This window comes from Canis aureus, chromosome 19, assembly GCF_053574225.1.
Source record: "Canis aureus isolate CA01 chromosome 19, VMU_Caureus_v.1.0, whole genome shotgun sequence".
Classification (NCBI taxonomy): Eukaryota; Metazoa; Chordata; class Mammalia; order Carnivora; family Canidae; genus Canis; species Canis aureus.
Genome location: NC_135629.1, coordinates 47992276 through 48095700, shown reverse-complemented (window position 1 = coordinate 48095700; position 103425 = coordinate 47992276). Strand labels below are relative to the sequence as shown.

Genomic DNA, 103425 nt, shown 5'->3' with positions numbered 1-103425 from the left:
TGGCTGGATGCCTGAACTATACCTTGCCCGGAGATTTCGCAGATCCCAAACACAAGATGATACAAGGGCTTTTGTGGTTGAAAAACAGGAGGATATGGGTTAATAAACAGTGCTAGGAAGGTTTCAGTTTGCGGCTCTGCACACATAAATGATATACTTTCATCTTACATCCTAGGGGCCACCGGAGTACTGCCCTTGCCCCATGGCACACTGGTGGGCACCCAGACAAGGGCAGCAGGGCAGCCACATGGCAGGCTCTCTTGGGCAGGAATGTGTGTGTGCGTGTCTACATGCATGGGAGGGGAGGATCCTACTGGGGGTGGGTACACTTATCTAAGAACATCTGGTTAACCCTGAGCTTAAATGAAAGGAGTAGTTAAGGTAGAGGCAGGCAGGGTGGGAGAAGCGGCCCAAGTCCTCTGGTGAGTGGAGGACCAGGATGGAGGAGGGCAAGGGGAAGAATACTGTCTGGAGTTTGACCAGGTTCTGCTGGAGCACGTTACCCACCTAAGAAGGCCAGGGTCCACAGGAAGAATGGGTACCTAGGCTCCCTGTCACAGCTTCAGCTTGGTCACAGGAGACGGGCCTAGGTGGCCCCTGATGGTAACTCTTGTACAAAGGTGGTCAGGGATCCGGGGGGAGGGGGGGCTGGGCCTAGCCTAGGCAACAGGTGGTTCACAAAGAAATGTCAGGAAGACGCCAGCATTAAAAAAGAGAGATGTGTTTATTCCATGATCAGTACAGACCAAATGCATATTCACCGTATGAAAGTCAAACCAGTCAGTGACTCCAGAGTTTGGCCAACACTGAGGCACCAGCGTCGTGGTGTAGAGTGGGTTCTCATGGCACACGTAACCTCACCAAGGGCTCCAATTATAAAATTAAAAAAAAAAAAAAAAAAAAAGCGGGGGAAGGGGCAGCCGGCTGGTCGGGCTGGGTGGGGAGCCTCTACCTTGGTAGTCTGTGGCTCCCCAGCCCCCGGAGCCCGCCTCATCCCCTGGCCCTTCCTTTCCTGGTAAAAAACAACTCAAACAGATTTGACATTAAAAACAAACAAGGGGGGGGGGGGAAGGGAAAAGAAAACATGGCTTTATAATTAAAAATAGACTAATAAAGTTTGAAACTGAGTAAAATATAGGCAGGGTTTTTTTGTGTGTTTTGTGTGTTTTGTTTTGTTTTTTGTGGGTTTTTTTTTTTTTTTGAATTTTTTTACACCAGTTTGGTGGAGTCACCAACAAACTTCAAACAAAGATATGCCAACTATGTTCACTACACAGTACAGCCACGGTCACACACTACCCACAGCGCGGTGGCAGCCGCCGCTCAATGAGGAGACGATCACACCATTTCGGAGATAAGCAGTGCCATTGTGTCTGGAGGAGAAGAGAGAATTAAAAATAAAATAGAATCCAACAAAAAAATATATATATAGAAAAAAAAAAAACAAAACAAAACCCAGAAACACAGGTGGGAAGGAACTGACTTTGGTTGGTGGCCTCACTCACTGGGCGAGGCCGGCCCACACACGCGCGTGTGACAGTCACCTCGCTCCAAATTGCCATGGACACACACACACCTCCACGGCACTATTCCCTTTTGCACAAGCGAACACTTACGGAGAGCGGCTCTCGATTAAAGGCTTGTGGGGGGAGGGAAGGGGTGGGGTCTGTTCAAGGCAAAGTCAGTGCCAGCAAGGGGGTGGGCCAACGCCCTCGCCCGCCTCCAGCTCGCTCGGGCCTGCCCTGGCCTCCTGGGAGCGGGCGGTGGTGGCTGGGGTGTGGGGGAAGGACTCCTGGTGGGCAGGATGTCACGAACGTCACGTTCTCGGGGACAGAAAACCAGTCACGGTGGCGGCAGCAACAATGTCCTGTGTATACTGTGTAGACATTTGGCGGAGAGCAGGGCCTCTGCCCCGCACGCGGGGACACACGGCTTGGGTCTGGCCGGCACTTGCTTGTGGAGAGGCGTGCTGTGAGCTGACGTCCTGTGAGGGGGTGGTGGGTGGCGGGACGTCCGGCTGGCTGTAAGGCAGACAGGCTCTGCGATCCTCAGCTGCCCGTCAGGCCTGCCCCGGGCATAGCATGCAGGAGGGCCAGGCCCGGAGACACCCCCTTGCCGCTGCTACCACCTCCACTGCCGCCCCTAACACTATGGAGAGTCCATGTTTTGCCAGAAAATCAAAGTCAGAAGTCACCTAGGTGCTCTCAGAAAAGATTTTCTTCAAATATTGACAATAGATCACTCTGGAAATTCATGTCAATGGTAGCTGCCATCTGGAGTGGAGAGAAGGGAAGGAGGAGTGAGTAAGACTAGGTGCCTGACCCCCGCTACGGCTTCCAAGCTCTCCCCACAACTTCCAGCATAGGCCATGCCCTCAGGGCTCACCCCCAGAAATCTCCAGGCACTGGGACTGAGCCTGAACCACCTGGGAGGCCCTGAGGCCCACACAGCACAGTTGAGCAGGAGTCCTGTCCCAAGCACCCAGCCTCTGGGCTCCCTGCTCTCCCTACCTCTCAGGGAGTGGCTGCCTTCACCCTAGGTTCCCAGTCCCCTTTCTAGCTCCTCCAAGAGTGGACCCCCACCCAGAAGTCCCTCCTTCCCCACTCACCGCTTCCCGGCGTCTTCGCTCCTGCTCCCGCTTTCGGGCCAACTCCCTCTGCTGGTCCAGCATGGACTGGGGCTGGGAGCTCTGGGCCTGGGGGGCTGCGGCGGCGGCCACAGCGGCGGCCTGCTGCTGCTGCTGCTGCTGCTGCTCCTGCCGCTGCTGCTGCTGCTGTTCCTGGCGCCGGCGTGCCTCCTCATGGGCTCGCCGGGCCTGCTCCAGCGCATCCTCATCCTCTCGGCTCCTGAGCAGAGCAGAGCAGAGCAGAGCTGCTGGTCAGCACAGGGGCAGCACCGGCGCCAGAGGCCCCACGCTGCCTGCGACCCCAGCCCACCTCATGCGCTCCTGCCGAAGCCGCTCCTTCTCCTTCTCTGCGTGCTCGGCCTGTGCCTTCAGGGCCTTCTCGCGCTCCTCCTTCTCCCTGGCAGCGCGGCGAAACTGCTCGAAGCTGTCACTTGAGGACTTGGCTGTGGAGGACGGGGTGGTGGGATGCTTCTGCACCAAGCTAGCCCAGGAGCCCATGTTCTTGATTTTCAAGTCCTGCCAGGCAGAGAAACCACACGGTGGGTGAGGGGCCCTGCCGAGTCTGGAGTGCTTCCAAGAGGCCCAAAGCCTGGGGATACCCCCCACCCCCCGACACACAAGGTGCCACCCTGGCATGGGGACTCACTGTTCCTACCTTTTTGGGTGCAACTGGCGTCTTCGGCTCCTGTTTCTGTTTGTCCTTGTCAGGGGCCCCTGGTGGGGGTGCGTTCTGCTCAGGGGGCCTGATCACAGGCCTCCCGACGTCCACAGGCTTCATCTCGGGCCCTGGAACACAAATAGCTTGTGGGCCTGGGCCAGGGCCAGGGCTCATTCCCCTCTGCCCTCAAGCCTAGTGGGGCAGAATCAACCAGTCCACAGAAAGCTCCCGTCCACAGCAGACCGGGGGGCAGAGAGGGCACTCACGTTGGGGCAGGTGAACAGGCGCCTTGATGCTCTCTGGGTGTTTAGGGGGCTCTGGCCGCAGTGAGGGGCTGAAAGGCTCGCTGCGAATGATGGGTGAGTGGATCTTCTCCTCCTTCACCACCACCAGGGGCTGGGGCTGGACCACAGAGGCCGCACGCAGCTCCTGGGATGGCACAGAGATGGTGGCCGGTGATGCAGGCAGGTGCCTCTGGCACCCACCCGCACCTGGCCCTGGGGGCTATGGCCCAGCCCTGCCTTTTACCTGCTTCTTAGGCTGAACATTTTGCTGGGGTGGCGACTGGTGAGTCAGGCTCTGGAACGGTGGCATCTGGGGGGAATGTATCATAAGCGGGGAGGGGGCTTCTCGGAGGTGACCTAGGAAAGGGGACAAGGAGTACGTCAGCAAGAATTCATGTGGAGGCCACTGGCCTGAGTCTGGCCAGGCACCACCCTAAGCTGGGGGGAGACCCAGAGTGGCTGAGCCCTGGGCACCTGAGGCCCCTAGCTCAGTGTACAGCAGGGCTTTGTGGAGTCATGAGCTGAGTCCTGGTGTCTGATGCCCCTGTGTGTCAGAATCATCAGGAATCTCTGAGAGGTGTAGATCCCGATGTATTTGGTCACAGGTAAGGTCTGGGCCTGAGTACTTTTTAAAATTTCTCCAATGTTTCTGTGGCACAGCGTGGGTTAAATACAAGGAACACCTGTCACCTCACAAAACAGATAGCCCGGGCTCCCAGCTGTCCCTCTATGTCCCTCCCAGCCTGCATGGATGAACACTTTGGGACTCGGGCCAGGGCCCCAGGAGACCCTCCCCACACAGCTCAGCCTGCAAGCCCCACACAGAAGGGAGAGGCAGAACTGGCCTGCCCCACAGCAAGCTGGCAGAGCAGGTCCTCAGGCTTGTGGCTCTTACAGGAACTGGGCCAGCCCATCCACCCTCCTCAAACCAAAGGCGGGCGGAGGTGGGGTGGGGGGTGGAGACATAGGCAGCCACAAGGCAGGAGCCTGAGAAGCTCCAGCAAAGCACTGAAGTCTGACACCTCAGCCTCACTGGTGAGAAAACAGCCCTAGCTCACAGTCCCCAAGTCCTGCCTTCCATTCTTCTGCCTACTGTGGCATGGAGACATCCTCCTGCTTGAATCCCTGACAGGTTCTAGCCAGCTCCAGCACGGGACAGGTCACAGCTGTCCACAAAATAAGGCCACCTCTCTGCAGTGCCCTTGCTCCTGGTCCTGCCCTGTGCCTCGCACTGAACCACCTAACCCAAGCTCTGCAGGCAGGCCCTTCCACTGACCTCTTCCAGGCCGGATTCCAACTGCTGTCTGCCAGCAGAGACACCAACACCCTTGGCCCTTCACCAGTCCCCTGGGCCTGGCATAAACCACAATGCCCTAGGTACAGTGGACCCTCCCTGCCCTTCTCTCTAGAGCCAGAACTCGCCCCTAACCCCAGAGAAGCAAAACAGCTGCTCAGAGACAACATGGTGGCGAGGACCAGCCCATGTCCTGCACCTTGGCTGCCAGCCCTGGTGTTAGGAGCCCCAGTCCAGGCCTACGGATCTGCAGGCACATGGCTGTGATAGTCTCCTGTCTCAGGTGGCTCCCTCAAGCAGCACCCGCTGAGGCTTGACCTGGGTGAAGGCAGATCCTTGGGTCTATGATTCGTAGGTTATCACCCACCTGCCAACAGCTTCACCCACCAGTAGCTTGAGGGGAGGCAAAGTGGCTTAGGGGTCGTGCCTGCAATAGGGTAGTGCCTGCAATGGCCCAGGTGCCCAGGGATACACCTCCTTTTGGCTCAAAGTTCCTAGCTGCACTCCAGCCTAAGCCGTTTCCTGTGACCCATCCCAGGCCACAGTGGCTCAGTGAAGGCAGGCCTGGGGACTCACAGTATAGGTGGCTAGAGGAACACGTGCCACCCGGAGTACTAGCTCTACTGAAGATATCTCCTGTCCTGACCATCACTGTCCCCCCCACCTCACCCCCGAGAAGCCTGGCCTTCCTCAAGGGTGAAAACAGGCACAGCTGCACAGCTGCTGGGACCAGGACCAGCACCAGCTTTTCCCAGGGAGGGCAGCCAGCTGTTCTTGGCTCAGAGCATCCGATGATCCATTTGGCACCCAGCAGCTTTTGCTAGGTTTCAGAGCAGTCACAGTCAAAGATCAACAGCCTTGTTGTTCAATTTGCAGGCAGCACCTGCGCTCCCTAGCCAGGATACGTGGTCTGTGCTGCCAAGTCCAGGAGCCTCAACCCCAACCCTCACATGTCACCACACCACGAGGCACTGACTGGAACAATTCCCTCACTGAGGCCAGCCAGCCAGACTCACTTGGTCACAGATACTCAGAAAACAAGTGCCAAGAAAGGCAAGAGGGTATGGCCCAATCAATGCTGTCAATAGAAAAAGGGCAGCCTGGATCAGTTTGGAGACAGAGAACAGGGGGAACAGGAAACGGCTCCCAGATGTACCCCAACCTACCTTTCAGCTTTAGCCCAATTCTTTCCCATGAGACCCTGACTCCAGCAGGTGAGCCTGGCTGAGCAGAGCACCTATCCCTACAGGTTCCCAAATACCCATCCCCCAACCCCCCCACCTGATGGCTATGCGCTGCCCAGGCCTGCCCCTAGCTCTGCCTGGACGTCACTCCCCACCCTGTTTATTAAATTAGCTCTGGCTCACCCTCTGATCACCGCCTCCAGGAAGTCTGCTCTGACTTCCAGAAAAGGATTAGATTCCTCCCTGGGCTCCTGGCTTCCTCACCTAGCAGGATCACAATGTACTGTAATACTTGTGAGTTCTAAGAAAAGGATCAGTGGGAACCTTGTTCCCTGACATTTCAGATTGCAAGCCAAGACAGACCCCAGATGCTACATGAAGCACCAACACCCCCTTTCAGCCACCTCTGCAACCAGGTGAGCTCTGGGCCCACCTCAGCCTGGAGCATGAGCTGACCAGCCTGGCTTCTTACATACAAAACTCTAGGCCCAGCACCAACCTCCCCAGAACCCAGGAGCAAGAGTCAACTTACCGGTAGAATAGGGGTCCGACTTGTGGTGCCGGGGTGAAGGGTGATGCTGGATGACCTGCTGAGGCTTGGCGGGCTGTGGAGGCGGCGGCTGCTGGCCCGGGGGCGGGTGCGGGGGCTGCTGGCCCGGGGGCGGCGGGGGCTGCTGGATGTGGGTAGGGAACTGCATGGGCTGCATGTGCACAGGCCGTGGCGGGGGCTGGTGCTGCTGCTGGGGTGGCGGCTGTGGCTGGGGGGGTGGCGGCGGTGGCTGTTGCTGTAGCTGCTGCTGCACAGAGGGGTGAGGTGGGGGGGGCAGAGGGGGCGGGGGCTGGGACTGCACCTTCACGGAAGGGAGTAGTGGTGTGGGGGGCTGCACCTTCTGCAGCTGCTGCAGGTAGAGCTGCATCTGCATAGAGGTGAGGGGCGGGGCAGGTGGCTCTTCGTCCTCCTGCAATAGCACTTGGGGGGGCTGAGCCATGGGGGGCTGTGGAAGAAGGGGTGGCTGGGCCAGGGCAGGTGACACGGCCGGGGGCCGGGCGGGCTTGGGGGGCAGGGCGGCGGCTCGGTTGCTGGGCCGCGATGGCTGCTGGGGCAGCGCGTTGTGCAAAGCTGGAAGGACAGGACAGCGTGGCAGTGAGGCTCACAGCTTCTGCACCCCATGGCCCCCAGCCCGGCCTTTCTGCTCCATCGTGACCTCCTCCTGCCAGTTTCCCTCCAGCTAGCCATCTCGCCCCACCCTCCTTGGCTTCCCACAAACTCAGAAGTTTCCAGAGAGGTCCACAAGATTGTGTTCCTTCACCACTGCCATTCTGCACCCTGCACCCCGACCTTCTTCCCCTTCCCTTCAGCTGCTCCCTATTTTCACACTTGCCCTTCAGTCTCAGAGGAGGCCTTCCTTGAATCCCCCAGGGGTGTCTGTGGGTGGGGTGTGTGTGTGTGTGCATGCATGTGTCCCAGCATCTCCATTCCCAACTGGGAGCTGTGGCGGTGCAGGGGGAGGGGAAGGGGCGCACATCTTTTTTCTATCTCACACAACGCCTAGTCCAGCAAAAGAAATGAGTCGGTATCTTCCATATCGAAGCACTAACTCTATGCAGAGCTTGTGCCTCAGTGGCTCATGATTTCCTTAACAGCTCAGAGAAGCTACCAAGCTCCTCTGGGAGGCAAGACAACTATGGGGGTAGGGTGTGGGGGGAGATCCACAGGTTGCCCAGAGTGCCTAGTCACAGTAAAAAAGCAGGATGGGAAGGGGGCCTCCCTGCACCTCGGCAGGTGTGGCTGCAGCTCACCTGGAGGAGAGACCACCGAGTGCTGGTTGAGATGAGGTGGAGTGCTGTGCTCGGGCGGCTGGGGCAGGTGGGGGGGCAGCTCAGGCTGCGGCAGGTGCAGGATGGGCTGGGTGAAGTGGCCGATGGGGTCGAAGACGCTGCCTGGGAGCTGGGGCTCCAGGACGGGCACCTGGGCGGCGATGAAGGGCGGAGGCGAGGACTTCATCGTGGGGGCTGCCTGTGGCGGTATGGAAGGCGGGGGCGGCGGGGGCGGGGCCTGCTGCTGCTGCTGCTGTGGAGGTGGAGGCGGCGGGGGCTGCTGGGGAGGCGGCGGGGGCTGCTGGGGCACAGGGGCCGGGGCCTGCTGCATCTGCTGATGATGGTGGTGATGGTGCTGCAGACAGACAGGCTGACATTAGGCCGGCGGCACACACCTGGGTACCCTCGGGGCCCACAAGGGCAGGTGGCCAAGGCTCACCTGCTGGAAGACACCCCTGAGACCACGTACCTTCTTCTGCTCCCTCCCGGGGTGCCCCTTCTTTTTTGACTTCGGAGCCATCTCTGCAGAGGGAAAGAGAAGGTGGTGAGGCTCTGGGGGGACAGGACTGTGAGCTGTCCTCGGAGGCAGAGCAAGGAGAAAACAGGGTAAGTTCAGGAGAAGGGCCAGTGACGGTGAGACGGAGGGTAGCTGGGTTCTGCCTGGGACGGGAGTCAGTCATGGGGAAGGGAAAGGCGTGTGGGGGGGACACCTACCCATTGGCCTGTTGCTTTTCCTAGTGGGGACCATGTCTGAAAAGCCTCCCCAATTCCCAGACCACCAGCTGGCTTGCTTAAAGGATGACACCTGGGTACACAGGGAGCTGAGCTACGTAGACCCTCCTGCCCAGTGTCTCCCCCTACTTGCTGTTCAGACACCATCATGGTGACCCAAGTGTCACCTGCTTTGCCTTGGAAAAATCGTGACATTCAAAATGATCAAATTCGTTTGATGGATCAAGCAAATGAGGCTCAGAGAAATTAAGGGACTTGCCTCTTGTCATAGAGCTAGAGTAACAACATGGCAATCTCCAACTGCATCGCCCTCTATGCTGGCTCCTTCCCATTCTCCCAGAGGAAGCAGAGATGCAGAGTGGTGGTGTTGGCCCATGCCGACAGGCTGTCCGCAGAGTGAGCACTTGAGAGGTGGGCGGGAGCAAACAGGCTGGCCTCCCAGGAATGACTAGGAGGAGACTTGCGGAAGGTGCTCACTACCACAGCCAGCAAAGGGAGGGCACCAAGCAACATCCCCTTCCGTGTGGGAAAGTGGCCTCAGGGAAGTCCCCGTGCTGGGACACAGCATGCTGCTGGGGCTCTCCCTGCAGTGTGCGTCCAGGTCCCTTGAGGCTAGCAGCTGGCTGCCGCTGCCGCCACCGCCGTGTACACTTATCCAGGGTGGGCCTGCCCCTGCAAGGGAGGTGCAGGAGCCAGGGCATACACCCACCTTTGCACCCACTCCACAGATTTATGCTAAGGATCCTTTGGCAGCTGTTTGGCCCTCCCCAAGAATTGCTGGTGTGCAAACCCCAGAGAGGGAGAGGAGGCCCAGTCAGGATTTATGGGCTAGGAAATGATGAAGACACCAAGTAAGAGATGGGACCCACGGTGCCTTTCCAATTCCTGTCAACAAGAGACACTTCATGGCTTTGCCTGGCACCCCCTGAGTTCCTTGCCAGGGTGCTGGCTCTTGCTGGTGTTGGGAGGACACATGCTTTACTACCTCCACTTGCAGCTGCTTCATGGAGGGCCGTGCTAAGCTTCTGTGAGGCACCAGGCCTAGGGTACACTACCAGAAGGGATGAGGGAGGACCTCGTGCCCTGTAAGAGCTCACCACTCCATGCAAGAGACAAGACAGTGTGACATAGACCTCAGCAGCTACAGACACAGGTCCTCATACAAATGGCAGCAACTAGGGACATCTGGGACACGGCGGGAACCACACGCCCAGCCTCAAACCTGGACACTGGAGATGCCAGGATACAGGGATCAGGGCTCTTTGGGTCACAGCAGGAAACCAGGTGAGAGGAACACTCTTGTGGGAGGAACATAAATAAGGGGACAGTTTGAGTGACCTGCATGATTAGGGCCATGGGGCTGGCAGCTGCGGGGTAAAGGAGGCACACTGAACCAGAGAATGAGAGGCCCAGGATCAAAGGGACCCTGTGTGCACTGGGGAAGAGCATGGTATGTAGAGGCCACTGAGCCGAAGGGAGCAGGAGGAAGGTGCCAGGGGTCCTCTCCAGGATGGGCACCGACGGAAGCTGGAACAGGTGATCACACACTGGGCAGGCCTTTGGGAGGCCGGGGGGTTGGAAGCTGGGGTGAGAAAGGGGCCAAATGGGTAAAGTCTGACCAGAAGACTGTGTTGTGGGGAGAGGGCTGGAGTGGCCTGTCATCTGATGGCCCCAGGGGAAGCACTGGTTTTTTTCCATCATAAAGGAGGGATGGTGGCTCTGAGCTCTGCTATCATCCCGCAGGCCGTGAGCAGAGAGGCCCACAGGAGCACTTGGGGGAACAAAATGCAGTGGGGTCCCAGGAATTCCAGAGAGCGGGTCTTGGCTGCCTTGGAAAGTGTCCCAGGACACTTTATAGTGTCCCAGGTCCAGGTCTTCGTGAGGAAGTGCTGGTGGGGAAGGGGTCAGGCCTAGAGTAGGAGAGCCAGTGGGAGGTATAGGGCAGACCTCCAGGACCAGAGGACACTAAGGGGGCCGGCGCTGAGGACCGAGGGGTGCCAGAACCTGTTTGGGACAGCTGCATCCGGCTCATGTGGCCCAAGCCTCCTGTCGGAGTTACTGGTAGGAAGACAAGACAGAAGTGCACAGCTTCACAACACACCAGCCCCAAGACACCCCACACAAAACTCTCTAGAAAGGGTTACATGAAGATGGCCTCAAGTACTGTGTGATCTTTATTCCATGAAAATCTTGAACTCAACACAAATTTCATCTTTACATAGGATGGTAATTGTACAAAGAATTAAAACGTTTTTGTAAAATCTGGTTAAAACACTGATTTCTCCCGTCCCCCACCCCCCACTCAAGGGAAGGAGACAGGATTGAGGGTAAGGGCAGGGCAGAGGCACAGAGTCCCTCAACTCAACTGACTGGGGGGGCCTTGGCACCAGAGGAGGCCCAGGCTACCCCTCCTATAGCAACTCCTCAGGCCCTGCAGGCCGGCTGGTTGTGTCAAGGCCCAGTTGGTGTTTCTCTATCTGCACACAGGAGGCTACCACGAAGGAGTAAGTGGGTTCTGCTCCCTCTGCTCTATTCCTGGGGCACTGGGGACAGGTGACAGCTCAAATCTAAAGATCAAGTTCTCTGACAGATGGAAGCCCCATGGGCAAGGAGGCCTGGATCCCCAGAGAACAAGGGTGCAAAGAGCCTGCAGGAGAGCTGGCCTGTGGCTATAGCTGGTGTGCACGAGTATGGGAAGGGGTGGAGCAGCACACAGGCCAACACTGTGGGAATCCAGGCTGCCATTTGTTCCAAGACAGCAGAATCTTCCCAGAAAGACAATGCCAACAGCTTCCCAACTGTCCTGTGGGAATCTCCGGGCATGAAGCCCCCTGGCTCCAGCCAGGCCGAGCTACACTGGGAACACATCAGGCACAGGCCAAAGGGCAGCTCAAAATAGTCTGTCTGGCAAATGGGGCCTGACTGGAAGTTGACTGGCCAGAGAATCAGAGAGCAGCCCAGGAACTTGCAAGCATCAATGCAGGGCCCTGGAGGCTCTGGATGGGCTGGATCTAGAACCCAAAGTCCCAGAGAAGGGTCCCAGGGTTTCTGCACAGGAGGCGGCCAGTGCCTGAGGGCCTGTTGACGGTGAACTACACCTCCTCAAACTTGCTTCCAGCTCCAGAAGGCAGGCTCCAGGATGCCAAGAAACTGCTACAGGCCTTGAAGAAGTACACACAAACTATACTTTAAAAAGCAAGGGGCAAAAAAAAGCGCTCCCTAAAACACAGATGCTGTTCCTTAGGGGACGTTTCATCAGGCAGTTTTCTGCTGAAATGCTGGATTCATGACCAAAAAAGGGTTGATATTTATTTTTAGAGCAAAAAATCCTTTTCAGTGACTCTCAGAGGGCTTGGATGATGCGGCCACCCTGGCGTGCCCCACCCCTGGGAGGCTGTCATTATTTTAGGGCACTGAAGAATGGGAGGGTGCTTGCACTGGCAACAACCCTCAGAGATGTGCATGGAGCAGGCCCCAAGGGCTCTGATAGCCTCACTATGGACTGGTCCAGTGCTCTGGCTCTGAGAACCCTCTCTCATCCACTAGCCCATTGCCCTACCCCACTGCGGACAGGAATCATGGACTCAAGGGGCTAGGTCATCTGGCTGCATGGTTCTTCCTCCTCGAGTGACCCTCACCAGTGACCTTCCTGAAAGCGGCTCTTGCCCACTGCAACCTGCTTCTAATTACTTGGGACAGGGAGGCAGCCCAAGAGGTACTTTCCCCTCTATGACTTTAGGCAAAGAGGCCAAAAAAGTTGGGAAAATGCCCAACAGGCAACAATGGAACAATGAAAACAGAAGGAAGACTCCAGGGGTCTGGGAGTCAGCCGTAGCTGGTGTCAGCCTCTAGCTGATAGCTGATGGAGCCTCACTAGCCACCACAGACAGGACATGCTGAGGGACAGCCCCATGAGCTTTCAGGCCCCACTATGCTTGCCCCTGAGGCCCCTGCTCCTCACTGGGGGAAAGCTCTAGATATTAGAGTGTTCTTCCTTAGGCTGAGAGACTTTCTCTGGGCTAACGTCATTTTAAGGTCCAGGAGCAAAGTAGTTAGGATCCAGAAAAAGAGGGAGGGATGAAGAGAGAAAACATACTTGTGATGGGACCTTGCACACAGAGCAGCACCACATGTATGTGTGTGCAGGGCAGATTGTCATCACCCACTGGGAGATGCCACCCACCCAGAAGACCCCAGGCGACCAGGGAGGCTGGGCAGGACAGCCAGGCAGTCTTTACACAGGAGGCCCGGGTGGCCAGCCAAGCAGGCAGCCTTCCCGGAGGCGGGACTAGGCGTGTACTGCTGGACATGACTAATCCACCCCGGGGGACAGGCCCAGGGCTCTGAGGAATTCCATAACTTGATGGAGTCCTGTCCCTTTCACAGAAGAAAATGGACTTAAGCTATAGCTTGCTGGGAAGGAATCTGGAACTGAAGACCGTTTTATTAAGAGTCCGTGTCCAATGATTAGGCAGGACCTACATAGAGGGAGAGAGAAACCAGTGTGAGAGAAATGGTGTGGAATGTACCGTTCAAGTCACAAGAACAGAAGAACCACAGACCGAGCCAGCCTCCTGTGCCCTGCCCGCTGACAGGGCACGAGAGAACGGCGCCGGAGCCTAGGAGCCCTGCCCCCTGCCTGGCCAGCTACTGTCGGCGATGGACCCACCTTCCCTTTTACAAAGGCCACAGTTCCGGCACATGTGGACATCTCCAAAATCACCCAGAGCCTTGTTTATGCTTCTACACAGAACAACTGCTTCCAGTAACAAGTTCTATGGGTACCCTGAGCACAGGCTGGCATTTCCTTTACTGGTCTTTGAATCTGAGAGGCACCCTTGCCTGCCCTACTTGCCATCACTCCTGAAGACTAGCCAGGTGTGCCATGACCATCAGGCACCCCCCCTAACTCTGAGCCCATCCCCTCTGGACCTGCTTTTCTGTATACTGTCTACATCAAGAAGGTGATGCCAGCTCTTTCTCAGGCCCTGGGTAGAGATAGGAAAACCCCCAAGAAAGGGGCTCTGGAGTACAGGACCCTCTAACAAACAGCCTCATTTCTGATTCCTAAAAACCCCAAGGAACAACAAACAACAAACAAGTCATAAAAAGAGGAAGCAATTATACACACGGTCAAGGAGAGGAGAAAAAAAAAAATGAAGACAGGCCGAGGAGCAAAGCTGTCCTTCTTTTCTCAGGGCATCAAGTGTGTTTCCCCTTGACCAGAGAGGGGTGTGGGGCATGTTTCCACCCACACAGCAGAGCAGATGCCTCTGCTAGTCATGGATGCAACCAACACACTCCCGTGTTCAAGTGTGCGCGTGGGAAAAACCCACCCACCGGCCAGCCCATCATTTAAGGCACATTCCACAAGGCTCATCCTCGCCCACGAAGCCCCAGAGTCCTTCCAGCTGCAACCCCTGCTTGTGGGTGTATGAGGGGTCACCTGACAGTACAGGCAGACCAGCTACAGTTCCATCTTCCAGGTCTCTTCCTTTCCCCCTCCCCCTTTCCCTTTTCCCAAGAGCGAGCATCACACCCTTGGAGAGGGCAGCACTGGGCCCCAAGATGGGACTGGGATCCAGTCCCTCAAAGACCCCAGGGGTCGGAAGCCGAGGCTGGTTGTCTGGGAAGAACGCCTCATGGCCTCTGTCTGCACTTTCCGGCTCAAATCTTTCCAAAACATCAAGCATTCCTTTTTCCCCTGGAGCTATTAAGAAACACCCACATGCTCCAATCCTGGGAAAAGGAAACAAGGAGACGAAAATAGCTGGTGTGTGCTCCCACTGCAACTAGAAGACCAGCCCAAATCCAAGAGCACTGCCCGAACCGAACCCGTCCCATTCCAAGTAGCTGGGGTAGGAGTATGTGCTCCTAAGAGGGACGTGAATTATATGTCCACTCTGCCCAGAAAGACCCGTAGATAGCATGTAGGAAGAGTCCATCATCAACAATGTGATCGAACAGAAAGCTGGACAAAGAGTCCTAGGACATCCTTCCTGGCTCCATAAGCCAGACAGAGAGGAGATCGGGAGGCCACAATTCTGTCCACAGCCCACCCGGGATGGCCATGGGAAAGGGAGAACTAGGGCACTCACCTCTGGCTTGCCCAGCCAAGGTCTACAAATGCCTTAGGGGCAAGTGAGAAAGTGGCATTTGTATTGCCTGTCCTGTCCCAGTACTGAACCCTGAAGCAGATTCAGACTTGAGCCAGAATTGAAGCTCAACAAAAGACCACAACCCAAGTAATAGCTGGGTTCAGAGGATGTGGTGGGACTGGCCAACAGCATGCTTCTGGGCTGGCAGGGGAGGAGATAGGACATATAACACATGGTGGCCTGGGAACCGAACTAGGGAAGTCCAACCCACCTCCTCATCTCTCCATCCCCCAATCCCTATTTGTGGGCACACCACCTCCCTAACTACAGCGTGGCCCCACAGACCAGCCCCGTGCCCTGAGGAGCCCACAGCATCCTTATCTATGAAGACTGGTCATGAGGGACCTATGCAACCTTCCCACCCCCACCAACCCCCAATTTTGTGCCTCTGTTTGGTTTCTTTTGGTGATTCATATCTCTGGGCCCTGTCAGCAGAAATAACCCTTAGCACAAGTGACAAAAATAGGCTCTTTCAGGAATTTCGGCTCCAGTCCAAATGGAAACACAAGAACAAGGAGGGCAAAACAAGCCCCCAAAGACCAAATGAAATACCTTCAGTGCCCCCCCTCCCTGCCCTCTCCCCACTGGTCACAGACATCAGGGCTGCCTAGCTCCAGGGACCCAGCTTGAGCAGCTGCTGGAGGAACTGCCCTGGAAGCGTGTGGGATGGGGTGGGGGATAGCTGCATTCAATGGCTCAGCTCCCACTTTGGGGGAGACAGGGTCGGAGCCCCAGGGCACAAACCCACAGGGTGGTTCTCTCCTGAGAATAGGAGCACCCAGTCAACCCACAACAGAGCTCCCCAGTGCATACATATGGCAAAGGAAAAGCCAAGACTTTGAAGACAAATGGGAGCCTCACAAGACTCAAGGTGGGGAGGGTGCCTGGAAAGAGGGATGAGCCGGAAGCAGCCGAGCAAGCCACCGGGGCGGGATTGCTGGAGCCTGGGAGCCTGCAGGCCGGCGGCTCAGAGACTGTAAATCTCACCCTCCTTCCCGCCCAGACAGCTGTTCCCAGGAATCTCAGATTACTTGTTGCACAATCTTTCCATTTCTTTCAAAGGGGGGACAAAAAGGGAAAAATAATCTCAGCAGTTAAGAGCTGCTGGAGATGCCGTCACAGCTACCCCACGGCACACAGGAGGAAGTGGGTGCAGGGCACTCAAGAGCCCAAGAGAAACCCCTCCTCAAGCAAACATACGCCAAAGAAGAGCTTGGGGATCAGGTATGAAGGCCACAGTTAAAGACTCACAATCAGGACCTGACGATCAGGTGCCACGTCTGGGTCAAAGCAATCTACCCTCAGTCAAACTGCACTGTAACAATCAGGTCCCCTGCCAATTCCAATCTTTGGGGTTTTCTTTTGGCCTTATAGGAGAAAAGGCTGTGAAACGCCTAGTAGGAGCAGCCTGCTAGGAACTGCAGGAGGTGCAAAAGCCCAGAGCAAAGGCAAACCCAAGGCGTGGCTGGCACCGAAAGTGAGAAGTCAGTGGCCACCAGGAATGCTAATTGAGCCCAAGAATATCGCCATTCATCCTGCTGAGGGCAGTGGGCCCTGGCTCAGCACCAAGCCCTTCCAAACAAGCATGGGGTGTGGCGCCCCCTGCTGGTTGATAGATTAAAAAACTATTGGGGAGGGGGTTGGTAAGGAAGAAAAAAGGCAAGGGATGGAGACAGGACAGTAAACTGTCCATAACAGTCTCTGCATACAGTGGAGATCAATAAATACAGAATATAGCTTAATGAATCTCATTTGAGCCCACTGGAAATGAGGTGGTCCACAGAATTTGGAGTCCTGGAGAAGCTCTTAACCCACCCCAAGGTAAGCCTCCTACCCACTAGGGAAGCCTGGTGCCCTTTACTGTAAAAGCAGAGAGGAAGAGTGACAAGGCCCAGTGACAAGCCCTCTTGTCGTCCTCTGCTTCCCTGAACAGATGCAGGCTGAGCCCACCCGAGGACCTGTGTGCGCAAACACCTTGGAGTGGGATCACCCAGCTGCTGTGAGTGATCCTCACTCACACTTCCTTGGCACAATCAGATCACATTACTTTCATGAACTGATTAAGTGGGGTTTGTTATTTATTTCCAATCAGAATAAAATGCCAGAGATGAGAAAGGTCTATGAAAGAAAATACCAGGGGTCTTTGTTGCCCAAACACATTTCCCACTGTGGATACACATACCACAGCCTGCCTGGAGGTGCAAACTTAAGGCCCCAGGACCTGGTTCCCCAGTGGTCTGTAGATGCTCAGCTGATGGAGCTAGACCTGCCCAGGGGCAACCCAGACATACATGGCCAGCTCCATCTCACAGCGCCAGGCTGGTTGCCAGGCTACTTCTCTAGCCTCTCCTCCAGCCCAGTGTGAGCATCTGCCTGCTCCCCAAGAATAATCAGGAGAGCATGCATCTGGAGGGATGCACAATCCCTACCACCACGCAGCTCTGAACATCTCCACCTGCCCTTACTTGCTCCCATCCTCCACACTGAAGCTGCTGTCTGGTGGGCAGTGGGCTCTGCTGGGGCACCAAGGGAAACACATGCAGGTCCATGGAGCTGGAGAGGGGAACCGTTAGAGGTTGTAGGACACGCTGGTCCAAGTGCATGCACAGTTAGGAGCAGCCAATGTAGCTATGAGCACCCTCCAGTAAGAATGGCAATGCCCTGAGCCTGGGGGGGCTGATAGCAGAGCCGGAAGCAGACTGCTCCACACCTGGTAAAAAAAGCGTATCACCTCAAACAGCCATGCTGCATGCCACTGTGACATCGGGAAGACCATAAGACTGAGCAGGATCACACTAAGGTCAATGATACCAGCTGGGCCCCAAAACCCAAAGTCCTCTCCAGCCCCTCCCCCTGTATTATGCACTGTCAATACCCCGAGCAACTCCTCCTCAGGATACAGGGCCACCCACTGCCCCATGTGGAGGGTTACCACAGCAGCCCTCTAAGATGAGAGGGCCCAGAAGGTTCTGGTCTCTAGCAGCCCGGACATATGACTAAGCCTAACACAGACAGGAATGCAATGAAACACGAAGGAGGACACCTAACCTGTTTCAGAGTCTTCGCTGTCAGAGGAGCTGGACTCGCTGGTGCTCTCCGACTCTGAAGACGAGAAGCCCTTCATCTTTGAGGAGCCAGCAATCACGTCAACTTTCTCAGCTGTAATAAAAAGCAACAGGGACTGAGTCAGGTAGGGCACCGACCTAGGAGGCTGCTGTTAGCCATGCACACATCCCAAATGCCTGTAAGAAAGGCCAGCAGAGAGTTGGTGCCTTGTGAGCCAGAGGGCGGCGGCTGCTGCTGCTAAGAGTCCCTTCCAGTCTCACACTTCCCGGTGGTAAGCTGCTAGCCTACTATACACCAGCCCAAACTTGGCTAAATAACAGAATTTCAAAGCCCCTCCGATTCTGCAAAATACCCTGTGTTGGGTTCCTCAAAGTACAAGACAAAGCAGGAGGGAATTCCCCAACACGAGAGACTGCTAGGCTGGGCCTCCCTTAGCTACGTCTCAGGCAGTGGGTGAAGGGGACCCAAAGGGGACATGACAGCAGACAAAAAGACATGAAAGAGCCCTGGGAGTCTCCAAGGACCTTGGTGTATAGACCGAGGGCACAGCATCACTGTGCAGCACCCCAGGGAGGTGCCCAAGAACCCCAGGAGGCAGTCCGGGCTGGGAAAGAGATTATGCACCACATCTGATGTGGATCCTAAGTCCTACTGGTCTCAAGGCAAAAGCTGTGACAAGGCATTTCTAATAGGAAAGAGGTGCTTGGCAGACTGTCATGGAGGGGGCCGTGTGGAACTACAGAACAGCAGGCAGGGATAGTGCTGACCTACCACCCTTCCTCCTAGCCCCCAACCCCATCCCCTATCCTCCTTGCAAAGAGGTGGAGGCAGGGTGGGAGTGGCTGGCTTTGAGGGAGGCTCAGAGGCAAGGGTGAGAACAGGGCTGCTCAGAGCACCGCAAGGCTGGGGCCCCAGGTGGGTACCAGCCAGGAGGCCAAGAATGGAACCCATAGCCCAGGGTCTGGTGGGATGTCACACACACCCCCACGCAGAGATTTCTTTGCCAAAGACAGCTTTTGTAATTGGAAAAACAGTCTGCCCAGGGAGAGGACCACGTCTGGAAGGCAAAAGTAAACTGTGGCTAGCCTCCTCTCTCAAGGCCAGGGCGGCCAGGACTGAGAATACACCCTGCCCCTGGGGGACCCAAGGGCACCTTGAGGTTTCCTTTTCTTCCGCAAACAAGAGGTTACATAGCGCTCCAGTTCTCGCAGGGTGGACGGCTTTAGAGTCTCAAAGTCGATCTCGATCTCATCAGGATTGGAATTCTTGAGGGAGGGCTCCCGAGACTGGATAATGTGCACCACACGGCCCAGCTTCTCGCCAGGGAGCTTGTTGATGTCTAGGCTGAGCTGCCGCTTCTCCTCGTATGACATGGGCTTGCACTTGTCCTCCTCCTCTGACTCGTATGCAGGAGGGGGCTTGCTCTTCATGGGCGCTGGCTCCTTCTTGCTATGAAGGGACAATGCAGACACTGTGAGGAACAGTGTCCTGGGAAAGCTAGGCACCCATTCCTCCATTTGGGACTAGGTGGATGGCTTCCACACTCCCACCAAGAGGACCTTCACTGCAACACAGGGGAGGCTGGCACCTTCTCGGGAGCACTCACTGGAGACAGGCTGCAAACCATGCCCTATCCTCACCTCCTGCTCTGTGCTACCTACTATTCTCCCTCCCTTTCCAAAAACAGGAGAGCAAAGATCCATCCCAGAGGAAAAGGTAGAGATGCAAGCCTCCCCACCCACCGTGGCAGGCAAGGGTCCCCACCCAGGGCAGACTAGGGCATGCACAGACCTCGCATTGCTGTTGCTGCTGTTATTTTTCTTGGTCTTTTTGGGAGGAAGTTCCTTGGCTTTGCTCTTCTTATTCTCCTCCACCTCCTCCTTCTTTTTGTGCTTTTCTTTTTTCTTTTCTTTTTTGTCTTTCTCCTTTTTCTTTGGTTTGTTCTGCTGGGGCTGGGAGAGGGCTGCAAGCTGCTCGTGCACGGCTTTGAGCTGTGGAGCAGACAAGCAAGACACCCACACCCATCATCCTGGTCTCTGTGTGGACCTCTAAGCGTCAGGGGGCAAGGGAAAGGGGAAGCCCAGGGAGGGGGCTGGCCCTCAGCCTTGTGGTCTGCTGCCTCACCAGATTTTCAAAGTGCTCATGCTGACCCAGGCCACAGACTGCAAGGGTGGCCAGTGTCCCTCCTTGCTAGAGGGGCTGCCCAAGCTGACCAATACCGAGCTCCACAGCCATCCAGGAGAGGGTCCCTAAGAAGCTAGGTACTAAGGTCCTGATGTTTGGCTTGTAGGGCCACAGGAGAGATGGACATCCTGGTTCAGGCACCTCCTTCCAGATACTGAAAGGATCTAGAAGCCTCACCTCTGCCCACAGAACAGCCATGTCTCCCCACCCCCATATATGTACAACTGACTCTTGAACAACACAGGCTTGACCTGTGCAGGCTACTTACATGTGGCTTTTTTTCCCCAATCAATACAGTACTATAAGTGTATCTTCTATTTCTTACCATTTTTTAACTTTGTTAATGGCTTACTTTACTGTTAAGAATACAGTACATAGGGACGCCTGGGTAGCTCAGTGGTTAAGCATCTGCCTTTGGCTCAGGGAATGATCCTGGGGTGCCAGGATCGAGGTCCACACTGGGCTCCCAGCATGGAGTCTGCTTCTCCCTCTGCCTCTCTGTGTATCTCTCATAAATAAATAAAATCTTAAAAAAAAATACAGTACATAATAGTGTGACCTATAAAATACGTATTAGTTTACTATGTTATAAAGCTTCTGGTCTAGAATAGACTATTGCTAAGTTTTTTTGGGAAGTTAGACACAAATTTTTCGACTACACACTTATTTTTTTTAAAGAGTTTATGTATTTATTCATGAGAGAGAGAGAGAGAGACAGAGAGGCGGGGAGACAGGCAGAGGGAGAAGCAGGCTCCATGCTGGGAGCCCGATGTGGGACTCGATCCAGGGACTCCAGGATCATGCCCTGGGCCAAAGGCAGGTGCTAAACCGCTAAGCCACCTAGGCATCCCGAGGCCAGCACTCCTAAACCCCACATTCCTCAAGGGAACCAGTGGGAATTCTGCTTCTGCTGGAACTCAGAACTCCCATCTTGTGGAGACTGCCCAGTCTATGGATTCTGGGGGACTGGGAATGGGGCCGCCCACATCCTTACCTGCTCCTGGAGCTCTGCCAGCCGCTGGGCTCGTTCCTCTTCAGAGTCATCAGTGGAGCTGTCACTGTCTGAGGAGCTATCACTGCTGCTGTCGCTGGATGAGGGTGGGGCCACCACTTTGGTGGGGGGTGGCACCGCCGGGGAGGACACGGCCACCACAGGCTCCTCTGGCTCATCTGGCATCTTGGCAAAGCGCATCTCAAACACATCCTGGTAGGGGAGAGAAGCCATGTCCGTGAGGGCTCCCAGGTGCCCAGGCATGTGTGATGGCACTGCCGAGGATGTGGCTTAGCATCACCACAGCCTCTTTGGCGGTTGGGGTGGACTCAACAGGAGGTAAGTGGAAGGGTCAAAGAGGGTTGGGCTGATGCTGACCACCCCCAACCAAACCTGTCCACTAAGGCAAGGAGTGGGCCAAGGCCCCTTGCCAGCTCTTTCAACACTCCTCACAAATTTCACTTTGAAAAGAAATGTGTTTCTGACATACTCACTACTCCCTGGAGACACAGTCCAGGTATGTACGTATGGCCCAGGTTATAGGAAGCAGCTGGGCTCAATAAGGACATCTACCTAGAGAATGCAGATCAGATGGCAGATCAAAGGAAGGACCCACAAAAAGTGCCCTGAGGCTCTTGTTAGGTTGGTACTTACTCAGCACATCCCAAAGAAGCCTTCTGGATGCCAGGGCCAGACACCAAGAAACGGCAGTGAACAGAACAGGAGACTCTGCTCACCTGGGGTTCACACTCCTCCAAGGAGGTAGGGTCTCCAGTTTGAGAAAGCATTCCAGGCAAAGGGAACAGCACATGCAAAAGCCTGCCCTGTGGTAAGTGTGCCTGGCACAGAACCCATGGCCAGTGAGGCAACAGAGCCTCTGCTACAGTGGGCAAGGGTCTGAATCTACCTCCCCACTCCTCATATCATCTCTGGGGCATGTAACCGAGTAGAGCCATGCCACTGGCTGAGGTGTCTCCAGGGCATGCCCAGCAAAGTGTAAAAGTTATAGGAGAGTGACTGTGGGGGATGTTGAGGCCAGGCTACAGGAGGGTGAGGTACCAGTGACACAAGTAAAGGCCTCAAAGCTATTAAGCACGGGATCTCATCCCAGGAGACTGACGTCTTCCAACTCTTTAAGACCCAGGAATCTGATGGAACTCCATGTGGGGTCATAGAGCTTGGGGGCAGCAGCTCTGCCTGGGCAGCCCGGTCCAACTGTGTTCCCTCACCAGCAAGCTGGCAAGTCCCTTCCTATCCTGAGGGCAATGTGATCATAAATCCAGTGATGACAGAGGACAGCAGTGAAAGGAAGAGAGCTAGCTTCCCAGCATGATTTTAAGACCTGCTTTAAGCCTGGAAAAAGTTAGTCAACATGGTGTTTTATACAAGAGAAGGGCCTTCCCCAAGTGTGAGTCAATACTCCAGCATAGCCCACAAGGCATGGGAGGGTTGTGGAATCCAGTTCTAGGGCCAGCTGTGTCAAACAGACTACACTCAACACAGCTGGCCCTAGAAGCCTCTCCTATCTCTGGAAACATAGCTTCAGGTCACCCCTCCCCAAGGCAGCTTGGAAAGGTGACCCAGGCAATAGAGTAGGTTCATCCACAACTGTCGTGCTGTCCCCTCGCCTCTAGACAACCTCAGTTCAGCCTCCTCCAAGGCAGCTCCTCCTTTCCACAAAGTGACGACCTAGATTTTGCTGTCTAAATAGTTTTGCTCCTAGACTAAGTACTGAAAGAGTAAGTAATACCTTTTTAATACATACAGAAATAAATTCTGGAGCAGTTCTGAGAGCAACGGAGAACACACACACAAGGAATGAGCAGAGACAATCACTACCCAGGCTGCAGAGGAGACAGGGGCTCACACCAGAGCAGGGGCCCCACGGTGCCCTGGATATGGGCAGCCCTAGGTCACCAACAGACCCACAAGAGCATCCATGAAAAGTCAGGCCTGCTGCACAGAGGAGTGTACCTGATGTGTCAGGACCCCACCAAGAGGGTGGCAGGTACAGCCAAGTACTCAAGTGTTGCGGGGAGGTGAGCCTTTACCAGGTGGAAGCTGCCTTGTGCCACTTATCTATGTACCCCAGTCTCTCTTGCCAACTGCCAGATAGCATGATCCTTCCCACAAGGACATTCCTGCTCCTCCGCAACAGACTGTGGCTGTTGTGAAAAAGGCATATGCGGGGTGGGGGGTGGGGGGGGCAGAGCAGGACTCATCACTCTGGGGCCTCTTTCCTCTCTCAGGGTATTCTCGGGCCCTGCCCTGCCAAGGTCCTAAGACCACAAACAGAAAAGAGCACAAGAGAGGAATCCAGGCAGGCTAGCTGGAAAAGCATTGCAGGGCCTACAAGCTGGGGCTCCTGGCTTCCTGGCCATGCCCAGCTGCAAGACCTGTCCTCTTTCCACTTGCTCTGGCCCCAGTGGAGGACATCCTGGGAAATGTACTTGGGCCTGAGTGCCAGTGAGTCAAAGGCTATTGCAGAAAAACCTTCCCGAGTGGCTGAGATAGGTTCTGCCTACTGGGGTCTGTTGAACGGTAAACATAAAAGATGTGCTCCCTGCCTTTAAGGAGCGAACACAAATAGTCGAAAAGTGTAAGTGTTAAGGTAGAAACAGCAAAGGGATGGTGGAGAGCTTGTGAGAAACTTGAACACTAAGGATGAGTGGGGGACATGATGCCAACAGCTGCAGAGATCCAGCAAAGATGGCTCAAAAGGAGACAAAAGTGTGACACATGAATCCAGCCGCGCATCCTGTTGGCCAAGTGGAGAGTGGGTGGAAAGGGTGTAGAGCCAGGCAAGAGGGGGGATGCCAAAACCAAATGTGATGCACCTAGGTCAAAGGTCTTGTGGGGAGGACAGAGACGGTGAGGGGTGGTGAATACCAACAGCGAGTATTCTCTAAAGGAACAAGGTCTCAGGCCTCCCACACTAGGGCCTGTAGTGCCTCCAGGTGGACCGAGTTTCTCTGCCTGGCATGCCATCACCTCCACCCACATTGCAATTCTCAGCATCAATTAGCAAAGCACACTGGTTTCAGAGCATGTGTCTCCTCTTACTAGAAATATTCACTGGGTCATCTACTCTAGGCTGCATCATTTTCAGCCTAGTGGGAAGCACACCCTTCTCCCCCCTCTAGTTAAACCAGCTGCCGGAGTGCCAAAAGGTCAAGCGTGGCCAAGTCCAGATGTGGCTGTGGGGCTTGGCCATACCTGGGCATATCAAGGCCCAGAGGATGGGGGTGGTGGTGAGAAGATGCAGGCAGTGGCAGGCCACTAGGTGTGCCAAGTGCTGGAGATGCAGCCATGAGTGGACACAGAGAAACACACATTTACACACACCTCAAATGCTTCCTGCCTCTGGGATCTAATGCAGGATATCCCAATGCAATTTTCATTTTTCCTTGCTGTAAAAATAATTGCATACCACCTTGAATTTGCACCTTTTTTTTTTGAAATAGGACTCTGGTAATCTACATCGGTACCAAATTTCCTAAATGACTCCTCACTTCCTGACAGAGCAGAGAGTAAAAGACAGTACCACCAGCAGCTCTGGGCCCACCAGGTGGGTTGATGGGCCTTAGCCCAAGCCACTGGTCAGCTGAGAAAACCCATTACCCAGATACTCCTGGCTGTCTCTGTGACTGTGGCTACCAGGTGGTGGGATGTGAGTTTTCTAAAGGCCTGGAATTTAGAGACTGGAAGAGGAAAGCAAAGTGGATCCTTTCCCATATAACTTTCCATGTAAACGCCAGTCCTTGGGCACAGTCTACTTAAGAAGAGGCAGGTCTAACATCTCTTACAGAGGCAAACAAGGACTGGGACTTTGTTCCTCCTCCTCTCTGGACAATCTAGCCATCTAAAACATGCTGATTCAGGAAAGCTTAGAGAGGGAGAAGGAAAAGCTTGAAATGCCATAAGCACAACTACCTCCCAGACAAGAAGCCTTTCACATTGGCTCTGCACTTGAAGCCGATACTTCCACCTGCCTCACAATAATGGAGAAAGTGACATTACTTTCAGTAACACAGCAATACACCCTGAGGCGGGCAAAGCAGGCTAGGGGCAGAGCGCTGTGCCAAATGGCTCATCCAGGCACTGCCCTTGCCTGAAACAGACCCTCTTTCAGGGCAAGGACCTCATCCAGTCCAGCCTGGTATGTGGAATAAAAATGTTTAGAAAGAGGCTACAATGTGGGAAAATAGCTCAATGCTCTTGGTACGGGTAAACCTTATGTTTGGGCCATGTTCATGTAACTCTCAGAAGGAGAAAAATGAAGAAAAACCGAAACACCTAAGCACAGAAATTAGAGATGGAGAGCTAGAATATATTAAAGGATTCTTTCTCTTCTCTTTTTAAAGTAAAGTAGTTCAGAATAGCAATCTTGGAGGTAACCTGGATGGCTCAGCAGTTTAGCGCCGCCTTCAGCCCAGGGCGTGATCCTGGAGACCTGGGATCGAGTCCCGCGTCGGGCTCCCTGCATGGAGCCTGCTTCTCCCTCTGCCTGTGTCTCTGTCTCTGCCTCTCCCCCCAGTCTCTCTCTGTATCTCTCATGAATAAATAAAATCTTAAAAAAAAAAAAAAAAAAAGAATTGCAATCTTGGTGCTGGCAGATAACTTGTTTTGTTTTAGCTGTTTGCATGAGGGAAAATAAAGGGTATGAGTTATCTGGCCAAAAGCTATTCCACAAGAGGAGGTTGAAGACACAGATCTGAGGGCACCACTGGCAGCTGGTGGCCATGTATGAGAATTGCCATAAAATGATAAAGCCTGAGCTCCTTTGAGGATAGGAAATGGAGAAGTAAACAGTGAAAGAGCAGCTTTGGGAAGAAAGCAGAACACCAAATTAAGAGCTCTATCCCCCCTCCGGAAAAATAAAAAAAAAAGGAAAACCTCAGCGAAAATAAGATCAAAAAACAAACAGGAGAAACTATAAGAATTTTTGAGACAGAGTGTGCCATTTAAATAACAGTGGCCAGGTTTATTCTAGTATTAAGTTTTTATCCTAAGAGATTCAGGACACATCCTTGGACTCAAAAGCAGCCTCAGACCCAGACAGGGGCCAAGTAAAGGAACAGAGACCATGCCTCAGCTCTAGTGTGAGGGGGCAGGAAACATTATGATGACAGTCTGGGACAATGTTGTGGAGCTAACAGAACCTGGAGGCAGGAGGCCCCTGAGAAGTACAGACTCACAGGTTGCCAAAGGCAAGCAAACACTTCTGACCTGGAAGCACTCCACAGATAACTAGGAAAGCCAAGTATGAGGATCACCCCACCCCTGCGCCCCCCAGCCACCAGGTGGGAGTGGGACAGGAGATGTGCAAACCAGCACTGGGCTCCAGCCAGAGTGCCCACCCCTTGTGATGACAGGTGATCCAGCCCAGGGCCTGCTCTGACTCAGAGCAGAAGCAATCCAGGGTCTTGGGAAGAAAAGGCTGAAAATTATTATATGTGTAATTTTAAATAATAATAATAATAATAATAATAATAACAGCAAAAGTACTAAATATAGACTTTATTCTCCATATTTTTAAGTTTTTTTTTTTCTTTTGTAATCTTTACGCCCAACATGGGGCTTGGACTCATGACCCCGAGGCAAGAGGTACAGGCTCCACTGAGTGAGCCAGCCAGGTGCCCAATTCTCTGTAATTTTTAACCCCTGATCTTTCTACCCAAAGATAAACCACTGTTGAATTCTGGGTATATTTTTCCCTTTTTAAATAAAGCAAAGCGAAGTTAGTTCACATGTTGTGTGGTCACCCGCTTCCTCCCTCCCAACCACAGGTGCACCTGACAGCATGCATTGTGCGCCGCCTGAAACAACCTGCAGGGGCCACCATCCCCAAGGGCACCCAAGATGGAGATGTGGCCTCATGGAACGCCTACAAGCAGCCACTCCACAGCTAGAAGGCAATAGATTTCAAGGCCCTGGTGAAGAAATGTCTACAGGTGAGCAGTTACTTTAGCTCACAGCTGTGTCAAAGCGTCTGCCTTACAAGAGTATCATTCACCAACGTGAGATAGGTCTGTTTTGTAGAAAGGCATGCACAGCACATGAATTCTTGGCCAAGGGCAACCAAATGCAGGTACAGGGCAGGGGGCTTTCAGTGGGACACCCCAGAACAAAACCCAAGATGCCCAAGGCCCAAACTAACTATCCTGCTTTAATTATAATGAAATAATTTCAATGTAAAAAGACACATTATCCTGGCTTGAGTCTATCTTCAAAACAACACGGCCTCATACCAAAGCAAATGAAAAAAATAAAATCTACAAAAGCCCATAGAGGCCTGGCACACCCAGGACCCCAGCCTGTCTATCACAGGATGTGCTCAGAGCTTCCTCAGAGCCTCACCTGGAGCTTGCGGGCCATGGCTACCACCTCATGGTCGGGAGGGTTGTACTTGTAGCAGTTGGAGAACATCAATCGGACATCAGCACCAAATTCCTGAGCATCACGGTATTCACGGGCCTCCAGTTTAGACTGAAAATATAAGACAGGTTCTTGTTGGTTATGCCTGCCCCTGTTCCAATGGGTATGTGACAGCCAGGAGGGCTATCTGTAGGAGGAAGATGGCTTCTCAGTAGAGCAGAGGAGAGGTCATCACCTTAGTTCTCTATGTCAAGTAGATAAGGAGACACTCAGAAGCAAGTCTCAGGGCTGGGAAGTACCCTGCTACCATCCCAAATCCACCCACCCTGATCACTATGATGGGCTAAGGGGTAAGTGGACAGAGAACAAATGGAGGCAGAGCCTGTAAGGAGAGGGTTGGGACCAGTTCTGACCTGACATACACCAGTCTTGGTGACACAGGGCAAGACACTGGTCAAAAGGAACACAAGCGGGGGCCCCTGGTTGGCCCAGTTGACTCTTAGTTTCACCTTAAGTCATAATCTCAGGGTCATGAGATCAAGCCCCCATGTTGGGCTTTGGGCTCAGCACGGAGGCTACGAAAGTTTCTCTCTTCCCCTTTGCTCTTCCCCATGCTTGCTCATCAAGCTCTCTAAAATGAATAAATCTTTTTAGTGGTTGAGCATCTGCCTTTGGCTTAAGTCATGATCCTGGGGTCAAGTCCCGTATATCAGGCTCCCTACATGGAACCTGCTTCTCCCTCTGCCTATGTCTCTGCCTCTGTATATAAAATCTTAAAAAAAAATAAAATAAAATAAAAAAAGAAGCAACCCAGGATGCTTCCCAGGTTGATGCCCGGTGGCTCAGCAGTTGAGCGTCAGCCTTTGGCTCAGGGCGTGATCCTGGGGTCCCAGGATCAAGTCCTGCATCGGGCTCCCTACAGGGAGCCTGCTTTTCTGTCTGCCTGTGTGTCTCTGCCCCTCTCATGAGTAAATAAATAAAAAACTTTAAAAAATCTTTGAAAAATAAAAGTAAGGGCAGCCCGGGTGGCTCAGCAGCTTGGTGCCACCTTTCGTCCAGGGCGTGATCCTGGAGACTTGGGATCGAGTCCCATGTCGGGCTCCCTGTATGGAGCCTGCTTCTCCTCTGCCTGTGTCTCTGCCTATCTCTCATGAATAAATAAAATAAAAATTTTTTAAAAAGTAAAAAAAAAAAAAAAAAAAAAAAGGCACACCAGCACTGTACCCTCCCCTCCCTGTCCCATGTTTGGGCAGGCTTATGCCACTCCCAAACAGAAATGCAAAATAGCTTAAAATAAACAAACATAATCAAAAGGCCTCAAAATATTACAATGAAAATGGCAGGATTGTGTGACTCCTACTGAGAGATAACATCAAGACCCTCTCCATGACACAGAGCCTAGCAAAATCACCAACCTTCAACCTCACCTGGAGCATGTACTGTGCAAGGTGCCGGTGGGCACTGGGGCCCAAGGCCACATCGTCCTTAGAGACGATGGCAAGGCTGCTGTTTGAGAAGAAAATCCCCAAGCACATGGTCTTGGAGGTTGTCCTCACAATTCCCAGCAGGGGGCGCTGGGCTTCTTTGAGCTGGTAAGAAGAGATAGTTACTAGGGCACATTCACCAGAGCCCAAGGCCTGGGCCTTCCTCTTGGACCAGCTTAGGAGCTTCTGACCTTCTTTGTCCTAGGAAGACTGGCCCCCAGCTCTGAGGGGGCATCTGCTCACCTTGATTGTGCTCATGTCCATGGGGTGCTTGATGATGTCACAGTAGTCATGCAGACCCAGCGCCTCTACATCCACGGGCTTGTAGAACGGCCAGGCATAGGCTGCGTGTTTCTTGGCAAACATCTCCTTGAGGATGCCACTGCAGCACTTAAGCTGCTCTGAGACCTTGCTGCTCTTATCTGGCACTGGGTGCTGCTGCGAGTCGGGCACATCCTTTTTGGGAGGCTTCACAGGCCGGCTACTCTCCCGCCGGGGGCCCAGCTTGGTGGTCTTAGGCTCCGGGGGTAGTGATGGTGGTTCATGAATGGGGTCGATGGTGGTGGGGGTGGTGGTATCCGCTTTCCTCTTAACTCCCTTCTTTGTCTGCCGAGAGCACACGTGCAACAAGCACGGTCAGAGGTGGCAGCTGGCACAACCGTCCCTCAGATCATTCCTGAAGCTAGGTCCTTTCTAAGGTTCCAACATTCATGGGGAATGGGGCTCAAAGGTAACTCCATGGGTGAAGGACCACGGCAAAGAAAGACCCTCTCCCATCACTCTGCTCTGCAGCTGGGATAGGATCCCTGCCAGTGGCAGGAGGAAGCACACACCTGAGTGCAGAACCTGCTCACTGGAGGCCAAAGAAACCGCCCAAAGCAGCTTCCTACTTAATGCCAGGGAAGTCGCTCAGAGTCAAGCCTTGTCACACTGGCCTCCCACAGGAGGCATATGCACAGTCTACATTAGAGGGGAGAAGGGGTCAGCAAGCCCCTGGGAAGTGGGTCTCAACTACGGGATCTCCAGGCCAGCAGGGCAGTAGCTTCGAGGCCATGACTTAAACAATGCATAATACTCCCCAACCCCTGCCCGCAAAATACCCACAAGTGCCCCAGGAGCCAGGAGAGGTGACTGTCTCCTGCTTACCTCTCTGCTATGGAGAAGACAAGGGCAGGCACCAGCTGAGGTGGTAAAAGCCCACCAGTGGCTGGGCTGGGCCACACACACACACACTCTCTCTCTCTCTCTCTCTCTCTCTCTCTCACACACACACACACACACACACACACACACACACAGAGGATGCTCACCTTCACAGGCTGTGGGGTGGCCGCGATGATGGGCGGATGGCTCTGCACAGGCTGGGGGTTTGGTGCGGGTGGGGGTGGTGGCTGAGGGGGCACCGGTGGGGGCGTCTGCAGTGGCTGGGGAGGCACCACTGTCATGACGGGGGTCTGGACGATGAGGTCGGGGGTGACTGGAGGGAAGGGGTGAGGTGTGGCCTGCACAGGTGGAGGGTTCTGCTGAGGGGTCTGGGTCTGCGGAGGAGTCGATGCTTGCGTTGTGTTTGGTACCGTAGAGACACCAGGTTTTGCCGTCCCTATCAATCGTAAAAGGGACACGTGGTTAGATGCCAAGCCCAACACACGGTGGCTGACCTTATGGGGACAGTGTCACAATATGGGGAGCACACATCTGTGGGAACATGGCACATAGTGTCATGGTAACTATTTGCCTAAGAGACAGAATAACCCAAACACCCTAGACCTCGGCCAAATTGGTCCACCTGCCCTTAGGTTCTCTGAGAGCTGCAGCACACTGCATTCCACATTTTCTGAGGCGTCCTGGCTTCAAGTCCCATATCAGGCACAAAGACGCCTTCAGGAGCATGGAGGCCTGGGCCAGAGGAGCAGGAAACACATGCTGAGAGTTAGCACCAGGACTGTAGATGGAGAGTGGAAAAATGTTCCTTGGCGCTTTTGGACAGAGCTGTCCTCATTCCCAGAAGCGCTGCCTTCTGAGTAAGCAATTCTGGCAGGAGGCCCGCATCGGCAGCCCTGGCCAAGGTTTCTGGAAACTGGCAAACTTCCACCTCCCTGAGCCACAGGAGGAGGCTGGACGGCTGCTGCCCTTTGTGATCGGCTCAGACTGCCTCCCTGCAGCTGTGCGGGGGAGCCCAAACATACAATACCCTGTGTCTGTCCCATGTGCAGATCAAACTCCTGGTCCTAGGGCACAAGGGCAGGGCTCTTGGATTTAAGGATACTGGACACCTCCTTGCAGGATCCACAGCTAAGAGGTGCCCCTCAGGACCACACCTCCCTGGCTACCCCTCAGCGCTGTCTGGGATCCAGCCAACCCCCTTTGCTCCCGTGAAGCCACCACCTCTAGGCAGGGTGTAGGATGTCAGGTGAAAGCCTTCTGTAGAGAAGCAAACAACTCACAGCGTGGGCCACCCTCAGACAGAGCTGAGGACGGCAAGATGCACAAGGCAGCTGTTCAAGCCTTTCCTAGACAGAAACATTTCATTGTTTCCCCTCCTCCCTCCCCAGCAGCTGCCTCTGGAATCCTGTGTCAGGCTGAGAGACGGGCAGGGAACAGAGTGGGTGCTGAGATGGACAAGGAGGGGAGGGCTTCACTTCTACTTCAGCAGCATCAAAAAGAAGGCCTGGCTCTAACATAAGCATCTTATGGTAACTCAGTTAACCAACCTCAAGGTTCCAGGATAGGGATTATTAGTTAAAACTGCCCTTAGCTGAGTTAATTTCTTTTCTCTAAGATGGGATGAAGAATTCAAATAACTTAAAAATGCTTTGAGGGTCACCTGGGTGGCTCAGTGGTTGAGCATCTGCCTGCGGCTCAGGTCGTGATCCCAGGGTTCTGGGATCAAGTCCCACATCAGGCTCTCTGTGGGAAGCCTACTTCTCCCTCTGCCTATGTCTCTGCCTCTCTCTCTCTCATGAATAAATAAAATCTTAAAAAAAAAAATCCCTTGAAAAAAATTACACTTATTTATTTATTTATTTATTTATTTATTTATTTATTTATGATAGTCACACACACACAGAGAGAGAGAGAAAGAGAGAGAGAGAGAGAGGCAGAGGGAGAAGCAGGCTCCATGCACCGGGAGCCCGAAGAGGGATTCGATCCCGGGTCTCCAGGATCGCGCCCTGGGCCAAAGGCAGGCGCTAAACCGCTGCGCCACCCAGGGATCCCACACTTTCTTTTTAACTGAAGTCCATCAAAAAGGGCACAGCCCAACTATTTCTACTTTGTGAGAGGTCACGCAGTCCTGTGACCCTCTGGGGCGCATCCACCACTAAGCCTGCCTCCCGGCCCCTGGTCCTACACTCAATCTGGAGAAGGGGTAAAGACTTGGGGGGGAGGGATCCCTGAGTGGCACAGCAGTTTGGCGCCTGCCTTTGGCCCAGGGCGCGATCCTGGAGACCCAGGATCGAGTCCCACGTCGGGCTCCCGGTGCATGGAGCCTGCTTCTCCCTCTGTCTGTGTCTCTGCCTCTCTGACTATCATAAATAAAAATTAAAAAAATAATAAAAATAAAAATAAAAAAAAAAGACTTGGGGGGAGGGAAGGAAAGCCAATCCTTGCTGTTTCAGTGTGAGGCCAACAGGGCAGGGGGCACTGGAGGTACCCTACCTGCTTCTTTCCTCCCACGTCCTCTTCCTTTTGCCTGGACTATCATGATCTCAGTTTCTTCAGTGGGCAGTTCATTGATTTTCTGCAAGAAGAGCTTCTCCAGAGCTTCTGCCATTAAGACTATGTCATCTCCAGGCTGGAAAAGGAGACACGGGGGTGAGAGTCAGAAAGCCCTCACCACCTGTCCAGACGGAGCAAGAGCTCCCCACCCTGTGCCACCCATTCCCTGCTCCAAAGCATCAAGTTATCATAGTTGGGGTCCTTCCCCGACCTGAACCCTAAAGGGCCACAACAGTTATACCACCAGATATCACAGAGGCTCATGTGCCTGAACCAGCACCTGTCTGCCTGCACCTCCCTCTCCATTCTTTTAAGCTCTGGCCTGAGAAGCCATCCTAATGTCTTAAGTATCTAACAAGCCCTGCCAATCACTGACAGAAGCCCTCCTTTGACACAATTCAACCTCATTTACAAATATTTGAATTACACAGGATTTCTTGCCACAGATAAGCTAGCAGGGCTCTGACAAAGCTCCCCAGTGTACCCTCAAGGCAACTCACTAGGGCTGGGGCATTGCCTATCTTGAACTGAATTACGGGTCCCCACTCTGTTGCCTCATCTCCGACATGCTGTTCCCACTCAGCTCTAACCCAAGAACCTCATCTGTGCACATGTCACTTAAACCTAGCAGTGGGAGCTGAGACTTTTAAAAAAACACAGTAAACTTCAAGAAACTCACCTACCCATCTCTTCTGGGCAATTTTACCCACTACACCAGCAGAGGCCAAAAGCTGAGTTCTGTATAGGGTCTCCCTCCAGAGCCGTTCTATATGAAAGGGTTGGTTTTAATCACATCTGTGGTCTGAACTGTAAACAAATGATCTGGCTTCATGGCACAGCCGAGCCGAAAGGGTTGGCTAATGGGGTTAAGAAGTGACCTTCAGGTCTACATGTGAGATCAGGGGACAATTCTACGGCTGTAAGTTGTCAATGGTCATGTCCACAGTTCCAGATGCGGTGGGGCCCATCACACCCTCTCTCACACTGAGTTTTCTATTTGAGCACACCTTTTCATAACTACATTTTAGTAGGCTCCTTCCTGACCACTTTTATCACCCAAATGGGATTTTTTTTTTAAGGGGTCTTCACTATCCTCACAGCTTCTCTACTAGACATGCTCAAGAACCAAAATCCCAAGGGCACCACAAGCACATGCTTCAAGCTAACAAGGATGCTTGGAAGTCAAACAAAGCCAGCACCCTCCTCCCGGAAAAAGAAACACTCGGTCACAGGCAAAACCATGGGTCCCATTATTTGTGCCTCCAAATGGTCTCCTCCCATCAGACTAGAATCCCATCCGCTCCCAAGTACCCCTGTCCACAGGCTCCAGATATGCCTGTCTCCATCTCCTCCCTTCCTTTCCCTTCCCCCCCACTTGCCCTCCCCCTCTGGGCAGCAGGACATTTGCCACCACATCTCACCTTGTTGTAGATGTAACAATTTGTAAACATAGTGTTGAAGTCCTGGATACATTCCTGAGCATTCCAGTAATAGTTGTTTTCCAAGCGCTTCTTTATTGTTCCCATATCCATAGGTGTTTTAATGATTTTATAGTAATCCTGGAGAGCAAAGAGAGCAAAAGGCCAGTGTCACCTCCCCGGCCATGAAGCACTTATGGTGGGCCTGTGGATCTCACTCCAAGAACAAAGATGAGAGCCGTAGCACAGACTGAAGCTCTTCCACAGCCTCACCAAGCGATCTCAAGGGGGAACCCCCACATAAAGTAAATTAGGGAAGAATTCTTAAATGCTACGTGGAAATCTGGCGGGAAAATGTAAAAGTATGTCAACTGCCCTGGTCTGAGAACAGGTTGTCATTATGGAGATCTATGTTTTTTTCCTATCTTTTTGTGTGTGATGTTAAAATCCTTTATAATTTTCAATAAATAATGAGGAAAACATATAGCCTTTTTAAAAGTGGTTCTTATCTAGGTTCTACTTTTCCCCTACCATTTGAAATGTTAATGTCCATAAAATGTGAAATCGAATGGAAGCAGCATGGAAGCCCACCTGGCATTGGACCCCTGGCTTCTGGGCATACTGAGGAGGACAGAGTAGAAGCCTCCACCTTCACTCAAGTTCATCATACTTCCATCTCTCTTACTAGCACAGAGTCTTTCTAAGGACCCATTAGTAGTACCTGGATATAGTTGAACTAACCAGGTTAATAAGGAATCTGGACAACCTACACAATCCTCAAGTTAAAAAAAAAAAAAAATCAGCAGACCCCACTCCTCAAACCTTTGTATCTTATTCTACAAGTGCCAAACAGAAGGAGCCAGATGGCAGGTATAGATGTTCTAAAGCCCTTCAAATCAGACTCTACTATTATCAGCTTTTCTCTAAATCAAAACCTATCTTAAAACTAAATATTTAAAAACAAACAAACAAACAAACAAACAAAAAACACCACCAGGTATTTGGGGCAGAACAGGAAACACATCAGGTTTCCAGGTAGAAGAATCACTGAGCCAAGATAGGGGGACCTGCGTGCATCTGGCCCACTCCACTAAGGACTGCAAACTCAAAGGCTCCCGTAATTGAAGAGCCCCAAGTCCGGGCCCAAGTCCAAGTGGGAACCCGATGGCAGAAAGATAGGTTTATCCTTTAGCAAGTGCCAAGGTTTTGCCTGGAAATGGTGGACAGTACTGAAAAGGTGAGCAGAGGGTGTGAGATTTTAAGTTGCTCTGATACCCATAAGAAAGGGACAAAAGCAACAAGCTTACATGTAATGAGTTGCAGAAATCATGGCCCTGATCAGACAAGGGCTGCACGTGCATGCCTGGGTACCCGGCCAGGAGGCCATGAAAACAGACGGCACCAGATTTTCTGTGTTATATTATGGCTCTGACCACCTTGCCCAAGAGAACCAAGGCCAAATATATGTACCTCAGTGGAAACGTATTTTATTCTATGGCCAGTGATGGTGTCAAGTGCTTGAATTGCCCATGGCCCATCAAGTGGCTCAAGGGCAAACAGGACGGGGGGAGGGGGGGCCCGCGGGGCAGGCAAGGAGTTAGGGGCATAACAATCCAACTGTACAGGTTTACTGTACAAAAGAGGCAGGCGTTCTAGTTAAAGTCCAGCAGGGATCGAAGCAAAAATGCAGGTCAAGGTTCCTGGAAGGTGTCAGAAAAAGAAAAAGAAGGAACCCTTCTTTTGGTGGCTGTATTAATATTTCCTCAAGGATGGGGAGAGGTCCCCAGAAAACCAGGCTTTAAACATGATATGGCTCCCAGCTGACCAGCTGTGCCCTGCTTCTCTGGGCCAGCTCCTCGCTCTCCCACCTCCCTGAAGATACCAGATCAGCAGCACCTTTCCAATGGCCTCTTCCAACGTCTAACAGTGGTGGAGACAGAGATTCACCCTTGAGCCCTGGGGAGCCTGGCCTCTACCTCATGGTGAGTGACCTCAAACTCCCCTGACACTGGACCTTACAAACCACCCATACCCGTGTCTGTCCTGCTGGCTGGGACGGTGCCTCCTCAGGGTCTCCGTCCCCCAGCACCCACTTCTCCTCTGTCTTCACCGTCTCAGCCCCCTCTCTGTGTCTTCCTTTAACAAACCAACCCCTCCTCCACTCAGGCCCTGCCGCGCTTTCCCTTCAAAGCCAAATTTCTTGAAATGATGGCTTCGCATCCTCACCTTCTCATTCACACCGTCGAGAATCTGGTTTCTACTTCTGCGTCACATCTTCCTAAGGTCACCAATGCCCTCCTAAAGGCCAACAGGAGGGTCAGGTTGGAATCCTCATCTCTTTGACCTCCCTGCAGCCTCTGAGGTGGGAACTTCGGGGGCTGCTCTCTGCTCGAGCTTCTCCTGGCTCCTCTGCAGGCCTCTCACCCCCTCTCTGGTGTTGTCGAAGCCTCAGCCCCCTTGAATTAGGCCCCTCAGCTTGCTTCTCTCCCCATTCTTTGCATTTGCTCTGGGAAGGTCACCCTTACCTATGGACCCTATATAGCTCGGCCCCACCCAGCCCAAGGTTATGCTGTAACAAGCTCTCCCAAAAACCCACCCACCCCTCTCCGGTGACTGGCTGTCTGCTTCTACTCCTTCTCGTGGTCAACAGCATGAACCGCCTCTGAAGCCCAGATCTGCAAGGACCCTCTTTTACCTCTAACCCCTCTCTTGAGCCAATTCATGATCTAGACCTGCAGTGCCTCCTCCTGACTTGCTCTTCCCAAATGCATATGACACCTATTCAGCAGACATAAATAAGTGGACAGTTGTCACAGACTCAGCAGCTTTCCAGACAGGAAGGGTCACATTACTGTACTCATCCTTCTTGAAACTGGATGCCTGGCAGAGGCTAAGGTTCCTATGCCGGTGCAGTTCTAACACTCACAGACCCTAGCCTGGGTCTACAGCAATAATCACCTAATTCCTCATCAGGGGCTGTATGGGACTTAGCAAATAGCAAAGGTTAACTTAAAGACAATCAGTCCTTGATGCTTTGAAGAGAAGGGAAAAAAGCATCTAACCTGTTTCTTTCCCTGAGGCTCAGTTAGAGATGCAAATTCATCTCCAGAACCATTTGCTAGGGATGTGGGCAAAAGGAAAACTCTCTAGGGAAAGAGAAGAGCAGAGGTACAAAAGAACAAGAGCAAGTGCACTGTGGCTACAACACAGTAGGTGGATAGTGTGCATAGAGGCAGTTGAGGGCACAGCTGCACCCACCCCTCTGCTCTCCAACCAGGATCCCTCCACGTGCTTGCTCCCTGAGAGATATTCCCCTACCTTTTCCTGCCCTGTGCTCTGGGTGATGACGATGATGATGATGCCAATACCAGAAAAGGCATTGCAGCAAACCAGTTCCCCTTCCACAGTGTGACCAACCACTCCACTAATCCTGAGCCAGCCAACCATGTCTGAGAAGTAGGGGGCCTGGGCCACTGATTGTTCCCACTTCAGCTCCCCTATGGAATCATCAGAAGGAAAGCTGCAAGCACTCTTTCACCCCCATTTCAACCTCTCTACACAGTTATCTCCTGGATCCTAATATCTAAGAACCAGTTACTGTGTGCCTCGGAACAATCTCCTCCCCCTTCCTACTTCTACCCATCAGGACTATAGAAATCACTCACTCAAGGGCCTTGTGAGTATTGGGAGTTAGTTCAAAGCTGGGCCCCAAAGCTCTCTCTGCCTCACCCCGACCTTGAGCCCACCCTCACCACTGCAACACAGGAAGACACCTAGAGGACAGCAGCCCCAGGTCCTGCCCAAGTTACTCACAGGGAGGTTTAGCTTGACGGCGTCCACAGGCTGCTGGAAAGGCCAGGCAAACTGGTGTTTCCATAGTGTCTTGAGCACCACTTTGAGCAGATATTGCAGTTGGTTCGTCTGCCTCTTGGGCTTGTTGGGGTTGGAGGTCTCCGGGGGCGGGGGGTTGGTGCTGGCTGCGTTGGCTTGCTGGGGTTGGGCCTGGGCCTGCGTTGTAGACATTTGGGTAGTTTCTAGTCCATCCCCCATTACTGGCAGATTTCTTAATCTCGTCCCAGGGCCGCTCTCCGCAGACATGCTACTGATCCCATCACATTCTTCACTGGGCACTCTACAAGGAAAGAGAAAAGCCATCATCAGAAACCAGGAAGCAGATGGGCACCATGCATAGTAACAGGTGGCTGTGACCCCCAAGGGCTGAGCTCCTCTGGTGGAAAGTGGTCAAGCTGACCAGAGAGCCACTCCTTTAGCCACTGACTAAAAGGGGCCCCTGTGTCAGCTCTCCTCAAAGATGCATCCTATACCAGGGAAGAGATCAAACACCAACAGTGAGGGGCGTGAGGGACATAGTTCAGAGAGTAGAGCTGAGCATGAGCAGGCAAGGGCTGTGGGAATCCATCGGAAAGGGGTAGAATAAGCAACAAATTAGGTTTTCACAACATCTGAGAGGTTTTTTGTTTTTTTAAGATTTTATTTATTTATTCATGAGACACACACAGAGAGAGGCAGAGACACAGGCAGAGGGAGAAGCAGGCTCCATGCAGGGAGCCCGACGCGGAACTCGATCCCGGGTCTCCAGGATCACGCCCTGGGCTGAAAGTGGCACTAAACCGCTGAGCCACCCAGGCTGCCCCCATCTGAGTTTTTATGGGACACTGCCTGTGTGGGAGAGAGGATGATTTGTGAGCCCCCATATATGTTCTTTACATCAAAATTTTTTGCTCTTGTGGCTCAAGAAATATCGAGCCAAGTCAGTAATTCTGTTTGGTGATTGGGGACAGGAAGGGAGATTGGCTCACACAGCCCCTGTGTGAGTGCTCAAGGTAAAGCCTCACACTAAGAACATTTCCTTGGTAACTGAAAATAATATGTTTGCTGATTCAAGAAATCCTACAAGATAACTGCTGATAACCTAAAAATGAATCCACATTCAACCTAACACTTTATTAACCAGATTTTCAAAGTTTATTTAGAGAGAAATAAAGAGGGCACCTCTTGTGACCTGCACAAGGGGGTGTGAGAAACATAGCTCAATGCCTGTGAGCACCCCATCCTGTATACTCCCCTCACCTGAATGACCCCTGCTTCAGGCCATGCCAACAACACAAATCCTGCCACAAGCATCCTCACAATGGCAACTCTGTGCATCTGGTCCAATTATTCTAACAAAACCACAGATCAGGGGGTACATGCTGTTAAGGCAAACTGCCCTCGAGAAACACACTAACCCACCCTCTATTAACGAGAAGAAACATCTGTTCAAATGTGTACTTATTTGACATTCTTTCTGTGTACCGTGTTTCTGACACTTCTACTGGCAAGAAAAAGGGAAAATCACCTTTAAACTCAGTCCCTGGAATAAGAAAGACTTTGTAATCTAGAAGTCACCTGCATCTAATGAGCATCTCCAGTAATAAACTAGAAGTTGAGTGGGGGTAAGAAAATGTCTCTGGCTGGGAAAGTCAGGCAATGGCTAAGGAAAAAGGGGCAGGTTTTACAATCACACTCTGGTATGGCAGACAGGGGACGAAAAAAGACAAGTTCACTGGCTCTGTCACAGTTTTCTTTCTGGAACACACTTACCACATGCTAGGCACTCTGGTTGCTAAGGAGTTCCTTTATAATTCAATCCAAGCGTAATTTAAACCAAGGTCCCCACAAAGGTTTTTGTAAATGCAGTCCTGGCAAGTTACCAAATTTGAAAAGCACCAAGGGAAAGCTTGCTGTGTAAATGCAACTCGGTGCTGAGTCTCTTCTAGGGGGCTGTGGAAAGCTGGAGCTCCTGGCCTGAGACTGACCACTCCCACACAGGTGTCCTAGATGCAGGGTAAGCCCCCCAAACTGACAAAACTGATTTGGTCAATGAGACAGCATTCCTTCCAGGGTGCTCTGGCTGCTGACTGCAGGTCTAGCTGTCAACTGGCTAGTGAACAGTTAGAGGACCTTGCTACAAGGAGGAGGCTGGTGCAAGGAAGGGATCCAGGTGGGAATAGCCCAAGGCCATCACATGCAAGACCCTGCATCTTACATAGTCTGAGAACTGAAGCCATGTTTGCTTTAAGAGGAAAGACTGTTCTTTAATCCTTTTTCACCAAACAGTAAGAGACCTACGAGTGGCTTTTGTCTTTCCACTGATGGGATGCCAATCACTCAAAACCCCAAACTGAATAATTCGTTAATCATTTAGCTGACAGGAGGCACAACACTGTGGAAAGAAACACTAGTGCTACTATCCAAGGCACTGGAGGGTGGGTTTGTTACAGCAGTGCACCTTAGAGGAGTCTAGATGTGGCCTTTAGCATCCAGTACTAAGCTCAGATATTTAATGAGGCCCAACTGTGTCCAAGACACCAGGTGAGTATTTATAGTCTGGGCCCTCTCAGGGTCCTCCTGAGATTGGAGAAGGGGAGAGAAGCTCGTATGGCAACCTCTAAATATGGGTGTGCCCTACCACGAGAACACCAGCCCAGGAAGAATACTTACAGGGACAGTAGGTGTGAAGCCATTTCCTGGTACCTATTGCACGGTGCTAAAGATGGGGAACTGGACAGCACTCTGGAAAGCCCCCAAGTCAAGAGTGGCGCTCCAGAAGTTCAGGACAACAAAGGGGCATTTCTCCCTAAAGCAACCTCACTTGAAGGTGGGATCAATGAGAATCATCGTGGACTACAATAGTTTCCAGAGGCAGATGTGACTGGATAGGCCTGCTCCAGACTCTGAAGACATAAGATACTTCCTCTCTCCCATCAGGGGTACTTCTGGTACAAGTCTGGCCAGAATCAATGGCCATGGGGTCCTGGAAAGAAGTGCTTGCGTCATGAATCAAGGCAGGACAGCAGGGATGGAGGCACTATTGGTGGGAGGGAGGCACATGAGGGCTGTATGAGGTAAGCCCAGTTGGAAGCTAAGAAAGGACAAGATTGGCCCTGGGGCCCAGTGACTTTGAGTAAATGCACCCAAATGAGAACAGAAAGGAGGTCACGTATCGATCCAGGGAGGGGAAGCATCCAAAGGGTGGGATAAGGTGTGGAACCATTAGAAAGAGCTTGCTCAGAAGAGAGAACAAGGAAAGGGGAGGGGTAGTGTGTGTGACACCATGGAGCCAGGCTGAATTACATATCACTGAGTAGGACATGGGGAGAAGGAAGGAAGTACTCTGGAAGCTGCATTCCAGCCATGCATGGAAGCCTTCACAAAGTATGCCTTCATGGCTGAGGTGAGCAGCAAAGAAGACAGAGAAGGGTTTCTCCAAGCTCAGAGATTTAATCAATAAAGAGTGGGACCTTAATCTCAGAGAAGCAAGGTCTACAGCCACCTGAGTGTGACATGCCAGGGCTCAAGTGGAGCTGTGGGAGGGTTCACAGGGCAGCTTTAGGTGGATGGCATTTAATCACCCCTTGTGTGTTCCTGTTTTCATTTCACTCATTCCAGTGTTGACAAGGAAGAGTCCCTTTCTGGTGCCAGTGTGAAAAGTTGTGCACAGAGGTGTCAGCAGACGGTATGATCATCTACACAGAATTTAACAATGCTGTTTTGTTCTCACGAATATTTTTACTCATACTCATGTGTGGCTCTTGATTCAGTTACCTTTTAACATAAAGGTACTATAGGGGCGCCTGTGTGGCTCAGTTGGTTAGAAGCCTGCCTGCCTTCGGCTCAGGTCATGATCCTGGGTCCTGGGATCCAGCCCCACGTCAGGCTCTCTGCTTGGCAGGAAGCCTGCTTCTTCCTCTCCCTCTGCCCATTCCTCCCTTGCTTATGCCTAACTCTGTCAAATAAAGAAAATCTTTTTAAAAATAAAAATATGGGCAGCCCTGGAGGCCCAGCAGTTTGGCGCTTGCCTTCGGCCCAGGGTGTGATCCTGGAGACCCGGGATCTAGACTCACATCGGGCTCCCTGCATGGAGCCCTCCCTCTGCCTGTCTCTGCCCCTCTCTCTCTGTCTCTCATGAATAAATAAAATCTTTAAAAAATAAAAAAATAAAGGGCATAAACAAAACAGTAAACTGATTTAAAAAAAAAAAAAAAACAAAAAAAACCCCAGGGGATCCCTGGATGGCTCAGTGGTTTAGCACCTGCCTTCGGCCCAGGGCTTGATCCTGGAGTCCTGGGATGGAGTACCACTGCAGGCTCCCTACCTGGAGCCTACTTCTTCCTCTACCTGCCTCTCTCTCTGTGTGTCTCATGAATAAATGAATAAAATCTTAAAAAACAAAACAAAACAAAAAACTCCAAACCTCTTGTCTCTGGAGGGGAGCCAGGCAAGACCCAACTGCAGGCTCCAGGTGGAGAAGCTACTGGGTCAGGAGAGTTTGCAGGAAACTGTGGGGAAGAAGGGGGAGAATGGGAAGCTGTGCATAGGACTGCAGAGACTTCGGAGCACTCCCTCAAAAATCCTCCACAGGGGCAGCCCGGGTGGCTCAGCAGTTTAGCTCCACCTTCAGCCCAGGGCCTGATCCTGGGGACCCGGGATCGAGTCCCGCATCAGGCTCCCTGCGTGGAGCCTGCTCCTCCCTCTGCCTGTGTCTCTGCCTCTCTCTGTGTATGACTCTACTGAATACATAAATAAAACCTTAAAAAAAAAAATCCTCCACAGGTAAGTCGATGAGGGTAATAATTTGTTAGACAACTACAGAAACTGTAGTGGGGCCAGTGAGGCAGGAGGGGAAGACAGAGGAAAGAATGACGGACAATGTGCCAGCTGGCCAGGATCCCTTCATATGGTGGCCATGGACCAGGCACAGAGAGATGCAGGACATGCTGAGTGCTTAGATACAAGTATCAACACGGGGGGCAGCATCACAGAGGAGGAAAATAGGTCAGTGGGGTTTTTAAGGACTCCTGGAGTCAGCTAAGAGAGGGTCTCTATGCAGTGGGACCAAAATGTCCACAGGAATAAAAGAGAACAAGTATAAATGTGGCCCCATCATGGATGGAGGTCTGGATGCACTGAAGTGAGCCTGGGAGGGTGGCAGTAAGTGAGGATAAAGAATAACCTATACTTTGATTTCCAGCATTCAATTTCTCCCAGAAAGCAACTTGAGAATTACACAGCCAACCACATGCCAGACAAGGTACAGTAAACAAGGGGCAGGGGCGGCCCCATCTCATCCTTTGGAGAGGACATTCTGGTCCCAGGGCAATGGAGGAGCCCTGTCAGCCATAAGGGCACAGAATGCCAGGGGGCCAAGGGCATCCTACCAGGAGGAACCAGTCCCACACATTTTCCATTAAGCAATGACATTCTGGAAATCTCCAAGCAATGTCCCGGAGACAAGATGAAGTCAAGGTAACTGACTTCTGGAACTTGTGGGCTGGACTGTGCCTTTTCTTCTTTCCAAATGGACTCTCGGGGAAGCCAAGGATGGAAGACTCTGGACAGAACCACTTTTCTTCACTTTCAAGCTAGGCCCACATGGTCCGTTGAGCCAAGGAAGTTGCATTTTTTTTGTTCACCAAATGAACACAGCTTTTCCTACAGAAAGCCTGACCCTCCAACTTTGCCTCATCTCTGTGGTTTAACCTCTAGTTTCACCACAAAAGCTAAAATACCCTTCTCTAACCAGCCCTCTCATGACACACAGTGACATTAAATACTCAAAACAACTCTGAGATTGCTTCTGGTCTTATCTCCACTTTAAAAATGAAAAAACAGAGGCACAGAAAAATAACCTATCCAGGAAGTAGAAAGATCAGGCCTAACCAGCTACAGTGCGCTCCGGAGTCTAACACGACTCCTGTGAAGTTCCAGTTGAACTCAGAACCAAGGAAGTCCCCATTTAGGGGATTAACATGGAACCTCATCTTAAGGAAACTGAAAAACAAAATGCAGATCCACATACTTGTAACAACTGAGGTCAATTTCCTAAGGGAAGAAACTGCTGGAGGTTGTCAGTTCAAAAGGAAGGCATGGTACGGCTTAACAGACCAGATGCACCTGGGAGACATAAGCACCTGGAAGTTTCTTTCAGGAGGCTGTGAGAAAAACCAATGACAGGGGACATCCATGGCCCTGGTGTGAGCGATCCCCAATGAGAGGCCTGGGACATCCTGTTCTGCACTCAACTTAGGAGCCTCAAGAGCACCCACACCTTGAGAGGCCATGCCCAGACAACTTGCATCTTGCAGTGCAGTCCTCCAAAAACTGAGGGCCAGTAGAACCCGTATGAAACTCCCAGAAGCCACTCTGCATTGTGGCAAAAAATACAAGGGAAACCACCAGGACTCTCTAGTCTGTTGTGGGCCAAGAAAGAGAGGCAGTGGCAAGCAGCTCTATGTTAGAGCCAGGGTGACCTCTGACACACAGATTTAACCAGGTTGCCACCTTAGATAAATTCTTCCCATAGCGGTCACCCTACCCCACATTGCTCCAACTGTAGCATCAACACTCTAAATAGCGGCCACAGTGGGCCCCTTGCCCTGTGACCTTCAGGCCTTTCATTTGCTGCACCTGGTGTTTCCCTGATCTGTCTAGTGGCTTCGCCTGTTGGCCCCACGCACACATGCCTGGAAGCCCATGCCAGGACCACCTTTATATTACTCTTGTCCTCCTAGTACACAGCAAGCGCTCAGTGACTGACTCAGGTACAGAAAACACCCAACACTGACCACACACTAATGTCACCCTGGGGAGTCTATTCTAGATTAATCTTGAAGCTCTGGAAAAGGAAAGCAGCTCTCTTCCTCACACAGAAAGATGTGACTGCCAGACTCACTTGCTCAGCCAATGCATCCCATGTGAACTACATGCCAGGCCCAGAATTCTGCAGTCAACATGACATTATTCCAATGATTAAGCAATACTTGGGCAAGCACTGTAAGGAAAAGGGCTGGGCTGTTCTGGCCAAGGACAGGCAGGGTGTGTGCTCCTGCAGTACATGAGGCAGAGAGGGCCCAAGAGGGACTAGGCTTCTAAGAGAAGGCAGGACTGATGCAGTAGCACAGCTCAGGTCTGGAAGCAGGGGAGATACCAGTGCATTTGAGGAGCTGGGGATTGGGGGGGGGGGGGGGCGGTGATGGCACAGTGCAGGGGCCATGTGACCACAATGGGCTTTTGTTCTTCACAGGTCCTTGACCCAGGGTAGAGAATATAGTGGGAGGAGCAAGGGGGGAGGGTATTGTGCTTGGATGGGGTCTGGGGAACAGATTCCAGGGTCATTCAGAACATGTAGATACATACAAGTGGAGAATCCCATTCCTGCCTGTTGTTTCATTTTCAACTACACCTGTACCTGTGCAGTTTACAGACACAAAAGATAACCCAAGACAGGATGCACAGGGACAGGGGTAAAGCAATGGTGCAGCACCAGAGCTAGATGGAGGAGAGACAAATTGAAAATGGGAGAAACTCATAAACCTACCTGCGCAGGTAAGAATGGAGGATTCCTATGATATGGAGGACATCATCTTCAAGCAAAGTTCTAAGTCTAAAAGTTCCTAAAATGCTGTTGTTGCCTGTTTTCATACTGACCTGTTGCTAAGAGGGCAAGAGCCACATTCACTGGTTGAGTTAGTCTAAAGACAAGGGACAGGAAGAGAATTTCACCTGTTTCCAACCCAAAGAAGGCTGCACGATTCAAGTGGGTGTCCTATTCCTGGATCTATGCAAAAGATACCCTACCATTTCCCAATTTAAAGGAATAAGAAAGGGATCCCTGGGTGGCGCAGTGGTTTGGTGCCTGCCTTTGGCCCAGGGCGCGATCCTGGAGACCCGGGATCGAATCCCACATCAGGCTCCCGGTGCATGGAGCCTGCTTCTCCCTCTGCCTGTGTCTCTGCCTCTCTCTCTCTGTGACTATCATAAATAAAAATTAAAAAAATAAAAAATAAAGGAATAAGAAAAAAATAAAAGGATTAGATGGTTAGTGCCCTGGTACCCAAACTGACTGCCAAGGATATCATGGTACCTCAGGGGGGTACTATAGGAACTACAGGTACAAGGCAATCGACAATTTCAACATTAGATGTACTATGTGCCTTCTGACATTGTCATGGCTCTAAGATGTGGGGAGTTAAGCAGTGCCCAACAGGCACACATATCCCACTAGAGTGTGATTATGCAAGGGTATAATATTTTCCCTTTCAAATTATGTGTTTTATTTCTTCAAACAGCCATACAGTTGTTGGGGACATTAATATTTATTCAGTTGTTTGTATCTAAACTATCTAATAAACCATACTGTTAAGTATTTCCTTTGGCCTAGGAGCACCCCCCCCCCCACAAAAAGGAGATGCTAAGGATGCTGTCAACCAGAAAGTCTGGGAACTTCTGAGGGAATGAAAACAAAAATGCAAATTCTTTTCCTAAGTAGACCCCTGATTAAGCATTTCTGCTTTCAGGGATATTGTCTGCTAACATCCCAACTCCTCTAAATGATAATTTTAAGAACAGACAGTATTTAGCAGACAACACAACAGTAATGTTTTTCAAATTTCAAAAGAAAGCAAGTTTTGTTTCCTGGAGATTAGGAGGCAAGACAGAGATAGACATGGGTAGACTTGGTTCTGGGACTTTGAGAGCAAGCACAAGAAAAGAAAGACCATATACTACTGCCTAGAAATACGCAGATTTCTGGATATTTGGCCTTTGTTCTGTCCATCACAAGAGGTAGAGTAAACCTAGTAGGTTATGGCCAGATACACTTTGTACTTGTAGTTCCAACTCAAATCCTGGACACCTAAAGGTCCCACAAAGCTGAGGGACCCCACCTCCACTTTGTCATGTTCACTCTAAAGTGACACAGCACTAGGCAGCAAGACACCTGGGAAAACAGGAGCAGTGCAGGATAAGTGAAAGGCTTTATGAGTTCTCCAATGAAATACGGTGGCCACACTTAGCAGAGCTTTGTACCAGCCATCACCATACTCACTTGCACTAGGGTCTAGGCAAGCTTGTCAGTAAGTACCTGCCACATCCTGAGTCGATGCTCTCTACTAAGCACTGAGCCATATCTGCTTAGCTAATCCTCAGAGCAACCCTACAAGGCAAGCGGCAAGGTCATCGTCAGGTCACCCGGAGCTACTAGTATCTCAAGTACTCTACTCACCAAGCACAGGGGTAGCGGCCCAGTTGATCAACACTGCTGGGCCTAGCAGGACTGGTTTGCCTGAAGGGCACCCCACTTCCACATTCTGGCATGTATTAATCAGCAGACCTGCCCTGCTTTCTCTGCAGAAGCAGCTGAATGCCATGTGACCCTTGAGCTGGGTCTCAAGTCAGATTTCCAGAAGTGGTGTTTCCAAAGAATTTCACCCCCATAAACAAATCAGAGCCAAGGTAACTCTCACAGCACCTGGCCATCTGTTGGTCTGTTTATAATGTAACTCGGCCCATATCCTAGGTGAAATCTGAAGCATACTTCCCTGCTGGTGCCGCAGGGACAGAGTTGAGGGGAACAGAATCCAAGTTGTTATATTTATGCTTCCCACACAGTAAAGGCCACAAGGAGGTGTGCCTTGAACTTATTTCATGCCAAGCAAAATGCAGGCCAATACCAGCTGACCCTGGCCCCTCATGAAATTACAAGTTCACAGTTGCACACACATCCTTCAGAGGAAGTCACCTCCCCACCACTGCAAGGCTCTCCTATATAGTATCACTTAGGGCAGCCCCGGTGGCTCAGCGGTTTAGCGCCGCCTTCAGTCCAGGACATGATCCTGGAGACCCGGGATCGAGTCCCACATCAGGCTCCTTGCATGGAGCCTGCTTCTCCCTCTGCCTGCGTCTCTGCCTCTCTCTCTCTCTCTGTGTCTCTCTCATGAATAAATAAATAAAATCTTAAAAAAAAAAAAGTATCACTTAGAGGAAGTGCAAAATGCTATCCAGCGATAGAAAAGAGTTGAAGAATCCTGACTTTGGTAAAAAATCTGGCAACTTCTCAGTACTAGTACTACAGCTATTTGCAGCAAATCTTACCCTGTCCTAGGAACATCTTTCTTGAAGTTATGGAACACTAATACCAGAAGGTCCATTCCCTTCTGGTCCCAGACCAGAAGCTATTTCCATTCATGGCCACAGCCCATTTCATTGTGCATCTGTGTCAGTGGGGAAGCACAAACAGGATTACTTTTCCATCTGACTGGCTCAGGCAGCTGGTGAGAACAGCACTCATGTCATCAGCTAGACCGCACTGCCTGGAGCCTGGCCAGTGGCTGTGCGCTGAGGCAGCTCTCGGAAGCCTTAATCCTCCTTCATGCAGCTTGTATGAGCCCTGACTCCCACCCCTCAGACTTGCCAAGTAGGGGCCCATTATCGCAGACTGGGCCCCGCAACCTGCCTCAAGCCAGGTGACCCATGGGGGAGATGAGCCATCTTCCTGCTAGGAGGGTGGAGATACACTCAAGCTCTCTGTTCCCCAAGGGGGATGGGGACCAGATACCAGGCCCACATGGACCTTGTAGCCAGGAGGATAGGGAGCCAGGCTCAGCAGATCACAACACTGCCGATCAGAATTCCTGTCCTTTTGCTTTGGAAACCAATCAGCAGGCCCAATAAATTAGGGCACTGAGAATTTTGTGCTATCTTTTCCCTGCAAAAGCTCTGGAAGCTGGAGGGATGACCATCTCAGGCACAGTTTAAAAAAAAACCCACTTTTTTTTTTTAAGATTTTATTTATTTATTCATGGGGGGGGGGGGTGGGCAGAGACACAGGCAGAGGGAGAAGCAGGCTCCATGCAGGGAGCCCGATGTGGGATTCGATCCCAGGACTCCAGGATCACACCGGGAGCCAAAGGCAGACGCTTAACCACTGAGCCACCCAGGCGTCCCAGTTCCACATTACATACAGTTTACATCATGGTGCTGATGGTTTAGATGTGGGTGGATGGACTTGTGAATTTAAAATATTCCTGTGGAAGAGCCTGAGAGGCTCAGTTAGGCATCTGACTTTTGATTTTGGCTTGGATCATGATCTCGGGGTCATGAGACTGAGCCCCTTGCTGGGCTCCGTGCTGAGCATGGAGCCTGCTTAAGGTTCTCCCTCTCCTTCTGTTCCTCTTCCCCACCCCTCTCTTAAATAAATAAATAAATAAATAAATAAATAAATAAATAAATAAATAAATAACTTTTTTAAAAAATGAAAAACGGGATCCCTGGGTGGCTGAGCGGTTTGGCGCCCACCTTTGGCCCTTTGGCTCTGTGTCTCTCATGAATAAATAAAATCTTTTTTTAAAAATGAAAAATAAAATGTTCGTGTGATGGGCATGAAATAAAAACAAAACTTTGGGAGCGCCTGGGTGGCTCAGTCAGTTAAGCATCTGCCTTCAGCTCTGGTCATGATCCTGGGGTCCCAGGATCAAGCTCTGCACTCAATGGGGAGAGTGTGCTTCTCCCTCTCTCTTTGCCTCTCCCCCATTCATGCTCTTTCTCTCTCTCACTAATAAATAAAATCTTAAAGAAAGATAAAAACCCCAAAAACTTTGATGTGGACAAGATCAAAACTGCTAGGCTAAAAACATATTCCAGCAGGGGCAAGCTAATGTTTCCTATAAAGGGCCAGAGAGTAAATACAGTTAGCTGTACAAGACATACAGTCTATGCAATACTCCATTCTGCTATTGCTGTATTGTGAAAGCAGCTGACAATCCTTAGACAAATGAGTGTGGCTGTGTGCCAATAAAACTCTGACCCACAGGCTGTAGTTTTGTTCGAAAGATTTCTAGACCTTAAGACAAGGCAAGGGAAGCGTATGTGATAAAATGTTATGTTAGAAAAGCAGAATACAAAATTACAGATCAAATTAGGTAAAGATGTGCAAATGAGTGGGTACCTAGAACTATAAAATAAAGTAGGACATGGGTGGTGGATCTGTAGATGACTATACCTGTTAACTTTTTTTTTTTTTTTTTTACTTTATTTATGATAGTCACACAGAAAGAGAGAGAGGCAGAGACATAGGCAGAGGGAGAAGCAGGCTCCATGCACCGGGAGCCCGACGTGGGATTCGATCCCGGGTCTCCAGGATCGCGCCCCCTGGGCCAAAGGCAGGAGCCAAACCGCTGCACCACCCAGGGATCCCCAACCTGTTAACTTTTAAAATCCAACCAACCAACCAATACATTTGTAAAAACAGCCTGGCCTCCTGGTAATCTGTCCCCTTTCAAAAGCTCCCACTGACCTCTGTTGGGGTAGTGCATCTCTCTGCCTATTTGGCTCTCCACCTGGTGAGCTGGCCTCCAGGCACTGCTTCGCAAAGCAGCCTTGACCTGAGTCCAAGACTCTAAATTAGAGGCTGGAAAATGACGACAGAAATATGATGCCATGAATACAAATGCTGCATTCCCACTGCCCTGGGTCTAGGGCCGTGCCATGCCCTTCATGGAGAAAGCTAATAAGCAATGTTTTCTTCAGGTTGCCCCCTTTAAAGCTATTACTCCAACTTCTCTACCTGTCTCCACTTTTACACCCCCCACCCCATTATTTGCTTTTCCAAAAGAGCTGGTATGGTGTATGTAGCACTGAGCTTAACCTACACTGAAAAATGGAATCCAAAAGGACTGTTAATTCATGTAGAAAAATCCTGTTTTGCGAGGTGAACTCTGAGACTGCCACAAAGCCATCCAGACTGCAAAGATGAAGCAGAGTGAGGCTGGGTACTTCCTTCACTTAGATACAGGTTTTCCAGTAGAAGGACACACAGATGCTGGGAAACAGAAGGATCTGTGAAGCACCAAGAGTGGGAGACAATGTTCATCTCATAGGACAGTGAAACTACTGAAATAAGGGAAAAGTCTGAGAGTGAGAAAAACTAGGATTAGTCCCAACTAGGCTGATAAAACAGTCTTGGGCTGCCCTGATGTAGACCAAAAAGCTTCTGAGAATGACATCACACTGGTCACTTCCAACAAAAAGATAAAATTAAGTTCATGATCCTCATGAATAAAACTTGAAACTATTAAAAAAAAGACAATAAGCTATGGTGTTTCTATCTAGCACATTAAACACCAGGGCAACAGGTTAGTGTTGACCTCCAACCAAGTGATCAAAGTCAAATTCTTTGGGAATTTGGGAGGCCAAGAAAAGGGAGGCAAGTGAAGTGCAGGTGCTGAACAACCTGCACAGCCAAGAGCTAGCACCATACAGGGGATGGGTGGTCCATTGCCTATGGCTGAAATATTCAGAACATGCCGGCTTAGCACACAGTCAGGTCTGTTGTATTTAAGTGGAAACAACATTCAACATATGAAGGGATCCATGAGCAGCAAAGTCAACATTCCAATCAACCTTCCTACAAGTTCATATCCTGGAAAGCAGGGGTAAACAGGATGGGGCAGGAAAGATTTCCCCACAAGAGTACATCCTGCCTCTAAGGTTCTCTTCAAATCATTAGAATGTGGGCTCAGAGCAAGACTCAAGATGGCCTCGGGACCCACCTATGTTCACTGGGGACAAAAAGGGATCAGGAATAGGGCCAACAAAAGAGTTTCCAGAGATGCCATGACCACTGAGAGCCCTCATGGAGAGGAAAGGACAAAGCAGGCCTTCAATGGCCAAGAGAACACAGACATGGAAGACATCCCAAGGAGGCAGGAACAGTGCATCCATGAAAGACAAGAGCACATGATGACTCTGGGTTTAGAGATGCAGGAACTTGGTTACCTTGATGAGCTGATGCTTATGGTGTGACCTTTTCCTCAATGGTATTATTGTCTGATCTTCACTGTGAAGCTAAATTTTAAAAGAAAAATCTGTGAAAAAGGTTACACCTCTTTCAGGTGCTTTCAGGAAAGGACTCTAGGAAGGATGGCTTTTCTTCCCACCATGCCTCAAGTTTTCATCAGGTACAGAGCCCAAATTAATATGAGTGGGAGTGGGAGAGACCATCACTTTTCCCAAGGGAAAGGGAACACAGAAAGTGACAAGTTAGCGTCAGAACTGAAAAGACCCCAAGTCTCCAGTTTCCAAAGCAGGAACTGAAAGACTGACCCAAAGCCTAAAATAAAGATAGTCAGGAGAGCTGACAGCATCAAAATTAGAGATATACTCGAAGAGTATATATACAGCAAAGGCTGGTCCTGTGAGTCAAGCAGCACCACGGAAACAGGCCAAGGGGCTCACCTTCCCACACGGGCCTTGATTTCCCATCAGATATATTCTTCTCTCAGGTAAGGGGTAAGTTTACCCCTCCCTTGTCTGCTGGGAGGCCTCAGCCCTCAGCCAACATTGCGTCTACTTCTACCCTGACAATCTAACTGTGTCAGTTTGAGATGGATGCACTCTCCCTTAGGCAGCACAGTCCTTGCTGGCAGGGCAGTCATGCCCGGGAGAGCCTAGGCCACAGCCAAGCCAGCATATCTCAGACTCAAATTCTGTCGCATGGCCCAAGCTGACTCCCTGGCAGACAGAGTCAGCTTGTCCTTAGCCTTCACTTAGAAGAGTCGCTCCTACTGAGGAGCTTTAGCTCATCAAAAACCAAAACACCTGTCCCTGTGCACAGACTATCACTCACTCAATAAACTTGTAGCAGTCCCTACAACTCCCCACTATCTTTGTATTAAAACTGTGAGAGGGGATCCCTGAGTGGCTCAGCAGTTTCACGCCTGCCTTTGGCCCAAGGTGCCATCCTGGAGTCTCGGGATCGGGTCCCGTGTCAGGCTCCCGGCATGGAGCCTGCTTCTCCCTCTGCCTGTGTCTCTGCCTCTATGTCTATCATAAATAAATAAAAATAAATCTTAAAAAAAAAAAAAAAACTGTGAGAAATATTTAAGACGAACTAATGTTCGTCAAGTATGAAGCTTCAAACCTGGGTCTAGTATATAATGACTACGTAAAAAGAACGTGCACATGTGCATGTTCCTCAGTGAAAATGAGGTATACCACACTGAGTATAGTAAGTGATTTCTGAGCTGTGCACAGGGAAAGCTGGGGACCCGCATCCTGGGCAGGTTCAGGCCAGGCCCTTCCCAGCTCTCCGTGCTGGGCCTGTGTCACCTGGGAGGGAGCAGAGCAGAGGTGAGCTGAGCTAGTGCCCCCTCTATCTTCTTGGGGTCCAATGCCTTCCCACCAAGGAGTCCTACACCTGTGCTGAGGACCTGGGGCAAAGAGCTAGACTGAGGAGGAACAGAGGGGTCCTGTCCCACGTACCCAGGAACACAGAACAAACCTCATGTTCTTCCTGCCCCCACCACAGCAAGGTGAGAGCAGGTAAGAGATGGGGCAGAGCCCCTTCCACGAAGCCCAACATTCTAGTAGAGTACAGCAGTGTGCCTAGGGCTCATACACTCACAGGCCTGAGGCCTTTACAGGACAGGAGGACAGAGCAAGCGGAGAGACTCCAGTGAGACGTCACCAAAACCCAACAATGCCGAAAGTCTTCAGTAGCCCAGAAAAGGAAGTAAGAGGACCTGAAGCAGGGCGGCAGTGGGAGGTGCTACACAGAGAAAGCAACAATGTGTACTTGCACCATATCTCCATGTGTCTGACACAAACAGAATGCCCAACTCAAACAATTCAAAACTTTCTAGTAGCCATATCAATATAAAATGATGAAGTTGGGATCCCTGGGTGGCGCAGCGGTTTGGCGCCTGCCTTTGGCCCAGGGCGCGATCCTGGAGACCCGGGATCGAATCCCACGTCGGGCTCCCGGTGCACGGAGCCTGTTTCTCCCTCTGCCTGTGTCTCTGAGCCTCTCTCTCTCTCTGTGACTATCATGAATAAATAAATAAAATCTTAAAAAATAAAAAAAATAAATAAAATGATGAAGTTAACAGTATATTTCATTGAATGCATAATAGTATTATTTCATTGAACCCAATACAACCCAAGTACCATCTAAACCTATAATCACCAGGGATCCCTGGGTGGCTCAGCGGTTCGGCACCTGCCTTCGGCCCAGGGCATGATCCCAGAGTCCAGGATCGAGTCCCGCGTCGGGCTCCCTGCCTGGAACCTGCTTCTCCCTCTGCCTGTGTCTCTGCTTCTGTCTGTCTCTCATGAATAAATAAATAAAATATAAATAAATTAATTAATTAAACCTATAATCACCAAAGAAAGTGGAACACTTAATTTTTTAAAGATTTTACTTATTCATACAATAAGAGACAGAGAGAGAGGAAGAGACACAGGCAGAGGGAGAGGTAGGCTCCATGCAGGGAACCCGACACGGAACTCGATTCCAGGACTTCAGGATCACGACCTGGGCTGAAGGCAGGCGCTCAACCACTGAGCCACCCAGGCATCAGTGGGGCACTTTACATTTTTTTTTTTTTAATTTTTAAAGACTTTTATTTATTTTTTCATAGAGACACAGAGAGAGGCAGAGACACAGGCAGAGGGAGAAGCAGGCTCCATGCAGGGAGCCCGACGTGGGCCTCGATCCCGGGACTCCAGGATCACACCCTGGGCTGAAGGCGGCACTAAACTGCTGAGCCACCCGGGCTGCCCACACTTTACATTTCTTTTCATACTAAATGTCTGAGATCCAAGTGTGTACTCGCTACTTAACAGCACATCTCAGTGCAGGAGCTAAATTTTCATAATGCATTTCATAAAATATTTTACCTGCATTTAGATTCTATAAAATTTACAGTTCAAAAAGTAGATTCGCATACCCATGGTATATCCAAACATACTTAAAAGTTTTCCAGTAACTAAATTAAACAACAGTAAAATTTTTAAATTCAGTTCCTCAGACACATAAGCCACATTTTGAAACTCAAGAGCCCCAAGACGTTAACACTGATCTTACCACAAACATTTAGAAGATTCCTCCTTCTACAAAGGAAGCCAGGGGATACACATAAGGAACCTGGCTCCAGGGCCACAGACCACTATACATTCATGGCTGGTTTGATCCTACCACCTTCATCACCCAAAGATCCATGTGTGCTTTAAATCAACTTGCTTTTGGGGGCACCTGGGTGGCTCAGTTGGCTAAATGTCTAGCTTCTGATTTTGGCTCAGGTCGTGATTTAGAGGTCATAGGGTCAAGCCCTGCATCTGGCTCTGAGCTGAGCACAGTCTGTTTGTCCCTTTCCCTCCGCTCCTCCCTCCTTCTCTGCACATGTCCACATTTCTGCTCTAAAATAAAACCCTAAAAAAACTCAACTTGTTTTTTTACAAATTTAAATGTATTTATTTAAAAGAAAACATTAACATCCCATATGATGTGTGAACCTGTTTGAACAAGACAGGCATTATAGGAACATGGAAAACCTTAACATTGGTTGCAATTCTCATTCATTTTCTTATATGTAACTATGTTTACTGTAGTTCTATAGGAAGATGTCCTTTTTTTTTTTTAAGATGTCCTTATTTTTTTAACAGAATAAAAATTTTAATAATCTCTTAAAAATATTCTTATTCTGGTAAGATAGACATAACAAAGTTTACCATTTTATCCATTTTTAAATGCACAGCTCAGTGGCACTAAGTACATTTACACTGGTGTGCAACCATCACTACCATCCATCTCCAGAACCTTTTCATCTTGCAAAAACCAAAACTGTTACATTAAACACTAACTCTCCATTCTCCCCTTTCACCTGGCACTCACCATTCTACTTTGTCTCCATCAATCTGACTACTCTAAGTACTTCATGTAAGCAGAATCATTCCATATGTCTTTTTTTTTTTTTTTTTTTTTTTTTTAATGATAGAGAGAGAGAGAGAGAGAGGCAGAGACACAGGCAGAGGGAGAAGCAGGCTCCATGCACCAGGAGCCAGAAGTGGGACTCGATCCCGGGTCTCCAGGATCGCGCCCTGGGCCAAAGGCAAGCGCCAAACTGCTGCGCCACCCAGGGATCCCCTCCATATGTCCTTTTTTGACTAGCTTCTTTCATTTTGCCAAACGTCCTCAAAGCTCATTCATGTTGTAACCTGTAGGAGAATTTCCTTCCTTTTCGAGGTTGAGTAAATATTCCATTGTATGGATAGACCATGTTTGTTAATCTATTCATCTACCCATGGATGTTTGGGTTGCTTTTACCTTTTGGCAATTTTGACCAATCTGCTACAATGTGAACATATAGTCCCTGCTTTCCAAGAAAATGCCCTCATTCTTAAAGGGATGTTTGCCCAAGTACATGAGGTAAAATCACATCTGCAACTTACTTTAGGATTTAGGAAAAAACAAAAACCTGTGCACTGATAAATATATGAAGTTAAAAATAAGTGTGCCCTTCTCCCAACAGGGAATGCCAATCCCTGGACTAGCTAGAGTCACCTTACTGAGGCATCCCACAATTTGGGAACATTACCGGGGGAAGAAGAGCAAGTTTAGCACGGAGGCTATTTATTGTAGGAGCAAAAACAAGACCAAAAAAAGGGTAAAGGATGGGGTCAGACTCAGAAATACTTTATGAGGTTGAATCCCAATTGCTGAGGTCAAGCGGGAGCCCAGGATTAACCCCAACTGCTGAACCATCACAAGACAAACTCAATCTCTAGTAAACAGCTGATTATCAGGAAGTAGGAACAGAGCAGCAGTGGAGTAACAGGGCTGAGACAACTCAGGAAATTTGTGTCCAGAGAGGAGAGTACCCCGAAGAATGTCAACCTGAAGTCTCTGCTGGGGAGGGAGGCAGAGAAGGGGGACACTGCAAGGCAAGTTAGGGACAAGGCATAGGCCATGTGGTCTCAGGCACCACGGCTGCTCCTGAGATTTTCAATCAGGCTGTTGGCAACTTAACCAGAGGACTGGGAGAAACGTGTCTGTCCTCCGGGAGTTGAACAGTAATATGAAAGGGGAGGAAGTGGAAACCATCCTGGAAAAAAAGCACCAGACCCTGAAGGAAAGTTTTAGACCAAGGTAAACACACAAAAGGGGGGGTGGGGTGGGGGAGGATGTGAAAGTAACATCAGGAAGCTTCAGAGCTTGCGCAAAACGTGATACTGGCCTCCAGGCTCCTCAAAACTAAGAGGGAACCGGCATGGAGGATCCAGCAATAAACTTAGCTCCTTTCCAGAAGCTATTATGTAAGATATGTGCAGAATTCAGCCTGGACTTCACACACTGCCCTGAGCAACCCCCACAAACTCAGGTGGCTCCTCTCTCTGGCACAGAAGAACAGAGAAGACTCCACATTTCTCTTGTTCAAATTTGACCACTGAGCAGCTGATGCTACCCAGGACAGTGCCCGGCATCAGGCCAACATGAGGAAGTCAACGCATGAGGGCGGCTTCCAAGCTGGGTGGCGGGCCCCATCGCCAGCAGATGGAGGAGGGCAGAGCTCTGAGTCCACCCTCAGTGAATGGCATGAATGAGCTCTTTCACTGGAGAAGGAGAACACGCAACAGTACCATCTGCTGAGGGGAGAGAAAGGTCAGAGGAACAGGCACCGAGTCCTCAGCTCTCCACATTCTGGCGAAAACAACTGCCCAGGTCCCTATCATGTCAAGGTGGCTGGAACAGACAAGACCCAAACACGAGAAGCTAAACAACAGAGGCTATAGTCTCTCTGTCCTCAACAACTGGGGGAAACTGAAGTGCAAAACCACACCAGAATTTCTCCGTCTTTCTTCTACCTTTGGCTGCCCCTGTTCAGCTTCCCCACATCCCTAATCAGCACTGACCCCCATCCTGCTTCCAAGCTCAGATACAAAGTGCCTAGAGCCAGCGAGGACTGAGATGCTTCACCCCAAATGTCTCCAAACCACTTCAGTTGAAAGCTTAGGCTTCTTGAGTTAAAATAAAAAAATAAGTAGGTATATCATTTCCCCAACCCCAAACCTCTATCAGGAGAGCTCAATCTGGCAGCCCTGGTGCCACAGCGGTTTGGTGCTGCCTGCAGCCCGGGGTTTGATCCTGGAGACCTGGGATCAAGTCCCAAGTCGGCTCCCTGCATGGAGCCTGCTTCTCCCTCTGCCTGTGTCTCTGCCTCTCTCTCTCTCTCTCTCTCTCTCTGTGTGTGTGTGTGTGTGTCTCTATGAATGAATGAATGAATGAATGAATGAATGAATAAATAAATAAATAAATAAATAAATAAAATGTTTTTTAAAAGATGCTTTAAAATCAATCTGACTTTTAAAAAAAAAAGGAAAAAAATTAAAATTAAAATAAAAAAAAAAAGAGAGCTCAATCTGACAAAACCAAGAGCTTGAAAGCAGAGAAAGGTGTGGCTTATGAGCAATGGGAGTGAAGAAGGCTTGTTGGGGTGCTGGACCATCCCTCTCCCAACGGGAGGCCACCCTTAACCAGCTCCTTGCGCTCACGGACAGGAAGGTACAGGGGCACTACTTCTCAGGGGGCCACTGTCACCTCAGCAAGGGGCTTTGGTCAGGGAAAGATTCCCGAGGAAGTGATCTTTCTCAGGATTACCGCAGAGGAGTTCACTTTGTTTTATCTTGTCTCTCGGACAGGTCCAGTTTAAGGGCAGGAGAGACAAGTAAAAAGAACACCTGACCTGCAGGCTCAGGTGGGGAGAGCGTGTCACACATTGAACACAGGGTGAGTGAACAAGGTGCTTTTGAAACCCACAGAATAGAGCTCCCTATGACTTTACTGAGGACCCATTTGGGATTAAAAATAAGCTCCCATCAATCCCCTCCCAACCCCACAAAACCTGATGACGTTTAAAACACAGACTAAGTTGAGTGACATGCAGATTATTACAAGCGTATTCAAATGGAGTCAACGTTAAAAATTTAGTACTGGACTATTTCAATTCTCTTCAAAATGCAGCACTGACTTATAATGGAATTTTCGATGTGCCTTCACTAATCCTGTTACCATGTTAGAGCACAAAAATAGAATTTGTTCCCTTGGAGTTCACCAGTTGCCATAGAAATGGCATCAAAATGCATTATACTTTCGGGTGAAGAAATGCACCATGGGTGCTCAAGAAAAATCCCCATCAAATCCAGTTCAAACTCAAATCCCTTTAATAATAAATGGGTTCAAGTACCTAAGTATACCTAGACCACCACCCAAACAGATGTGCTGCAGGCCTGGCAGAGAAAGGAATTTCACTCATTCACACAACACAAACAGAACGTCAGTCCTAGGGAAGACCCTCAAGGCAAACACAACTGAAGTGGTCAGGCTGCCCTCCCACTGGGACCCACCATAACTATTCCCCTACCCTAGCATACCCGAGGATTGATCAAGCTCACAGCATACATACCTCTCTTTCTAGCTCCAAGTCCACAGTTGTCATGTTTCTGACTTGTTCTATTTTCATACTGACCCATATTTATGAAAATGTAAGCTCCACTCCCCTTCAATAGACACAAGTTCCCTCAAGGATCAGGTTCACTATTCTCTGGTGAGTAAAGATAGAGACACAGGCCATTACAGATTTGATTTCAACCCAAGGTATGATTTGAGAGCTTTTAACAAGTGCTCTTTATAAATGAAAAAGAAAAAAGTCTTATTGCAGAAGTAATGGTCCCACAGCAGGAGCTCAATGGAAGGAGGTGGGCATAATGGCACTTTGGACCCTGCAAAATCCCAAATAAAGGGGTTCTGGTAAGTGCTCCTCCTGTTAGCTTTGCTCCTGTAATCTGAATATTGTTCTTCCCCTCACTAAACAAGTATCTACTTGGCCAGCTCTGCCTCTGACTTTTGCTGTCTCCCTTTGCTGATATATGCTAATATGTATCTGTTATGTGCCAATATGTATGTTTGGCATGGGTCTATAAGGAGATGGTGTTGAGGTAAAGAACAGGCTGAAAATCAACTCCTGGTCCAGGCTGGTCAAAAAGCAGAACCCTGGAAAAGAGTGGGTATATCCCATCATTTGTTGGTTTAGGTAAAAACTTTGGATTTCTGATTCAGCTATTCAACAAACTATGGATCTTCCAACACTGCAGGCTCTTGGGATTCAGCACAAAGACACCTGCCCTCATGGGCTCACATTTCAGCCCACAAAAGTAGGGGGATGGGACAATCAAGAACAAAAATGACAACCAAAATTATGTGGTGTGCTACCAAAAGGGGGGGGGGCAGGGGGTACATGAGATTGGGGCTTTTAAAAAAAATTTTTAAGCTTTTTAAAAGGAATTCCTTGGGACTTTCACAAACAATCAAGGCCCTGTGGTTCCCGATCTCTTCTCATTTCCTCCATATTATGTGTTAAATGGGATACCAGTCCACCCAGAAAAACTTTCTCCACAGAAATAACTTTCATGTGTACAATACTCTAAAGCTGGTTCTTCTATTAATATATAATATATATAGACACTATATACAAGGGAGCTTGTGGCTTACTTAAAACTGCAGCTTCCATTCAGTGATACCATCTTTAAAGACAATGAAAAAGGACAGAATTAACCTTTGATAATTTCTATACAAAATACAGCTCATTAAGCCAGTTCTGTATCACATTACTTTTAGTCTAGACATTGATTATAACCAATATGGACACATTTTGTTGCAGTTAAGTGTCACGTGGTCTTTGGATTTTATCCCCCAGGCAGGTTACAGTGACAGCAAACTCTAGGTTTACACTGTTCCAGATGGAAAGATGCTAATTCTTTTCAGGAGACCAGTTATTTTGCGGGTAGTTACTAAATGATTCCCTAAATAAATGAAGCTGAATGACAGCTATTCACGGACCAAGGCCTGATTTTTTATTTCACAAATATACTCCGTCTTTAGGAAAGTAAGCCAAAAAGAGTCCTAGTTATGACCACAAGCCACTTGATGACCCTAACCCTGGTCTTCTCCCTATCCCAGAATCCTCAGAGGTTTCACAGTTCCTATCTGTGGAAGGCAAAACAGCTTCATGTTACAACCATCTGGGGAAATGCCTTCATGACCCCTACCCTTCATGGCAGACTCTGATGACTTCTCTATACCCCAAGGGTTTCCTTTCTGTTGCTGGACACCCTGGCCCCCAAAACCCTTGGCATTATTTGGACTACACAACGGATGGTGGAGAAAGCTGTTTGCCTAATAAGGCACCATGAGAACATGAGAAAACATCTACAGATGTCTTCTGAAAAGCCCAATCACCCCAAACTGAAAGCATCCTAAGTCTCAGGTTTCACGATTCTGGGCCCAAGCAGATTCCAGCAAAGAAGAGCTCTCGCTTAGCACTGGACAGGCAGGAGGACAAGCACCTCCTCTTGAGAGTCCAGTGCCCTTGGAAAGGCTGGCTCATGTCAGACCGCGATGCCAAGTGCACACCCAGGCATCCTCACAACAGCCATCTACAGCTGATGCCAACCGCTTAAGGGGGCCAATGGAAGCATCACTCAAAACAGTGACTTCTAAACAGAAAAACCAGTGAAGAACAAACTCATCTTTAACTCAAAAAAGATTAGTGGAACCTTGGATATCAAGGTAAAAACTGAAGCTAAAAAATAAACCTGAAACTCAACAGTTTAGCTCTACCAGAGAGGTTGATGAGGGGTTCTTGGACACTTGGAAGTCCTAGGCGGGTGGCACTGGGTAGGGCCACCACAAAGCCTCACACCACCAGGAAAGCAGGCTTATCTCTGTTCCCAGAACACCAGATTAGAGGCAGCCCACTGAAAAGGGAGAGAAGCAGTTGGAAGGCACAGGAGCAGGAAGCAACAGCTGGCAATTTGATAGCAGGCAAGGAGACAACTATGCCGTTTTACCAAAAGAAAAAATAGTGAACAATTTAACTGCCAAGGCAGAGAGCAACAGCACAAGCACCACTTATTATTCTGTGGTGAATACAATCAAAACTTAGTGAGAGGGCCCGACCTATCTACTTGAAGATGCAAGACATACTCATTTAAAAAATCTGTGTGCATGTGGTAAAATATATACAACATAAAGTTTTTTTTAAAGATTATTTATTTATTAATGAGAGACATAGAGAGAGAAAGAGGCAGAGACACAGGCAGAGGGAGAAGCAGGCTCCACGCAGGGAGCCCGACGTGGGACTCGATCCCATCCCAGGTCCGAAGGCAGGCGCTAAACCACTGGGCCACCAGGGCTGCCACCTATACAACATCAAGTTTACCATTTTAACTATTTTTAAGTGTACAGCTCAGTGGCATTAAGTACATCCACACTGTTGTGCAACTATCGACACTACCCTCCAGAACTTTTTCATCATTCCAAACTAAAACTCTGCCCATTAAACAGTAACCCTCGGGCAGCCCGGGTGGCTCAGCGGTTTAGCACCGCCTTCAGCCCAGGGCCTGATCCTGAAGACCCAGGATCGAGTCCCACGTCCGGCTCCCTGCATGGAGCCTGCTTCTCCCTCTGCCTGTGTGTCTACCTCTCTCTCTCTCTCTCTCATTAATAAATAAATAAAATCTTAAAAAAATAAAATAAAATAAAAATAAACAGTAACCCTCACTCCCTCATCCCTGGCACCCAATATTTCATTTTCTGTCTCTATGAATTTGACTATATTTTATAAGGTATCCCATGTAAGTGGGATCAAACAGTATTTGTCCTTTTGTATCTGGTTTATTTCACTTGGCATGATGTCTTTCTTCAAGGTTCATCTATGTTGTGACATGTGCCAAAATTCCTTGCTTTTCCAAGTGAGTGATATTCCATTATTTAGCTATGCCATACTTTGTTTCTCCATTTATGTCAGTAGACATTTGGGTTGCTTCTACCTTTTGCCTCTGTGAAGGGTGCTATTACGAACATTGTTGAAGGTATACCTCTTTTTTATCCCAGGGCATAGATCCATTTCAGAAAGTTTTCCGTCTTAAATGAATAACAAATAGCTTCAGCACTTAAGTCAGGGCCCCACTTCCAGATTTCGGCAGGGCTCAAATGAAGCCAAAACAGTCAAGTGGGTCTTGCTTTAATGAACCAGACCATCATTCCCTCAGTCCTCAGACTAAAAAGATGGTGTTCAGCAATGAAGATAGCAAAAGAAAAATCCAGAGGTGTAAATAATCAGTCTTTACCCAGTCTTTTCCCAAAAGAGCCCGCAACTTGCCCAGTGTATGTCTCTCCTCATGACACTGTGCCCATTTTGTATGCTCTACATTCAGCACCTGACCAGGGTGAAATAGAGTATAAACAGCTATTTACAGAAGTGTACAGGTGGCAGCATTCAGGAAACCTTAAAAACATTGACGTCCAGGCCCCTTCCCAGAGATTCCAAAGAAAAGGATCCTGGGTAGAGGCCAAGTATTAGGATTTTCAAAAACTCTACAGGTGATTATAATATTCAAGCCAGGACTGTGATACAATGGAATATTACTCAGCTATTAGAAATGACAAATACCCACCATTTGCTTCAACGTGGATGGAACTGGAGGGTATTATGCTGAGTGAAGTAAGCCAGTCGGAGAAGGACAAACATTATATGTTCTCATTCATTTGGGGAATATAAATAATAGTGAAAGGGAATATAAGGGAAGGGGGAAGAAATGTGTGGGAAATATCAGAAAGGGAGACAGAACGTAAAGACTGCTAACTCTGGGAAACGAACTAGGGGTGTTGGAAGGGGAGGAGGGCGGGGGGTGGGAGTGAATGGGTGACGGGCACTGGGGGTTATTCTGTATGTTAGTAAATTGAACACCAATAAAAAATAAATAAATAAATAAATAAATAAATAAATAAATAAATAAGCAAGCAAGCCAGGACTGTGAACCACTGCACAATCAAGATCAAGAAACAGGGCTCCATGCCAGGACATACCAGGAGTCTGTGAGTTTCCATAAATGTAATTCGTGGCAATTTGGTCATAACCTGAAGCTACATTTCTGTGTTGAGTAAAACATAAGTGAGAATGCTAAAGTGGAATGTTCTCCTTCGCCTGCATTTCTGCAGCTGTAACTAACTGGTAATGGCCTGGACATGCAGTTCACAGTGGAGGAGATACCTTGACTTCTATGTATACATCTAGCAGACAAGGCACCACACATTCCGCTGTGATCTCTACCAGCTTGGATGGAAAACACCCTCATGTAGAGATTTCCTGGGTCCATTCATTTCCTTTTCAGTTCAGAAGCCAAGGGGATGGAAAGAGGAATGGTGGGATAGGATTGTGCTGTTAGCTAGCACTGAATACGACCAAAAGTTAGCTGTAATTCCAGGGCTAATTTCTGGGTGTGGAAATTTCCCCTTTCCCACTGTTCTTGCAGAAAAGTCTTCTTAACATGCCACAGACAATCAGCAACCTAGGGCAGCCTCATGTTCCAAAGGTACATCAAGCCAGTTCCTGAGACTTTTCTCTGCTGGGTTCCCAGGGAAGAATGTTGTAAATGATGGCTGCGTGCCAGGGCTAATCCAAAATGAACAGAATCGCTGATCTCCTCGGAGCCTGGAGCTCTAGGGCCTGGCTGACATCCAAGATTCCTAGGATGCAGAGAGCCAGTGTGAGGAGAGGCCTGGAGTTTGGCGCCCTGTGTGATAAAGTGGCACAGCAGTCAAGGAGAGTGAAAAACAGTGTGGGCAAGCTATCCTAGACCCTAGAGACCATTCACAGAACAAAGAATTAACATTTCTACCTTCAAAAAAGGGAAGAGATAAAACTATTCTTTAGCTATGATCAGTTTCCGAATTGCCTCAACATTCAACACTATAACACTACTTGTACTGTGTAGACTCTCCAAGTCAGCCACCAATCACAGGGGCCATGAAGGGGGACACTAGCCCAAAGAATAAGCAATACAGGTGAAGCTCAACCTTGGTAGAGTCTGCCCACCCCAGAGAACCAGCATGCTAAAGGAAACTGTGCCACATCTGAACTCCGACTGCAGCCTGGGGGTGGTGTAATAGCTATGCAAAATGTGTCCCTGGCACCTCAGGGCACCTAGTAAATGACAGAAGCCCAAGGATTCTAGTCAGGCTCCCTTTCTCTCTCTCACAGATATGCTCATTGTTGCTTACATATGTATCATTCCGACACTTTTAAAAAAGATTTTATGTTGGGCAGCCCAGGTGGCTCAGCGGTTTAGCGCCGCCTTCAGTCCAGGACCTGATCCTGCAGACCAGTGATGGAGTCCCTGCGTGGAGCCTGCTCCTCCCTCTGCCTGTGTCTCTGCCTGCCTCTCTCTCTCTCTCTCTCTCTCTCTCTCATGAATAAATAAATAAAATCTTTTAAAAAAATAAGTAAAATTTAAAAATTTAAAAAAAAATAAAAAATAAAAAATAAAGATTTTATGTGAGAGAGGGCAAGCATGCACAAACGGTGGAAACGCAGGAGCAGAGGGAGAAGGACAAGTAGACTCCATGCTGAGCACAGAGCCCAAGGCAGGGATCAATTTCACAACCCTGGGATGAGTACCTGAGCCAAAATCAAGAGTCAGATGCTTAAATGACTGAGGCACCCAAGCACCCCCTGACACTCTTGATTTCTTACTTTGAATATACTAGACCTTTCCTGTCCAGAATACCTTGTCCTCCACAGCACCCACCCTGGCAAACCCCACTCCTTCAAGGGTCTTCTGAGTCCCTACCCTTACCCCCCAACACACACAAAGTCTGCCTTAAGATGGTCTTCTCAAAGATTCCTGTGGCCAGATTGTCTCATCACAATCACAGGATCTACTCAATGCTGAAAAACGCAATGCTTTCCTCCTAAGCTCTGGACCAAATCAAGAATGTCCTTTATTACTCCTTTTCAACATTGTCCTGGAAGTCCTAACATATTAAGAAAAGAAAATGAGGGCAGCCCAGGCCACTCAGCGGTTTAGTGCCACCTTTGGCCCAGGGCATGGTCCTGGAGACCTGGGATGGAGTCCCACTTGCACTCCCTGCATGGAGCCTGTTTCTCCCTCTGCCTGTGTCTCTGCCTCTCGTTCTCTCTGTCTCTCATGAATAAATAAATAAAATCTTGAAAAAAAAAAAAAGAGAAAAGGAAATGAAAGAGATACAGACTAGAAAGGAAGGACTAAAACTTTTATATGCAGATGACAGGATTGTCTATGTAGAGGATCTCAAAGAACAGAAAACGTCTGGAACTAAGAAGCAATTATACCAAGGTGGCAAAACACAAGGTTGATACTCCAAAAGTTAACTTTTGACACATATGCCAGCAGTGAAAAATTGGAATTTGAACTTAGAAGCAACCACAGCATCCCCCAAATTATGACAGTGCCTGCTCCTTTTCTTCCAAGTTCATATTGCTATGAATAGCAACAAGTCAGCACCCAGCAGGTTGAAAGGTCCCAGTAAGTTTAAAGAAAGCCAGAAACCACAAATGCCAGTTACACAAAGCCTAAAACCTGAGAGAGACCCCCTAGCCCCAGAAAGAGGGCAGGATGCCTGCAGATGAGCCACTGTGTCTTTAGAAAGCTGTAAAGCAGAGTATGCCATGTCTGCTAAAGTAAATAGGGAACCCAGGGAATCAGCATGGGCGGGAGGTGGCACCAATGCAACAGTCTACTGACCTCTCAACTGCACTGAGCTCTGGCTCCTGAAGGAACACTCTACCCAACCTCAGGCTTTAAATTTAAGATCTGAAAATCCAAGAGTTTACTAAAAGAAGACAAACTCAAATCCTCTGAAAATCCACTTAACAAAGAAGGTGTATCGACAGAGGTTTCTCTAATCTGGAGAACAAGTGATTTCTCTCTGCTTCTCTAAGCACATAACCCCTTTTGCCTCCCTTTCATGGAGAGTGGTCTTTGATGGTAGTGACACTTCCCTTCCCCCCACGAAACACATACTTCAGATCCAGCAAGGCCTTGATTGAGATCCTGTCCACATGACCCTGAGCAAGCACCTTAGCCCAAAGCCCTTCTTCCTGTAGGGTTTTGTAATATCTACCTTGTGTTTCTGCAAAGACTAAAAAAAGAAAAAAAGCAGTTGGCACTGCTTCTAGCAAATGATTAAAAAAAAAAAAAATTCAGCTCCTTCCCTTCCCACACACAAATAGGTAATGTCAAGATTTAAAACAGTAACAGCCCTTGGTTACATTCTTACAATCTTGACAAAAGACACAGCATGGCAACTAGTATGACACTTTCACAGGTCAGATCACTGCACCCCTCCACAGTGACCAAGCCCCAGGGCCTATGAGGCTTCCCTGAGTTGTTCCTTAGACAGTTCTATACATAGTGAGAGCAATGCCCTTTTCTGTTGCTAAGCATTCAGCAGGTGGAGTATATTACTCCCTCATCCTCATGTACAAACACCACAAAGAAGCATTTAGAGCCCCTCAAGTATGCCTTCACAAAGTCTGTAAATAGCTTGGGTGGGGGGGGCTTCATTTGTTTAAGCTTTTTACTCACCAAAACCTGACACACTCCCATATCTTCCTTTGTTTTGTCTGCTGGACAAGTATAAGAAACTTTCTATTTACAAAGTAAGTCTCTTTCAGAGCATGTTGACATTTCATCTGCTTTTTGATCACTGCCTTTCTGCACGTGGCTCAGGTCTAGTGCGAAATGCCCCACTTGCTGACAAAAGGGAATACAGATGTGGGCTCCCATTAGGAGTGTCCTCATTTCCTCTAAGGCCTACCCTCATCACAGAGGATGATGTAAGAGGCAGAAAGCAGCCGTTTCAGTTAGAAATCGAAGACAGAATGTTAACAGCAGAACAGTAAGGACCTGGCTCAAACCAAATATCCTGGACTACTAAGGGATCAGCAGCAGGGAGGAAAGGGTGCTGTCTGCACATCCCCATCTCCAAACCCAATCAGGCATTTCTGCAATCTCAACTTTAAGATGAAGGTTAAGCGTAACATGAAGTTCTGTTACAACCAGTGTTGCTGGCTAGGAGAATCACTATGAGTCACAACACAACAGACGGTCAGACACCTGGTAACTCAGCAGCCAACACCTGTGACAGAGGCTCTTCTGCGCCTGCCCTATGCAGGCAACAGGACATAGCAGGTTCACATACAACCCACTAATTCAAACTTCATAATTAAGCACTGGTTATTGATGGGCTCTGCAAAACACACAAAACATACGACGGTAGAAGTCTACAAACAGAAATACTTCCTGTATGCACTGATGAAATATTTGGTTCATACTTACCTGAATCTTGGCTAAATCTATAACAAGACAGTGGTTAACTCAAAAGGTTGTCCAAAAAAAAAAAAAAAAAAGAACTGCAAAATGCTTTCTTGGCATTCTAAATGTAAAAGCCTGTGGTTGGTCACATCACTTCTCTCCTACTCCCCTCCCCCGGCCGTCCCCCTAAAAAAGGAATGAAAGTGCACTTCTATACTGCTTCCCTAACAGTTGTGAACTAAAGCAAAATTTTAACAATCTACTTCCTACTACCAGAAAATTGGCTTAACAGAAATAACACCGGGGATCCCTGGGTGGCTTAGCGGTTTGGCGCCTGCCTTTGGTCCAGGGTGTGATCCTGGAGTCCCGGGATCAAGTCCCACATCAGGCTCCATGCATGGAGCCTGCTTCTCCCTCTGCCTGTGTCTCTGCCTCTCTCTCTCTCTCTCTGTCTCTCATGAATAAATAAAGTATTTTTAAAAAATCATAAAAAATAAAAAATAAAGAAATAACACCAGTTATCCCTAGTTAAATACACAATCCAGCTCCACCTGAGGTCTTAAAGAAAATAGGTCCCACGCTGCTAAGAGACCCCTAAGCAGTCCAGGCTAATGTCCTAGGGTTCCAGCACTTGGGTAACTGCTAGGACATCATGGTATCTCACCTTTATGGGTCGTGCCCTGCACACGGCAGTAACATCCTTCTTCTGCTGTCACAGAGCTGTTCCTTGGCCACGGGCACAACAAACACAAAGACATTTGGGGCACAAATGTGCTCAGCTACCGGAATGAATACCTGAGGCTCTAGCCTGACACTGCTTACATGTCATCACGTGCCTGTCTTCAGCCGAAAGTCTCAGCACCTTTTTGGAAGGTGATCATTATGCATGAATGAGCAGAGTGTCCCCCCACATTTTGAAAGGAATACTCCCTTTAGAGAGTTCTGCAACTTTCACAAAATCACACAATTCTTTTGCAGTAATATATATGCGCTCAGTCAGCAAAATAATCAACTCAAGAGTCCTTTAGTGGAAGTAGGAGATGGGGTGGTGATGAGACATCAGAGTAGGGCCTCAGGCATCCAGGTTTGGCCAATCCCAGCTTAAAAAAAAAAAAAAAAAAAGGCAATTTGGAGATTCCCTGTAAGAGATGCCTAGCCTCAGGCAGAATTCCCAATATGGACAGATGCAAAGAGGCAAATGGAACACAAACACATTTCCTGGGCTCCTTTGATGCCCCAACATAAATGCACTCTGTGGCATGCCATCAATGCTTCTTCCTGCAGCAATAGGTTGCCACCAGGCAGCCACCACCCTAGAACAGGACCCAACATTCTGGTTCTATCTATCCTTATAGCAAGTGGACACCCACTTCTGCATCTCATCCACCACAGATTGTAAGCAAAACAACGATTTAATTGCTGCTCCACAAAGAGCTTGTAAAGTAGTAGCTCTCATTTCTGGTTGCAAAGAGAACTGCTTGGGGAGCTTGTTTTAAAAACCCATGTGTGGAGCTGGGAGTGGGAGGAGGAGCTGACTACAAAGAGGCACAAAGAGAATTTGGGAGGATGCTGGAAATACTGTTTCTGAGTCCAGTAGTGCATTTGTCAGAGTGATTTTAAGTGATTTTACAGCATACAAAGTTAAGAAAATGAATAAACAGGGATGCCTGGGTGGCTCAGCGGTTGAGCGTCTGCCTTCGTTTAGTTCAGGGTATGATCTGGGAGTCTGGGATCTGGGATTAAGTCCCACACTGGGCTCCTTGTAAGGAGTCTGCTTCTCCCTCTGCCTACATCTCTGCCTCTCTGTATGTCTCTCATGAATAATTTTTTTTAATCTTAAAAAAAAAAAAAGAAAATGAATAAACAAACCATGATGGGATCCCACCCACTTCAGAACTGCTGCCATGCAAGGAGGGCAGACACAGACCTACAAATACTGAACAAAAACAGGAATGGCCTAGTCTGAACACCAAGCTTCCAGAGCTGAGCTGGAAGACACAAGTCACAGATAGGCTCATGACTCTTCATCTGTGAACGTTCACAGGGTTGACCCTGAAGGCTATCCCAAGGATTAGCAGGTTTACAAAGGGTGCCTGCCATGTGTGAAGTGCCTGTTCAATCAGTTATTAGGAGTAAGGGGGAGAGAACCCAAATATTCTATTTTCTGGCATAGAAATCCACCTGTGTAGACTGAGAAAGGAAAGCTGTAGTAGTTTAAGGTAAAGAATGGGTTCTACAATTTGTGGTTTACGCTTAAGACAAAGCAGCAAGACTAACAATCTTAAAAGAATAATAAAAATCCTTGTGGGCTGTACGACCACAGAATTTCCTGCATGCACATCAACTGAGGCAGAGAACTACTCCTAACTCAGAGCAGGGAGAAAAACTGATACTCAGCTTTTCCAGAGTGATTGAAGTATAGTTAACCTTTTGAAGCAACTAACTTGTGATACTCAAAGCTACTGAGTAGAACGATTTTTCAAACTAAATGCTTCCCAGAGGGCCTTGGCACAATTTTAAAGTTTTGATTGAGGGCAACCCAGGTGGCTCAGCGGTTTAGCATCGCCTTCGGCCCAGGGCATGATCCTGGAGTCCCTGCATGGAGCCTGCTTCTCCCTCGGCCTGTGTGTCCGCCTCTCTCTCTCTCTCTGTCACTTATGAATAAATTAAAAAAATAATAACAAATAAAAAATAAAGTTTTGACTGAATCCCAAAACTAGTAAAGATATTTGCACCCGAGGTAGCTCATAGATAATGAAGTGTCAGAGAAGCAAGCAATTCCCTCCTGGCCAACAGCAAAACACCTTCGGGTACCTGTGGAATGAGGTCCTCTGATTAAAACATTTCATTGTCCTTACAATAAAATGCAACAAAGCCACAAGTAGGCAAAAGGTCACCCTACATCATAACACCTATTTTTGTGTATATAAGTTCACAGGGTTACCCAGAATCAACATTCTCCTCACAGTCTGTGTTCTAGTGTTGACAGGATGTATGTACAGACCTGTCACGTTTAACAACGACGTGAGGGCCACTGCTACCTATCACAAAGAAAGGCCAAAGTTCACAAACCACACCCAGCTGAGATATTTGAGATATTTACTGAGATATTTCCAGTTTTCCAAGTGTGGACACACTACAGGGTTGAGAAGGATCAAGAAACATTTGATGGTTTATTATATTATATGCCCAGCTCAGCGGTCCTTCCGTAAAAGGTGTTATGACAAAGCCCCTGGTCAAAATGCCAGCAAGAACACTGGGAAAATCTAACTGGAAAAGGCTCACAGAAAGGGCACCATTCATCCACTGCAACAAACTCCATGAGCAGGGGTTGGTATCAATGCTCTTCGGTCTCCCAAAGTCCTCATTTTGACATATGACCACCCCCAGAGCAACAAAGATGTATCTATGTCTGCACAGGTATTCAATGTCAGCCACTAAACATGCTCTACTCAAGGCGTGAAAGCTTCTAGCTAGCAGAGTATCTCAGACCTAGGCTTGTGACTACATTAGGGTCCCCAGGAAGCAGCCATTTCTAGAATGCCTCAGATATCACACCAATTAGCTCTGGTACTGACTGAGCACCTGCCTGAATCAGGCAAGCTTTGCATACAGCTGAACATTCTCCAAGCTAGCCAGTGCCTTGCCAGAGGATTTGCTGAGCAGCCAAACCTAGCCTGGCCACGATGCCTGTAGTGGTTGGCAGGCGATGTATAAGCAACAACTTTCTCAGTTAGGTGCCAACTTTCCCTGAGTGTCCACATGCTTAGGGAATGCAGTTGGACTCAGACCAATGAGCAATTACTGAATGCTTACTGAGGCTCAGGCCCAGCGTGCTGGGATGCTGTATTCCACACTCCATGAGAACCTTGCACAGGTAGGGACTAAGTTCTCAGTTTCATGGATGAGGATGCTAATGCTAGAAATCAGTCATTCATTCACCTGAGGTCAAGAAACCTGCACAACTTCCCACCCTATATTCAAAAATCATTTCCTGGGGGGATCCCTGGGTGGCTCAGAGGTTTAGCACCTGCCTTCGGCCCAGGGCGTGATCCTGGAGTCCCGGGATCAAGTCCCACATTGGGCTCCCTGCATGGAGCTTGCTTCTCCCTCTGCCTGTGTCTCTGCCTCTGTGTGTGTCTCTCATGAATAAATAAATAAAATCTTAAAAAAAAAAAAAAAAATTCCCTGATGAATTAAGGGTATACCTCTGAAAGGCAAATCCTTACAACTTTTAGAAAATAGAGAGTATGTGACTTCAGATAATGTTTTTCCCACTAACTGTAAAACAAAGATTCATAAATTCATCTATGTTAAAATTAACATCTGTTTGTCAAAAGACACTATAGGGGGCACTAAACTAGGGAAAAATAATCACAAAAACATATATTATCCACAGAGATCTGGATTCCGCTCTATAAACAACTTCTCCAAATCAATTAAAAAAGATAAGCTGGGGGCGCCTGGGTGGCTGAGTTTTAAAAATAAAAGTCTCATGCTTAAGATTTTATTTATCTATTCATGAGAGACAGAGAGAGAGGCAGAGAAGCAGGCTCCATGCAGGGAGCCTGATGCAGGACTCGATACCAGGGACTCCAGGATCACACCCTGAGCTGAAGGCAGATGCTCAGCCACACAGGCATTCCAAGCACGAGACTCTTGATTTCAGCTCAGCTCGGGATCTCAGGGTGATGAGATCGAGCCTGGCATCCAGCTCCACACTGGGCATGGAGCCTGCTTAGGATTCTCTCTCCCTCTCCTTCTGCCCCCTCCCCCACAAAACCTACCCCCGCTAGTGCATGAACAATGAACTAATACTCACTTTAAAAAAAAAAGAGAGAAAGATAAACAAGCTAAAAGAAAATGAGCAAAAACCAAAAACAGGCATTTCAACAATGACAATGAATACACACAAAATACTATGTCTTAAAATTAACAAATCAGGGGATCCTTGGGTGGCTCAGTGGTTTAGCGCCTGCCTTTGGCCCAGGGCACGATCCTGGAGTCCTGGGATCGAGTCCCACGTCGGGCTCCCGGGATGGAGCCTGCTTCTCCCTCTGCCTGTGTCTCTGCCTCTCTCTCTTTCTACGTCTATCATGAATAAATAAATAAAATCTTGGGATCCCTGGGTGGCGCAGCGGTTTAGCGCCTGCCTTTGGCCCAGGGCGCGATCCTGGAGACCCGGGATCGAATCCCACGTCGGGCTCCCGGTGCATGGGGCCTGCTTCTCCCTCTGCCTGTGTCTCTGCCTCTCTCTCTCTCTCTCTCTGTGACTATCATGAATGGATAAAAAATAAAAAAGAATTATTTAAAAAAATAAATAAATAAATAAATAAATAAAATCTTAAAAAAAAAATTAACAAATCAGGAAATAACAAATGTTGGCGAGGATGTGGAGAAAGAGGAACCCTCTTACACTGCTGGTGGGAATGAAAGCTGGTCCAGTCACTGTGGAAAAGTTTGAGGTTCCTCAAAAAGTTTAAAATAGAGCTACCCCACCACCCAGCAATTGCACTACTATGTATTTAGCCGAAAGATACAAACATAGTAATCCCAAGGACACCTAACCCCAGTGTTTATAGCAGCAATGTTCACAGCAGCTAAACTATGGAAAGAGCCTAGATGCCCACCGACAGATGAATGGATAAAGAGGATGTAGTATATATACACACAAGGGAATATTACTCAGCCATCAGAAAGAAAAAAATCAAAAAAAAAAATTAAAAAAAAAATCTTAACCATTTGCAACAATCTGGACAAAACTAGAAGATATTATGCTAAGTGAAGTAAGTCAATCAGAGAAAGATTTATCATATTATTTCATTCATATGTGGAATTTAAGAAACAAAACAGGATCATGGGGGAAGGGAGGGGAAAATAAAATAAGATGAAATCAGAGAGGGAGACAAACCAGAAGAGACTCTTAACTACCAGAAACAAACTGAGGGTTGCTGGAGGGGTGGGGGTGGTAGGGGATGGGGTAACTAGGTGATGGGCATTAAAAGAAGGGCATGTGATATTAATAAGCACTGGGTGTTATATACAACTGACAAATCACTGAACTCTACCTCTGAAACTAATAATGCACTATGTTATTGAATTTAAATAAAATTAAACTTAAAAAAAGATGACGCTCAGCCTCATTATTCTTCATTTCTCTGATAGCTGAAGCCATAATGACCTTTTGTATCCATCAATATTGCTAAAATATAAAAAATCCATTAATGCCAATGTTCGTGAAAACGTGGTCCAACACTTTAGGATGTGGGCAGATAAACTAATGGGATGGTTTCTGAAAATAATTTGGTATTAAGGTACCCCCGATGACCCAGTAATTCCACCCCTGGCACCTAGTGAAAAATTTGTAAGCAGCTCTCAGATGCTCGAATGCATGCAGAAGAATGCTCATAGCAACAATGTTTTCTAATGACACCTATTCTACCCTGCCTTCCCCCTTCAATAAAAATAAATCTAAAGGGGGCACCTGCCTGGCCTAGTTGCTAGGGCATGCAAATCTTTTTTTTTTTTTTTTAAAGATTTTATTTATTTATTCATGAGAGACACATAGAGAGAGGCTGAGACACAGACAGAGGGAGAAGCAGGCTCCCCACAGGGACTGGGATCCTGGGACTCCAGGACCTACTTCGAGCCAAAGGCAGATGCTAAACCGCTGGACCACCCAGGTATCCGTAGGGCATGCGATTCTTGATCATGGGGTTTTGAGTTCAAACCCTACATGTTGGGGATAGAAACTGCTTAAAAACAAAATCTTAAAATCAATCAATCTGAGCACCCAAATGTCCACCAATATGAGAATCAATTAATTGTGATACATTCACAGTCTGCTGAGAATGTAGGAGCTATAGCTACCACCACACGCATATACTTAAATGAAGAAGTGGCTGAAGTCTGCAAATTATGTGCTGGCATGGGTAATAAAGTTGAAAAAACAGTAAGACTAAGTGATGTACTGTTTAGAGGTACATGCATCTGAGACCAGAGTGAAAAAGGATGGTGACTTCAAACTTCAGGATTGGCAAGGAGGGATCCCTGGGTGGCGCAGCGGTTTGGCGCCTGCCTTTGGCCCAGGGCGCGATCCTGGAGACCCGGGATCGAATCCCACATCGGGCTCCCGGTGCATGGAGCCTGCTTCTCCCTCTGCCTATGTCTCTGCCTCTCTCTCTCTCTCTCTCTCTGTGACTATCATAAATAAATAAATAAATTTTTAAAAAAATATTTAAAAAAAACTTTAAAAAAAAATAAAAAAAAAAAAAAGGATTGGCAAGGAAATGAGGTAGGGAAAGAAGTATACACAAAGCAGAGGTGACTCAGCTGGTCATGCCAGGTCTTCTCAAGCTGAAAAGACAAATTAGAAATCACTCAAATTTAAAGTGCAAATCACTACACCTTTAATCACATACAACTGAATCTACAGCATCTTTTGTGATATCAGAGCATGTCCCCTCTGCTGTGCCTGACAGCAGCAGCTTGTTATTAACACTAGAGCTACTTGATCCCAGACAGGATCTTCACAAATTTGAGGGAGGTGGGGTGCTTTTGTTACTCCATTTTACTGACAGTGAAACAGAAACTCAGAGGTGAAGCAGCCTGTCCCAGATCACACTAATCATTCCTCCGAAAGCCAGTGAGTGCCAATTTTCAGCTTTAATACCACTAGTCAGGCAGCCCGAGTGGCTCAGCAGTTTAGCGCCGCCTTTGGCCCAGGATGGAGTCCCATGTTAGGTTCCCTGCATGGAACCTGCTTCTCCCTCTGCCTGTGTCTCTGCCTCTCTCTCTCTCTCTCTTAAAAACAAACAAACAAACAAAAAAAAACAAACACTAGTCACAGCTCATCTGTTTAGCACCTTATGTGGTTTGTTCCATTTTCAAAATGCTCTACCGGCCAGCGTAAAACACAGCAGAGACAGAGAATATCTACTAAGCATGAAACAAAACACTGAGTGACTAGCTCAGTCTAGTACCAGGACAAGAGAATGCCAATTGCAGTTTAACAGTAAAAAAGAGTGATACTGAGATTATGGCTGGTTTCAAAACCTGGGAGGCACAGTCTGCTTAAGATCCTCAATGAATCAAGCTCTCATCCTCTGCCCTGGACAAGCTGTTTCAGCAACAAGCACAGAGTGGTTCTGAAATAAATCTTTAGCCTCAGGTATACAAACAAACAAACATACATACATACACACACACACACACACCATTGAGTAAAAAAACAGAAGGGAGAATGTGGATTGGAACCCTCACCTGAAGACATCAACACTCTATTATCGGAAAAGATCAATTAGAACATCACCAGAAAAAAAGTTCACAGAAAGAAGTCCTACGATACAACTTAAAATTCAATCTCTTGACAATACCATGCAGCCAGATCTGTATACAGTGTCTTGTAACTGACATGTCGCATGACAAGACTCATCTGGGAAGAAGTATCCTCCTAGAACACTGAGAAAACAACTCCTTATCCTGCAATCGCTGCTTATCTGGAAGATCGAAAGGGAGAGTAAGAAGTAAAAGTTGAAACTACTTCAATTCTGCTAGGCTGAAAAGGAATTTGTTACAATCAAAAAGACAAATAACAACAAGTGTTGGCAAGGATGTAGGGAAACTGGAACCTTCATATACTGCTGACAGGAATGTAAAATGGGGCAGCAACTTTGAAAAGCAGTCCAGCAATTCCTGGAAAGATTAAACATAGTTACCATATAAGGAAGTTTCACTCCTAGCTATATACTCAAAGGAAAACACGTCTACACAGAAGCTTGCACGTGCAAATTCACTGCAGCATTTTTCATAAGAACCAAAAAGCAGAAATTGAGATGTCCATGAACTGATGAATGGATGGTCCCATTTATAAGGATATGACCAGAGTTTCCGAAAAAGAAAAAATCAAAATCTAAGCTGCTTTCTTTGGGGGGAGCCAAGCTGTCTAGTTTATTTATCCTGAGACTCTATGCTCACTTTCCAAGGTCAGGTCGCATTTGGTGCTACTCGCACTGGAAGGATGAAGCAATCCAAGTAGTCCAAGCATAAGTCACAGGACAGTGAGTTCAGGGAAAGGTAGAGCCTGCCAAGACTGATGCTGAAAGTACCTCTCACCTCTGCTACATCTAATCATGAGTTGGTAAAGGGCCATCCCACTTAAAGAATTTCCAAAGTTAAACGGCTCTGGTCATTTTGAGGCAGGGCATAGAGAAATGTTAAGTTACAAGGATTCCACAAGCCTTTTCAGGATTAAATTGGCTGAAATGAAAATCGAAGTCAAGCTACTTGCCATGGAAAATTCTGTTAGTGGGTTGGGCAGAGAAGTCAAAAACTATGGGTAAATGAAAGGATAAGACCCAGGGAAGGGGTGGAGTCCAATGCATTTGCAACCAGTCACTTACTTTCTTTTAGGCTGCCCTGAAAGACCTCTGGCTTGACAGGGGACCCCCAGTGGAACCATCTCCTTCTTGTACCCTTGTGTCCACTTTTCACAGCTGCCTAATAAAAACTTTCCAATCCCAAGTCAGTTGCAGCATATAAACAGGACATGGGAATTTGTAGCAGGCTTCTGTATCCAAGTTCTAAATTGGAACCTGTGGTTCAAAAAGTAGGCAAGTGGCTATTTGTAAGTTCATGTTCATTTCATTGCAGCACTGTTCCTAACAGCCAAGAAGGGGAAGCAATTCCAATGTCCACCAACATGAGTGGATTAAGAAAACGTAGTATGTATGTACAATAGAATATTTTCTGCCTTAAAAAAGGAAATCCTATTATGTGACAACATAGATGAATCTGGAAGACACATGGTAAGTGAAATAGGCTTGTTTCAAAAAGACAAATACTGCATGATTCCACGTATGCGAGGTATCTAAAATAGTCAAACTCCTAGAAACAGAAAGTAGTATGTGGTTGCCAAGGGGCTGGAGGAAAGGGGAAAAAGAGTTGTTACATGGATATAGTTTGTCTTGCAAGATGAAAAAGTTCCAGAGATCTACTGCACAGTAATATGCACATACCTAATAACTACTCTACACTTAAAAATGTTAAGATGGGGATCCCTGGGTGGCGCAGCGGTTTAGCGCCTGCCTTTGGCCCAGGGCGCGATCCTGGAGACCCGGGATCGAATCCCACGTCGGGCTCCCGGTGCATGGAGCCTGCTTCTCCCTCTGCCTGTGTCTCTGCCTCTCTCTCTCTCTCTCTCTCTCTCTCTGTGTGTGACTATCATAAATAAATAAATAAATAAAATTAAAAAAAATAATAAAAAATAATAAAATAAAATAAAAATGTTAAGATGAAGTTTTATGTTGTATGTTTCTGACCAATGAAAGAAAGAAAGAAAGAAAGAAAGAAAGAAAGAAAGAAAGAAAGAAAGAAAAAAGAAAAGAAAAGAGCAGATGGCTGCAACATAGATTCCTCAACTCAGAGAAGGAGGTAAGACTGTCCTTCACAGGGCTGGGTCAAATGGGATGCAACAGAAAGTAAGTGCTCAATAAACCCTATTAATCATACTATTAATAAAAACGAATCCTAGGAGTTTAGCATTAACTTTGCACATTTTATAATGCAATCAAAGTAAACCCAATGGGCCCTGAGGTCTGGTCTGCAGCCCACTAACAGAAGCTCTGTGGGCAGGCTACATCCACCTGGTTTAGCTGACTCACTCAAGGCAGACCCACCACTGGCACTTTCTACAACCACAGCTCAGCCTTCAGTGGTGGCCTGAGCCTTTGTTCACATTCTCCACACCCAAAGATAATGGACCAAATGCACCAGCCCTTTCCCCAAAGCTCTGCTCACAAAATGGGAGAGGAGAGAGATGTATAGAATGAACGAAATGAAAGATGTCAGATAAAGCAAATTCCAAAGAGTAGGGAATTTTCAAGGCCATAAAAAGAAAAGAGCAGAGATTGGAGATACCATACTTACCTAGGTAACTGCAGTTCACTCCACAACAGTTAGCTTTCAAAGAAAAACCCTCTCCCTGAGCTGATGTACCCTAATCCTCCACTTGAGTTAGGCTACACAGGCTTGGCTTTCTCTAGCCTGGGACCTTGCTGGGACTCCATTTCCAATCGTCCTGTGGGAATGGGAGCAAGGTACTTGCCATTCTCCACAAATCAGTCAGTTCCTGACTGTCCTCTCACTCTAAATGTGACCCCAGGTCCTTCCTCTTCTCTCTCCACATAGCTGCAGAAGACTTCACCCATCCTTCTGGCAATGCCCAAAGTCTCCAATTCTGGCCTAGGCCTGCCCCCTGCATTCCAGAACTGCATATCTACTTGCCTACAAGGTAGTGTCAACCACAAGCACCAGGGGACTAAACTAAGCCTATCTTCTCTAAAACCTGTCAAAGCAGGTACACTTGCTATGTGTTGATAGTACTACCATGCTGAATGGATAACTCAGAAACTCAAGATTTTCCATTACTCTAGAAAGTTCCACAGGACACCACTGCTTTAAAAACTGTGACCAGGTCACAGGGCACCTGGCTGGCTCAGTCCATAGAGCATGTGACTTTTTTTTTTTTCCAAGATTGATTTTATTTATTTATTTATTCATTCATTCATTCATTCATTCATGAGAGACAGAGAGAGAGGGAGGCAGAGACACAGGCAGAGGGAGAAGCAGGCCCCATGCAAGGAGCCTGATGCGGGACTTGATTCTCAGGACTCCAGGATCATGCCCTGGGCCAAAGGCAGGCACTAAACTGCTGAGCTATCCAGGGATCCCCAAGCATGTGACTTTTGATCTCAGGGTCATGAGTTAGGTGTGGAGCCTACTTGGGAAAAAAGGGGGGGGGGCAGGGGGAGTAGGCCACTGTAAAAGAAGATCCAAACGGGACCCTGAAAGATGGAGGGAAGGAATACCTCAAAAAAGTAAATAATCGGGATGCCTGGGTGGCTCAATGGTTGAGTGTCTGCCTTCGGCTCAGGTCATGATCAGGGTTATGGGATCAAGTACCACATAAGGCTCTCCCTCTGCATGTGTCTCTGTCTCTCTGCATCTGTCATGAATGAATGAATGAATGAATGAATGAGAGAAAGAAAGAAGAAAAGAAAGCAAGCAAAGAATCAAAGACATGGGACAGCAGTCTGTCACAGAAGCGAGAGCCCAGAGTACCATAGGATGGGAATCTGGGTTTTAGACTACATCCAATGGGGTATGCAGTAGGGTTTTAGAGCCGTAGGAGAATTCTGCCACAATAATAAACCTATTACATTTTGATCACATTCCAACTAACTTACTAGTCTAGTTTTCAGTTTTGCATGAAGCCTGTTAAACCACTTCTACCATTTTCTCTTGACTGGATTTTCCTCACAGCTACTCAGAGCCAAACTCTTACTCAATGAGATCATTTGTCATCTTACAAAGTCAAAGCAAGGTTTTAAAAGTAAAATGGTCTGTTTCTTCAGGACACTCTTATTAAATGAATTACCACTTTTCTAGCACTGAGCCACTGTCCACACTGGACATATTAGAACCCCTTAAACACTTGCCTCATTCTGCCCATCATGTTGTACATGGCATACAGACATGGGAAACACTTTTATTCACCACTGAATCTTCACGGCACACACAGAATATAGCACAGTTCCTGATTACCTAAAGTCCCACACACGCCCTGGCAGAATTTGGCCTGTTTGCCTTAGGCAGAAAATTTCCTTTAAACAAGAGTCCTTAGGGACGCCTGGGTGGCTCAGCAGTTGAGCATCTGCCTTTGGCCCAGGCCATGATCCTGGAGTCCCGGGATCAAGTCCCACACAACGGGCTCCCTGCATGAAGCCTGCTTCTCCCTCTGCCTATGTCTCTGCCTTGCTCTGTGTCTTTCATGAATAATAAAATATCTTAAAAAAATAACAAGAGTCCTTAAGTGGGAAATAAGCACTCATGAGCTAGAACTCAATTGCACCCTACAATAAAAGCAGTATTTGAGACAGACAGACTCACCATAATCCTAAGAGATCATCCAGTTCACACCCCTGATTTAACAAGCCTGGGGAACACGGGCTTAAGATGAAGTTTACTCCAGCTTACTGACTGCCCCAAACTCCCTCTTTTGTACTCAGACTTTCACTGGAGTAACAAGGAAAAAAAGGAGGTGAAACCAAATCAAGACAGGTGGAATTTTATTCCACTCATGTGAATTACTCCATGAGACTCCTAAGGAGGGTGGCATTGCATTTAATGACCAGATCCCCACATGAAGAGAGATTTACCAGCCAGAGTAATGACCCTCCCTCCTCTGACCATCTCCCACCCTGCTGAGTGCCTCCAAGGGAAAGGCGCTTTTGCCTGCTGAATGTTCAGTCCAGATCTCCATCCAGGCCTCAGCTGTACCCACAGGTGGACCAACCAAAATGCGAGCTCTTTTCCTACACTCACAGCTGGAAGATCTCTCTTCCTTCAGGGTGGCTGGCCTATAACTCTCAGGAGGCACTCATTACGGTACCATCCCAACCATCTGCACGTGGCAGATTCTCTCCTTCCACAACTTGCAGAACAGAAGTCAAGAGCATGTGGAGGAGTGCCTGGCTGGCTCAGCTGGAGTGCGACTCTTGACTTTGGGGTTGTAAGTTCAAGCCCCACATTGGGTGTAGAGATTACTTAAAAATAAAATCTTGGGGGTGCCTGGATGGCTCAGTGGTTGAGCATTTGCCTTTGGTTCAGGTCATGATCCTGGGGTCCTGTTACTGAGTTCCAAGTTCCGCATCAGGTCCCAGCAGGAAGCCTGCTTCTCCCTCTGCCTGTGTCTCTGCCTCTTTCTGTGTCTCTCATGAATAAATAAAATCTTAAAAAAAAATAAAATTAAAAAAATAAATAATACAAAATATTGGAAAAAGAAATCTTAAAAAAAGAAGAAGCGGGATCCCTGGGTGGCGCAGCGGTTTGGCGCCTGCCTTTGGCCCAGGGCGCGATCCTGGAGATCCGGGATTGAATCCCACGTCAGGCTCCTGGTGCGTGGAGCCTGCTTCTCCCTCTGCCTGTGTCTCTGCCTCTCTCTCTCTCTTACTGTGTGCCTATCATGAATAAATAAAAATTTTAAAAAAAAAATAAATAAATAAATAAAAAATAAAAATAAAAATAAAAAAAGAAGAAGCATGTAAGCTCTGGAGCCAAGCGCTGCCACTTACCAGCTCTGTGCCCTTGTCTCCCTCTCCTCAAGTGACTGAGCGCTCTGGGCATCAGCTTCCTTTTACAAAATGGAAATGATACTAGTACTAGTACCCAGTTAGGTTGTTTTCTTTCTTTCTTTCTTTTTTTTTTTTTAAGATTTTAATTATTTATTCATGAGAGACACAGACAGAGGCAGAGACACAGGCAGAGGGAGAAGCAGGCTCCATGCAGGGAGCCCAATGTGGGTCTTGATCCCGGGTCTCCAGGATCACGCCCTGGGCTGAAGGCGGCGCTAAACCGCTGAGCCACCCGGGCTGCCCAGTTTTCTTAAGACTTAAGGAAAACAGGAGCCTTGCTTAGAAATCTAGCACCTGAGCCATACTAACCACTCAAATATTCACTAAAACAGAGTGCTCATAAACATATACTCAAGCTTCCCCTCTGAGGAAACAGTGGGAAAGAAGAGACCCACACTGCAGCTCTGTACATTAAGGCAGACAAAGACAGCCAGGTGACTCACGTTCTACTTCACCATTTCAAATTAGGCAAGAAGGTAACCGGAAAAAAAAAAAAACCTGTACGTTCAGAAAATACAGTTTTACCCTTTATGGGATACTTTTCACAAAGAGTCATAGATCAAAAGATAAGCACTGCCTCAAGGTGAACAAAGGGACTGTGGGGATCTGGAAGGCAAGCAGAAAGAGCCACAGGCCAGGGAGGGCATTCAGCCCTCTCAAGTACAAGGGAAGGATGCTCAGGGTTCCTAGAGCAAACAGACCTGGAGATGTCCTGAGAGAGGACCCTGAAGACAGGCCACCTAAACTACAGGCTGCGTATGTTGCAACTCAAAAAGGATTCCAACACTGACAACTCAAAACTGCATTCCTGGGATTACAAAGATGCATGTTATGATTCTGAAATAGATGAACACAAAGGTGGTGTTACTTCCAGACAACTTATCTGTCAGCTCAATTGCTTCCTAGTGTCAAAAGGAAAACAAATGGGGACACCTGGGTGGCTCAGCCGTTGAGCGTCTGCCTTTGGCTCAGGGCGTGATCCTGGTCCGGGGATCGAGTCACACTTTGGGCTCCCTGCTTCTCCCTCTGTCTAGGTCTCTCCTCTCTGTGTCTCTCAGGAATAAATAAATAAAATCTTTAAAAAAAAAAAAAAAAGGAAAAAGACACACATACGTGACTTTCTTACTTAGCAGTTTTTTATAACTTAAAGTACTTAAAACACCAAGTAGGGGCAGCCCGGGTGGCTCAGCGGTTTAGCGCCGCCGCCTTCAGCCCAGGGCGTGATCCCAGAGACCTGGGATTGAGTCCCACATCAGGCTCCCAGCATGGAGCCTGCTTCTCCCTCTGCCTGTATCTCTGCCTCTCCTCTCTTGTGTCTCTCATGAATAAATAAAATCTTAAAAAAAAAACAAAAAAAAAACAAGTAATTTTCAATGAATATTATAAATGAAAACCTACACATGGAAGGAACCACCTTTTACAAAACTCTTCCACATATCCTATCTTGCCTGTTTGTGCTCGCTTCGGCAGCACATATACTATCTTGCCTGTTTCTCTTAATTACAAAATAGGGGAAACTGCTCAAGCAACAAAAAAACCATGCCTATACAGTAAGATTGTAATTCAACTGAGCAGAGCAATGAGATTAATAAAGCCAACACCAGTAAATGAAAGGGTGAAATATACATCAGCACGGAACAAGCTTTATCTTTGAACTTTAGAGATTAAGGAGGAGCAAGGGAGTTTTTAATATGCACCATTCTTAGAAGTAACAGGAGTTCTTCTCCATCCTTCATCACCTCTGCCCCAATTACAGAAGTATGAATTATTCAAGTTTATGGTATTGTGTTTCCTACTCCGTCCACCATAGGGATGTGGGTAGAGAGAGTGGCATCATGCACACACCTGGAGTAGCATGTTCATATTCCTAAGCAAAAACATTATGGTGAAGGAGGATACTTTGCCCATTCCACAAGTTCTATCTCCCTCATCGTGCAGTTCTAGTGTATGCATGAACGGAGTCCCACAGCAGAGACCAGATACTAAATCACAGCAGGGACCCACAGCCATAACTCTAAGCCTACCCACATCCAACACCACCAAATGACAGGCTGGCTAACAGCCCATTGGGTTACCTTCTGCAATGAAGGTTCCAGGCCAACACCAAATCCTGGAGACAGTTTTACAAACAGTGGCGTCTTCAGTGAACCAAAAACTCCCTTCTTCTGCAGCCACTGAGAGGCCCATTCTGACACTCCTTATCCCCAGGAAGGAAAACAAGCTGGGAAAGAGGGGTGCACTGGGGATCTTGGGCCGGTTTGTGCCATTGCTGACACTCATGCTGACAGCTCTATAAAACCCTCTGGAGGATTTCACAAGGACAATCCAAAATGGGCACTCCACACTGTTTCCATGTTATACATTTGTAAATGTCCGCAAAAACAGTCTGCGTGCAAAAAGAAAAGTCTTCAAAACCACCAAGAGCCTTTTAATTAATATAATGATAAACTTCTCGTTCTCAAAGTAAAATCCAGGAAATTTATTTTAGTACATGCTCCTTCGAAGGACTTTACGTTTCCGGGAACCATCTCCCCAACTGTTCAATGTTAAGGCGTATACATTTTTTCTGGAGAAAGGACCCATAGCATTCATCACATTCTCAAGGGGACCCTCTGACCTCCCCTCATGTTAAGGGAAGCTCTAGTGAGAAGGAGGGCTGGTCTCATCCTTGGCCACTGGATCCTCAATTATTCGGAGCCCCCCAAAGGACTGAATAAATCCAACAGCAAGAACTGTAGGAAAATGATTACTCTAGCAGTCCTTAACACTTGTTTTTGATTATGGAAATCTGAGTAGGCTTTCTGTAATACTAGAGGAATGTCAAGCAGCAGACTTTACAAGAACTTAAGTACAGAAACAGCTTAGCAAATGGCAAAATTACAACTGTAGTTTTCACAGGCATGGACGAAAGATGAACCCAGTCTACTGAAAAGTTCTCCATTACAATTTCATTCATGCAAGCATTTACTGAAATTTATCTACCTGGTTCCCTTTCCAAGTTGTGCCCTGTGCTTCCTCGATGTTATAAACCCATCTTACCCCTGTGCTTCCTCAGGGCTGCTTTTCTGGTCAAACTGAACCCTGTCCTCACTGGTGACCTGAGTCCTCTCATCTCCCTCAAAGAGATTTGGCTTGACTTCTCTCACAGGTCCCACAGCAGCTCCCTCTGTACCCGGTACCTGGTAAAAAAAAAAAAAACTCTTTCATTTAATCCTCTACCAAAGGATTTGGAATACATAATCCCTAAGCATCTTCACTTTACCCTTTTCTTGTGTTACTCATCCTAAGCTAATTTTAATTCTGTTTTTTTTTTTTTAAGATTTTATTTATTTATTCATGAGAGACAGAGGGAGAGAGAGGCAGACACAAGCAGAGGGAGAAGCAGGCTCCACGCAGGGAGTCCCATGTGGCACTCGATCCTGGGTCGAAGGCGGCGCTAAACCGCTGAGCCACCCGGGCTGCCCTAATTCTGGTTTATGACTTAGTATGGAAAATTAGCTTCCCTTTCAGCCATCCAAAATTTCTTGCTTCCAATTAGGGGGCACACTACTTCTAGTGCAAAAAACAGACTGCTCTGGGCATGTGGATGGCTTAATGGCTGAGGGTCTGCCTTTGGCTCAGGTCATGCGGGGTACTGGGATCCAGTCCCACATCAGGCTCCCCATGGGGAGCCTGCTTCTCCCTCGGCCGGTCTCTGCCTCTCTCATAAATAAAATCTTAAAAAAAAAAAAAAAAAGACTGCTTAACTATTCCATCTAGCTGCTGGAGCTACTACTTGACGTGAGCAAGTGGAGGACAGAGATGGGCTACAGGTGCCATGTTTGAGGCAAGGTAGTTTGACATTCCCATTCTGCACATGGTAGGTGACGGGCAATGATCCAAGGCAGAGTCTCCTGCCATCAGACAGCACTACTGGGGAAAACTCAATCTTGACCTTGAGATCAGTGTATGAGAGACAGGTAACAAGATCTGATGTTCCTGCTTGAGCCCTTAGATTCAGCTAGCTGTGCCTGAGACACCGACTTCTTATCACATAAGCCAACAGAGTTCCCTTTTGACAGTTTCACGTTTATTATTTGTAAGAGACCCAACCAATAAAATAATTTCCAAAAAAAGAGAAAGAAAGATATCTTAAATAAAAAGTTGGAAGGACGGTTTCTGAGAATAAAGGACAGGTAGTTTGCCTCACACACTTGAAGAGACAAAAGGCCCAAATGGAGTCACTTGTGCTAAGCCCCACAGTCACCAAACTGAGACTTAATACCTAATTATAGTTTCAACTTCTCCAAGGAGTGGAATTTTAAACCAGTCAATCTGGAATTACCTGGTCAGCACCAGTGAGGTAATCTGCCCAAATGACGACAGACCCCAGCCCCTAAAGGAAGGTGACCTTTCCTAAAACAATCTACTCTTTGCTGTTTACAACTTCCTCATCCCCCACCCCCCCTCCCCAATAAAAACTTTCCATTTTATACAGCTCTTTGGAAATCCTTTCTATTTACTAAGTGAGATGCTGCCCTATTCATGAATCATTGAAAAAAGTCAACTAAGATCTTTAAAATTCACTTGAACTTTTTTTAATACACACACAACACTCTCATATACTTGTTTTGCCTGTTGCAGACTACTGACAACCTTCAAAGCTATATGCTTCAACTCTCCCACCCACTCTACCTCCTACAGAGTGCTTAGCAAGCAGTGGGTACAATCCAAGTCACCTACTTCTAGAAAGCATATGCAGGAGTCACCCTCAGACAAGTGAGGAAGAAACAGATTGTAAAAGGGTTAAAAGAAGAAACTACCATCAAAGTTCCCACAGTTATAAGTGAGTGGTACCTAAAACAATGTTATTTCACACAGTTCTGACAGGACCCACAATTAAGATACAGGTTTTATCACGTACACAGCAATACATAAAATAAAGGCTTATGAAATACTCTTCAGGGATCCCTGGGTGGCTCAGCGGTTTGGTGCCTGCCTTTGGCCCAGGGCACGATCCTGGAGTCCCGGGATTGAGTCCCACGTGGGGCTCCTGGCATGGAACATGCTTCTCCCTCCTCCTGTGTCTCTGCCTATCATTCATAAATAAATAAATAAATAAATAAATAAATAAATAAATAAATAAATAAATAAATAAGTAAATCAATCAATCAATCTTTAAAAAAATACTCTTGGGGATCCCTGGGTGGCGCAGCGGTTTGGCGCCTGCCTTTGGCCCAGGGCGCGATCCTGGAGACCCAGGATCGAATCCCACGTCGGGCTCCCGGTGCATGGAGCCTGCTTCTCCCTCTGCCTGTGTCTCTGCCTCTCCCTCTCTCTCTGTGACTATCCTAAATAAATAAATAAAATATTTTAAAAAAATAAAATAAAAAAATACTCTTCAATGTGTAACACTCTTTTATATTTCCTTTCTTCCCCTTAAACAATGACTGCAGCCCTTTACCTCACATCATTACCCTCAGTTTGGAAGGGGAAAAAGAAAACAGATATAAAACAAGAATGACTTTCTTTTAAAATCGAGACTCTGGGGGATCCCTGGGTGGCGCAGCGGTTTAGCGCCTGCCTTTGGCCCAGGGCGCGATCCTGGAGACCCGGGATCGAATCCCACGTCGGGCTCCCGGTGCATGGAGCCTGCTTCTCCCTCTGCCTGTGTCTCTGCCTCTCTCTCTCTCTCTCTGTGACTACCATAAATAAATAAAAATTAAAAAAAATAAAAATAAAAATAAAAAAAATAAAATAAAATAAAATCGAGACTCTGGTCAAAGTTCTCTGGAGCCCAAACTTACTACCCTACTACCCCTTTTTACATATGAGAAACTGAGGCTTGAGAGGGTATGTGACTGGTCCAACGCAAGTAGTGTGTTCTCATGCATGCACGTACTGTGTGTACATACATGTACACACACACACATAGCATTGGCACATTCCACACTCCATGCAACTCTCCTGTTTCAACCCTCAGTTTAACAATTTGCTCCCACCAAATAGAGGTTTCCTCAAAAACAATGGAAAAGGGACGCCTGGGTGGCTCAGCGGTTGGGCGCCTGCCTTCGGCCCAGGTTGTAGTCCTGGAATCCAGGATCGAGTCCCACTTCAGGCTCCCTGCATGGAGCCTGCTTCCCCTTCTGCCTGTGTCTCTGCCTCTCTCTCTCTCTCTGAATAAATAAAATCTTAAAAAAAAAAAAAAAAAAAGGAAACGGTTTCAAGTGTAAAATCCCCAGACTGATCTCATTCTCTTCCTTTTTTTCTTAAAACCCAAAACAGGGACGCCTGGGTGGCTCAGCGGTTGAGCATCTGCCTTCGGCCCAGGGTGTGAGCCTGGAGTCCCGGGATCCAGTCCTGCATTGGGATCCCTGCATGGAGCCCGCTTCTCCCTCTGCCTGTGTCTCTGCCTTTCTGTATGTCTCTCATGAACAAATAAAAATCTTAAAGCAAAACAAAACCACAAAACAATCTCAAAGGCCAATTTGTCCATAGATGTGTATGTGTTATTGCATGGCATAGGACAAGTGGGGACATTGGCCACACACAAGAGCATAGGAATTACTAATTCCTGTTTCTGGAAATTGCATAATACAAATCCCAACACCTCTTCTCTGGCACTGCTTCCACAATGTGTCAGGGCCTCTTGACAGCTACAAGGAACAAATAAGAACTTTCAGCATTAAATGGAACCAAGACAAGGAAGGTGACCAAATGCAGAGTAGGGTCTGGACAGCTTTTCTCAAAGCCCTTCAGGCAGAGCAAAGCAAGCACTCCCTTCAGACCCCACTCAATACAACTACATTACAGATGTGAGCCCTCCCTCCACCTTCTGACCACCTGCCAATGCTCAGGTATACAGATCCCACTTTACAGATATGGGAACTGAGGTTTAGAAAAATTATGTAAATCAAGTTAGGTCAAGAGCAGAAGTGGGTAGGGCTGGGACTGAACCGTGACAGTGGACTCCACAGTTCTCCCTCTCCAGTGAAACAGCTCCAACCAAGCCTACTCTCCACAGCCCAAAGACCTAGTACTCCGACATCGGGCAGAAGAAGCCAATAATTGTCAAGGAAAAAAAAAAAAAAATCACAGAAAAATAGCCTATACTTAGGATGAACTAAAAAAAAAAAAAAAGTCTAGGTATGTCACAGATCAAAAAGAATAAATGGCATATACGTTGAAGCACTCTTAATTTGCAGTTAAATGCTTAGCTTTGGCTGATATCTGAAATAAAAATTTTTCTCCAATTGAATTTAACACAACAAAAAACAACCCATATGACACTGGATCTTGATAGTCCCTGGTAATGGTGACTGACATCAACTTGTTAGCCTGGTCAACAAGGCCCAAAGTCTAATCATTAGCAGGACCTCAGTCTCCCAACCAGGAAAGTGGAGTTATCCCATCCAGCTGACTGCCTCTCTTGCAGGGAAAGGCTGACTTGTGACCCAAACCTTCCTGGAGACCAGAATCCTGCCATGCTCAGATGTCAACACAATTCAAATTAGGGCCAAAAGAGGCAAAGAAGGTAGGGAGAGATGCTGTGCTTGTAACTCTAGAAAAACTTTGCCCAACTGGCACCCTAACCATCACCTTTTATTCAGATAACCAAGTTTTAATGAAATAGAAAACTTCCATTTTAGGCCCAAAAATATACCAGGTCACCTTTCCCTGCTAGATCATTTCCCCAAACTCTGCAGCCAACATCCCAGAGTGGATGTTCCCAGAGCCACTGAATTTTCCCTGATCCTATTACCATAAATTTTAATCTCGGTATCAGATAAAAACAAATCCTCACTTAAAAAAAACACCACCACCCTAATCCCCACTTTAAATCACTCCCTCCATTGGTCTCCATGCACCATTCACTTGGAAGGAACACACAACATTGGGGGGGGAGGGGTTCTAGAAGGCACCTGGTTGACCTTGGTGTCACCTGGTGACATGATTTCTAGGAGTACCAGCTGATGCAGCTTCCTGGCCTCTTCCCACTTCAATTCTTTACCCTGGGCAATGACAGCAATTAAGTAGCTAACCTTGAGAAGGTATTGCCTCATTTTGCCCTCAGCTGGAAAAAAAAAGAAAAGAAATTTGTGGGAGGTTGAAAAACAGGCTGAAAGCCACACAGGTGGCAGCAGGGCCAAGACTCAAACTGGAGTCTGTCTCACACTGGTAGTATTAGTCTTTGGAGCTGGCTAACAAAAATGAGACAGGATTAGATGCCAGGGGGCTGCATGAGCCGTCCCCAGAGCATTCAGATAACACTGGGCTCCTATCACAGGATTGGGAATTCTGAGACTTGATTTCAGGAAACAAAGTCCAACTATGGCAGGATAGAGTATAGAGAGGTCAAAGAGCAAGATGTCGAGACACATTTGCTTCTCAGAAGCCCTCAGAACACACTCAAGAGGACATTTTGTTTTTACCCAATTGCTTTTTATGGGGGCAAAAATGCTAAAAGAAAAACCCTCACTCTTACAAACAACACTATCAACTATAACTGGAGAAATGGACATTCTTGGAACTTTTCTGGAAAACTAATTTATCAAGGTTTAAAAAATGCACACCCTCTGATCTAGTGATTCCCTCTCTAAACATGAAAAAAGAACACTTGATGGGGATCCCTGGGTGGCTCAGTGGTTTAGCGTCCGCCTTCGGCCCAGGGCATGATCCAGCCAACCCACCCCACGTCGGGCTCCCTGCATAGAGCCCGCTTCTCCCTCTGTGTCTCTGCCTCTCTGTCTCTCATGAATAAATAAAATCTTAAAAAAAGAACTTGAAAATTGTGTCCAAAAATAGAATTATAGCACATTCATATGGTAGAATATTAGGCAACTATTTAAATAGGGCATCTTGGAAGTGTTCACAATGCAGGATTTTTTTTTAAAGAGTATAATCTAATTTTGTTACTCATAAATAGAAAAAAATGGAACACGAATGAGATTAAGGGATAGTTTTTGACACTTCACATTATGTTAACATTGTTATTTTTCAAATTATTTCAAATGACCATGAACTGCTTTAGCTTAAAGGAGAGAGAGAGAAAAAAAAAAGGCCCTTACAGTCTCATTTTCAAATGATGGTGGACCAATCAGTGCTATTCCCCTTCAGGGATCAGTCAAGAATGGGACAGATGGCTGTTTGCCCTAACTTTGACACTGGACTTCATCTATTTCTTTAGAAATGGGATATATCCCATGATTTAAACTGGGACGTGTGGGTGCAGTTTAATGAGTTGTAGCCTGCTTAAACTAAAAAAGAAAATTAAAGGTTTTAATAATAACCCTTTACAACAGTAAAAGTTTGTGGAGTGCATATTCCAGAAGGGTTTCTGTGCATTACCAGCATTTCAAACTGTTCTCTAGGAATGTACAATTTTTAAAAAATAAGCTGGGATCAAATCACACAGACTGCACTACAGGCAACATACTGGCATCCTTGCACTTCCATTTCCTCATTTTTTAAAATGGTACACCCACAGATCAGCAAGCTTTTCTTTTAACCCCTTGTGAAAGCACCAGAAATCAAGGCACTTAAAAAGTCATTGCACATCCTCAAATAGCTACCTACCATGACCCAGCAATTCCACTAAATATCTATCTACTCACGAGTAAAGATCTGTACAAAAAAAACGTGTACGTGAATGTTCACAGTGGCCAAAGTGGAAACACCCCAAATATCCACCAACCAATGAATGGATAAAGTGTAATGTGTTCACATAATGGAATATCATTCAGTCATAAAAAGAATGAAGTACTGATTCATACTATAGCAAAAACCTTGAAAACATACTGAAAGATATCAGATATAAAAAGCTATATATTGCATAATTCCTGAAATACCCAGAAAAGACAAATTTATAGTGACAGAGAATAGACTGGTGGTTGCCAGGCCTTGCGGGGGGCGGGGGGTGGGGGGGTGGGTACAGAGAGTGGCTATAAAGGGGTTTATTTTTGTATGAATGTAAATGTCCTAACATTGGTTGTGGTGATGACTGCACAACTCTGAATATACTACAAACTACTAAATTATACACTTTAAACTGGGGAACTGCATTGTGTGTGAATTCTATCTTGATAAAACTGTTACTTCTTTAAAGAAGAATATTTGAGGAAACACCTGAGTGGCTCAGTCAGTTAAGTGTCCGTCGGACTTCAGCTCAGGTCATACATGATCTCATGGTTCTGGGATCAAGCCCTGCCATCAGACTCCTTCCTAAGTGGGGAATCTAGTCTACATGTCCCTCCCCTCTCACCTTCATTCATTCTCTCAAATAAAATCTTAAATGTATATATATATTTTATTATTTTAACAGTGTAATGCCCAAGTTATACACAATTTGTATTCAGTACATATTTAGAAATAGATATGTTAGTAAAGAACAAACTCACCAAAGAAAGTGACATGCAAATACCTTTTTATCTTCCTTTTGCACATAGTTAAAAGCTCGGGTACTAATCGCTGAAATTGGGCAATCACATACACACGAAACCCGAATATTAAAAAGAAAACGCTCAATGCTAAAAAAAAGTTTTTATTGACAAGATTAGATTCACATTTAGAAGTGCTGCCCATACATGTTTATTACCCACTTCATCTCCCTCTTAAAATACTTTTCCCAGGCCAGTATTGAACCATAGCCCAAACCCACTCACCACATTTCAAACTAAGTGGGAAATGTACAGTAGACAGTGCACAGAAGCAACTGCATGCCACATTGCCAGGACTATAAATAAGTTCATTCCAATTTCTGGACTTTAGCATCCTAGTTAAAATTCACATTACTTGTAAATCACTACGAACCAATTATGTCCCCTCCTAACAATTTAAGGGGAATTATTTGCATTTGGTATTAGGGACATGCCAAATTCCTCCTGTACAATTATCTCTCCAGTTTGTTCACTCAAAGAATATTTAAGGTACTCTTCTGGGATGTAACAATTAAAATAAGCAAAACCAAGCAAACATAATCCTGCCTGCATGGAACTTACATTCCACTAAAACAAACAAGAAAATTAAAATTTTATTTTTTACAAACTCATGACTTATGAATTTAAAATGAACTATCAGCACCTGCAAAGAATCCCATTTTTCACTTTGCAAACAAGCAATCTTTGCTAAACACCAGAAGTTACAAAGACTTATGAAATATTAGTAGCAGTTTCCAATAGCAAACTTTTCTTTCCTTTTTATACACTTCCCAGGAACATGAAGACAAACATGATCTACCAGTTTATTAAGAATCAGAAATGAAATACTTTACAACTGTGACAGAGGACAGTGGGTTGTCAAAAGATTTAACAGCCCAGAATCTGTAAATCATTTAAGTACCAAATGGTTTTGCTTTAAATTAAGAACAAGGACTCCAACCTCCTTCCAAATCTGTAAATCTCAAGTCATTCAATAACCTGAATTGTGTAACAGAAAAATATCGCATCCTCCCAACCTCCAAGAACAAAAGTGCAATTTAGTACAAAGATCACAACAACTGGCTCAAAAAGGTAACTTTTGGAAACAAAGTCTAAATTCCTTTAAGCAATTCAATAATTTAGTGGAAATTTTACAAAGTGGCCAATAATTATCTTGCAATTCTTTGGTAATTTTTTTTTTCTACCACCATCCAAGCTAAGGGGAAGCTAGCCATACTGACACTCTAAACAGCCAACCTATCCTTAAAATATAGTCACTTTCAAGTTCCAACTTTTCATTTGTAGGCAGAGCTCCGTATCTTTAACAAATTAGCTGGGGCTGAATTCTATCTAAAAACACACAGGTGGGCTCATCTTCCAGTTAAGACCAAAGTAAAGTGATCTTATTAAGAGATTTACTCCACAGCTTGAGCCCGTAGATACTGTTTTCTACTAAAGACAGAAGTATGGTGGATAACTGGGGAGAAATGCATTTTGTTTCAGGTCATGCTCTTCCTTCTATAGTCAACAGAAACCGTCTGAGAGGTTTATCTTCCCCAGGTTGAAGTTTTGGGGGAAAACCGGTTGGTTATCTATTACACCTTGAAAATAGATAATCCCCATCCAAATTAAACCAAAAAGAATGCTTTATTAAATTACTGGCAAGGTCATAAAACAGATTTTACCATCCAAAGTCTACCTGGTATTGAAAATACATTCATAAGTCCTGCCGAGTATCGCTTTCTCTAGCACTTCCAAACTACAAATTCTAAGGACTCACAACTTAAGGAACTTGACAGCCCCATTCATAAAAATATCCCAACCATGATTACAGCACGAAAGAGCCACTGGCTTAGAGGTGCACTGAGACTCGCTCTCTGTAAACACAGACAAGTAGAGCCCTCTCAGAGGGAAGCAAAAACACGTCAATTCTCACAAAACACAAACTCCAAGAGGTCACTTCTTGCATCCAACACACATATAAATGAACCCAAAGACCAGGGCCATAAACCCCACCAGGTTGCAGAAAACATTAAATGAGTAAACAAATGAGAATAACATTTAAAAAAAAAAAAAAAACAACGCGTGGTCTTCAGTAAATGGGAGGTCAGCCACTCAGCGAAAGCACATGACTCATCCACGGGCCTGAATATAAGTATTCACACTGTCCACTACACCAAAGTGGGATTTCCCATTTTCGTCCAAGGCCGGGCCTTGGGGGCAGCTCAGTTGGGTAAAGTTGTGCTGTTTCCGTGGGGGGGGGGGGGGGGGGGGAGAAGAGGGGGGTGTCATTTTATTTCGCTGAATCACAACTCCCCCACATCCCCACCCCAAACCACCACCCCGCACAACACCGCGAACAGACGAGGCCGTGGCAAGGACGCCAGCGAGCACCGACCGAGCAAAACAAAGCGCCCGGCGCAGGGCTGCCAGGTTGGGAGTGGGTGGGCAGAGGGGGTCAGATTCGCCCCCACACAGCACCGCTCCCACCCCCGGGAGTGTCTCCGGGCAGGCGTGCGGCGGCAGCCTCCTCCCTCCGCCCGGGGACCAGCCCCAGTCTCCGCAGAGCTCCGGGGACGGCCGGGAAGGCGAGGAAATGGGGGCGGGGGCGCGCTGCCCCAATCCGGGCAGGACGACCCAGGCGCGGGGGGGAGGGGGGGGCCGCGCTAAGCCCAGCCCACGTGAGCGTCTGGGCCGGGGCCGAGCCAGCCCCCGGGACCGCGGTCGGGGACAGCGGCGCCCGCGGCCACCACGCCGGGCCCGGACTTACCGGGGCCGGGCGCGCCGCGAGCCCCGCGGCGGCCGCTTCCTCCTCCTCCTCCTCCTCCTCCTCACTTGACAAAATGGCGGCGGCAGGAAGTGCCGGGCGCCTCGGCCCGCCCCCCGCCCGCCCCCGGCCACCCGCCCCGCCGCGGCGCCCGCGCCCCCCGCCCGCGCCCCCGCCCCGCCGGCCAGCCCAAGCCGGGGAGCGGCGGCGCCAACCGCCGGGCACCCGCGAGCGCCCCGGCCGCTCCGACGCCAACGGCGCAGGCCGCCCCGGCCCGGCGCAAGCGGCACGGCGCGCGGACGCGGGAGGCCCGCAGGCCCGAGCCCGCGTCGCCCCGGCCTCCCCGCCCCCGCGCCGCGCCGATGGCGTAGGTGCTGGCGCACCGGCCCCATTACGCAATGCAGGTTACGCGGGCCGCGCCGCGGGCCCCCGCCGGCCGCCCCGCGCCGCCCGCCGCCCCGAAGGGCACTGGTCCTCACCTGAGACGCTAGGCCGCACGCCACCCCCGCCGGCCGCCGGCCGCCGCCGCCGCCCCCTCCTCTCCGGGCTGCCTGCGCGGCGCCGGGGCCCGCCCGCCGCGCCCGCCGCTCCGCCGCGCTCACAGGCCCCGCTCGCCTGCGGGCACTGCCGGCAGCCGCCGCCGCCGCAGCCACCGCTTCGGCTCCTCGGCTGCGGGAGAGCAGAACAAACAGCCCTGCCGCCGCCGCCGCCGCCGCCAGCGCACTGACGTCACCGCGTACGCTGCGCGCGCGGCCCCGCGCCGCCACCCGGCGTGCGCGCCCCGCGACCGCGCCCGGCGCCAGGGAGCTGCGGAGAGCTGCTCGCCGGCGCGAGGTGAGTGGGGGAAGCCCTGGGCGGCGGAGAGCTCGCCGAGACCTGGCCGGCCCAGGTGGGGGTGCCTGCGGACGGCGGGGCGTGACCCTGCGGGCCACGGGAGGGGCCGGAGGGGAGACGTTCCGGCGGGAGGCTGGGACGGGGGGGAGCGTCCAGGATTTAAGAAGGGTCCGCTGATGAGACCCGCAGCGAGAGGGAGGAAGGCGACGAGCGACGGCAGAGGCGAGCCCCCCAGGTGGGCAGGTGGCGGGCTGCTGCGGGAGGCGGGGACGCTTCGGCCGGCGAGCTGCGCTGGGGCGCCTGGCGGGGGCGGGGGCGGGGGCGGGGGCGGCGGGGCGCGGCGGCGTGGGAGTCAGCCCGCCTGCTGCTGGGAGGCGGGGGCTGCAGGTGCTGGGCCACGAGTCCGCGAGACGCGGCCGGGGCCGGCGGGGGGGCGGGGGGCGTTAAGGCTCAGGTCGCTGGCAGTTTATTTTTTATTTTTTTAGACATTTCATTTATTTATTCACGAGAGACACAGAAACCCAGGCAGAGGGAGAAGCAGGCTCCACGCAGGGAGCCCGTCGTGGGACTCGATCCCGGGTCTCCAGGATCGGGCCCCGGGCTGAAGGCGGCACTAAACCGCTGAGCCACCCGGCCTGCCCCTCGCTTGCAGTTTAAAATGATGATTCTGGGCGCCTGGCTGGGTCAGGGGGGAAGACCTCGTGACTCTGGATCGCAGGGTCGTGGGTTCGAGCCCTGTGTTGAGCCGAGAGCTTACTTTAAAAAAAAAATTTTTTTTTTTAATTAAAAAAGATTCCGTTAGGGATCCCTGGGTGGCGCAGCGGTTTGGCGCCTGCCTTTGGCCCAGGGCGCGATCCTGGAGACCCCGGATCGAATCCCACATCAGGCTCCCGGTGCATGGAGCCTGCTTCTCCCTCTGCCTATGTCTCTGCCTCTCTCTCTCTCTCTCTGTGACTATCATAAATAAATAAAAATTAAAAAAAAAAATTAAAAAAAAAAAAAAAGATTCCGTTAGATGTTTCAAACGGGGAAACAAAATTTTATTTTCCTTTTCACTCTTATCTTCACTCTTTTAGCACTTTTTTTTTAATTTGCTTTAAAGATTTGGAGCAGCCCGGGTGGCTCGGCGGTTTAGCGCCGCCTTCAGCCCAGGGCCTGATCCTGGAGTCCCGGGATCGAGTCCCACGTCGGGCTCCCTGCATGGAGCCTGCTTCTCCCTCTGCCTGTGTCTTTGCCTCTCTCTCTCTCTCTGTGTGTGTCTCTCTCTCAGGAATAAATAAATAAAATCTTAGAAAAATTAAAAAAAAAAAAGAATGTAACCTCACTTAAAAATGAGCTTTGTAGGGATGCCTGGGTGGCTCAGCGGTTGAGTTCTTCTTTCGGCTCAGGGTCTAATCCTGGAGTCCTGGGATTGAGTCCCACGTCGGGCTCCCTGCATGGAGCCTGCTTCTCCCTCTGCCTGTGTCTCTGCCTCTCTCTCTGTGTCTCTCATGAATAAATAAGTAAAATCTTTTTTCAAACAAAGATTTTATTTATTTTGAGAGCGAGCGAGAGAACATGAGCAGGAGGAGGCGTGCAGAGAAACGGAGAAGGAGAATCCCAAGCTAATGCCCCACCCAGCCCAGAGCCCCCATGCAGGGCTCTATCTCACAACCCTAAGACGAAATCAGAAGTCCCGTTCTCAACCACCAGAGCCACCCAAAACCCCCACTTTTAGTACTTTTAGCCCCATCTTTTAGAAATCACAAATTCTGTTCCTCTAAAAAGTCTAGGTTATTTTAAAAAGTCCCCAATGGCCCCTTCTTCCAAAATATATCACTACACTCGGATAGTAGTCAAATAGTTTTGTCTGTATCATGGTATTTGCTCAGGCTTGAAAGGCAATCATAAATCACTGATGGGTCCTGGGCAAAGTAAAGACTTAAGTTTATCTGTTATTTTAGCAAAGCATAACAAGTGCGAGAAATAAAGGAAGTGATTGTAATTGGTTCATTAATCAACTTCCTTCTAATTATGTATTACAGAATATTGGAATTTCTGAATATCTTCTGGTTTCTTATTTTGCATACTCAATTTGTGGAAGATGATCAGAAATGGAAAAAGAATAGAAAAGTACACAGGGCTATGTAAAAATGGAATAACAATTTTTTTTCTTTTTTAAGAAAACCAGAATGTATCCATTTTAAGTTGTCCTTCCCATGTTTGTCTTGTATTATATACTTAATTTATTGTTGTAGCTGATAATATTTTTGGAAGTAATTTGGAGCTGCCAGGTTGCAAGTTGTTTTACTTGAATCACATTTCATTTAAACAAAACTAACATCCAGCTTGATTTACTGGCCCCAAGTGCAGGGCTTTCAGCTATTACTAGAACTCAAATCCAACCTGAAGAGAATATGCAAAAAAAAAAAAAAAGAGAGAGAGAATATGCAGACTGTAAAGGCAGTTCCAAAAGCTGTTTCCAAAAATCTTTTAGGACAACAATGTCCTGTTCTTCTTGTCTTCCGTAGTGCAGACCCTAACTCCTTACAGCTGAAACTCAGAAAATGTTTATCCCATTGAATCAGTTTAATAAAAAGTCTCGTCTTTTTATTGTTTTTATTTTAAAGATTTTATTTATTTATTCATGAGAGACACAGAAAGGCAGAGACACAGGCAGAGGGAGAAGCAGGCTCCCTGCAGGGAGCCCCACATGGGACTCCATCCCAGGTCTCCAGGACTACCGCTGAGCCACCTGGGCTGCCCAAGTTTTTTTGTTTTTTTGTTTTTTTTTTTAAAGATTTTATTTATTTATTCATGAGAGACACGGAGAGAGAGAGAGAGGCAGAGACACAGGCAGAGGGAGAAGCAGGCTCCACACAGGGAGCCCGATGTGGGACTCGATCCCGGGACTCCAGGATCACACCCCCGGGCAAAGACAGGCGCCAAACCACTGAGCCACCCAGGGATTCCAGTTTTGTTTTTTTAATGATTCACATAATCTCTCTCTCTCTTCTTATTACTGTATTTGCAATACTAAAAATCAGAAGAGATCAATAAAAATTTGCTTTAATATTTTATTTATTTATTCATGAGAGAGAGAGAGAGAGAGAGAGAGGCAGAGACATAGGCAGAGGGAGAAGCAGGCTCCCTGCAGGGAGCCCTATGTGGGACTCGATCCCAGGACTGCAGGATCACTCCCTGGGCAGGCGCTAAACCGCTGAGCTACCCGGGCTGCCCAAAGATGTCAGGGACCCAGGGATCCCCCGAGATCAATAAAAATATTAAGGAATGAGACATAAGTACATACTAATTTTCTGAATGGCTTTAAATATGCGTTATTTGGGGGATCCCTGGGTGGCTCAGCACTTTATGTCTGTCTTTGGCCCAGGGCCTGATCCTGGAGTCCAGGGATCGAGTTCCTCATCCGGCTCCTTGTATGGAGCCTGCTTCTCCCTCTGCCTGTCTGTCTGTCTGTCTGTCTCTCTCTCTCTCTCTCCCTGCCCCCTGTCTCTCATGAATAAATAAAATATTAAAAACAAATAAATAAAGATGCATTACTCATTGTAAATAATACATGAAACCATTCTAACTGAACAATACAAAAGAATACAGAGGTAAAATAAAGTATCCCTCTTATCTCTTCCCCTCTCTTCCCAGAGTAACCAATGATGTCACTTCAATGTGTTTTAGACCTATGCCGTCTGGTAGGACCACACGTGGCTACTGAGTGCTTGAAATGTAGCTGGCCCAAATTGAGATGTGCTGTAAGTGTAAAATACACATTACATTTCAAAGATTTAATAGGAAAAAACGTAAAATATCGTATTTTTTTGTATTGATCACATGTTGAAATAATGTTTTGTATATTGGGTTAAATAAAATATATTATTAAATTTAATTTTGCCTGTTTTTTTCTTTTTAATGTAGACTACTAGAAAATATAAAATCACATATACAGCTTGCAACATATTTCTATTGAACAGTACTGGTCTGGATTTTTTTTAATTGTTTTATTTATTTTTTTATTATTTTTTAAAGATTTTATTTATTTATTCTTCAGAGACACGCACAGAGAGAGAGGCAGAGACATAGGCAGAGGGGGAAGCAGGCTCCATACAGTAAGCCTGATGTGGGACTCAATCCCGGGTCTCCAGGATCATATCCCTGGCTGCAGGCGGCGCTAAACCGCTGCACCACTGGGGCTGCCCTGGATTTTTTTTTTTTTTTTTTAATTTATGACAACATTTTATTTTATTTTTTACCTAAGCTCTATGGCCAACATGGGGCTTAAACTCACAACCCCAAGATCAAGAGTTGTAATGCTCTACCAACTGAGCCAGCCAAAGGTCTCTTGGTCCTTTTTTTTTTTTTTTTTTTTTTAAGTATAGTTGACACAAAATGTTATATTAGTTTCAGGTGTACAACATAATGATTCCACAACTCTATACACTGTCTAGACTTTTCTATGCATCAATATGTATCCATAGAAATAGTTGTTATAAAACAAAAGGAATCATTCTGTGCTTGTTAATTTGTAGCATTCTTTTTTTCATTTAATACATCTTAGAAGAGGGCGGGTGGCAACCCGGGTGGCTCAGCGGTTTAGCGCCTGCCTTCAGCCCAGGGTGTGATCCTGGAGTCCCAGGATCAAGTCCCGCCACCGGCTCCCTGTGTGGAGCCTGCTTCTCCTTCTGCCTGTGTCTCTGCCTCTTTCTCTCTCCCTGTGTCTCTCATGAGTAAATAAATAAAATCTTAAAAAAAAAATACATCTTAGAAGGCATTCTACATGAGCTCTGCTAGTAGGAAGATGATAACTCCAAATGACATACAGTATGTTATCTGGTAGGAGTAGATCATAATTTACTTAACCATTCCCCTATATTGAACATTTAATACATTTCTAGTTTTTCCATCATTAATAGTATTACAATGGACAGCCTATACATTTACCATTTTCCTTTCATACTTGCCAGCATTTTTCCAGGTTAAAAACATCTGGGGCACCTGGCTGGCTCAGTGGGTGAAGCATGCAACTCTTAATCTCAGGATTGTGGGCTCACACACACATGGGGGGTAGAGATCACTTTTTTAAAAATCTTTTTAAAAATTAGTGTTTTCAGGGATCCCTGGGTGGCGCAGCGGTTTGGCGCCTGCCTTTGGCCCAGGGCGCGATCCTGGAGACCCGGGATCGAATCCCACATCGGGCTCCCGGTGCATGGAGCCTGCTTCTCCCTCTGCCTGTGTCTCTGCGCCTCTCTCTCTCTCTCTGTGACTATCATAAATAAATAAAAATTAAAAAAATTAAAAAAAAATTAGTGTTTTCGGGGATCCCTGGGTGGCGCAGCGGTTTGGCGCCTGCCTTTGGCCCAGGGCGCGATTCTGGAGACCCGGGATCGAATCCCACATCGGGCTCCCGGTGCATGGAGCCTGCTTCTCCCTCTGCCTATGTCTCTGTCTCTCTCTCTCTCTCTGTGACTATCATAAATAAATAAAAAATTTTTTTAAATTTTAAAAAAATAAAAACTAGTGTTTTCTTAAAAGCAAAGATAAATTTATAAAAGATGAGTTTTGGAAAAGCTGGAGGTGTTTGATTTGTTATGGCCTGAATCCATGCTCACTTTGGTTTTTTTTAAAAGATTTTATTTGTATATATTTACTTAAAATTTTTAAAAATTTTATTTATTAATGAGAGACACAGAAGCAGAGACCTAGGCAGAGGGAGAAGCAGGCTCCTCGCAGGAGCCTGATGCAGGACTCGATCCCGGATTCCAGGATCACGACCTGAGCTGAAGGCAGCCACCCAACCGCTGAGCAACCCAGGTGTCCTCCCCCCCCCTGAAAAAAAAATCATTAAAAAAATAAATAAAATGATTGAATCAAATGATGAGCAGTAGATGAGCACTCCCACTACTATTCTTTGACCTCCAGATTCCTTCTGGAGCAGTTTTATTCTATGTGCAACATCTGCATTTTCTTTCCACTTTCAAACTTCTTTAATCACTTTTTTTTTTTTTAATTTTTATTTATTTATGATAGTTACAGAGAGAGAGAGAGGCAGAGACACAGGCAGAGGGAGAAGCAGGCTCCATGCACCGGGGGCCCGATGTGGGATTCGATCCCGGGTCTCCAGAATCACGCCCTGGGCCAAAGGCAGGCGCCAAACCGCTGCGCCACCCAGGGATCCCACTTTTTTTTTTTTTTTAATTGCAATTATATGGCTCTTCACACTAGGTCTTCCAGTATCATTATTTTGAGTGTGATAGTGAATGATGTTTGTTAAGCGCTCCAAAACCAAAAAACACAGCAAAATAAAAATGAACATAATAGCAGAGACTAAAAATTACCCTTAGGACTATCCTGCACCTGTTTGTGGCTGCCAGAATTGCAGTATTCTACTCTGAAGCTTATTTTTGTTTCCAACTAGTTTATGAGTTAAAACCTGGCAAGCATAATGGTGCATGTCATTACACATTTGTCATAACTCAGAACAGGGGCTCCTGTGTAGCTCAGTTGGTTAAGCATCTGCCTTGGGCTCAGATCGTGATCCCAGGGTCCCGGAATTGAACCCCACATGAGGCTCCATGCTCAGCTCCCTGCTTCTCCCTCTGCCCCACCCGTGCTCACCCTCTCAAATAAATAAAATCTTAAAAAAACAACCCATAGAATATAAAACACAAAGAGTGAGCCCTAATATAAACTATAGGCTTTAGTTAATAATCACATATCCATGTTGGCTTATCAACTGTAACAAATGTACTGCACTATGCATACTAATAATGGGGGAAGTGGATAGGGGAAGTAAGGGAGTATATGGGAACTCTGTACTTTCCACTCAATTTAAACATAAAGCTAAAACTGCTAAAAACAAAAGAATTAACAAAAAATGCAAGCAGGATAGCTTCTTATTATGGTAAGGAAGTTTCCATTTTCTACATTTAAGAGTCTAGAGCAGGGATCAGCAAACTAATGCCTGTGGGACAAATCTAGACTGCTCTCTGTATATGTACAGTCTTCCAGCAAAGAGTGGTATATATGGCATAAATAATTTATTACATATTCATATAATACATATATATTTATATATAAATAATAATTAATATAAATAAATATATACAGGGGCACCTGGGTGGCTCAGTGGTTGAGCATCTGCCTCCGGCTCAGGTTGTAATCCCAGGGTCCTGGGACCGAGTCCCGCAACAGGCTCCTGCAAGGAGCCTGCTTCTCCCTCTGCCTGTGTCTCTGCCCCACTCTCTCTCTCTCTCTCTCATGAATAAATAAATAAATCTTAAAAAAAAAAGATTTTTTTTTTTGGTTCAGTCATTTAGAAAACAGTTTAGCCTTATCTGGTGAAGTTGAAGCTGTGCATACTCTGGTCCACTAGTTCCAGTCCCTTGGAAACTTGCTGATCTGCTGAAGAAGGTTTGGAACAGCTCTGCTCAGAAGATCCCACCCTG

The 103425-nt window shown here is 48.1% G+C and overlaps 1 protein-coding gene and 1 long non-coding RNA gene across 2 annotated transcripts; one reads left to right on the top strand and one right to left on the bottom strand.

Moving 5' to 3' along the window:
- Window positions 1-705: 705 nt before the first annotated feature.
- On the bottom strand, window positions 706-95232 carry BRD4 (bromodomain containing 4). The gene is made up of 21 exons (XM_077859604.1): window positions 95159-95232; window positions 85034-85173; window positions 37806-38124; window positions 33996-34133; window positions 32515-32650; window positions 30168-30457; window positions 29101-29463; window positions 27356-27484; window positions 20999-21208; window positions 19612-19811; window positions 18974-19269; window positions 17803-17913; window positions 8334-8386; window positions 7847-8219; window positions 6579-7166; window positions 3813-3925; window positions 3551-3713; window positions 3282-3412; window positions 2937-3142; window positions 2609-2846; window positions 706-2273 (listed from the first exon to the last, which is right to left on the bottom strand). Exons 3-21 carry the CDS (start codon window positions 38088-38090, stop codon window positions 2205-2207), a joined length of 4092 nt encoding a protein of 1363 aa, XP_077715730.1. The 5' UTR covers window positions 38091-38124; window positions 85034-85173; window positions 95159-95232; the 3' UTR covers window positions 706-2204.
- Window positions 95233-95921: 689 nt separating this feature from the next.
- On the top strand, window positions 95922-99869 carry LOC144289319 (uncharacterized). The gene is made up of 2 exons (XR_013357265.1): window positions 95922-95989; window positions 99629-99869. It is a non-coding gene; the product is annotated as an uncharacterized LOC144289319 (long non-coding RNA).
- The last annotated feature ends 3556 nt before the right edge of the window (window positions 99870-103425 follow it).

Bases quoted from the DNA above. Each gene is read 5' to 3' on its own strand.
- BRD4 (XM_077859604.1), bottom strand. From the start codon at position 38,090: ATGTCTGCGGAGAGCGGCCCTGGGACGAGATTAAGAAATCTGCCAGTA. The intron at 19,270-19,611 runs GTCTGTGCATGC...GTCCCTTCATAG, and splicing joins AGCAGCAACAGCAATGCGAG to CAAGAAGGAGCCAGCGCCCA. The intron at 2,274-2,608 runs GTGAGTGGGGAA...TCTCCACTCCAG, and splicing joins AGCGAAGACGCCGGGAAGCG to ATGGCAGCTACCATTGACAT.